Source organism: Bos indicus x Bos taurus, chromosome 19 (assembly GCF_003369695.1).
Source record: "Bos indicus x Bos taurus breed Angus x Brahman F1 hybrid chromosome 19, Bos_hybrid_MaternalHap_v2.0, whole genome shotgun sequence".
NCBI lineage: Eukaryota > Metazoa > Chordata > Mammalia > Artiodactyla > Bovidae > Bos > Bos indicus x Bos taurus.
This window is the reverse complement of record NC_040094.1, coordinates 40,513,789-40,648,646: the sequence shown is the minus strand read 5'-3', so window position 1 is coordinate 40,648,646 and position 134,858 is coordinate 40,513,789. Positions and strand designations below refer to the sequence as shown.

Here is a 134,858-nt window from a genome sequence, read left to right as displayed (position 1 = left end):
AACGTGAACTGCCATATACCCCTCACCAAGTTATAATGACCATTAACACAGGGCCATCTTGTGGCAACTCTACGTTGACCCGTGCTCCTTTATTGGGTTATTTTGAAGCAAACTTAAGTTGTACCATTTTATCTGTAAATAGTTCAGCCTGTGTCTCTACTGGAGAGGGATGCTTAAAATCTGTGCTCTTGACCTCCTCATAATAATGACACAATAATGAGAAAGTCCCCCCAAATATGCAAAATTTCCATTACCTCCAGAGGGGAATGAAGCATTCTCTGGCTGCATCTGACCTTTCCATATAATGTGGGGAGGATACAGTCATTATCTGCTAAGTCCAGGAATGCCCATCTGGCAGTCCAACATCATGGGGAGTTGGCCACCAGGCCACGTGGAGAACATTCCTGCCAGTTACCCCTGAGTAACATTTATCTGCTGGAAAATATTACCTAACCAGTTCTGTCCAGCTGCACTGTCTCACAACTTGTTACCTTGTTGGCTGTCACGTGCCCATGGAATAACATTAACATCAACTTGGCACACCTACCATATGTCAGACACTGAGCTAGGGGCTTCCTTCCTTATGTGTCTGGAACCAAATGCGTGATTTTTAAAAATTTCAATCTGATTTTTTTCTGTTCAAATTTCCATTTGGAAACTTCCTTGGTGATCCAGTAGCTAAGACTCTGCTCTCCTAATGCAGGGGGGCCAGGTTCGATCCCTGGTCAGGGAACTAGATCTGGCATGCTGCCACTAAAACCTGGCACAGCCAAATAGGTAAATACACATTTTTTAAGAACAAATTTCCATTTGGTTCAGAATTCCATCCTGCGCTGCAATATTATGGAAAGGAGTCTATATAATCCCTTCAGGGGCTGAATCCATCAATCAGCAGCATTTCTTGAGAATGTATACATTCAGAGAAGTCACCCCATGAGTCACCATAGAAGGTACGAAGAATATAGTTCCTGCCTTATACTACAATGCAAGACATTTCTCTGTATTCAAGTCTGCAAATTACTTAGTAATAAGACAAAATATACAAATAAAAAGATCAACAAAGTGGAACATACCACCTGGCACAGCAGATGTAAAAATAACATGTCCAGGGAGTTGAAAGGCGATAGCACTTATGCGTGACTGAGGGAAACCCGAAAACTTTGGTGGGGGAGGTGCAAACAGATTGCTTCGCAGGACTTGGTGCAGTTCGCTGTACATGCCCCAAGCCATAGACTCTAGAGGCCACACACTGTGCTCTCCTCATCATGACACTGGCGATGGCCCTTACTGAGTGTAGCTGGCTCTGGTTCCATCTGCATTCTTATTCTGTGACTCCAAGGTGCCCCTGACTGCTCTGGACTGCTGCCTCTCCCATGGAACCCTAGTTGCTGCTGCTGCTGGCTCTCAGGGTTTGCTTGTTAACCCCAGAAGGCAGAGTGATGCTGCAGCTCTCTGCATCTCCAACAGATGTGTTTGCTCATCAAACCAACCATTTTCTGAGTATCGTGAAGATGATAAGGTGGTTTGAAGCTCTATTGGAGGAAAGAGTTATACCTTCTAGGGTTGGGAGTGCAAATAGACCCATTGTTAAGGTTTTTACAGATAGAGGTGATGGGAGAGGTAACTATAAGAAGAAAGACAGAGGCAGGGTATTCCAACTGGTGGATGAGCTGCAGTGAAGGGCAAGATGGGGCGAACCATGCAGGTGTATGTGGAGGAGCAGGCTGGGGCATTTTGTGAACACCATAAGAACATGTTGAGGACTTACATTAGCAATGAAGAGCTAATGAAGGGACCTGGCAGAACTGTCACTGTACCTTAGGAATGTCAGTTGGGCAGAGCAAGTGACATGGATTGGAACGGAGGAAATAAATGGAAGCCAGGAGACCAGTTAGAAAGAAGGCCTAGGGTCTAGCCTCTTTGTAATTATCTGCTTACTTACCCGCAGTGGGAAGTAGTCCTCTTGAAATAAGCCTTCTACTCGTATTGCAGGAAGAAGGACTCTTTCCAGGGCCTAAGAGGGGGTTCTTGTTCAACATTCAGAAATGAATTGTCTGAGGAAACACATGAGCTGACAAATCAAGAGAATTTATTGAGAAGGGGTGCCGGGGGAAAGAGCAGCAAGGTAAGGGAACCCAGGAGGACTGCTCTGCCACATATCACAGTCCAGATTTTATGGTAATGGTGTTAGTTTCCGGGTTGTCTGGCCAATCATTCTGACTCAGGGTTCTTCCTGGTGGCATGCGCATGGCTCAACCAAGATGGATTCCAGCCAGAAGGATTCTGGGAAGTAGGTAGGATATATAGACTGGTGTCTCCTTTTGACCTTCCCAAATTTTTCCGGTTGGTAATGGCTTGTTAGTTCTTTACTGGGACCTCCTGTCATAGAAAAACTCATGCAAATGGTTACTACAATGCCTGGCCAGAGCAGGCAGTTTCAATCAGTGTTTTCCCTAATGCTTGCTCTAAACATCTTGAGGAATGGGTCTGCACTGTGTTAGTTTCTTGTTTCCCTTGTACCTGACATTAGTAGTTATTCAATAAAATTATTAGCACCTGGCACATAGTAGGTGCTCAACAAATATTGTTACAAGAAAGAAAAAAGAGGAAGAGAGGGAAGAAGGGAAGGAAGAAAGGAAAAAGTCACACTTGTGATAAGCTATGAAGACAGTTTAGGGCTCAAGTACTGAGATCTTTCTGGAGAGGTGGCTGTAGTAGAAATGGTTAGGTAGGGGAGCCACAGTATTTCAGCAGGAGCATCTAAAAACCTTGGCAAGTGACTGGATTTGGGAGGAAAGCAAGAGCAAGGAATCTAGGATCGAGGAGAGAATGGGAAGACCACTAGTAGAACTAAGACAACAAGGGAGAAGCCTGTCAGTGGGAAAAGACAGGGTTGTTACCTGAAATCTGGGTTCGCCTCAGGTGTGTGTCAAGCCAAAAGACACAAGCAAGCCAAAGAACAGGAGGAGGGATTTATTACTTGCAGAAAGTAAGAACACCAAGGATCTTTCCCAAAGCAGTGTCTCTCTGAACAGCAAAATTAGGGAAGTTGTGAGCTAAGGATACAAATAGCTGAGAAAAGAAGAGAAGTGAAAAGCAAAGGAGAAAAGGAAGGATATATCCATCTGAATGCAACATTCCAAAGAATAGCAAGGAGAGATAAGAAAGCCTTCCTAAGTGATCAATGCAAAGAAACAGGAAAACAATAGAGTGGGAAAGACTAGAGATTTCTTCAAAAAAATTAAAGATACCAAGGGAACATTTCATGCAAAGATGGACACAATAAAGGAAAGAAACGGTATGGACCTAACAGAAGCAGAAGAGATTAAGAAGAGGTGGCAAGAATACACAGAAGAACTATACAAAAAGATCTTAATGACCCAGATACCCACGATGGTGTGATCACTCACCTAGAGCCAGACATCCTGGAATGCGAAGTCAAGTGGGCCTTGGGAAGCATCACTACAAACAAAGCTAGTGGAGGTGATGGAATTCCAGGTGAGCTATTCCAAATCCTGAAAGACGATGCTGTGAAAATGCTGCACTCAATATGCCAGCAAATTTAGAAAACTCAGCAGTGGCCACAGGATTTGAAAAGGTAAGTTTTCATTCCAATCCCAAAGAGAGGCAATGCCAAAGAATGTTCAAACTACAGCACAATGGCACTCATCTCACAAGCTAGCAAAGCCATGCTCAAAATTCTCCAAGCTAGACTTCAATAGTACATGAACATAGAACTTCCAGATGTTCAAGCTGGGTTTAGAAAAGACAGAGGAACCAGAGATCAAATGGCCAACAACTGTTGGATCATAGAAAAAACAAGAGAATTCCAGAAAAAACATCTGCTTCATTGACTCTGCTAAAGCCTTTGACTGTGTGGATGACAGCAAACTGTGGAAAATTCTTAAAGAGATGGGAATACCAGACCACCTGACCTGCCTCCTAAGAAATCTGTATGCAGGTCAAGAAGCAACAGTTAGAACCAGACATGGAACAACAGACTGGTTCCAAATTGGGCCAGGAGTATGTCAAGGCTGTATACTGTCACCTTGCTTATTTAACTTATATGCAGAGTACATCATGTAAAATGCCAGCCTGGATGCATCCCAAGCTGGAATCAAGATTGCCAGGAGAAATATTAGTAACCTCAGATATGCAGATTACAAGACCCTTATGTCAGAAAGTGAAGAAGAACTAAAGAGCCTCTTGATGAAAGTGAAAGAGGAGAGTGAAACAGCTGACTTAAAATTCAACATTCAAAAAACTAAGATCATGGCATCTGGTCCCATTACTTCATGGTGAATAGGTGGGGAAACAATGGAAACAGTGACAGACTATTTTCTTGGGCTCCAAAATCACTGCGGATGGTGGCTGCAGCCATGAAATTTCTTTCCTTGGAAGAAAAGCTATGACCAACCTCAACAGCATATTAAAAAGCAGAGACATTACTTTACCAACAAAGGTCCATATAGTCGAAGCTTTGGTTTTTCCAATAGTCATATATGGATGTGAGAGTTGGACCAACATAAAGAAAGTTGAGCGCTGAAGAATTGATGCTTTTGAACTGTGGTGTTGGAGGAGACTCTTGAGAATCCTTTGGACAGCAAGGAGATCAAATCAGTCCATCCTAAAGGAAATAAGTCCTCAATATTCATTGGAAGGACTGATACTGAAGCTGAAACTCCAATACTTTGGCCACCTGATGAGAGGAACTAACTCATTGGAAAAGACCCTGATGCTGAGAAAGACTGAAGGTGGGAGGAGAATGGGATGACAGAGGATGAGATGGTTGGGTGGCATCACTGACTTGATGGACATGAGTTTGAGCAAGCTCCGGGAGTTGGTGATGGACAGGAAAGCCTGGCATGCTGCAGTCCATGGGGTCCCAAAAAGTTGGACATGACTGAGTGACTGAACTGAACTGACTGAGCGACTGAACTGAACTGACTGAAGGATATATGCCTATTCATGAAGGAGCTTGGGCTGTAGGTAGTGTATAAGCTTTAGTTGATTGAAGTTACAAAGGTCAGAAAAGGTCACATTGTCCCCTAGTTTCCAGTTGATCCAGTTCCAATGGTTGAGCACTTCAGGCTAATCTTTACCATTGGAAAAAGGACTAGGAGTCTTTACAACTGATACATCATCTTTGCTATTGTTACTTCTCTTGCCTGATAACAGGTAGAGTTCCTGCATTCTTTTTTCCACTGAAAATAATTAAATACAGAGATATGATATATCATCTTTGCTATTGTTACTTCTCTTGCCTTTTCTGGTGTCTTTCCAAAGACCCAGCATTCAGCCCTCACCCAGTGAGAACCTGTCAGTGGAGCAGGGAGTTGATTATCCTTTCAGCGGAGGGAGGCTTTACCGTGAATGGCAATTCAGGCATTTGCAGCAGCTGTGGCCCCACAGCCACATGGGGGAGGCAGCCCACGCTGAGTTGGTAAGGTTTACCTGAGTCAGTCCACAGGAAGTGCTGGGTCTGGGAGGTGGGAGCAGGGGTGGAGGCAGATTAGGGCTCCCATCCCCGTGAAGCAGTGGGGAACATGCTGGACTCTCCTTAGAGACCAGTGCAAACCAGCCTATCCTTTCAGTCTAGCTCAAGGGGGCCACCTCCACTAAGAGCATTCCAAACTTAAGGACAGAATTTAGGATGAACAGATTCCTAAGTAGTCAACAATGGGGCATGCTGCCTAGGAAGGTAATGAACTCTCCATTACTATAGGTATTCAAGCAGGGGCTAGCTGGCCACTTTCCAAGAATATTGCAGAAAGAAGACCTGTCATGTGTGGTAGTTTAGGTCCTATGCCCTCCAAAGCCTTTTTATCTCTATGGGTCCTCATGGGGATAAGAGCATGAAGTTGGAGTCATCACAGGCCCAGGATTCAAGTGTTGGCCCTGTGGTTAGTAGAACAGCCATAAGCAAGTCACTTAATGTCTTAATTTAAAATAAGTGATATAGGTATATTTTATTTTTCTGATAATGGATGATCATTGCTTAAAAAAAAAAAAAAAAAAACATTTAGAGACTTCCTTGGCAGTCCAGTGGTTAAAACTTTGCACTTCCAATGCAAGAGGCACAGGTTCAATCCTTGGTTGGTGAGCTAAGATCCAGTATGGTCAAAAAACCAATTTATTGTGGACACTTTCCACTGTGATACATTTATTTTTAACTTACCCTTTTATCATAGTTATATATAGCTCCTTTAAGCTATGGCTTCCTCACCTGTAAAACAGAATAACAATAACATTGTGGAGATGATAGAAAGATCAAATAAGGGAATGCACATAAAGTGCTTAGCATTTAGTTAGGCATCTAAAACATGACGACTGATCATTATTTGAAACCAGCACTGTCCCATAGACTGTTACATGAGCCTCCACACAAAAACTAGTAGAACTGTTAAACAAATTCAGCAAGGTAGCCGTATACAAGATTAACATACAGAAATCTGTTGCATTTTTTTACACTAAAAATGAAATATCAGAAAGGGAAAGTAAAGAAAATATTCCTTTTTAAATCACATTAAAAAAATAATACTTAGAAATAAGCCTGACTGAGGAGGTGAAAGACATATGCTGAGAACTATAAACACTGATAAAGGAAACTGAAGATGATTTAAAGAAATGGAAATATATATCATGCTCTTGGATTGGAAGAATCAGTATAATTAAAATGGCCATACTACCCAAAGCAATCTACAGATTTAATGTGATTCCTATCAAATTACGCATGACATTTTTCACATAACTAGAAAAAATAATCCTAAAATGTATATGGAACCATAAAAGACCTAGAATTGCCAGTGCAATCCTGACGGGAAAAAAACTAACTTAGAGGCATCACCCTCCCAGACTTCACATGACTCTACAAACCTTCTGTAATCAAACAAGCATGGTATTGGCACACAAACAGACACATGAATCAATGGAACAGAATAGAGAGCCCAGAAATAAAGCCACACATAGACGGTCAATTAATCTTCAACAAAGGAGGCAAGAATATATAATACAATGGAGAAAAGACAGTCTCTTCGTCAAGTGGTGTTGCGAAAGCTAGACAGTCATACGTAAATTACTGAGGTTAAAACACTCGGTCACACTATACACAAAAATAAGTTTTTCTAGTTGAAGAGAGCAGGGGCTCTCTTCGTTGTGGTGCATGGGTTTCTCATTGCAATGCCTTCTCATTTAATCCTTGTGATAGGCATATTATTATTATTTCTACTAAAATATAAGGAGGTTAAAAGACTCATTCAAAGTCACACAGATAATACACAGAAGAACTTGGAAACAAGAAGTCAATCAAGAGACACTCACTGATGAAAATGCCCAGCTCCTTGTAGGTGCCAAAGATCCCAAACAGAGTAGGAAATAGCTCCTACCCACAAGAAGCTTACAACCCAGTAGAGTGAGCTCTATGCTATAGACCAAGAGGCTCTAAGACATAAAAGTGCTCAGCAGAGGTGCTAATTCAGGCGGAGGAAGGGAGAGGAATTATATGTCAAGGGAGGTTTTCAAGGGGAGGTGATGCTGAGCTGAGTCTGGAAGGATAAACAGAAATGAGCTGGCTGAGAAGTGTCAAAAGAGAAAAGCATTCCCAGCAAAGCACACTGGCCTGGGGCCTTTGGGAACTGTGAGTTATTCAGTCTGCCTGCACACAAGGGCAGGTGTGGCCAGGAGAGGCAAATGCCAGGATAGAAGTAGGGGAACTTGCATGCTACCCTGAGGGATTCTAATGTGTTCTGAAGGTAAGTGCCCCAGTGAAGCATTTTAAGCAAGAGAACAATATCCTCAGATTTATATTCTAGAACCTTCACTCTAGAGGACCCCTGGAGGCAGAGTGGAGGGCAGATGCCTAAGCAAGAAAGGATAAGGGCCAGGCTGAATAGGGCAGTAGCACTGGTAATGGAATAGAGAATGAATAATATCATATCATACTATTTGGTATTAATTATGTATTTTGGAAAAGGAAATGGCAAACCACTCCAGTATTCTTGCCTGGAGAATCCCATGGACAGAGGAGTCTGGCAGGCTACTGTCCATGGGGTCGCAAGACTTGGACATGACTTAGCGATTAAACTACTACTACTACAATTATGTATATGAAGGAAGAATTGGTCAGCCTTAGAGGACGAAGGAGATAAGGAAAAAAGGATACAGAATGATGGAGAATTATTGCCAGATTCTGGCTGAAACAGAAGCAGGAAGTTAGAAATGGATACTAGTGGAGGTGGACAGCTGAGCAATGAGTTTGGGAACTTCCCTGGTGGTGCCGTGGACGAGAATCTGCCTGCCGATGCAGGGGACATGGGTTTGTTCCTGGTTCCAGAAGATTCCACATGCCTTGGAGCAATTAAGCCCGTGAGCTACAACCACTGAAGCCTGCAAACTCGAGGGCTTATGCTCCTCAACAAGAGAAACCACCACAATGAAAAGCTGGCAAACAGCAATGAAGACTAGCTCCTGCTTGCCGCAACTAGAGAAAGCCCATGTAAAGCTACGAAGACCCAGCACAGCCAAAAATATAAATAAATGAAATTGTTTTAGAAAAAAAAAAAAATAAGTTTGGGACATACTGGGTTGAGAAGACCCCAGGCCATCCAGGAGGGGGTATCCAGTAGGTAGCTGGGTATGGGGATCTGGAGCTCAAGGCGAGGCTGACCTGGAGATATATCTTTGTGAATCATCAACATAGGGTAGTGGATGGAGCCAGGGGTGGGGGTGAGTGTTTGGATAGACAGAAAATGGTCTCTCACACAGCCTTGATGAGCACTGGCATTTAAGGAATAGGTAAAAGAAAAGAGCTGAGAAATCGGTGAGGAGAAGCCAGAGAGACAGGAGAGCAAAAAAAAGAAGAAAATGATGTTCCAGAAAGCACTGGGATCTAAGCAGGTCACCTGGAGGATGCTCCTGAAAGTGAGAGCAGTACCATTTTTGTTCCCTTTCTGAAGGATGGAGGATGGCTTCCTCCAAGCTGGTCAGAGGTTTTAGCAAATAAAAGGAAAGTGAGAAAAAGAAAGGCCCCTTTGAGTTGAGAAATAGAAGAGAGAGAAGAGTCCATCTCCTCTCCTCTCTGCTGTCTTTTCTTGCTCTTGCTGCAATAATCAGAGCACTCAGAAAATAAAGCTTGTTATTTGATAAACTGTGGAGAATCAGATGCTCAAAATGCTTCTATTATGTGCTTCAAAACCAAACATGCTGAAAATGGAGACCATGCTCATGTTGTCCTTAAAAATGTTCCTTTGATAAACATTAAGCTGTTCTGTTTACCAGAAATGTTAAGGAGGAAAATAAACAGGGCTATTTAGAAGTATTTAAAAATTGAAGTTTAAACCATAAGAGAAAACAAGAGGCAAAAATGACCCAAAACTGCATGAACATTGCAGACCTCAGCTGCCCTCGAAATCTTTTTCTCTGCCTAACATTACATAATTCTTCATCAGCCAAAGATATCAGTTTCACATGCTAAAATTCAATGAGTATGTGTCATGCTTAAAGGACAGGGTATTGAAAGGAAAAAATAACATAAAGGGATGGAAAAAGGGTTTGGCACATAAAGGCAATGCACTTAAAAGCCTAAGTATTTTCTAAAGAAATTTTATGAATATGATTGAAGAATAAATGATGCAGACTTCCATTTCAGATTGATGGGGACAGAATGGGATAGTTAAACAGGTAGTTGCAGAGGTCCCAGTAGGGGACTGTGGATAGAGAAGGAAACCTAGGAAATGCTGGGAGATGACTATAAGTTAATGATCGTTCAAGAAAGCTATTGGAACACTGTGGAACAGAGCAGCTGCTAAGTCACTTCAGTCGTGTCCGACTCTGTGCGACCTCATAGACGGCAGCCCACCAGGCTGCCCCGTCCCTGGGATTCTCCAGGCAAGAACACTGGAGTGGGTTGCCATTTCCTTCTCCAATGCATGAAAGTGAAAAGTGAAAGTGAAGTCGCTCAGTCGTGTCCGATCCTCAGCGACCCCATGGACTGCAGCCTACCAGGCTCTTCCATCCATGGGATTTTCCAGGCAAGAGTACTGGAGTGGGGTGCCATTGCCTTCTCCAGAAACAAAGCAGACTTAACTATAAAGCCATAAGTAAAAGAATGAGATGTGCCCCAGGTCATTAAGTGAAAGAAAAATGTTACCACCCTTCTGTTGATTTGAATAAGTGCTATGATAATCCTAGTTTGACCTCATATCTTTAGAAACTCTCCTGCCCAACGTGAAGGAGGAGCTGGTGGTGTAAGCCTGACATCTATGTGAAGAAGGTGGTCTTTTCGCCCTCCTCCACTTTCCTTTGATTATAAAATTGTAGCCCACTTAATCCTCAGGGCAATGCCCTCTCCCCTGCTCACTTGCATCTCTCACAAGCATCTTACAGTAATAAATCTATTTCTTGCCTATTACTGTGCCTCTTGCTGACTTCCTTCTGCATGGAGACACAAAGAATTTGAGTCTCAGTAAGTCCAGACACCAGATGAGTGATTCTAATTAAAAGAACATAGTCCAAGTCCCAGTCAGGGTTTTGGCTGGGTTCAAGTCCCAATCTGATTTTAAGATGATGTCATAAACCCAGATATCCTAATTCCCCTGCTGAAAACTAAAAATTTTGGATAAAATACTAAAAATACCTTCTAAATTCATTAATAAAAATAACGAATATTCAGCCCAAACCAAGTGGTGGTAGGAGCCCTGAGAGATAAGCGGAGAAATTATCAAACCATGTAGCTCTCAGTTTTCGAGACTTCAAGGAGATCAAGGAATAAGACAGAGCCCTGGGTCTGCCTAAGGTGGAGATTCTAAGTGATACCCCCTCATGTAGGTGAGGCACTTAAAGTCTACACTTTCATTGTTATGCTAATCCAGAAATATATCTAATCTTTCCCTCTGGAAGATCTGCAACCAGAATGAGCTGCCTTGATTCTTGATACCACAGGAAAATGAAACAAACTCTGGAAAATGTATAACTAAAGGCTAGCCCTAACACAAATCTGCAGCACAGATTTGTATTAGTTGGATGGTCTGAAAAGCCTCTAGCAGAAAATGTAATGTAAAGTGATCCTAAGTGCTGAAAGAGTAAACACAAAGCCTCTTAGGTGAACCCACCTTTATCCTTGGCCCTACAAAATTCCCACAGGTAAAATTTTAAGAAATATTAAATCATAGTCAAAAATTATAAAACCCACGAACAATAAGGTCCTACTGTATAGCACAGGAAACTATATTCAACATTATATTCAACATCCTGTGATAATCCATAATGGAAAAGAATATGAAAAAGAATATCAGTTCAGTTCAGTTCAGTTCAGTCGCTCAGTCCTGTCCGACTCTTTGTGACCCCATGAATTGCAGCATGCCAGGCAATGGCACCCTACTCCAGTACTGTTGCCCAGAAAATCCCATGGACGGAGGAGCCTGGTAGGCTGAAGTCCATGGGGTTGCTAAGAGTCAGACACGACTGAGCGACTTCACTTTCACTTTCCACTTTCATGCATTGGAGAAGGAAATGGCAACCCACTCCAGTGTTCTTGCCTGGAGAATCCCATGGACGGAGAAGCCTGATAGGCTGCAGTCCATGGCGTCGCACAGAGTCGGACACTACTGAAGAGATTTAGCAGCAGCAGCAGCAGCAGCAGCAGCAGGCCTCCCTGTCCATCATCAACTCCCGGAGTTCACTCAAACTCATGTCCATCGAGTCGGTGATGCCATCCAGCCATCTCATCCTCTGTTGTCCCCTTCTTCTCCTGCCCCCAATCCGTCCCAGCATCAGAGTCTTTTCCAATGAGTCAACTCTTCACATGAGGTGGCCAAAGTACTGGAGTTTCAGCTTCAGCATCATTCCTTCCAAAGAACACCCAGGGCTGATCTCCTTTAGAGTGGACTGGTTGGATCTCCTTGCAGCCCAAGGGACTCTCAAGAGTCTTCTCCAACACCACAGTTCAAAAGCATCAGTTCTTCAGTGCTCAGCTTTCTTCACAGTCCAACTCTCACATCCATATATGACCACTGGAAAAACCATAGCCTTGACTAAACGGACCTTTGTTGGCAAAGTAATGTCTCTGCTTTTCAATGTGCTATCTAGGTTGGTCATAACTTTCCTTCCAAGGAGTAAGCGTGAGCTTTAAGCCAATTTTTTCACTCTCCTCTTTCACTTTCATCAAGAGGCTTTTTTGTTCCTCTTCACTTTCTGCCATAAGGGTGGTGTCATCTGCATATCTGAGGTTATGATATTTCTCTTGGCAATCTTGATTCCAGCTTGTGCTTCTTCCAGCCCAACGTTTCTCATGATGTACTCTGCATAGAAGTTAAATAAGCAGGGTGACAATATACAGCCTTGACGTACTCCTTTTCCTATTTGGAACCAGTCTGTTGTTCCATGTCCAGTTCTAACTGTTGCTTCCTGACCTGCATATAGGTTTCTCAAGAGGCAGGTCAGGTGGTCTGGTATTCCCATCTCTTTCAGAATTTTCCACCGTTTATTGTGATCCACACAGTCAAAGGCTTTGGCATAGTCAATAAAGCAGAAATAGATGCTTTTCTGGAACTCTCTTGCTTTTTTGATGATCCAGCAGATATTGGCAATTTGATGTCTGGTTCCTCTGCCTTTTCTAAAACAAGCTTGAACATCTGGAAGTTCATGGTTCACGTATTGCTGAAGCCTGGCTTGGAGAATTTTGAGCATTACTTTACTAGTGTGTGAGATGAGTGCAATTGTGTGGTAGTTTGAGCATTCTTTGGCATTGCCTTTCTTTGGGATTGGAATGAAAACTGACTTTTTCCAGTCCTGTGGCCACAGCTGAGTTTTCCAAATTTGCTGGCATACTGAGTGCAGCACTTTCACAGTGTCATCTTCTAGGATTTGAAATAGCTCATTTGGAATTCCATCACCTCCACTAGCTTTGTTCATAGTGATGCTTCCTAAGGCCCACTTGACTTCACATTCCAGGATGTCTGGCTCTAGGTCAGTGATCACACCATCGTGATTATCTGGGTTGTGAAAATCTTTTTTGTACAGTTCTTCTGTGTATTCTTGCCACCTCTTCTTAATATCTTCTGCTTCTGTTAGGTCCATACCACTTCTGTCCTTTATCGAGCCCATCTTTGCATGAAATGTTCCCTTGGTATCTCTAATTTTCTTCAAGAGATCTCTAGTCTTTCCCATTCTGTTGTTTTCCTCTATTTTTTTCATTGATCGCTGAGGAAGGCTTTCTTATCTCTTCTTGCTATTCTTTGGAACTCTGCATTCAGATGCTTATATCTTTCCTTTTCTCCTTTGCTTTTCGCTTCTCTTGTTTTCACAGCTATTTGTAAGAATATATGTATACATAAATAACTGAGTCACTCGGCTGTACAGCAGAAATTAACACAACATTGTAAATCAACTATACTTCAATAAAATTTTTTAAAAATAATTTAAAAAATCACAAAACCCAAGGAAATTATCACCAGATATGAAATGCAGTAATACAGGCAGCAGAATCAGATTTATAAAAACTTTAGCTATAGGAATGATCAGAAACATAATATTAAAAACCTATTTAAGAGCTTTTAAGACATAAAAATAAATAATATAAGTAAACAAGAAGAGCTACAAAAATGATTAAGAAGTTTTAAACAATTAAATTCTGGAAATGAAAAAATGTAATAATTAAAAATTAAAACAGTGGACAGAATAGAATATTAGACACACTGAAGAGAGAATTATTGAACTAGAAAACACCTGAAGAAATTCAGTGAGACAAAGAAATGAAATATGAAAGAATACTCAGATTCAAGAAGCCCAATGAATTTCTTTTTTAAAATATTTTTATTTATTTATTTATTTGGTTGCATTTTCTCTTAGTTACAGCATGTGAACTCTTATTTATGACATGTGGGATCTAGTTCCCCAAGTGATGAAACCCAGGCTCCTTGCATTGGTTTTGGGAGCCTGGAGTCTTAGCCACTGGACAACCAGAGACATCCCTCCAGTGAATTTCTAATAGAAATAAAAGGAGGTTTGCAGAGACTTCCCTGGTGGTCCAGTGGTTAAGACCCCATGCTCCCAATGCAGGGGGCCTAGGTTCAAATCTTGGTCAGGGAAATAGATCCCATGTGCCTCAACTAAGACTATGGTAACCAAAGAAAGAAAGAAAGGAGATTTGCAATCCAACACATCATAATAAATTGCAGAACACCAAAGACAGACCAGATCATAAAAGCAGAGAGAAAAGACAGATAACTTCAAAGCTGCGACATTAGATTGATAGCCAGCTTCTTAACCACAACAATAAAGGTAAGAAGATAATGGAAAAATATCTTCAATGTGTTGAGAGGAAATTACAATCAACCTAGAATTCCATACCCACTGAAAATCTATAAAGAACAAAGGCTAGAAAAGAAGGAATATTAAACAAATAAAAAGGAGTGTAGAGTGGTAAGTGGTAAAATAATTAATCAAATATTGACCATCTATTTTATCTAAGCAATTGACTATGTAAAACTATAGTAAGTTTCTAAGGCATAAGAAAACCAAAAAGAGGATATCTGTGGTCATCTGGCCCCAGGGCCTGCAGTATAGGTCCAGCCACGGCTCCCTGCTACCCCGTGTCACCATGGGCTTAACAAGGGCCAGAAGGGGACCAAGGTCATGACGCAACCAAGACACAGCTGTGGCCTTGGGCACCTCATCAAGCACACTACAGAGTTCTCTCAGGACGTGATCCAAGAAGTGTTCAGCTTTGCGCTAAATGAGCAACATGCCACAGAACAGTTTAAGGTCTCCAAGGACAAGCAGGCCCTCAAGTTCATCCAGAAAATGTTAGGGACACATATCTGCGCCAAGAGGAAAGCAAGAGAACTGAGCAATGTCCTGGCCACCACGAGGGAAGCAGTTGCCAAGGGACTGAGTCCCCCTCGCTGCTCTGTGCATAATAAAAACTTTACAGGAAAAAAAACTCACCTAAGGTAGAGTCAAAATACACAGCCAAGTGACATATAAGTCAGAAGGTGGGTGATTGGAATTAAAGTGTTTTAAGGTTCTTTCACAGTGTTTGGAAAAGGCAAAAGAGTAATGATTTACTTAGGACTTTGATGAGTTAAGTACTCATAATAACGTTTTAGATCAAACCACTTAAGTCTAGGAATAAAATATTTAGCTTCTAAACGAATAGAAATGTAGTGATAACAAGTTAGCAATCATAACAAACTTAAGAGAGAAGAGAAAAATAATCATAAAAAGAGGAACCAAATAGACAACAACAAAAATTATATCAGTAATTGCGTTAAATATAATGTAATAGATGCTTCAGTTAAAAGCTTGTCAGAGCAGTAAAAAACCAGCTTTATGTACTTTTTAAAAGACCCATCTAGAGTATAAGGATACAGAAAGGCTGAAATCAAAAGAATGGAAAAGACACACTAAGCAAATACTAAGTAAAAGAAAGCTGACAAAACTTCATAAGTAACAGACAAAATGTACTGGAAAGCCAAAAATATTATTAGATATGAAAAGTTCACTACATATTGATGAAAAATATACTACAAAAACTGGCAGACTAAAAGATGGGACTGAACAGTTATCATAACAAGAGACAGTAATATCCTCAAGTGATCAAGAAACCAAGCAGGTAACCAAACCAAGCAAACTCAGTAAGGATTTATGAAATTTCAATAGAACAATTACCAAGCTCACGTTAATGGACACATTAAATTAATTTAAATTTAATTGATTAAATTAAATTAAAAACAATGTCAAAGCAACATTGTAAAACATTACAAGAATAGCACAGAAAGGAAAATTACATGCCAAGTTCACTCACAAACATAGATGCAAATACCATAAGTCAACTATTAGCAAATTGAATTCATCAGAGTTTAAAAGAATAATACACTTTTCTCAAATTGGATTTACCCCAGGAATATCTTAAAGACTGAATATTAAGAAGTCAATTAATTATTCTTTCTCCTAGGTGTGATCATTTATTGTGTTTTAATAGGAAAATGTCCTTTATATTTAGGAGCTGTATGCTGAAGTATATTATGGGTGGTGTGTCATGATATTTGCAGATTATCTTTAAATAGTTAAGAAAAAGGATACAGGGAATTCCCTGGCAGTCCAGTGTTTAGGACTCTGTACTCTCACTGCCCAGGACCTGGGTTTGATCTCTGATTGGGGAACTAAGATCCCACAAGCTGAGAGGTGAAACCAAAAATAGATAAATAGATAATAAAATGTGTGGACTCAAAGTTATAAAAGTTAAAAAATATATACAGCCTATTCCAAGAATATATATATAGACATGTATATTACATATATGAGACATGTGTTAGTTGCTCAGTCATATCTGACTCTGTGCAATCCCATGGACTGTAGCCCACTAGGCTTCTCTCTCCAGGCAAGAATACTGGAGTGGGTTGCCATTTCCTTCTCCAGGGGATCTTCTCCACCCAGGAATTGAATCCAGGTTTCCTGCATTGTAAGTAGATTCTTTACCATCTGAGCCACCAGGGAAGCCTAGATGATACAGAGATAAAGCAAAAATAGTAAAGTTTTCATGATTTTTATGCCTAAGTCATAGGTATACATATGTTCACTGTACCATCCTTCCAAGTTTTATGTACATTGGAAAATTTTCCTAATGCAAAGTAATGAAAAAGGAAAACCAAGCAATGAAATGTACCACGTTAACTGAATAAGCGAAAAAAGTTTTTGACAAAATTGAACATATGTTAATGATTTTAAAAAAGAAAAACTATTCGCAAATATAATGGTGATATATAAACATTTCCTTTTTAAGACTGGAAACAAGAATGGCTGATTTCCAAGACTGTATTGAAAGACCATCAGAGTAGCAGCAGGTACAAAAATTGGACTGAAAGAAACAAACCTGTTATTATTTGCAAATGATAAGAGTTTTTACAATGAAAATCTTAAAGGATGTACATGTATATTTGTAGATTTAATAAGAGAATTTAGCAAGCAATTGTATTAGAAACAAAACCAATAAATGAATATCAAGAGCGCTTCTATACACCAGCCTCTAAAAGAAATTGTACTTTTAAAGAGATATCATTTATAATAAGGTTAAAAATAATGAAAAAAAAAAAAATAATGAAGTACCTAGGAATAAATCTAACAAAACATGTGCCAAATCTCTATGGGGAAAAATTATAAATCTTTGTTAAGAGATATTGCTGCTAAGTCACTTCAGTTGTGTCCGACTCTATGCGACCCCATAGACAGCAGCCCACCAGGCTCTGCCGTCCCTGGGATTCTCCAGGCAAGAACACTGGAGTGGGTTGCCATTTCCTTCTCCAATGCACGAAAGTAAAAAGTGAAAGTAAAGTCGCTCAGTCGTGTCCGATCCTCAGCGACCCCATGGACTGCAGCCTACCAGGCTCCTCCATCCATGGTATTTTCCAGGCAAGAGTACTGGAGTGGGGTGCCATTAAGAATACTAAAATAAACAGAGGGCTTTATTATGTTCATAGACTGCAAGATTTGCATTAATAAAAACATCAGGTGTCCTCAAATAAAACTTTTAGATTCATGGCAGTCCCATTCCACAGATGAATTTATTACTGACCAGACTTCTTGGCCTTCCCCAATCAACAGAAAAATAGAAATTGACTAGAGACCTGACAAGAAATTCAGGCAAGGCCTTACTGGGGCCTCTGCAGGAACAGTCTCCTTTGCTTGCTCCCGGGTGGACGGCGGGGGTGGGGTGGGGCGGGGGTGGGTGGGCAAGCTTGTTCCTTATATAGGGAGAGGGTAAGGGTGTGTCCAGGACTCAGGCTGAAGGAGGTGTTTTGTCCACCCCTTAGGTGGTATTGTGTGCAGGACATACTCAGTACCCCATTTTTGCTCCAGACCCCCTGATTTTGCTCCAGGCTCCTCAAAAGTGGCAGTTGGGTCTTTTAGTCTCTTGTATCTTTTGTCCAGAATTTGTCCCAAATGTGCAAGCACGCAGTCATTTTTAGTCCCATGGAGTTTCTTTGTATTTTATTGCTTGAGAAGAGGTGTGTCCAGGTGCAAGCACTGCAGTATTGCAGTAAATGGTCCCAGGTTCTGGGCCTACCTCAAATTTAAGCCTCTTTTTAAAAGGAAGGATATTCTGACACATGTTACAACATGTATGATGCTTAAAGACTTCAGATTAAATAAAGGATTAATAATGTATTGATATGATTCCATGTATATAAGGAACTAAAGTAGTACAATTCATAAATTCATGGCTGCCAGGATCTGTGGGGAGGAGGGAATGAAGGGTTAGTATTAATGAGTACAGAGTTTCAGTTGGGAAAATTAAAAAAAAAAATTCTGGAGATGGATGGTGGTGATGGTGGCACAACATGAAGGTACTCAAGGTCACTGCACTTGTATATTACACATAGTTAAAATAGTAAATATCATGTATATTTTACCACAATAAAAGTTGTTAAATCGCTACATCGTGTCCTACACTTTGAGACCCCAGGACTGCAGCATGCCAGGCTTCCCTATCCCTCACCAGCCCCCAGAGTTTGCCCAAGTTCATGTCCATTAAATCGGTAATGCGATCCAACTATCTCATCCTCTGTCACCCTCTTCTCCTTCTGCCTTCAATCTTTCGCAGCATCAATGTCTTTTCCAATGATTCAGCTGTTCACATCAGGTGACCAAAGTATTGGAGCTTCAGCGTCCTTCCAAAGAGAATTCAGGACTGATTGCCTTTAAGATTGACTGGTTTCATCTCCTTGCTTTCCAAGGGATTCTAAAGAATCTTACCCAGCACCAGTTTGAAAAGTTCAATTCTTTGGCGCTCTGCCTTCTTTATTGTCCAGCTCTCACAATTGTACATGATTACCAGAGAGACCATAGCCTTGACAACAAAAAGTGGTGAATTTAATTCAAAGCTCCAGATTAATATTCATCTCTAGGATGAAGAAAGGAGATAAAATCAAAGAGAAGTAGGGTCTTGACAATGTTCCCTCTTGGCCTGGTAATAGACTCATAGGTATTCATTGCTGTTTTTTAAACTAAAAGACTGTATTTTCATGCCTGATACTGAAGAAGCACAAGCTGGAATCAAGATTGCCAGGAGAAATATCAATAACCTCAGATATGCAGATGACACCACCCTTATGGCAGAAAGTGAAGAGAAACTCAAAAGCCTCTTGATAAAAGTGAAAGTGGAAAGTGAAAAAGTTGGCTTAAAGCTCAACATTCAGAAAACGAAGATCATGGCATCTCATCCCATCACTTCATGGGAAATAGATGGGGAAACAGTGGAAACAGTGTCAGACTTTATTTTTCTGGGCTCCAAAATCACTGCAGATGGTGACTGCAGCCATGAAATTACAAGACACTTACTCCTTGGAAGGAAAGTTATGACCAACCTAGATAGCATATTCAAAGCAGAGACATTACTTTGCCAACAAAGGTCTAGTCAAGGCTATGGTTTTTCCTGTGGTCATGTATGGATGTGAGAGTTGGACTGTGAAGAAGGCTGAGCACCAAGAATTGATGCTTTTGGAGTGTGGTGTTGGAGAAGACTCTTGAGAGTCCCTTGGACTGCAAGGAGATCCAACCAGTCCATTCTGAAGGAGATCAGCCCTGGGATTTCTTTGGAAGGAATGATGCTGAAGCTGAAACTCCAGTACTTTGGCCACCTGATGGGAAGAGTTGACTCATTGGAAAAGACTCTGATGCTGGGAGGGATTGGGGGCAGGAGGAGAAGGGGACGACAGAGGATGAGATGGCTGGATGGCATCACTGACTCGATGGACGTGAGTCTGAGTGAACTCCGGGATTTGGTGATGGACAGGGAGGCCTGGCGTGCTGCGATTCATGGGGTCCCAAAGAGTCGGACACGACTGAGTGACTGATCTGATCTGATCTGATACATATAAATATCAGGAATATAAATGTATGTGGCAAAACTATCATGAAAAACAGGGGAATTTATAAACACAAATTCAAAACAATGGTAAGAGGGAAGAGGGGAAGGGAGGAGAGGGAAGGAAAAGGATCTGGAAGGGGGGACCCTAGGGGACGTCACTGGTCATGATGGTTTTTGTTTTTTGTTTTTTTTCCCCTAAAATTGGAGAGGTGAGATATACACAGGAGTCTATTATCTCATGATTCTTTTTCCTTACACATATTTTTCAAATATTCTTTTTAATTTATTCTGTATTTAATAAACGTAATTTTTAAAAAGATGCCTAACAGTATATATTTTAGAGGTTTGGCTTTATTTGTAAACCTGGCACAGGGTCAAACACTGAGGCCAACCGCTTCATGAGACTGGGCTAGGCTACTTCTATCCTACTACCTTCGTGGTGCCATGAGACGATCATGGCCGTCTGAAGAAGTACTTGTGATGTGATGAACAGACAGCTTTAGTACATAATAAACCATAGCTCTCCTTTATGCAAGTGGTTAAAAGGAGAACATGCCCTCCTCTGGGGTATTAAAGTTTTGCTGTGGCTCCTCCAGTTCCTTACAGGGTAGAAACTGGGCCACTATGTCCCTTGGCTGCATTCATTCCATTAGCTTTCTCTGCCTTTTTCCCAACATCAACAAAGGAACAATACATAAAATACAACCATACAAAAGATCCTGTCATATTTGACAAAGGAAACCTTTTTCCAGGATAAAGTACCAAATATCTCTACTATTATATTAGAAAGTTAAGTGGGCTCATTATGGGGGACCAGAAGGCTGCTTGGCAGAGCCCTTACAGTTTCAAGGAACCCCAAATTTAGATCTTTGACCTCATCTCCAAAGAAGATTACAATACAGTCCCAAAGGCACACAAACAAGAGTTTTAAAAGACATTTGTTATGTAACTTGAAGTGTGTGTCCCAGTAGCAGGCCAAGTCCCACTGTTACCTTCTGACGAGAATTTATAAAAAATACAATATATTTCTTGATTCAGCATTCTAATTTATTAAATGTAAATTTGTTAAAATTTACAATTAATTGTATAACACTGTTTTGGTGTTTCTTCATTTTGTAATAAATCAGGAGCCTTTAAAATTTATGATACAGGTTTAGCAAAGAAAAATACAGGAAACCCAGTTAAATTTTAATTTCAGATAACCAAGTAATTCTTAGTATGAGTATGTCCCATGCAAAAATGAAAAGGTTATACCTTTTCAGTGTAACTATGTCCCAAATTTTTCATGAGATGGACTCATACTAAAAAATTACTTATCTGAAATCATAAAATTCAACTGGGTGTCCTATATTTTATCTGGCAGCCCCCATTAACATACATACCCAGCTTCTCCACCTCTGTGTGCCCCAGAGTGGGTAGAAAAAGAAAGAAATGTTTGCTGAGTGTTTGCTACGTATGAGCCCAGTACATTACAAGTGTGATCTCATTTAAACTTTACAACAACCCCATGGGATACATATTACCATTCCATTTAAAAGTGAACAGTATATGGAGAAGGAAATGGCAACCCACTCCAGTATTCTTGCCTGGAAAAGTCCATGGACAGAGGAGCCTGGCTGGCTGCAGTCCATGGGGTTACATGACTGAGCATGTGTGCATGAGGGTGGAGGGTCACAGGTTGGTAGCAATAAACTGGTAGAACTAAAAAAAAAAAAAAAAAGTGAACAGTATAGCACAGGGAGCTATATATAACCTAGAAGGGAAAAGAATTTGAAAAAAAGATATATGTATATGTGTGTGTATATATATATATATATATATATCTAAATCACTTTGCTGTACACTTTGTTTAAATATATAAAATAATTTTTAAAAAGAAAAAGAAAAAAATTTTAAGTGAACACAAAGCTTGAATAAGTTATTCAAGATGCAACAGAAATGAGGTGGATGAAGCATCAAATTCAGGCTTGCTTCCCAAATCTATACTTTTTCCCTCTTTTCACCTCCCATTTTAGAAAGCTTTCAGATGACCTTCCTTTTTTCTTTTAAGTTTTAACCAAAAAAGGAAAGCGTTCTGCAAATACTCCAAACAAAGTCTTTCCTATCATAACTTAATATTTCATATGAAATATATTTTTCATATCAAATTAATTTGTTTGCTTTGAGTATAAAGTAATTATAAGTGAAATTTGCATAGCCTAGTGAAGAGTTTTGCTTTAAGAAGGTCAGATAATCTCTTGTAGCTCAATTTCTTCATCTATAAACTGAGGGTGCTCTGTGCTAAAGCTCTTTCCAGTTCCCCATCTTCAGGATTCCACTCATTTGAGAAAACATGTTAAATTTTACACAGCTCTCTGCTGTCACCTGCTGGAAAAATCACAGAACCTGTTTCTGCTTGAAATGCACTCTTGCAGTAGCCATTGAATTCTCTAGATCCTATGGCTTGTTTACTTAGTAATTTCAGTCAATTAATGAGGATTATAGATTTCCAAGTTTTCCCAGTTCTAGCATTTTGCATTTCTTGGGGGAAAAAAAGTGAAAGTGAAAGTCGCTCAGTCATCTCTGACTCTTTGTGACCCCGTGGACTGCAGCCCGCCAGTCTCCTCTGCCCATGGAATTTTCCAAGCAAGAATACTGGAATGGGTAGCCATTCCCTTCTCCAGAGGATCGTCCCAATCCAGGGATCTCATTGCAGGCAGATTCTTTACCATCTGAGCCAGCAGGGGAGCCCTGCTTTCCATTTTTAAAACATTCCAAATCAATCAAGCCATCTGAGTTGACCATCTAAAAATCAATTTCCAATACCTAAGACATGGAAGCAACCTAGATGTCCATCAACAGATGAATGGATAAAGAAGCTGTGGTACATATATGCAATGGAATATTACTCAGCCATAAAAGGAACACATTTAAGTCAGTTCTAAGGAGGTGGGTGAACCTAGAGCCTATTATATAGAGTGAAGTAGACCTAGATAAAAACAAATACCACATATTAACGCATATATATGGAATCTAGAAGGATAGTACTGATAAACCTATTTGCAGGGTAGCACGGGGGAGCCTGGTGGGCTGCCGTCTATGGGGGTCGCACAGAGTTGGACACGACTGAACGACCTAGCAGCAGCAGCAGCAGCAATGGGGACACAGACACAGAGAACAGACTTATCGACACGGGAGTAGGGGGAGGAAGGAGAGAGTCAGACTAATGGAGAGACTAATGTGGAAACATACACACTTTCCTTCTCCAAACATATACACTACCATATGTAAAATAGATAGCCAACGGAAATTTGCTGTATGACTCAGGGAACTCAAACCTGGGCTCTGTAACAACTTAGAGGGGTGGGATGGTGTGGGAGGTGGGAGGGAGGTCCAAGAGGGAGGGGACATATGTATACCTATGGCTGATTCATGCTGATGTATGGCAGAACCCAACACAATATTGTAAAACAATTATCCTCCAGTTAAAAATAAATAAATTAAAAAAATTAGTTTTTAGCAGTTTTTTCTGTAACACCCAGTGTTTTGCAATGACTGTCCTCCCAAATCTACTCAAATAAAATTAGCTTTATTAATTACTGTTACTGCTGCATTTATGAGATCTGATAAGAAGTACTCAATAGAACAGAAAAAAATGTTTTTCTTAAAGTATCTTATAAAGATTTTTGGGATATTTAATTTTTGTCTTCTATAAACACTCAACTACTTTCATACACTCACACATAATCTGGAATACATATACCTATTTTTAAAATCTGCTTTATAGCTGCAAAGTCTAGTTTTTTTTTTTAATTATAACTGGAAAAATGTTCCTGAATTAAAGACTAATTTTTGGCCTTAACTGTTTTACATATAGAGTTTTTTTTTTTTTTTTTTGAGCAGTTTTAGGTTCACAGTCGGAGAAGGCAATGACACCCCACTCCAGTACTCTTGCCTGGAAAATCCCATGGACAGAGGAGCCTGGTAGGCTGCAGACCATGGGGTCGCTGAGGGTTGGACACGACTGAGCGACTTCACTTTCACTTTTCACTTTCATGCATTGGAGAAGGAAATGGCAACCCACTCCAGTGTTCTTGCCTGGAGAATCCCAGGGATGGCGGAGCCTGGTGGGCTGCTGTCTATGGGGTCTCACAGAGTCAGACACGACTGAAGTGACTTAGCAGCAGCAGGTTCACAGTAAAATTGGATGGAAGGTACAGAGATTTTCAGTATACCTCCTGGCCCTCGCCTGAGACCCTCTGCTCACAAAACAGCCCTCAGCATCAACACTTCCCACCAGAATGTAACATTTGCTAAACTTGATAGACACATCATTGTCACTCAAAACAAAGTCCAAAGTACATTAGGGTTCACTTTTGGTGTTGAACATTCTAAGAGTTTTGACAACATATAAGGACATGTAGGAAAAGAGTACGTCAAGGCTGTATATTGTCACCCTGCTTATTTAACTTATATGCAGAGTACATCGTGAGAAACACTGGGCTGGAAGAAGCACAAGATGGAATCAAGATTGCCGGGAGAAATATCAATAACCTCAGATATGCAGATGACACCACCCTTATGGCAGAAAGTGAAGAGGAACTCAAAAGCCTCTTGATGAAAGTGAAAGAGGAGAGTGAAAAAGTTGGCTTAAAGCTCAACATTCAGAAAACGAAGATCACGGCATCTCATCCCATCACTTCATGGGAAATAGATGGGGAAACAGTGGAAACAGTGTCAGACTTTATCTTTGTGGGCTCCAAAATCACTGCAGATGGTGACTGCAGCCATGAAATTACAAGACGCTTACTCCTTGGAAGGAAAGTTATGACCAACCTAGATAGCCTATTCAAAAGCAGAGACATTACTTTGCCAACAAACGTCTGTTTAGTCAAGGCTATGGTTTTTCCTGTGGTCATGTATGGATGTGAGAGTTGGACTGTGAAGAAGGCTGAGCGCCGAAGAATTGATGCTTTTGGAGTGTGGTGTTGGAGAAGATTCTTGAGAGTCCCTTGGACTGCAAGGAGATCCAACCAGTCCATTCTGAAGGAGATCAGCCCTGGGATTTCTTTGGAAGGAATGATGCTGAAGCTGAAACTCCAGTACTTTGGCCACCTCATGCGAAGAGTTGACTCATTGGAAAAGACTCTGATGCTGGGAGGGATTGGGGGCAGGAGGAGAAGGGGACGACAGAGAATGAGATGGCTGGATGGCATCACTGACTCGATGGACGTGAGTCTGAGTGAACTCCAGGAGATGGTGATGGACAGGGAGGCCTGGCGTGCTGCAATTCATGGGGTCGCAAAGAGTCGGACACGACTGAGCGACTGAATTGGACTGAACTGAACTGAATGACATGTATCCAGTATTGTTGTTGTTCAGTTGCTAAGTTGTGTCTGACTCTGTGACCCCATGGACTACAGCATGCCAGGCTCCCATGTCCTCCACTACCCTCTGGAGTTTGCTCAAATTCATGTCCATTGAGTTGGTGATGCTATCTAACCATCTCATCCTCTGCTGCTCCCTTCTTTTGCCTTCAATCTCTCCCAGCACCAGGGTCTTTTCCAGTGAGTCAGGTCTTTGCATCAGGTGGCCAAAGGATTGGAGCTTCAGCTCCAAAGAATATTCCAAAGAATATTCAAGGCTGATTTCCTTTAGGATCAACTGGTTTGATCACTTTGCAGTTCAAGGGGCTCTCAAAAGTCTTTTACAGCACCACAATTTGAAAGTATCAATTCTTTGGCGCTCAAGAGTTCTTTATCGTCCAACTGTCACATCCAATACATGACTACTGGAAAAATCATAGCTTTGACTATACAGGCTTTTGTCAGCCAAGTGATGCCTCTGCTTTTTTTAATATGCTAAGTTTGTCATAGCTTTCCTTCCAGAGAACAAGCATCCTTTAATTTTAAGGCTGCAGTCATTGTCCGCAGTGATTTTGGAGCCCAAGAAAACAAAATCTGTCACTGTTTCCATTTTTCCCCTTCAATTTGCCATGAAGTGATGGGACTGGATGCCATGATCTTTTTTTTTAAATATTGAATTTTAAGCCAGCTTTTTCACTCTCCTCTTTCACCTTCATCAAGAGACTCTTTAGTTCCTCTTCACTTTCTGCTAATAGAGTGGTATCATCTGCATATCTGAGATTGTTGATATTTCTCCTGGCAATCTTGATTCCAGCTTGGGATTCATCCAGGCTGGCATTTTGCATGATGTACTGTGCATAGAAGTTAAATAAGCAGGGTGATAATATACATCCTTGCTGTACTCCTTTCCCAATTTTTAACCAGTCTGTTGTTCCATGTCTGGTTTGAAATGTTACTTCTTGACCCACATGCAGGTTTCTCAGGAGGCAGGTAAGGTGGTCTTGTATTCCCATCTCTTCCAGAATTTTCCAGTTTGTTGTGATCCACACAGCCAAAGGTTTTAGCATAGTCAATGAAGCAGATATTTTTCTGGGATTCCCTTGCTTTCTCTATGATCCAGCAAAGATTGGCAATTTGATCCCTGGTTCCTCAGCCTTTTCTAAACCCACCTTGTACATCTGGAAGTTCTTGGTTCACATACTGTTGAAGCCTAGCCCAGGAGATTTTTGAGCGTAATCTTGCTAGCATGTGAAATGAGTGCAATTGTTCAGTAGTTTGAACATTCTTTGGCATTGCCTTTCTTCAGGATTGGAATGAAAACAACCCTTTTCCAGTCCTGTGGCCACTGGTGAATTTTCCAAACTTGCTGGCACATTGAGTGCAGCACATTAACAGCATTATCTTTTAGGATTTGAAATAGGTCCGCTGCAATTCCATCACCTCCACTAGGTTTGTTCGTAGAAATGCTTCCTAAAGCCCAGTGGACTTCACATCCCAGGATGTCTGGCTCTAGGTGAGTGATCACACCATTATGGTTATCCGGGTCACTAAATCCTTTTTGTATAGTTCTTCTATGTAAGCTTGCCACCTCTTTTTAATCTCTTCTGCTTCTTTTAGGTCCTTACCATTTCTGTCCTTTATCATGCCCATCCTTGTATGAAATGTTCCCTTGATACCTCCAATTTTCTTGAAGAGATTTCTAGTCTTCCCCATTCTATTGTTTTCCTCTTTTTCTTTTCATTGTTCACTTAAGGTTTTCTCATCTCTCCTTGCTATTCTCTGGAACTCTGCATTCAGTTGGGCATATCTTTCTCCTTTTTCTTTGCCTTTGTGTCTCTTCTTTCCTGAACTATTTGTAGAGCTTCCTCAGATAACCACTGTCTTCTTGCATTTCTTCTCCTTTGGTACAGTTTTGGTCACTGCCTTCTGCACAATATTATGAACCTCTGTCCATATTATGGTATCATAAATAGTTTCCCTGCCCTAAAAATCCTGTGCTTTGCCTGTTCATTCCCTCCTCCTCTCTAGCCCCTGGCAACCATTGATCTTTTTACTCTCCCCATCAGATCAGATCACATCAGTCGCTCAGTCGTGTCCGACTCTTTGCGACCCCATGAATTGCAGCATGCCAGGCCTCCCTGTCCATCACCAAATCCCGGAGTTCACTCAGACTCATGTCCATCGAGTCAGTGATGCCATCCAGACATCTCATTCTCTGTCGTCCCCTTCTCCTCTTGCCCCCAATCCCTCCCAGCATCAGAGTCTTTTCCAATGAGTCAACTCTTCGCATGAGGTGGCCAAAGTACTGGAGTTTCAGCTTCAGCATCATTCCTTCCAAAGAAATCCCAGGGCTGATCTCCTTCAGAATGGACTGGTTGGATCTCCTTGCAGTCCAAGGGACTCTCAAGAATCTTCTCCAACACCACACTCCAAAAGCATCAATTCTTCGGCGCTCAGCCTTCTTCACAGTCCAACTCTCACATCCATACATGACCACAGGAAAAACCATAGCCTTGACTAAACAGACGTTTGTTGGCAAAGTAATGTCTCTGCTTTTGAATATGCTATCTAGGTTGGTCATAACTTTCCTTCCAAGGAGTAAGTGTCTTTTAATTTCATGGCTGCAGTCACCATCTGTAGTGATTTTGGAGCCCAGAAAAATAAAGTCTGACACTGTTTCCACTGTTTCCCCATCTATTTCCCATGAAGTGATGGGACTGGATGCCATGATCTTCGTTTTCTGGGTGTTGAGCTTTAAGCCAACTTTTTCACTCTCCTCTTTCACTTTCATCAAGAGGCTTTTGAGTTCCTCTTCACTTTCTGCCATAAGGGTGGTGTCATCTGCATATCTGAGGTTATTGATATTTCTCCCGGCAATCTTGATTCCAGTTTGTGTTTCTTCCAGTCCAGCGTTTCTCATGATGTACTCTGCATATAAGTTAAATAAACAGGGTGACAATATACAGCCTTGACGAACTCCTTTTCCTATTTGGAACCAGTCTGTGGTTCCATGTCCAGTTCTAAATGTTGCTTCCTGACCTGCATACAAATTTCTCAAGAGGCAGATCAGGTGGTCTGGTATTCCCATCTCTTTCAGAATTTTCCACAGCTTATTGTGATCCACACAGTCAAAGGCTTTGGCATAGTCAATAAAGCAGAAATAGATGTGTTTCTGGAACTCTCTTGCTTTTTCCATGATCCAGCGGATGTTGGCAATTTGATCTCTGGTTCCTCTGCCTTTTCTAAAACCAGCTTGAACATCAGGAAGTTCACGGTTCACATATTGCTGAAACCTGGCTTGGAGAATTTTGAGCATTACTTTACTAGCGTGTGAGATGAATGCAATTGTGCGGTAGTTTGAGCATTCTTTGGCATTGCCTTTCTTTGGGATTGGAATGAAAACTGACCTTTTCCAGTCCTGTGGCCACTGCTGAGTTTTCTAAATTTGCTGGCATATTGAGTGCAGCATTTTCACAGCATCGTCTTTCAGGATTTGGAATAGCTCACCTGGAATTCCATCACCTCCACTAGCTTTGTTTGTAGTGATGCTTTCTAAGGCCCACTTGACTTCGCATTCCAGGATGTCTGGCTCTAGGTGAGTGATCACACCATCGTGATTATCTGGGTTGTGAAGATCTTTTTTGTACAGTTCTTCTGTGTATTCTTGCCATCTCTTCTTAGTATCTTCTGCTTCTGTTAGGTCCATACCATTTCTGTCCTTTATCGAGCCCATCTTTGCATGAAATGTTCCCTTGGTATCTCTGATTTTCTTGAAGAGATCCCTAGTCTTTCCCATTCTGTTGTTTTCCTCTATTTCTTTGCATTGATCGCTGAGGAAGGCTTTCTTATCTCTTCTTGTTATTCTTTGCAACTCTGCATTCAGATGTTTATATCTTTCCTTTTCTCCTTTGCTTTTCACTTGTCTTCTTTTCACAGCTATTTGTAAGGCCTCCCCAGACAGCCATTTTGCTTTTTTGCATTTCTTTTCCATGGTGATGGTCTTGATCCCTGTCTCCTGTACAATGTCATGAACCTCATTCCATAGTTCATCAGGCACTCTAGCTATCAGATCTAGGCCCTTAAATCTATTTCTCACTTCCACTGTATAATCATAAGGGATTTGATTTAGGTCATACCTGAATGGTCTAGTGGTTTTCCCTACTTTCTTCAATTTAAGTCTGAATTTGGCAATAAGGAATTTTACCTTTTCCACATGTCATATAGTTGGAATTATACAGTATGTAGCCTTTTCAGATTGGCTTCTTTCACTTAATAATATGTGTTTTAGTTTCCTCCATGTCTTTCAGTAGCTTGATAGCTCATTTCTTTTCAGCACTGAATATTCCGCTGTCTGGATGTACCACAGTTTATTTATCTATCACCTACTGAAGGACATGGTTGGTTCCAAGTTTTGTCAGTTATGAACAAAACTGCTATAAACACCCATGTGCAGGTTTTTGTGTGGACATAAGTTTTCATTTCCTTTGGGTGAATACCAAGGAGTATGACTGCTGGATCATATGGTTAGAACATGTTCAGTTTTGTAACAAATTGCCAAACTGTCTCCCAAAGTGGCTGTACCATTTTGTTTTTCTGCCAACAATAAATGTCAGTTCCTTTTGTTCCACAGCCTCACCAGCATTTGGTGTTGTCAGTATTTTGGAATTTGGCCATTCCAATAGGTGTGTAATGGGATCTCACTGTTGTTTAAAATTTGCAATTCCCTGAAGACATGATGCATGGCATCTTTTATATACTAGTTTTCCATCTGAATGTCCTCCTCTTTTAATACTTTTATTTTTTGGCCACACTGCATGGCATGCAGGACCAATGATCAGATCAAACCTGTGCTCCTTGCTGTGGAAGCAACAGAGTCTTAATCACTGGACCACAAAGAAGTCCCTGTATATCTTCTTCAGTGAGGTATACCTATCTGTTCAGGTCTTTCGCTCATCATTTAATTGGGTTGTTCATTTTCTTACAATTTTAAGAGATTATAGTATATTTTGGGTAAATTTCCTTCATCGGACATGTCTTTTGCAAGTATTTGCTCCCAATTTATGGCTCACTGGCCTTAATTATTTAAATAATTAAAACCACTTTCCAGAATTCTCAACACAATGCTAAATGTGCAGCCTAAATAATTCAATCATGAAATATAAAATATAGTACTAAATGTATTGCTAGTTGGACAAGAAAAAGTGCTCAACAACGATAATTATTAGAGAAATGCAAAACAAATCACACTGAGATATCACCTCAGACAGGTCAGAATGGCTATCATCAAAAAGACTACAAATAATAATTGCTGGAGAAGGTGTGGAAAAAAGGGAACCCTCCTATACTTCTGGTGGAAATGTAAATTCGTACAGCCAATATGGAGAATAGTATAGAGGCTCCTCAAAATACTAAAAATATAGCCACCATATGATCCAGTGATCCCTCTCCCAGGCATGTATTCAGAAAAGATGAAAACTCTAATTCAAGGAATTCCCTGGCAGTCCAGTGGTTAGGACTCCATGCTTCCACTGCAGGGGGCATGGTTTCCATCCCTGGTTGGGGAACAAAATCCTGCAAGCCATGTGGTTTGCCACCCCCCAAAAAAAGACTAATTAAAAAAGATACATGCACCCAATAGTCATAGTAGCACTATTTACAATAGTCAAAACATGAATGCAACCTAAGTATCCATTGATAAATAAATGCATAAGAAGATGTGGTACACATATACAATAGAATATTACTCACCCAAAAAAAGAGAATGAAATAATGTCATTTGCAGCAAAATGGATGAGCCTAGAGATTATCATACTAAGTGGAAATAAGTCAGAGCAAGACAAATATACATCACTTGTGAAATCAAAAAAAACAATACAGATGAAGTTGTTTACAAAACAGAAACAGACTCACAGACATAGAAAACAAACTTAAGGTTACCAGAAGGGGAGGGAGGAAGGGATAAATTGGGAGGATGGGGTTAACAGATATACCACAATATATATAAAATAGATAAACAACAAGGATTTATTTATTGTATTGCACAGAGAGTTATAGTCAATATCTTGTGATAACCTATAATGGAAAATAATCTGAAAAAAACAACTAATTCACTTAGCTATATACCTGAAACTAACACAATATTGTAAACCAACTATACTTCAGTTTTTAAAAATTTATTGCCAGTTGGGATTGAGTTGGCTCCCAAGGGTAGGAGCCAACAGTCAGTCCCTTCATATCTGAATCCACAGTATCTAGGGGTTTCTTGGTACAGCTGCCTGGACCTTGATGCAATCTAAGAAGTAATAAAATCAGAATCTTGGGGAATTCCTTGGCAGTCCAGTGGTTAGGACTCTGTTCTCCCTGCCAAGACTAAAATCCTACAAGTCGCAAAGTCAAAAAAAATCAAAATCCAAACACCTTTTTAAAAACTAATCTTAGAGGAGGGCTCCTTTTGAAAGGAGATTGGAAAAAGATTTTGGGCAAGGGGGGTAGTGCCCACTAACTTCTGTGCTATTTGTTCTTCTGCCTCATGATTTCCCAGACAGTATCAACTGGCTTAAATATTTGAGTATATTTATTTATTGATATCTTTCAGTTGATGATGATCCTCATTAAAAAATATCCAAAATGACTTTTCAACCCTCTTCCATCTCTTCCATTTGTCCTACACTAATATGCAACAGTGTATATTTTAAATAATGCTTTTGATAACACAAATAATACATACTCAATACAAAGAGCTTGGAAAACCCAGAAATGCACAAAAGAAAAAAGAACTTATTTAAATCGCCCTTAATATTGTCATACGAAAATAACTACTATACTACTCAGTAGGGCTTCCCAGGTGGCACAGTAGTAAAGGATCTGCCTGCCAATGCATGAGACTCAGGAGACATGGGTTCAATCCCTGGGTTGGGAAGATCCCCTGGAGAAGGAAATGGCAAGCTACTCCAGTATTCTTGCCTGAAGAATCCCATGAACAGAGGAGCCTCGAGGGCTATAGCCTATCAGATCTCAAAGAGTCGGACATGACTGAGCATGCATGCATGACATATGACATATTACTAGTGGCATTTCTTCTGTTACCTGAAAACTGGGTTCACGTCTTAGTGGGTACTGAGCCAAAAGAAACACCCAAGCCGAAGTTTGGAGGAAGGAGGGAGTTATTACTTGCAGAAAGTAAGAACACCACAGAGGATCTTTCTCAAAGCAGTATCTCCCCAAACAGCAAAATTGGGCAAGGTTTTAAGCCAAGCGTACATACATATTTTTGAAGGGACTTGAAAAGAGAAGTCAGCATAGAATTGGGGTAAAGGACAACAGAATCCAAGTTTTAGTTGATTAAAGCCATGGACATCAAAAAGGGTCAATACAGTCATCACTTAGATTCCAATTGCTTTGGTGCTGAGGAGGCTTGAATTCTACAAAACAGCTCAAGAAAGTGCTTCAGGCTGATTTTTATCTTTGAAACAGAACCTGAAATCTTTACAACTGATTTGTTATCTTTGCTGCTGGTACTTCTCTTGCCTGCTAACAGATTGTTCTTTTGTTTCCTTAAATTCATTATTACTGAGACCTGTTCAAAGGCGGGCACTGAGACCAGGCTTAGATTACAAAATGGCTTAGGCCAAAAATGGCTTCTCTTATGTCAAAAAGTGATGTCTGGTTCTCTTTCTCCAGGGAGCCCCTACCCTATCAGCTTATACTCCCAGCATTTTATATACTCATGTATACATTTTTTTCATTTTAAAATAGTATAACACTATGCACATTATAGTAGACTTTTTTGGCCTCTTTCCCCCCCTTCTTTTTATATAGTAGAGTTTTTGTTTTTGTTGCTAGGCATGTCCAACTCTTTGCATCCTGGTGGACTGCAGCACACCAGGCTTCCCTGCCCTTCACTATCTCCCAGTTTTCTCAACTCATGTCCATTGAGTCAGTGATACCATCCAACCATCTCATCCCCTGTCACCCTATTATTCTCCTGCCCTCAATTTTCCAGGCAAAATTTGACATGACCCAAATGTAATTACTCAAACTGGCTTCATAACAAGAAGGATGCTGGAGTTGAAAATCTTAGGAAAGACACATTTTTTGGACCTTGGTGTCCTTGCCTGAAAATTGAGGAATTTCTTGCCATTCTGTTGTCAACGCCTATTGTGGGATGAAATCTTGTCACCAAGTTACAGTCTAAGGACTTTAAGTAATAGTCTCTGATTCCATATACCCTTACACGGTTTTATTCTTAGTATATTTTTTTCTGACTGCCTGATTCAAGTGCCCAAGGCACATGAATTTGCCTTATTATTTTTGCTGGCGATCTTTCTGATTCAGTTGACTAGTCTTTAAATATAAAAATACAATTTAAAAATTAAATAAACATAAAGAAAATACCCATCTTTCCTGAAAGAAAAAAAAAAGAGGACCAAAGAAATGATAAAAAAAAAAAAAAACATAAATTGGGGGACTTCTCTGGTGGTCTAGTGGTTAGGACTTCTGCTTCCAGTGCAGGGGCCATAGGTTCGATCCCTGGTTGGGGGACTCCCCACACACCATGGGCATGGACAAATTTTTTAAAAAAATTAGTCAGTGGACTTTATTTTTCGTATTTAAAGAAATAAATGCTCAAAAGTAAAGGACAGAAATCACTATGTTTCAATTCAATTCAATTCAACCAGTTAGGCTTTAGTCAAAAAAAAAGGTAACAGACTTAGGGTCCAAATAAAGCAACATTAAGAGAAGATGAGAAATATCCCAGAAGGATGGAATAGGATTTGGATACACCAAGGAAATCAAACTAGAAAGGAAATCACTGTCTAAACAAGGGAATTTAGAAGTATATCATTATTTTCAATGATGCAAAAGATATAAGCCAACTATGTGGTCTTCTCTATCAAGAACCAACAGGAAATTGATTTAAGCTATTAGATTAATTTGGACATTAAAAAACTGTTTGCTAAGGGTTGGGAAACCAGAAGATAAAATGTACCAAAAGTGGAAAATGTGCTTACTATTTGTACAGGGACTGTTGTACTCTGATAGCTGCTCTTCCCTTCTTATATAGTTATAGCATCCCCTATTTTTAAGCTGGACACAGGGTCTTCCAAGATATTTTTCAGTTAGGACTGACCATGTTACTAAATTGTGGTCAAATCCACGTCAAGGGAAGGGTCCTTGAACTGTCAGGGAGAAGTCCCTTCTTTCCTTTCCTTCTTTCTGCTGACTGGAATGTGAACATGATAGCCTGAGCTCAAGAAGTCTTCTTGGGCCATGAGGCGGAAGCCACAGGTTGAGGATGTGGAGCAACTAGATAAAAGGGGCCTGGGTTCCAAATGTTTGTGGAGCTGCCACACCAGTCCCAATTACTTACCTCTAAACTTTATTTATATGAGAAAAATAAACTTCTATCTTGTTTAAGCTACTATATTTTGGCGTTTTCTATCACTTGAAGCTTTTCCTAATTTTAAGTGATAGCCTCTTACAACCAAAATTTTTAAAAGTTTATCCTAAGATAAACATACAAAGTGCTCTTTGCAGGATTGTTTAATATTAAAAAATCAGAAAAAAATTAGTGATCCTGAACCAGTTAAACGAATGTCTGATGTATCTTTATAGTGAAATACCATGTAACTAGTGAAAAAGAGGATACAGATATATATTTACAGACCAGGGAAGATTCCAACAGGAAGGCAATGTACCAAAGTATTATTGGTTACCCTCAAGTAGAAAGATTTAGTTGATTTTTAAGGGATGGAGGGAAAGAAGACTTGTGTATATTTTTCTTTTTTCTGCACTAAACAATGATTTCTAATAGGAATTTTAAATTAATATTTTTAAAGAAAAAAAGTATGTATTGGTTTAATCAAAGAAATTTGTGAAATTTCATTTCCTAAAATTTTTGTGTGATGTTACAAGTAACCAGCTGTTTTTGAATACTTTATGTCAGCTCTCCACTTCTCTGGAATTCGCAAATGAAGACATAATTTGATCACTTAGCCGCAGCTGAAGGTAAAAGGAATGATATTCTTTCATAACATAAAGTAATAGTTAAATGCTCATTTTATTAAGTAAAAAATAATGGCAACAGAGGATACATGTATACTTGTGGCTGATTTGCACTGTTGTATGGCAGAAACTTCTGAACACTGGTGGAGGACACCAGGCACCCAGAAAGGCAGCCCATTCTCTTCGAAATGGGGTAGGACAAAATATAAAAGACAAAAGAGAGACAAAAGAGTTAGGGATGGAGACCTGTCCTGGGTAGGGAGTCTTGAAGGAGGAAAAGTTTCTACACAGTAGGAAACCCTCTCACAGGCAGGTCCGTGGGGAGTTTTGGAATCTCAGAAGGCAACATAACCGGGAGAAAAAAAAAACCAACCCACAGAATACACACCTAACCACAACTGCGCAAAAGAGAACTTTCCTGTGAAAGGCTCTAACCTAACAGCTTAAGACGCAGCCTGGCCTGCTCTCAGAACAAACGATTGAGCGAATACAAAAAGAGAGCTAGCTGGCCAGGCCCCTCCCTACCAGGAGGCAGTGAGGCAGGCTCCAAAGGCAAGGGGCTGCTACACTCTTAGCCCCAGAGACAGCATCTTCCACCAAACTGAGCAGGCTCCCAGCTGCTAACCATCTGGATGGTTGACATCTGCCAGGAGGGTCGCAGCCTGAGATCAGCTCTCCAGAGGAGACATTCGGCATACCTGAGACGGTGCTCTCACGGTGTGCCCGGGAAACTAAGCGGCCGGGATCAAGGAGGTGGTTAAGACACACAGCTGACCTGTGACAGTGCGCAAGAAACTGACCCGGACATGCCCATGAGTGTCCAGGAGTCTCCAGCAGAGGTGTGGGTCAGTGGTGGCCTGCTTCAGGGTCGGAGGCACTGAGTCCAGCAGTGCATGCATGGGACCTTTTGAAGGAGGTCGCCATTATCTTCATTGAAATGAAGTGAAGTCACTCGGTCGTGTCCTACTCTTTGTGACCCCATGGACTGTAGTCTACCAGGCTCCTCCCTCCATGGGATTCTCCAGGCAAGAGTACTGGAGTGGGTTGCCATTTCCTTCTCCAGGGGATTTTCCCGATCCAGGGATTGAAACCTGGACTCCCGCATTCCAGGTAATAATTATCTTCATTACCTCCACCATAGTTTGGCTTCAGGTCCAGCAACAGGGAGGGAACACAGCCCTGCCCATCAACAGAAAATTGGATTAAAGACTTACTGAACACGGCCTCACCCATCAGAACAAGACCCAGTTTTCGACTCAGTCAGTCTCTCCCATCAGGAAGCTTCCATAAGCCTCTTAACCCTATCCATTAGAGGGCAGACCGGAGAAGGCAATGGCAAGCCACTCCAGTACTCTTGCCTAGAAAATCCCATGGATGGAGGAGCCTGGTGGGCTGCATTCCATGGGGTTGCTATGAGTCGGTCGCAACTGAGCAACTTCACTTTCACTTTCACACAATGGAGAAGGAAATGGCAACCCACTCCAGTGTTCTTGCCTGGAGAATCCCAGGGACAGCAGAGCCTGGTGGGCTGCCGTCTATGGGGTCGCACAGAGTCGGACATGACTGAAGTGACTTAGCAGCAGAGGGCAGACAGAATGAAAACCACAATCACAGAAAACTAACCAAACTGATCACATGGACCACAGCCTTGTCTAGCTCAATGAAACTATGAGTCTCGCCGTATAGGGCCACCCAAGACGGATGGGTCATGGCAGAGAGTTCTGACAAAATGTGGTCCGCTGGAGAAGGGAATGGCAAACCACTTCAGTATTCTTGCCTTGAGAACCCCATGAATAGTAAGAAAAGGCAAAAAGATATGACACTGAAAGATGAACTCCCCAGGTTGGTAGGTGCCCACTATGCTACTGGAGAAGATGGAGAAATAACTCCAGAAAAAATGAAGAGATGGAGCCAAAGCAAAAACAACACCCAGCTGTGGATGTGACAGGTGATGGAAGTAAAGTCCGATGCTATAAAGAGCAATATTGCATAGGAACCTGGAATGTTAGGTCCATGCATCAAGGCAAATTCAAAGTGGTCAAAGAGGAGATGGCAAGAGTGAACATTGATATTTTAGGAATCAGTGAACTAAAATGGACTGGAATGGGTGAACTTAACTTAGATGACCATTATATCTACTATTGTGGGCAAGAATCCCTTAGAAGAAATGGAATAGCCATCATAGTCAACAAAAGCGTCCAAAATGCAGTACTTGGATGCAATCTCAAAAATGACAGAATGATCTCTGTTTGTTTCCAAGGCAAACCATTCAATATCACAGTAATCCAAGTCCATGCCCTGAAAATTGAAGAAAGTAGGGAAAACCACTAGACCATTCAGGTATGACTTAAATCAAATCCCTTACAATTATACAGTGGAAGTGACAAATAGATTCAAGGGATTAGGTCTGATAGAGTGCCTGAAGAACTATGAATGGAGATTCATGACATTTTACAGGGGGCAGTGATCAAGACCATCACCAAAAAAAAAGAAATGCAAAAAGGTAAAATGGTTGTCTGACAAGGCCTTACAAATAGCTGAGAAAAGCAGAGAAGATAAAGGCAAAGGAGAAAAGGAAAGATATACCCATTTGAACACAGAGTTCCAAACAATAGCAAGGAGAGATAAGAAAGCCTTCCTCGGTGATCACTGCAAAGAAATAGAGGAAAACAATAGAGTGGGAAAGACTAAAGATCTCTTCAAGAAAATTAGAGGTACCAAGGGAACATTTCAGGCAAAGATGGGCACAATAAAGGACAGAAATGGTATGGACCTAACAGAAGCAGAAGATATTAAGAAGACATGGCAAGAATACACAGGAGAACTATACAAAAAAGATCTTAATGACCCAGATAAATACAAAGGTTTGATCACTCACCTAGAGACAGATATCCTGGAATGCAAAGTCAAGTGGGCATTAGGAAGCATCACTACAAACAAAGCCCATGGAGGTGATGGAATTCCAGCTGAGCTATTTCAAATCCTAAAAGATGATGCTGTGAAAATGCTGCACTCAATATGCCAGCAAATCTGGATGTAATTCAGCCCGCAGATGTAATTAAACTGCCTTCTTGACGTCTCCCTTGATATCTCATAGACACACCAAACTTACCATCTGCAAAATTAAACTTTTTATTTTCTGCTAGAACAACTCCAGCCTTGAGTATCTCAGTAAATGAAATTAACATCTATCCACTTACAGAAGTCAGAAGGCTAGGAATCATCCCTATCTCCTTTTTCCTCCCTCCCATATCCAATCCATCAACAAATTCAGTTACTTTTATCCCCCCAAAATATCTCTAATCTGTCTTTCCAAGACAATCACTCCAACCCTGCAAAACAATTCTAACAGATCTTACCTCTTCTACTCTCACCAGCCTCATTCATTCTCCACATAAAAGCCAGGGCAATCTTTAAGTGATGTAAGTCAGATTGTATCACTCTCTGCTTAAAAGACCTCCACAACTTTCCATGACATTGAATAAAATCTAAGTTTTTTTTATCACTCTGTATCTTTGTATCCATTAGGTACTCATGGCTCACTGCCTAGAGGTTGAGATCTTGTCGTGGACCTAATAAAAAACAAGAGGAAAAAAAGAAGTAGCTCCAAAAAACTTTTTTTTTTCTGTCCAGTCTTTTAATGGAGAAGGCAATGGCACCCCACTCCAGTACTCTTGCCTGGAAAATCCCATGGACTGAGGAGCCTGGTAGGTATCTGCAGTCCATGGGATCGCTAAGAGTCGGACACGACTGAGTGACTTCACTTTCACTTTTCACTTTCATGCTTTGGAGAAGGAAATGGCAACCCATTCCAGTGTTCTCGCCTGGAGAATCCCAGGGACAGAGGAGCCTGGTGGGCTGCCATCTCTGGGATTGCACAGAGTCGGACACAACTAAAGTGACTTAGCAGTAGCAGTAGCAGTCTTTTAATTCACTTATATATTTAAAATGTATGTGTGTAAATATATATATACATATATATATAAACAGAATATTTAAATTTGGAATCATATCATAACTATCTTAAAACTTAATTTTATATCCTATGTCATTTTTCAATGAAAAATCTTTAATGAAAATTTTTTAATCTTTGAAAGGATATTATTAATAATGGACAAAGTTGTAGTGTGAAGAGGCATAATTTATTTAGTCATTCTCATATGATGAATGTTTGCAGAGTTTTCGCTGAGTCTTGGGGTTACCATTCTCATGTGTAAACCTTTTATAGCATAGGCTGCAGTCCATGGGGTCGCCAAGAGTCGGACACGACTGAGCAACTTCACTTTCACTTTCCACTTTCATGCATTGGAGAAGGAAATGGCAACCCACTCCAGTGTTCTTGCCTGGAGAATCCCATGGATGGAGAAGCCTGGTAGGCTGCAGTCCATGGGGTCGCACAGAGTCGGACACGACTGAAGCGACTTAGCAGCAGCAGCAGCAGCTGATTTTTCTTATAAAAGGTTTCTAGAAGTGGAATTATTGGGTAAATAAGTATGAATATTTTTGTGGTTCTTGATGGATCTTGCAAAACTACTTTTCAAAAGTGCTCATTTGCTTGACAACTGACCCTCTGGACTGTCTGGAGATTTGGCAGTGTGTTCATCAAGTTGCAGAACAAACACCTGTCTTTCTACCTGGCTTACGGTGGATACTGTGAGCCCACGGCCACCTTCTCCTGTGTGGCCCTCCTAACAGACCCCTACAAGCACAGTTCACACAGTACTTGTTTCTCAGAGCCAGCAATCTAAAGGGCTAGGTGCTCTCAAAAGAAATGCAGCCGCATGAGGTGACTTGGTCCCGGTCAGTTCCATGAAGGGCTCCAGAGAAGACTGCAGAACCAAGAACCAGGAGGTGCTCCAAAGAGCTCAAATTTGAATAAACACTGCATGCTCAGTCCCTCAGTGGTGTCCAACTCTTTGCAACCCCATGGCCTGTAGGCCACCAGGCTCCTCTGTCCATGGGATTTCCTAGGCAAGGATACTGGAGTGGGTTGCCATTTCCTTCTCCACAAAATACTTTGTAAGTCAAAATTAATGAATCTCTGTGACTACATGATATATGTCAATTAATCCTAAATTTCATCTCAACCTTTATGAAGTTACTTATATATTCTATTTTACTGAGGAATGTAGGTACATCTTAATTTCTTGCTTATAATGTGGAGTGGGTCTGCAAAGACAGGAGTTTGTGTTGTGTCTGACTCTTAGCCCGCCAGACTCCTCTGTTCACGGAGATGCTTCAGAAAAGAATACTGGAGTGTGTAGCCTATCCCTTCTCCAAGGGATCTTCTGACCCAGGAATCAAACCAGAGTCTCCTACATTGCAGGGAGATTCTTTACCAGCTGAGTTACCAGGAAGAGCCTACTGTGTTCTAAGTTGGCTCTCATTTAGGGCCTTTATATGAAGTCCTGCACATCCACATCTGTGGATGCTGCCTGGAGAGGATGCTGCCTCTCCAGGATCTCCATAGAGTCACTCCTAGTTGCTTGCTAAACTCTGCCAGCCAGGCTTGCAAATACCTAGAACATACCAAAATCTACACTGCTGTTCCCTTTTCTCCCATCCCCTCTCCTGACTGGCTCCTTCTCCTCCATTAGTTCTCAAATTAAATGTAACCTCTTCAAAGGGATCTTTCAAACCAGTCCATCTAAAATAGGTACACGCTCCCTGCCTCCAACTTTCATATTTTCTGTTTGCCTTATTTCCTCCATAACACTGCTATCTGCAGTTTATTTTGTCTGCTCATTCTATATTTCCCATTAGACTAATGAGCTCCAGTAAGGCAGAACACATATGACTTGTTTTCTGTGGTATCTTTAGGACCTGATCCTGTGACTGGCCCAAAGCAGATTTCAATAAATTGCCAATGAATGAATAAATGAATGAGAACTTATTCTTCAAGGGAGGAGGAGGACCAAGCAAGGAAGATTTGTCTTGGACTCCAACTTGAGATGCTGGAGGCACTCATCCTTCTTTGTTCTAGGCACACCCAGATAGGTTTAAAAAGGAACATTGGGGGTTTTCCCAAAAAGAAGTTTTCATGAAAGCTCTTGTAACTTAGTAACTTATCCTCTTGGCTTGGCGTTGGGGGGGGGGGGGGTGGTATGGTGCGGGGCGGGGTGAGGGGGAGTGAAAGTGGCTCAGTGGAGTCCGACTCTTTGTGATCCCATGGACTAGCCTGCCAGGTCCCTCTGTCCATGGAATTCTCCAGGCCAGAATACAGGAGTGCGTAACCGTTCCCTTCTCCAGGGGATCTCCCCACGGCATCAAATCCAGGTCTCCTGCATTGCAGCCGAATTCTTTACCGTCTGAACCACCAGGGGGTGGGGGGCGTGGATTTAAAACCCGGCTTAAAACTAGGTTAAAAGGAAAGGAAATCGTTTGGAACAGATGTGCGGTTCACCAGATTGGGGCTCTTCATTTTGCATCCTCCCCTCCCGTTTCTGGGCTTCCCAGATGGCGCTAGTGTTACCACTAGCCGAACGCCAATGCAGGAGACTTGAGAGACGCCAGTTCGATCCCTGGTTCGTGAAGATCACCTGGAAAGGTAAATGGCAACCCACTCCAGTATTCTTGCCTGGAGAATTCCATGAACAGAGGAGCCTGGCGAGCCACAGAGCATGGGGTCGCAGAGTCTGACGCGACTTAGCACGCACGCACTCCCGTTTCTAACGGCTCCACCCCTTCCTGTGGCAACGAGTGGCTTTGGCTTAGGGTCTGGCACCAAAGACCCACTTCGTCCTCGTTGATTATTCATGAAGTGGGTGGATCTGTGTGTGTGTGTTTGGGGGGGGTCCTTAATATTTATAAGGGGGCGGAGTCTCCTTTCTGAGGGAGCTCAGGGAGGGTTCTAAAATATTCCTCACGGAGGACGGCACTATGGGGTCCGGGGGCGGGGCCTTCTTCCCGCTGGGGCTCCTGGGAGGATTCTAAAATATTCTCGAGGCCAAGGGGGCGCCTGCGAGACTGGAACGCAGCTTCGGAGCCGACGGGAGCTGGACGTTCCCTCTTCCTGGCGACAAAACCTTGAGGAAATTTTCTTTTCTAAATATTAAGAAATTTGAGGAGGTGGGGCAGAACGACCAAGTCCCATTTTCCTGTGATCCTTTAGCCGGAAAACTGTCAAAATCTGTGGTAAAAAATTTTTTTTTCCCCAATAATTTCTAGAGATAAGTTTCATCTTTCCATGGACTGGAGACAGTCAAAAATGCATCCCAGTGTGGTTTGACTCTTAAATTGGAAAGTTTTTCTTTTATGGCCTCTCTGGTTTACCTCTTTGAAGATATTTTGAGCTTATTCCGGAGCACGGGGGGATGGGTCTCTTCAAAGGGTTTTCTTATGTTAAAACAAAATAGAAATCCTGCTGAATTGCTATTGGAAGGTTTTCTCAGAGAAGAGGGAGAAAAGTTCATCCAAGAGGTACTTAAAGCCTTTCAAACGTGGGCAAAAGTAGTGAGACGGAACAGGGCATTGAAACGTCATCGTATTACGATTATTTGGGTTCGTGATTCTCACTCTCTAGAGGGCTGAGAGGAAACCAGAAATTATTTGGGATTACACCTTTAGGATTATCAGGAAGTCTTGTTATCTACCCTGGAACGTTCAGGTCTGACTGAGAAAAAGAAGGAATTGTAAGAGGAGACTTTAGTTTTAGCAGGATTTAGATCACTGTATTTTAACTTCTCTCAGAGGTTTAAAAATATATAGTGTGTGGTTGACACACTAAAGCCCCCCAGGTTTTAGGTGTCAGTGAGTTTCTGAAGAGCCCGCAGGCTCCCACCCAAGTCCCAGGTTACACAGTGCTCAGAGAAACAGAACAAAACCTAGGCCAGGTGTATATTTTACTATAATGAAAAATGTTCTTAAATGCCTACTGTGAGAAGTTAAAAACAATCTTATGGGGAGGAGGGAGGATGGTTCAGGATGGGGAACACATGTATACCTTTGGCGGATTCATTTTGATATTTGGCAGAACTAATACAATTATGTAAAGTTTAAAAATAAAATTATTAAAATAAAAAAAAAGTACCTCCATCCTCCCCCCCCAAAAAAAAATAATCTTATGGATTGAATAAATTAATATTCTTTCATTTGGTGAAATCCCATGCAGTCCTTTTAAAAATATATACTTGTAGAAATATAACTATTGGTATGGAAAGAAATGACAATTTTAATTACAACTGAAAAGGATTACAAAATAGTGTGAACAGTGATTTCCTCTGTTTTTGTAAAAAAGAAACATATGGAAAACTCTAGAATGTTATGAGCCAAAGGGCTTGATTTTGTGCTAAAAACCAAATGAATTTAATTTTCTTCTTTTTGTTTTGCTGTATTTTGTAAAAATTTTTGACAGTGCATGTTACTTGTGTAATTTTAATGATTATTTAAAAATATCTACTAGCAAAGCACTATGTAGGGTATAGTTTTAAGGGAAATTCACAATATACTTTTCACTAAGCACTAAATTTCTTGGCCACATTTTCAATTATACAGCTGATTTTAAATTGATGTAAATTGACACGAAACCTTTTAGATGAATAAGTAGCAATGTGATTTTTTAGCAATTTTGTGCCAAAAGGAGAAAATGCATTTTGGTCAGATATATTTGTAACTCTTTGATGAAATGTCTTAGTTGTTTCTTCAGAAATAAGGAGCCCTAGATTGGAGTTATAGTTATGCATGTGTACATATGCATGTACATATTTACATATTTACAAAAGAGTGTTTTCTGAATAGGAAAAGGAAAGACACAAAGTCACTGTGTGTGATAACATTTTTTAAAAAGAATTATTGTTTAGTGTAAGTGAATTACTAGTAACTTCAATAAAATTCTTTCTATGAAATGTTTAGTTTGAAATAAGTTATGTAGATCCTTCCTAAGACTTGTCAGTTCAGTCGCTTAGTCGTGTCCAATCTTTGCAACGCCATGGACTGCAGCACGCCAGGCTTCCCTGTCCATCACCAACTCCTAGAGCTTACTCAAACACATGTCCATCGGGTCAATGATGCTATCCAACCATCTCATCTTCTGTCATCCCCTTCTCCCACCTTCAATCTTTCCCAGCATCAGGGTCTTTTCCAATGAGTCAGTTCTTCGCATCAGGTGGCCAAAGTATTGAAGTTTCATTATAAGCTGCTATTAAACAAAAGTGGAATTGAGGGAAAATTATTAATTTATTCTAGTCTTATTAATTTTATAAAACTTTGATTTCATCACACATAGTGAATCATAATGAAACCATCTTAATCTGTTAGAGCTAGTCAGTTTTAAAAAGCTACAAACTAAAGTCTGTTTTTTAATCTGTCTTTATTGTTTCCAACAAAAGAACATGTCAGTATTGTTTTTAAAAAATAGAAAAAGTTTTAATTCTACATTAATACTTTGAATTTTTTAAGAATTAAAGTAAAAACAACATACTAATTGACAAATATTGAATGGATTGAAATTATAATTTTTGTGTTAATTTTTTTGCTTTTTGAAAATGTCACATTTCTTTTCTTAGAATACATTTCATCTAAATACATATCTCATTTTCTACTAAAACTCTGTCTGAAATATCTGGCTAAGAGGGAAAAGATTTTTAAATATTTCATATTATGCTGGAATGAATAAATAGACTCTACTGGTTGGAATGCCCTATATTGGGCATCACATTAAAAGTTCTGTAACTATAGAGAGATAACTATTACCCATCAAAATATGAATCTTTCTATTTAAAGAAACAACATCGCTTCATCAATATAATTTCCTTTTTTCTTTGTCTCTTGTGCTTTTGTTTTCTAATCAGAGTAAATTCATGAGATAAGGAAGAGGATGACGTCTAGAGTAAATACCAGTTTCACTTTGATTCCTAACCAGAAATATAGACGTAGTAGTCGTCGATCCAGCTGTTTTTCCAACACCTTTGACTCAGATTCTCAGCCCTTATCAACGCTTGGAAATTTTAAAGCCTTGCCATTGGAAATATTCCAAATAATTCTAAAATATTTGTCAGGTGAGGTTTGGCGACTATAAGTAGGCAACCTGGACACTGGAATATTTTATTTTCCCCAAGAAGTAGTTTTGTCATCTTAGACCCCGCTAGAATGTTAATGGTGTTCAGTTCAGTCTCTCAGTCATGTCCAACTCTCTGCAATCCCATGGACTGCAGCATACCAGGCCTCCCTGTCCGTGTTCACATTTAGTTTACTTTTTAAAATTTCATCATTGTTAGGTAAGTGGTACTCGGATAAAATATGACACTCAAACTCCTTAAAGTATGCTTCTAATTATGACATGGTAATTTGAGTGTTACATCCCCAAATGTTTCTAATTCATTGAGAACTAGATTTCAAACAATTTTAAGATTTTTCCCTTTTCCCCACTTTAATTATTTATTTTTAGTAGTATTATTAATAGTAGTATTATTTAGTAGTATTATTAATGAGCTAACTTGTAAGTTCATAGACTGCTAATAGTGATGTTCTTGTATTTAAGCCATTTACATATATGTATATGTGTATATTTCTTTTGATAGTGAAGGATATCAGCATGCTAAGCATGGTGTCCAAAACAGTCAGCCAGCACATTATTAATTATATCTCAACCTCATCAGGAAGCAAAAGACTTTTACTACAGGATTTTCATGACCTTGAGCTGCCTGACAGAGAAGACACCGCTATAGTGGAACACTACAGATCTCTAGGTAATTTATGTAATATAATGAGAATTGTAACAGATAAAGAACTATACTTAATTAAGGGGGTTTTAATCATGCAATTCTGTAAGGCCTGTGGGAAATGGAATACTTCCTATTTCCATGACACTTTTACTCTTCCAGTGTGAGGACTTTCCCTTAGCAGCAATCCTTTTGTTTATTGTTTAGTCGCTCAGTTGTGTCCAACTCTTTGCGACCCTGTGGACACCAGGGGTCCTGTCTTTCAGAATCTCCCGGAGTTTTCTCAAAGTCTTGTTGATGCCATCCAACCATCTCATCCTCTGTCACCCTCTTCTCCTGCTGCCCTAAGTCTTTCCCAGCCTCAGGGTCTTTTCCAGTGAGTCGGCTCTTCACATCAGGTGGCCAAAGGATTGGAGCTTCAGCTTCAGTGTCAGTCCTTCCAATGAATATTCTGGGTTGATTTCCTTTAGGATTGACTGGTTTGATCTCCTTGCTGTCCAAGGAACTCTCGGTAGTCTTCTCCAGCACCACAAATTCAAAGCATCATTTCTTTGGTGCTCAGACTTCTTTATGGTCCAGTCTCACATCCCTGCGTGACTACTGGAGAAACCATAGTTTTGACTGTACAGACCTTTGTCAGCAAAGTGATGTCTCTGATTTTTAATACACTGTCTAGATTTGTCATAACTTTTCTTCCAAGGAGCAAGCATCTCTTAATTTCATGACTGCAGTCATCATCCACAGTGATTTTGGAGCACAAGAAAAGAAAGTCTGTCACTGTTTGCACTTTTTCCCCATCTATTTGCCATGAAGTGATGGGACTGGATGCCGCGATCTTCATTTTTTGAATGTTGAGTTTTAAGTTAGCTTTTTCAATTTCCTTTTTCACCTTGATCAAGAAACTTGATCAATTCCTGTTCGCTTTCTGCCACTGGGGTGGTGTCATCTGCATATCTGAGATTATTGATATTTCTCCCAGCAGTCATGATTCCAGCATGGGGTTCATCCAGCCCAGCATTTCACATGATGCATATAAGTTAAATAAGCAGGTGATAGTATACAACCTTGTACTCCTTTTTGAATTTTGAACCATTCCGTTGTTTCATGTCCAGTTCTAACTGTTGCTTTTTTTCCTGCATACAGATTTCTCAGGAGATGGGTAAGGTGGTCTCGTATTCCCGTCTCTTTCAGAATTTTCCAGTTTGTTATGATCCACACAGTCAAAGGCTCTAGTGCAGTCAGTGCAGAAGCAGATGTTTTCCTGAATTCCCTTGTTTTCTCTATCATCCAGCAAATGTTGACAATTTGATCTCTGGTGCCTCTGCCTTTTCTAAACCCAGCTTGTACATCTAGATGTTCTCGGTTCACATACTGTTGAAGCCTAGCTTGAAGGATTTTGAGCATAACCCTGCTAGCATGTGAAATGAGTGTGATTGTTAGGTAGTTTGAACATTCTTTGGCATTGCCCTTCTTTGGGACTGGAATGGAAACTGACCTTTTCCAGTCCAGTGGCCACTGTTGAGTTTCCAAATTTGCTGGCATATTGAGTGCAGCACTTTAACAGTATTATCTTTTAGGATTTGAAATAGCTCAACTGGAATTCCGTCACCTCCACTAGCTTTGTTTGTGGTAATGCTTCCTAAGGCCTACTTGACTTCACACTTCAGGATATCTGGCTCTAGGTGAATGGTCACACCATTGTGGTCATCCGAGTCTTTAAGACCTTTTTTGTACAGTTCTTCTGTGTATGCTTGCCACCTCTTCTGGATCTCTTCTTCTTCTTTTAGGTCCATACCGTTTCTGTCCTTTATTATGCCTACTTTACATGAAATGTTCCCTTGGTATCTCTAGTTTGCTTGAAGAGACTAGTATTTCCCATTCTATTGTTTTCCTCTATTTCTTCACATTGTTCATTTAAGAAGACTTTCTTATCTCTCCTTGCTATTCTTTGGAACTCTGCATTCAGATGCGTGTATCTTTTCTTTTCTCCTTTGCCTTTCACTTCTCTTCTTTTTTCAGCTATTTGTAAGGCCTTCTCAGACCACAGTCCTTTACATTATCTTTAAAGATGAGAATGCACTTTAAAGTGTCTGTCCTTGTGACTTCATGTGGACACAATGTCATCGAAGCTTATCATCTGGTGGCTTACCAGTTTAGGAAATTGATGTATTTCTATGCTTTACTTTGTGTGGATATGATGAGTTTTATCTCTGTATTTCTTTTCCTTTTCAACCATAATCTAGTTCTTAAAACATAAAATAAATTTAAATATATTATTGTGGAAAATCACTTATTCTGTTATCAGAAACAATGGTTTCCTCTCTTAAGGATGCTATGCATTTACTAATAAATCATTATGCTATTATTAAATTAACTTTAGCAAAGGAAGTTGTGGACGGTTTCTTCCCTAGATTTGTAATCGTTTATATCTTTCATCCCATTCATTGATTTCATTCTTCCTGAGAATGAGAATAAAATTCTAATTTTGACTTGACTTAATGACACCAGTTTAATTATGAAGCTACCTGTAGTTAATCAAAACATGGCAATGAAACAAAATATCTGATGTTGAGAGTAAGTTAAGTGAATATTACCTTTTAGTATCCCAAGGATGCCTAGTTTTCAAATAGTGAAATAAGACTGCATAGATGTGAAATACATCAAACTGTATTTGATAAGTATACTTAATAAGACTAAATGAAAAGTATGTGATCTAGTTACAATGTTATTGCTTTCAGTACTTATGATTAAGCTTAGTAAAGCTTGCAAATGAATACATCAATTACTTTTTGCCACTTATTGTAAATATCTTTTTTCAAACATCATCAGTTGTGGAGGAAGTGGTTCTTGGGAAAAGCTTATTCTTTAGTTTAATTAGAAAGAATTTTTTTCTCTCTGATCAGGCTCAATTGCATAAACAAACAAAAAGCATTAAGACAATTATGTGGATAATTCAGTTAAAAATACAGATATGTTTTGATCTTTAAAGGTAGCTTTTAAATGTGGTTTTATTCATGTAATGATTTCAACCTTCCATTTAAATTTGGTGCAGACAGCTAGCTTATGACTGATTCTTTAGATAAATGTTTGATGTACTTACCATTTCCTCACATTGCCATTCCTGTGTTCTTGTTTTCCGACATTAAAATAACATTTTCACAATTCTGCATTCTGAGGTTTATACATTTTAATTTGCTGCTTCATACAAAACAGAGCAGATGGCCAGTGTGAAAAGAACAGTACATCTGATCTATTTTAGTGAGAAGAAATTAAAGAAGTTGGTCTCTAAAGGATATAACAGAGCACCTGTGTTAAAAAATAAATAAGTCAACTGGCATTGGTTTTTATGAGAAATTGCAACCCTTAAAAATAGGCATTCTGCATTTAAAAAAGCAACCAGCATGCAATTAGAGTTTACAGTTCCCCGGCTATGATATGCCTTGAGACTGGATGCCAGAACATGAAAGGAAAAGAACTCAGCCCGAAAGCCAAACACTGAAAATGTCTTTTTATGTACAAAAATAAGAAGAGTTTATCTTTAAAATGCAATCCTGGTAATGTGTTGCCCAAACATAGCAACTTCTAAAAATAAGTTCAATTCCCATAGATTCTAAAGAATTATATAGTTTTTTGTATTATGTAAAAAAGTAAATGCAGAGAAGATGAAGACTAAAGAAAGTCATGATATTCAGGTATGCATTTTCTTACCATATGTCTTATTTTTAGTTTGAGGATATTTGCCCTTATAGGAATGTTAATATATTGCCATTTTAGGAGAACAGAACACTTAAAGTTTGAGAAAACAAATTATACACTTCCTGTCACTGTAGTTCAAGTTACATAGCTCACTGGGAAATTAAAGGCTTTTAAAAAAAATATGTAAACACAAAATTCTATACATTCTTAACATGTGAGCCCCATAAAAGGATATCTTTAAAGAAATAAATAAATATTTCATCCAAACTGGATACTTTCTGTGAGGGAAAAAAGCCTTCTAATCTCTGAAATTTCAAGTACTTATGACTAAGTTTTGTACAGTATTTGGAGAAAAGAATACAAAATCTCTTCTCTCACTCTTTCCATTAGCAATTCTTAAAACATTTTCCCTTGTGGACATGAGGCTAATTTTAAGAGATACCAGGAAAAAAAAAGAGATACTGGAAAATGTTTTCTATGGAATAAAGACAGTAGAGTTTCCCAATTGTGTTTTGTATTTGGTTATTGTTGTCTTTTGGGGGGCTTCCCTTGTAGCTCAGTGGGTAAAGAATCTGTCGGCAGTGCAAGAGACCTCCCTTGGAGAAGGAAATGGCAACCCACTCCAGTATTCTTTCCTGGAGAATCCCATGGACAGAGGAGTCTGGCAGGCTACAGTCCATGGAGTCCACCATTGTTATCTTTTTAAATTGAAATACTTTCTTAAATCTATTCTATAGCACCAATTTCACAGTTTTTTGTAAGATTTCATGTCATAGCCTCTTGGGTGAATACCAGAATCATCCTTGGTAAACACATGTATTACAAGCGTTGTGCACCCTTCCTCCCAAACTTCCCCTTAAAAACACTGGTATCAGCTCACAGTCCGTTAAGGTACATCTCACTTTCAGGAAACATTATGCTGTGAGTTATAGATATTCTTAAGTTAATTACATTGTTGTTGTTTTCTTTCATGTGTCTCTTTACTTTCTCAGGTCTACTATTTAAAAGATGTACATTGCTGCTACCCACAAAGGAAAGACTAAAGTACATTCACAAGATACTTGCAGATGTAAGATCATACTTCTAAAATAGTTCACAATCTTGATTTCCAGTAAAGATGTTTTATTATTAATGTCTTATACTTGTTTTAAATCTGTATTTATTTTTATGGAATTTCATGAATTAGTACTAAAAATTGATTGATGATAATTAATACTTTACCAAGTACTCAGATTATAAAACACCAAAATGTAGTATAGGAGTATTTTCACTCAAGTTTATTAGGTTTATCAAAGTAGTAAAAGTATTTTTACCTCGTGGGAATTCTGAAGATGTTTTAAAGTGATGATGTAGATATTTTATTAAAATGGAAACAATTTCCAAATGTTAACATTTTACTGTTTAAATATTAAAAGCATTTTAAATATATAAAATGACAAACCTTTTATGACAATTTATGATTTGGAAATGTGTATTAATGTGTTAGGGCATAATCTCTGTTAGACATTGAGTTTTATTATATAAGTCCAAGTATATATCTACTATTGCTGATTCAGTTTTACACTCAATAGTATGCAAACTGTTTCCACTGGCTTTTTTCATGTCAGTGTTTGCATTAAGTTCAGCCTCTAGGTTATTGCAGCAACTTCCAAGATGATCTTCCTACCATTCATTTCTTCACTCCCCAAGACATTCTGTATGCTGAATCACTTTCATCAATTTAATTTTCTTGCTTAAAAATCTTCCAGTGGTTACTCAATTTCATCACAATAAGGTCCAAAGTCCACAGGTGGTATTTAGGTTCTCCTTGACAGGGGCTTCCCTGGTGGCTTAGAGGGTAAAGCATCTGCCTGCAATGTGGGAGACCCGGGTTCAATCCCTGAGTTGGAAAGATCCTCTGGAGAAAGATCCTCTGGAGAAAGATCCTCTGGAGAAAGATCCTCTGGAGAAAGATCCTCTGGAGAAGGAAACGGCAACCCACTCCAGTACTCTTGCCTGGAAAATCCTGTAGATGGAGGAGCCTGGGAGGCTGCAGTCCATGGGGTGGCAAAGAGTCGGACACGACTGAGCGACTTCACTTTGACAGTGCAAGCTTAATTCCTACTATCTTGAGCCTGACTAAGCTGCTCATATCTTTCTTTCCAAATGAACCTTTTTTATTTTTATCTCTATACAATTTTCCCTTTATTGTTTCCTCACCAATACTATCTATTCATTATATTTGAATCCCACTCAAAGACATTACTTGTTTTACATCCTTCATAAGCTTTTTAAATCATTCTCAGAATGATCCTTTCCCTGATTTCATCATGTCTGATATGTGTATTTGGTCATTGCAGCACTTATACATATTCTAACCTGAAATGTAAAAATAACTTCAGGTATGTATATTGGCCTAAATAAATTGTGAGCTCCTTGAGGCAGAGACTTTGTTCTATACTTCTTTCATAATCCTCCACCTATGTAACATGATACTAATCAGTTATATAGTGTTTTAGTTATTTTCAGTTAAGATTGAAAAAGGTCATTACATATTTCCACTTAATTTGAATGTCAGATCATTGTACAGTTGCACTGAAAAGGAGGAATTAATAGTTGTTCTCTTTATAGGTTTCCTGTTTTAAATTCAATGGATGTGCAGCTCCTTTGCAATGTGTAGGATTGCTATGTTATGGCATATTTTTACAGGTACATTTTTTATTTACTGAAAGAAGAAAAGGAATTCTTTTTGAACTGTTAATAAGTAGAGTATGTAATCTGTCTATAAAATAATAAAAGTGATAATAATCTAAAAAGAAAACAAAATAACATTGTAAAGGTTTGAGAATGTGTTAATATGTTTGCCACCTCAGGTTTTCTTCTTGGATTTCTCACTAGTAAGAAATGTTTAACATTTATATGCTCTATACCAATGTCCTTGAAGTTTCCAGCCAATTGTAATGACTGGAAATACTGTGGGGTACAGAGTGTGGATGTGTAATGAATTTTAAGTCTTGGGCTAGTTATTGGGATGTGATTTTAGAAATCAACTGTATTTTAAAAATTGTGACTATAGGAAATGATAGATACAACTGATTTTAGTATGGGGCTTCCCAAGTGGTGCTTGTGGTAAAGAACCTGCCTGCTGAAGCAGGAGACAAAAAAGACCCAGGTTCGATCCCTGGGTTGGGAAGTTCCCCTAGAGAAGGACATGATAATCTGCTCCAGTATTCTTGTGTGGAGAATACCATGGATAGAGATGCTTGGCAGGCTATAGTCCATGGGATTTCAGAGTCGGATATGGAGTGCAACACCTCAGGCTTCGTTGTCCTTCACTATCTCCTGGAGTTTGCTCAAATTTCTGTCCATTAAGACAGTGATGCTATCTAACCATCTCATCCTCTGCCACCCCCTTCTCCTTTTGCTTTCTCAGCATCAGGATCTTTTCCAATGAGTCGGCTCTTCGCATCAAGTAGTCAAAGTATTGGAGCTTCAACATCAGTCCTTCTGATGAATATTCAGGGTTGATTTCCTTTAGGATTTATTGGTTTGATCTCCTTGAAGTCCAGGGGACTCTCAAGAGTCTTTGCCAGCACCATAATTGAAAGCATCAATTCTTTGACGCTCAGCTTTCTTTCTGGTCCAACTCTCACATCCATACATGATTCTTGGAAAAACCATAGCTTTGACCATGTGGACCTTTGTCAGCAAAGTGATGTCACAGCTTTTTCATACGCTCTCTAGGTTTTTCATAGTTTTATTTCCAAGGAGCAAGCATCTTTTAATTTCATAGTTGCAGTCATTGTCCGCAGTGACTTCGGAAAAGAAAATCTGTCACGGTTTCCACTTTTCCTCATCTATTTGCCATGAAGTAATGGAACCGGATGTCATGATCTTCTTTTTTTACAATGTTGAGTTTCAGGCCAGCTTTTCACTCTCCTCTTTTGCCCTCATCAAAAGGCTCTTTAGTTCCTCTTCACTTTCTGCCATTAGAGTGGTATCATCTGCTTATCTGAGGATGTTGATATTTCTTCCAGCAATCTTAATTCCAGGTTGGGATTTATCCAGCCTGGTATTTCAAATGATGTACTCTGCATAGAAGTTAAATAAACAAGATAACAATATACAGTCTTTATATATATATATATATACAGGCTGTATATACAATATACAGTCATACTCCTTTCCCAATTTTGAAGCAGTCTGTTGTTTCATGTCTGGTTCTAACTGTTGGTTCTTGACCTGCATACAGTTTTCTCAGGAAGTAGGTAAGGTGATCTGGTATTCCCATTTCTTTCAAAATTTTCCACAGTTTGTTGTGATCCACTTAGTGTAGTTAGTGAAACAGAAGTAGATGTTTTTCTGGAATTTCCTTGTTTTCTCTGTGATCCAGCGAATGTTGGCAGTTTGGTCTCTGGTTCCTCTGCCTTTTCTAAACCCAGCCTGTATACCTGGAATTTCTCGGTTCACGTACTGCTGAAGCCTAGCTTGAAGGATTTGGAGCATAACCTTGCTAGCATGTGAAATGAGTACGATTGTTAGGTAGTTTGAACATTATTTGGCATTGCCCTTCTTTGGGACTGGAATGGAAACTGACCTTTTCCAGTCCTGTGGCCACTGCTCAGTTTTCCAAATTTGCTGGAATTTTGAATGCAGTACTTTAACAGCATCAACTTTTAGGATTTGAAATAGCTCAACTGGAATTCCATCACCTCCACTAGCTTTGTAGCAATGCTTCCTAAGGCCCACTTGACTTCACACTTCAGGATGTCTGGCTCTAGGTGAGTGACCACACCATCTGGTTATGTGAGTCATTTATACCTTTTTTGTATAGTTTTTTGTATTCTTGCCACCTCTTCTTAATCTCTTCTGCTTCTCTTCGATCCTTACCATTTCTGTCCTTTATTGTGCCTATCCTTGCATGAAATGTTCCTTGATATCTCCAATTTTCTTGAAGTGATATCTAGTCTTTCCAGTTCTACTGTTGTCCTTTATTACTTTGTACTGTTCACTTAAGAAGACTTTCTTATCTCTCCTGGCTATTCTCTGGAACTCTGCATTCATTTGGGTATATCTTTCCCCTTGTCCCATGCCTTTCGCTTCTCTTCTTTTCTCAGCTATTTGTAAAGCCACCTCAATCACTTTGCCTTCTTGCATTTCTTTTTCTTTGGAATGGTTTTGGTTACCACCCCCTGTACAATGTTACAAACCTCTATCCATAGTTCTTCAGGAACTCTGTCTCCCAGATCTAATCCCTTGAATCTGTTCATCACCTCCACTGTATAGTCGTAAGGGATTGATTTAAATTCTACTGTAGTCTGAAACTAAGTCACGGTATGGTTGTGAGTCAGGTATCTAAAGTGCTCTAGGGTTTGGGCCTTTCTTTGTTATTTTCCTCATAACTGTCAGAGGTCAGGATTCAATACCATTTAGTTCTCTGAAAAGAGACTCTCAATGCAACCACAAAGAAATTGGATTTTGGAGCATTTCTAGGTTTCGTTTAATATAAAATTTCCTATGAATTTTAACAGTCCCATACTGGATAAAAATTGCACATCACCCTGATTTTGTGCTGCAACAGCTGATGGTCATAAGGCAATAGTGACTTATGTTTTGATTTGATGGTTTGAATATCTGCAATGTTTCCTTTATTTTATCACTCTCAGACCTTAACCGCAGGTTGGGATGAACTCGAGTGCCATCGTGTTTATAATTTCTTATGTGAGCTGACTCATCTGTCCCGCAAGATGCAGACAGTGGTCTGCAGCAAACCAGGTAAAGAACTAAAATTCAGAGATGACATTATACGGAGATTAAAATAGAAAAAAATAACATAGTTCTAAAGTGTTTTTTTTTTGTTTGTTTGTTTTCAAGTAATTCCAGCAGAAAGCTTCCCTTTTTATTCCTATTATATAGCAATCTAAATCAACAAGAAAAAAACTTCCTAAAAAATTATGAACACTAATTTAATTAAACAGTAACTTTTAAAAACCAAAGACAAACAATATGACACACACTGTTTTGGTAAAAAACTGAGAAACAGAATATTAACCAAGAATATTAAACAAAAACAACAACTTTTAGTCCCCCATCCCCTGTTCCTATATCAACTAAAGATTCTTAACTTAAAGCACTTGGATATTCTTGGAAAGTAATATTAAAATGCACAATAACATTTCTGCATTACATTTTCATAGTATTAGAAGAATAGTAAATGCATATTCTTTTATTCAAAATATGGAAATCTGAAATATTAAAACAAATTTGACAAAATTATAATTGGTTTGTGCTGGGTTTTACCTAGTTTTAACACAAATAGTGATTTTTATTACGTACCACATATATTTGAGGGCATAAGAAATATATTTTTCTTGATTGTACAAAATGCTTCACAGCAAAAAGCTTAAATACAACTCTCTAGGAACACTTCCATGTTCTTATCAATGACCATAAAGTGAAGAGAGGATATTTCAAGTTTCTGAGTGTCAGTGTAGGGGAAAGTGGGATGGAAGGTGACTGACATCCACAGTTAGGTGACTGGCAAGGTCATCTAATTAGGAGGCTGCAGAGTTGTGGATGGAACCCAGGATTTTCTTATCTAAAAATGCTGCAGATTCGTGTACTCAAGAAGAAGGGGCTGCTGCTGCTGCTGCTAAGTTGCTTCAGTCGTGTCCAACTCTGTGCAACCCCATTGACGGAAGCCCACCAGGCTCCCCCGTCCCCGGGATTCTCCAGGCAAGAACACTGGAGTGGGTTGCCATTTCCTTTTCCAATGCATGAAAGTGAAAAGTGAAAGGGAAGTCGCTCAGTCGTGTCCGACTCTTAGGACCACATGGACTGCAGCCCACCAGGCTCCTCCGTCCATGGGATTTTCCAGGCAAGAGTACTGGAGTGGGGTGCCATTGCCTTCTCCTAAAGTGTATTTTAAAATAAACTGCAGTGTTTACTTGTAGAAAGAGGACAAAGAGATGTAAGGGAATGATAAACACTAAATCAAATAGTGAGGCAGAAGTGGCCTGTAATTACAGAAAGAGATGAGCTCAGAGGGTCTTCAACCATATTAATAATATTTTATTCCTTAAACTGGTGGAGGATACAAAGGTGTTCATTATAATATTCTTTAAACCTTTATATATACCTGAAATATATCATTTTTAAAAATTAAAAGAAATCTATAATTTAGCACTGTCACTCTGAGAAACTCCCACAGTGTGCACAAGGCGACATGTATAAGAATGAGCATTACAGGGAAGACTGCCAACAACCTAATGCCTGTTGTCAAGAGAATGGATAAATGAATTGTGGCATATTTACACAATTAAAATGAGTTAACTAGAGCCATGTGTATTTTTAATATGGATAAATCTCAAAATATAATTTGAGAGAAAAGCCTACCAAACAATACTTTTAATATGGTACCATTTATATACATATTAAAAACATGTAAAATAGTTCTATATATTCTTTATGGTTATATACATATGTAAAAAAATATAAGAACATAGTTGGGAGGTATGATAGTTAATTTTGTGTGTCAACTTCAATAGTCCATGGTACCCAGATATTTAATCAAACATTATTCTAGATGTTTGAAATTATTCTTTAGATAAGATTGACATTTAACTCAGTAGACTTTGAGTAAAGCAGATTACCCTCCATAATGTGGGTGGGCCTCATCCAATCACTTGAAGGCTTTAATAGAAAATGACTCTTCTCCCCAAACAAGAAAGAATTCTGCCAGCAGACTGGACTTGAATTAGAAGTCCCCACCTTGTTGGAGCCTGCCAGCCTACCCTGTAGATTATGGACTTGACAAGCTTCAGTGATCTGCATAAGCAAGACAAATCCTATGTGTATATACACATCCTGCTACTTTTGTTTCTCTAGAAAGCACTGATTAATACAGCAGGAACAAAACCCAATTCAAGATGGTGATTATCTCTAGGGAAGAAGGGAATTGGGACTGATAAACAAGAAGTTTTAACTGTATGAATAATGTTTTTTTTTTAATTCTGAAGCAAATATAACAAAAAGATTTGACAAAACTAGATGATCAGTATACAGTGTTTGTTATAGTATCTCTGTTTTTCTGTCAGCTTGAAATATTTCATTATGAAACAAATCATGGCAGAATTTTTTAAGGCAGATATAGAAGCCCAGTGAAACAATAGCAAAATTAATTTATCATGTCCTTCTCTTGATCAGAAAGCTTTATTAGTTCCTGATATCTTCCCTGGTAGTTCAGCAGGTAAAGAATCTGTTTGCAGTGCAGGAGACTTCGGTTTGATTCCTGGGTCAGGAAGATCCCCTGGAGAAAGGGTAGCTGTTTCTCCAGTAGTGGGAATACTACCCACTCCAGTATTCTTGGGTTTCCCTGGTGGCTCAGTTGGTAAAGAGTCCTCCTGCAATGCGGGAGACCTGGGTTTAATCCCTGGGTTGGGAAGATCCCTTGGAGGAGGGCATGGCAACCCACTCCAGTATTCTTACCTGGAGAATCACCACGGACAGAGGAGCCTGGTGGGCTGCAGTCCAAGGGGTTGCAAAGAATCGGACACAACTGAGGAACTAAGCACACTAAGCAATTGATATCTTCAAAATAAAGTCCAAACTATCCTGCTCTTCATATACTAATCCCAACCTACCTTTCCAAACTTACTGCCTACTACTCTCTGTATCAGTTTGACACAGGGATATTGCTCTGTATCACAGATTCCTCTTACACATTTCTACCTCATACCTTTCATTCATTCTCTTTTTCCTGAAATGCCATGTCTCCTTTTCATCCTTTAAGACCCAGTTTACTTGATCTTCCCTGATCTCCTTAGACCTGCAGTAATCTCTCTCCTCTAAACTTCTGAGCTACTTGACACTTGACTTAACACATCAAGAAATACTTATTTACACATGGCCTTGGTGTGAGGGCTTCCCTGGTGGCTCAGAAGCGTCTGCCCGCAATGTGGGAGACCCTGGTTTGATCCCTGGGTCGGGAAGATCCCTTGGAGAAGGAAGTGATCCCCTAGAGAAGGAAATGGCAACCCACTCCAGTACTCTTGCCTGGAGAATCCCATGGAGGCAGGAGCCTGGTAGGCTACAGCCGACGGGGTCGCAAAGAGCCGGACACAACTGAGTGACTTCACTTTCACTTTTTTTTTTTTGGTGTGTTGGTAGACTTTCCATTTACACTTATGTCCAAGTAAGTAGATCATAAGTAGTATAAGAATATAAAATGTAAAGTGGTGTCACCACCATGGAAAACAGTTTGGTCATTCCTCAAAAAACTAAATGTAGAGTTATATATGGCCCAGTAATTCCACTCCTAGGCACCTAACTAAGGAAATTGAGAGCAGGAACTTGAACAAATACTTGTACAACAGAATTCACTGAAACATTATTTTCAATGGCCAAAACCAGGAAACAACCCAAGTGTTCATCAATAGATGAATGGATAGACAAAATGAGGCATATATACAGTGGAATATTATTCAGTCATAAAAAGGAGTGAAGTTTCTGGCCACACCATGTGGCTTGCAGGATCTTAGTTCCCTTACCAGAGATCGAACCTGGGCCCCAGCAGTGGAAGCACAGAATCCTAACCATTGGACCACCAGGGAATTCACAGGAGTGAAGTTTTGATATAGGCCACAACATGGATGACCTTTGAAAACACATGCTAAGTGAAATAAGTCAGACGCAAAAGGACAAATATTGTATGGTTCCACTTCTGTGAGGCACCTAGAACAGGCAAATTCATAATAACAGAAAGTAGACTAGAGGATACCTGGGACTGGGGGGGGAGAGGGGAATGGAGAGTGATTGCTTAATGGTCACAGAGTTTCTGTTTGAGGTGAGAATAAGTTTTAGATAGGGTAAGAGTGATAACAGTTGAACAACATTATGATTGTAATTGATGCCACTGAATTTTATACTTTAAAAATGGCTAAAATAGCAAATTTTAGATTATATATATTTTACCACAATTTAAGAAAATAATGTAATATATCAAAAACTGTTGAATTATATATACTAAATTATATACATTAAAGTTATATGGTATGTAAATTATATGTATATTCCAATAAAGTTGTTTTTAAAAATACATGAGATACCATTTTATACCCATTTGGATGGCTAGAACCAAAACATCAGATAGCAATTGTTGGTAAGTGTGTGGGGCAATTGGAGCCCTGATACACTGCTGGCCAGAATGCAAAATGGTACAACCACTTTGGAAAACAACCTGGCAGTTCTTCAAATGATTAAGTATAGAGTTACCATATGACCAAGCAATCTTATTCCTAGGTATATCCTCTAGAGAAACATATTCATACAGAAGCTTGTAAATGAATGTTAATAGCAACATTATTCATAATAGCCAAAAGGTAGAGACAACCATCAATGGATGAATAAACAAAATGTGGCATATCTATACAATGGAATATTATCTGGCTATAACAAAGCATGAAGTATTGATACATGCTATAATGTGGATGAACCTTGGAAACATGCTTTGGAAAGAAGCCAGTCACAAAATACCATCTACTATATAACTTCATTCAAATCAAAGTTCAGAATAGGGAAATCTATAGAGACAGAAAGTAGTGGTTAGTGCTGTGGGTGATAAAGGACAGAGGGATGGGAGAGGTGTAGTTAAAAGAGCAGGGCTTCTTTTTGAGGTAATGATGATGTTCTAAAATTAACTTGGTGATAGCTGCATATATCTATGAATATATTGAAAAATGGTTGAACTGTATATCCTTTAAATTGGTAAGTGTTATGGTATGTAAATTGTATCCCAGTAAAGTTGTTTTAAAAAGTAGTTCCTTGATAATCTAAAATTTTTAGAGTAAATGAAGTAACATTCTCAGTACAAAGCATATTAATGATGTATGTCTTTGATCTATACAATTATGCATATCAATCTAAGAAGAATGCTTTACAATTTGTCTTCATAGGAAGCGCCCGAAAACTGGAATTAAGGATCAGACTATTCTGTAGGAATGTACTGCTTGATCACTGGACCCATCGAAGTGATTCTGCGTTTTGGTTGACATGTATATTGAAACCATGGCCAATGGTGAATCAGGCAAGATTACTGTATATCATCTTCGGACCTATATCTCCTCAAGATGGTGAGCATCTATTTCTTAGGGATGTATGTTTCAAAGCTGGTTAATTACTTTTACTTTAGGAAACATCATTTTATACCTGCTTAGTTTCATCATTCTTTTTTTTTTTTGGATATCATTAGTTATTATAAAAGAGAACCATGGAAATTATTTACATGATGAAAGATTTCAGAACTTCAGTGGAATGGGCAGCTTCACATGATGCCATTTCAATTTCAGTCAACATATTTCCCAAGAATGTGACCACTGTAAATAAGAAATAGTCCTGGTTGTCTGGAACTACTTTGGTGCCTCCATATTCTGGGAAAACTTTTATCTCCAACTTTAATGCTAACTGGTTGAATCTGTCCACCCTTTCCCTTAGAGCCGGATCCAGCAGCTACCACCATTGCTTGCAATACTTTTCCTTGTGATTTTTCTGGAAGCATAATGCCTCCTTTGGTTATAGTTTCGGCTACACTTCTTTCAACTAATACATGACTCCAGCTGCCATAGTTCATACTGTGCTCTCACGCCGCAGCCACAAGGAGAGACCTCTCATCATTCTTAATAACGAAAGTGGATACAACTCTATACTACATTACACTACATTTGCTTGGATGAATATATTTCTTTTGTTCACACAGCATTATGTCAGGACTTAACCAGTTTAAAGTGTGTTGCGTAGCAGCGGGAAGCCAATCTGCAATCAAATTTTGTTTGTGTGTATAATTCAGAAAAAAAATTGGTCATAGGTAAACAATAAAAAATTGACTGGATTATTCAGTTTTGATATAAGTGTCTGGAAGATTCTGAAATACAGCATGCTCTCTTTTTGGAAGGTTATCACTAGGTTTTATTTCATTTTAGTAAGATTTTTGTCAATTGTGTAATTTCTGTTATGGATAACATTATCTTTGAACCATAAACAGTGTTTTGCTTGGTGAAACTACCTTTTCTTTACTTCATTTAGCTATTGTTGCTGTGCTTCATTGCATCAGTAAGAGACATTAAAATTTATACTGTTATCAGAATTTACCTTTCATTATGAAAGTAGCATGTATAAGTAATGGATTTCATTATGCAATCCAATTTCCTTTTTAAATAATCCATATAATCTTTATCAGAGAAGCAACTGTTCTGTCATAGCCTAGTTTTTGTTTCAATTATCATTCAGGACAGGTGGTTTGGCAGAAAATGATAGAAGGACCTACAGATGAATCCTGTCTGAAAGGTTTGGCTGAAGCCATTAAATTACTATATGACACAGGCACCAAAGAATGGACAGCAGATGATGTTATCAGTCTTGTAGATGAACTATCAGGTAAAAACAAAAAAAATTTACCGCATAGAGTAATAGAAACATATTATTAGAATACAGTTATAAAATTGTAAGGACATAAAGCAATTAAAAAAAATTTTTTTAAGTTATACATACAACTCAATTGGAAACAAATGACTTATTATCAGAAATCACTTTTTGATTTTTGAAGAGAATGCATATAATCAATTTACTTTCCTTCGGTTTTCCTTGTCAATTTTATAGATATTATTCATTGTTGTTGTTATTTGAAAGTTTCATTATTTTATTAGCTTCAGTTCAGTTCAGTTCAGTCGCTCAGTCGTGTCCAACTCTTTGCGACCCCATGAATCGCAGCATGCCAGGCCTCCCTGTCCATCACCAACTCCTGGAGTTCACTCAGACTCACGTCCATCGAGTCAGTGATGCCATCCAGCCATCTCATCCTCTGTCGTCCCCTTCTCCTCCTGCCCCCAATCCCTCCCAGCATCAGAGGGATTTCTTTTCCAATTGACACTTTTCCAATGAGTCAACTCTTTGCATGAGGTGGCCAAAGTACTGGAGTTTCAGCTTCAGCATCATTCCCTCCAGAGAAATCCCAGAGCTGATCTCCTTCAGAATGGACTGGTTGGATCTTAGTTATTCCCATTTTGCAAGTTCTCAGAAACACCTCCTAATGTTGCCTAAGAGGAAAGCCCTCAAGAAAAAAAAAAAAAAAGAGGAAAGCCCTCTCCATTTGGTACAGGAGAGATGAAACAATGTTTCCCATTCCTGCATCATCCTTTAGATTTTTAAAGTTCTCAAGATTTCTTTTCCCAAGATTAGACCACTTTGTCTGTTGACCTTTGTGGGAGAAATGCTTTGACTATATAACTAGTACATTTGTGAGAGTCACTGTGACTTGGCAATAATCTCTTTTGCCTCGTAAAGGCTGTAACTGGAAAACTAAAGCATTTTCTCCAAGATTCTCCTTTGACACTAACTGTATTTCCAATAAAGTGATATAATATTACATGTATTTAATGATCTTTACTATAGCTATTATGTAATATCTCATTAAATACTGTTTTTCCTTTAATAAAAGTGGTTCCTCGTGAGTGGCTTCTGGAGAATAATGCACGTCTCCTAATCCTAAGTGGGAACAATATCTGTTTCACTTTCATGGCTAGTAAAGCTGTGAATGGACGCACCATTGAACTGGCAAAGCTGATAGTCTTTTTGGCTTTGGTAAGTAAAAAATAAGTTTTTTCTAGCAAGTTGTTTAACGTTATAGCTGACCTACCAAGAAACTGCCATGAAGGAACTGAAATATGTACAAAACATTTTGAAAAAATAAGTATTTAAGTATATTTTTATATATACTTAAAAATTTTTAATTTATATAAAAACTATCATATTTGGAGACATTCCTTATATTAACCTCTCCCCATATCTCATATCAGGATTGTCATTATACAGCTCTGCCAAGTTATATCCTTTTTTTCCCCTTAGATTCCATTAAAAAAAAAATAAAGCACCCTATATAATTTGCTCCAGGATATTTCCTGGGCATCAGGGAGAGAATGTGGAAGTGAGTGGTGGTAGAAGTGAAACAAGATTTGTAATTGCTGAAGCTGGAGAATGGATACTAAGGGTTTATAATACTATTCTCTTTACTTTTATATAGTTAAAATGTTTTTTAAAATAAAACATTAAAAAATATATTTAATGTCCATTCATTTAACACAAATTGAGTGTTTACTATGGGCCATACACTGTGTGAGATTTTAGGACTATGGAAATTAGTAGAACAAATCCCTGACCAAAGCTGCTCACAGTCTTCTAAGAGGTATCAAAGTATGTATAAATAAATTCAGTGTGGGAACTTCCTGGTGGTCCAGTAATTAGGACTTAGCACTGTCACTGCCTCGGCCTGGGTTCAGTCCCTGGTCAGGGAACTAGATCCCATGCGCCGCAACAAAGCTCTGGCACAACTAAATAAGTAAATAATTATTTCTTAAAAGATGTGAAAATATGAAGAAAGCTACCAAATTAACTGTATTCTCAATGTAAATATTTATTTTAATAAGCAGATGTCCTAAAAAAAGAGAGAGAATTGGAATTGCATGGCTGTCTTCAGGGAACTATAAGCAGCTCAGTATGATTTCTGAAGGGGAAAATGTGCAGAAGAGGAGGAGGTGGTGGGTTTAGATAAGAAGGGAGGGGCCAGGCAGGGAGGGGCCTGGCAGACCTGCGGAGCCTGAACCACAGCAGCCACATTGCGGACATGTTTTAGGAAGCAGGGCGACACTGTCAGTTTTACTTCTTGGAAGGTGACTTTGGCCTCACTCTAGCAAAAGGAACGGAGAGGAAGCCATTAGGGGTGGAGAAGCCTTCTCTGGTTAACATCTCAACTCTGATCACTAATTTTCTCTAAATCGCCTCAGACTTGTCTTCTGTTTATCTTCATTTACCACTGGTGTTCTTAAGCCACTATCTTTGTGAGGTAATTGTCTCCCTAAATAGGGAAACTCTTTGAAATCCAGAACTGTGTCACTTACTTCTTTCACAATGTCTTATACAGTGATTTATACATAATAAGTAGTCAATAAATCTCTCCTGTCAGATTAACATTATTTGGTTATATTATTATATAGTTTATTTTCATGCTGTACGTTATTTGGCTACGTGAACAATTTGCCATTTAGAATGTTAGTAAATCAACCTTTTTCCTTTCAGTCAGTTTTAGCTAAAAACATGTAATCCTCATTTTATTTATGTTTTAAATAAGAGCGAAATATTCCTTCTAGTCTCAAGATGGAAAGTTAATAGCATCATAGAGTTCTCTTGCCTATTGAAATTGCCTGTTTGTCTGTCACCTTCATTGGATCCCTTGAATATACAGGCCTTGTGTTTATGGTTTGCCATAGTATCCCCAGCTCTTAGCATGTGCTCAATGAATACTTACTGAATAAATGAGTAAATGAGCAGGAGCCTTTTTTTTTCATATGTTTAATAATTGGCGTTTGTTTGGCCGTGTGGCATGTGGGATCTTAGTTCCCCAGCCAGGGATAGAACTCATACCCCCTGTAGTGGAAGCACAGAGTCTTAACCACTGAACCACCAGGGAATTCCCAGTAATTGTTTTCAATATTATTTTTTTGCATTAACAGTATCCTATAATAATCTTGAACCAGGCTTTTATTTACTTCATGCTTTTTTCCCCATAAAATTTGTACCATTTGAAAGCAAAGGAGTATTAGATATTAGAGCATTTGCCATTTATAGACTCAACATACTAGGTTATTAAATTATGTTAAACTTATAAACAGTAATTGTTAGTACTATTTTCAAATTCTACAACTTTCTTCACATGAAAATTTACCACAATCGTTTGTATGTCTAAACCAGGTATCTGAGAAAGAACTATACTGCATGGATTGGGCAGTTAAAATGATGCAAAAAGTCTGTAAAGTCTTTAGCACTCCAGTGGAAAGAAATAACTTCCTGCAGAGTGTGGCAGATGGATTTGCATGTGCTATAATGGAAATGCTACAGTTAGTTATGTCTGGTGAGTATACACATAGATGGTACACAAGTGTGAGTGAAATGCATGTTAGTCTTCCCTTAAGACAAATATAATTCTGTGTAGACCTTTATTTCTAAGCAAAGAATAGAAAAATCAGTCATTGTTTTTTCATGAGATATATTTAGTTTCTAGTATTGTCACTTTTAAAATCTGGTATTGGTTTTAATGGAAAACATAAAGTTGAAGAGTCTGCTCTGAAAGGAACCAATATAATTCTGCACAGCAAGAAATCTTAACCTGTTTACTTGGCCAACTATTATAACCATCATAATAATATCCTTTATTTGTATAGTTTGCACATTATATTATTTCACAGTTTTATTAGGTGGCAAACATGATAATTAACCCTAATTTGCCAAGGATAAAACTAAGGCTTAGAGAAATCACCTGACTTGCCCAAGGTCATGAAGTTAGAAGCAATAAAATATGGACCAGCATATTTTTTTTCTGATTTCTAGTTCAGTGCTCTTAATGTAATTCCATGATTTCAGTTGTTAACATCTAACTTAATGAAAATCACTGACTAGTCTTCTGTTACACAGTATTAGGGATAATATGTATGTTTTGAATAAATCATATATTTAGAAACTTAACTGTCATTTTCTTTTCTCTATGTCTGTTCCTGTGTATGGCATAGGAGATGGTGATGACGACGACAGAAGCTTTATGAATTTATTCCATCTTGTGCAGGCTCAGGCTAGCTTCCATAAAGAGGTCCTGTATTTGACCATGAATGTTCTCCCTTCCTAAATACTCAGAATCTTTGCAGTTAGAGAATACCTCACTGAACTAACGATTAGAAGAGTGTTACTTTTCCACACTCAAAGAATAGCATCCTTGGGACTTTTTATCACCTAAGTAACCTAAGAATTTAAAAGCTGCATAAAACTCTAGAAGCAACTGCTTAAATCATTATTAATATAAAAATTACAGGCAAACCCAAGAATGTTTTGAGATTTCTCTAGAAAACAAGCTGTGCCTCTCAAGCTAAATGCAACATTAGTGTTCCAAAGCAAGAGAAAATTCTGTTACATAATTAGAGCAGACCCAAATAGTGTGTCTATGTTCATTTTGCTTAGATTGTATAGACATAGCCTAGGATGTTTATGATTTGCAGTATGATGTTTTGGATTGTGCAGATACAAATCATATTTTTTTTTTTACCACCTCTTTGCATAGGATTAACAGAGAACATTCAAGAAACTTCCCTGGTGGCTCAGAGGTTAAAGCGTCTGCCTCCAATGTGGGAGACCCGAGTTCGAGCCCTGGGTCGGGAAGATCCCCTGGAGAAGGAAATGGCAACCCACTCTAGTATTCTTGCCTGGAGAATCCCATGGATGGAGGAGCCTGGTAGGCTACAGTCCACTGGGTCGCAAAGAGTCAGACACGACTTCACTTTCACTTTCACTTTCACAGAGAACATTGTGTTTTTTGGATCAAAAACCAAAGGAAGTATGTTTCTGTGTATATACAGATCCATACATGTATGTGTATATATACATGTGTGTGTGTGTGTATACCACATACACACACATGCGCAAACACACATATAAGTCCTTCTTTAAGACAAATAATCTAAAAAAGTCTATAAATAGAGGAAGGTATACAGAGGAGCCTGGAAGGCTGCAGTCCATGGGGTCACTGAGGGTCGGATCACTTTTCACTTTCATGCATTGGAGAAGGAAATGGCAACCCACTCCAGTGTTCTTGCCTGGAGAATCCCAGGGATGGGAGAGCCTGGTGCGCTGCCGTCTATGGGGTCTCACAGAGTCGGACACGACTGAAGCGACTTAGCAGCAGCAGCAGCAGCATATATTATCTTAACACAATCAAATCATCTTTTATTCTTTCCTGGGGATTTGAGTAAAATACTGCAAGTAAGGGAAAATATAAAGTGAAAGAAAGTAGCTATTCTGCTCCTAAAGCTTTTCTCCTTATTTTAAATACTAGGACTTGATGGTTCCAACATGAATGGTTCCAGCAATCCATGAGAGAGTGAGGTTTATCTTCACTCAAGTAAATGGATTCCAAGAAGCTCCAGGACTATTTCAGTTTGACTAGTATCTGCAACCATCACTCTTACTATTAAAATAGAAAAAATAGTGCCCAATGAGCTGAAATAATGCTGGAGCCCTCTTGGATCTCCCATTTTCTTCTCCTTGGGTTTGATCACTTTACTTCTGCTGAAGATACACCCTTTCCCACTGGACTCCTCAGAGGCTGACTTTCTTTTCCTGAGCCCTTGACATTTTAAATCATCTCTGGAACTGATGAAGGAAAGAAAAACTAGAAGATATGGAAATTACCCACAGAATTGGGATAGAAATTGTGGGAAATTCTCAAGTTCGACAAGAGGGTTAAGAGGTTTAATAGGGTTGAGAATGAGTGAAAATTGTTGAGAAAATATGAATTGTAACAAGATTTTACTACACTTTAATAGCAAAAAGACTTACCTTTATTTTGAGGGGTCAGAAATTAACTGCCTTTCTTTGATGGCTTGTCCAACTAATTCCATCAGTAGCAGGAATTTTTTTCTCCAGAGTCTAGTATTTGTATATTTATGCACAAAGTTCTTTCTTTTATCCTGATTTCATTTTCTTCTTTTCAATTTAAGGATTCACCCCCCCCCAAAAAAAAGGATTCACCCACAACTAAATTATGAGGATTAAAAGTTGTCAGATACCAGAATATAAAAATAACACTTTAATTAGCTTTTTTTCCCCCTTCTCTCACTCTTTTTTCCATACGTGCTTTGGAAAGCCTAATCCATTTCTTAATCAAACACTGGTGATTCCAAATTGAGAATACTAGATTATATGGGGGAAAAAAGAAAAAAAATTTTAAGTAAAAATTTTCATATAAATAGTGAATATTTTAAATATTTCCTAGATGGATGTTAAGTTCATTGCCTTAGAGAAAGAAATTTAACATTGTGAAATTGCTTTGATTTCTTGAATTATCCAAGTCTCCACAGCAGTTATTTTCAGCATGTTTACAAAAGAATAATGGTTTAATTTAAAACATTTTTTTTAATCTGGACTGTGAATTGTGTTATACACTTCACCTGACGTGATTGCTGCAGCAAATTTTTTTTAGCTCACATTATTTTGTTATTCTTAATAATTGTGAGATTATTATCTCATCCTCCCCAGAAATTTGGAACATAAGAAAATCTGATTCATTCTTTGGATACAGTAAATAAATGATATCATCTTGTTACCAATAAAAAGTAAACTGAAAATTCTTCATTTGATTATTAATAGATAATCTTTGAGACCAAAATTGCAGTTTCCTCAACTTGGCAGTTTTTTTTGCTGAATACATTTGTCATCAGCAATGAAATGTGATATCAAATTTTAAAGTGGGAAATTAACTTTCAAAAGTATATATTATTATCAATAGTATTGATGATTAAGTGATGGTAGAGGCAATCATATCACCACAAAAAGGGAGCATTTGCAAAATGAATAGCCTAAAAACAGTGGGCAACTGTCCACTTCTAACCCACTCTAGAACAGTCATGATAAAATAATGATGTAAATTGTCAACAGGTCAGATAATTTATCCTGTACCTGGGTTTCTAGCTTTTTTCCTCTTTTGATAATGGTTTCCTCAGTCTTTTTTGAGCTTGATTTACAGGATGGTTTTTATTTCCACTAGAAGACAAGCTTAACAACACATCATCATATTTATCTTTACTATGCCACCTCATGCGAAGAGTTGACTCATTGGAAAAGACTCTGATGCTGGGAGGGATTGGGGGCAGGAGGAGAAGGGGACGACAGAGGATGAGATGGCTGGATGGCATCACTGACTCGATGGACGTGAGTCTCAGTGAACTCCGGGAGTTGGTGATGGACAGGGAGGCCTGGCGTGCTGCGATTCTTGGGGTCGCAAAGAGTCGGACACGACTGAGCGACTGATCTGATCTGATCTGATTGTTTCTAAACATAGACATCATACCACATAGCACTAATAACAATCTAATGACACTCATTTTCTTAGAGACTAAAGTTTATATCTTGTGAGAAATACTCTGTGCCTTATGAAACTATAGAACTTTTATCATTAATACCTTTTTAGATAATTCCTTCTCATGCTGTGCTGACCCCTCAACTTTATCATCTTCACAGTGTAGTACATACTGTACTTGGGAAGCTCAAGCAATTGTTTTATGAGGTGGCTCTCCATAAGATGAACAGTTGGCACATGATTTTATACTTTATCCATCCCTTCATGGCTTACTTGGTGCTTCCAGTTCTTCTATTAATAACAAAATATTTTATTGCCAGGATAATTATTCACCTTTGGAGATTACAGCAAGCATGAGGTGCCCAGTAAAAGGTGTAACTGGAAAAACCACATTATGTCAATAAAAAGCAAACATGAGCCTCTTTGTGTGATGATTACTCAAGAGTTAATTGCCTAACTACCCCACTCCAGTACTCTTGCCTGGAAATCCCATGGATGGAGGAGCCTGGTAGGCTGCAGTCCATGGGGTCGCTAAGTCGGACATGACTGAGCAACTTCACTTTCACCTTTCGCTTTCATGCATTGGAAAATGGCAACCCACTCCAGTGTTCTTGCCTGGAGAATCCCAGGGACAGGGGAGCCTGGTGGGCTGCCGTCTATGGGTCGCACAGAGTTGGACACGACTGAAGTGATTTAGCATAGCATAGCAATTGCCTAAGTGAATAATACTCAATTATATGATTACAGATTTGCATGTCAATATTGTAAAGGATAAAAACACAATGCTCCCACAAAAACTTCTTCCGTTATTTGATACCATACTAGCAATAGGACTCCTTTACCAGTTCCACTAGCAGGCAGCTCTGAAACCTGTAAGAGATCAGGTGATGGACATATGCTCCTTGGCTTATTGAGACATCACTAACAGGAAAGATGACCCGAAAGACAGCTGTATTGGACAATCTTTCCTACGTTAAAAAAAAAGTCCCAGAGGACTAAGAACACATTTTTTTCATCAAGAAAGCAAATACAACTCCAGAAAATTCCTCAAGTAACTAGACTTAAAAAAAAGTTTATCCCTTGAAAATTTTTTACATTTAAAAAGATTAATAATTATAGATTTTCTAAGATCACTGCTTTCTTAAAGGTGCACAAAATTGAAAAATATTCATTGTTAAAGTATTTATGGTGAACTGTCTTTGATACATATTTGCTAAATTTTATTTGTTATTTATTAATGTTAATAAAATACAATTAGAAACATTTCTAACTTGTTCAGAGTTTGTCTTTATGCAAACCACTGAGCATGTAATGCCTTTAAAATTTTTTTTGTATTTTAAAATGTTTTAAGTTGATGTATAACATATAAATTACAGGTGTACAATATAATGATTCACAAATTTTAAAGATTATACTCCATTTATAGTTATTATAAAATATTTGTTATGTAATTCCTTTAAATTATTTCATGTGGAAGAACTTATTTTAATTTAAGCTGTTAATTACAGCTCTACCATGATCAAAAACTAAATGTTTTAATACAAAATAATGCTTCAATTAGCTATATACTATATGTGTTTTATGCTTAATATTTGTGTATAAATTCATTTATTAGCAACAACTCAAATTGAATAATAAATCTATAAGCAGAACAGTATTCTATACTATTTGCTGTTTAATTCACTCCCAAGCAATTGATATTTCCAGTTACTGCTAAAATACTACAGTTGCAGTTGTCATAGTTTAATACCAGTTTCAAACAACAAAATATGTGATTATTGTGCATTACCTGCAATTTCCTCTTACAGTGTTTTTTAAAACAAAGAAGTTCTTAAATATTTCTAAAAAATGTGTCTGCCTTGGCAGTTGTTTTTAGTTTATAATGGAAATTGTGTCAATGATTTTTTTCTGTCTCTCCCTTTATATATGACTTTGATTTTATTTTTACTTAAAATATATGGAAGCAAAGCTAACTTAGAAAAGGCCATTCTAGGCTTAAACATTTGGTCTATGATAAAGCCAAGCATACAGTTTACAAAGACAATTTTCCCACTTTATGCTTAAGTACTTATAATTTTCCCACTTTATGCTTAAGTACTTTATTAAGGGAAATTCTCAATTCTAAGTGAAGTGAAGTGAAGTGAAGTCACTCAGTCGTGTCCGACTCTTTGCGACCCCATGGACTGTAGCCTACCAGGCTCCTCCCTCCATGGGATTCTCCAGGCAAGAGTACTGGAGTGGCTTGCCATTTCCTTCTCCAGGGGATCTTCCTGACCCAGGGATCGAACCCGAGCTTTACACATTTCAGGCAGAGGCTTTAACCTCTGAGCCACCAGGGAAGCCATTATCATTTCTAAAAGATAATGTAAAGTTAAAATGATGCTTTTTAAAAATTCAGTTTTGTTTATTTTTGGCTGTGCTGGGTCTTGGTTCCTAAGTGGGCTTTTTCTCTAGTTGCAGCACGTGAGGGGCCATGCTTTGTTGAAGTGCACAGGCTTCTCATTGCAGTGGCTTCTCTGTTGTGGAGCATGGGCTTTATGGTGCAAGGTCTTCAGTAGTTGGGGTGTGTGGGCTCAGTAGTTGTGGTTCCCAGGCTCCAGAGCACAGGCTCAATAGTTGTGGCGCATAAGCCTGGTTGCTCCTTGGCACGTGGGATCTTCTCGGACCAGGGATCAAACCCATGTCCTTGCACTGGCAGGCAGATTCTTTACCTCTGAGCTCTCAGGGAAGCCCTAAAGTGATACTTTTAAGGGATTTTAAAGTTTGAACAATGCTAATTTTAAGCCTTTTAAAAGAAGACAAATTTTCTGAGGTTTAATAAATCATGTCATGCCAAGTTTCAAATTCAGAAAGTTTGGATTGGATTTCTTATAAAAAATACCCAATGAGTTTTAGGTAGTTCCAACTTAGTAACATTTATTAATATCTTCCTATTGTTTAACTGTTTCCTAAAATATGTTCTTTCTCTTAACATAAAATACATTATTTTCCACTTGAACCCCTTATTTTTTTTAGTCAAGAAAACAAGTATTAATATAATGATTTTTAGCCAATTAATTTTATGCCAATTTTATACCAATTAATTTTTTAAGTTATCTGCATTATTTAGAGATGTTTTTACTACATTGATATGTAGTAAATGTTCAACCCCATTTTTATAGGACATGATTGCCCTGTGGCACAGATTTATAAGATCTAAAGAAAACCTTATATTACAAAAGTAATTTTTGCAGGGTTTTATTATTTTAGGATGACGATACACAAATAATTTAAATGTGAAATTTAGGAAACTTTTACCGAAATGAGCACAGGAGAACTCAAGTTATAAACTGACATAGCATGGATATAGGCACAAAGTCATAAAATTTCTTCCAAAATGTAATTATTTATTTTTTAAAACCATAATATTTTGCAAGTTATTGAAAATATGATCTGTCTGTATATTGTGCCCAATATCACTGGTGTATAACTGAAATTGGCTGACTGTTTTCACTGAATTGATTAGTCATATCAACTGTGTATGGCCTTCCCAGGTGGCCCTCGTGGTAAAGAACCTGCCTGCCAATGCAGGAGACATAAGAGACGCGGGTTTGATCCCTGAGTTGGGAAGACCCCTGGAGAAGGGCATGGCAACCCACTCCAGTATTCTTGCCTGGAGAATCCCCACAGGCAGAGGAGTCTGGCAGGTTACAGCCCATAGGGTTGCAAGGATTCTGACACAACTGAAACGATATGGATACAGACTGAATAGCCTTGACCTCATAAAAGACTTAAGAGGGAGCCTGGTTAGAGACTATATATATACCATGAAGATCTACATTACCATAATTAACTGTGTAACTTGGACCACTCCAAAATATTGACACTTGCCCTACTTACCTACGAAAGGACCTAGAGCTGCTCTCTTGACTTGAAGTACAAAGTTTAGTTTGAAACACATGTTATGCCAGAGTTGGAGGAATGTTTTAGTGGGAAATGTTACATCAAGGACTCCAGATAACTGAAGATCATCTCTGAACATATTAATGTTTGGAGCCATGCTTCCCCCATTAGTATATCTCTCAGCTTACCTCATTTGGCTACATACCACCCCATATTGTACTTGTTAATATTCCTTAAAGAGCTTAGGCAAATTATCGCTGATATATGTTTGGGGTAAATAAATATTTTCATTTTCTCCTCATAATGTGGCTGTTGGTACCCAAAAAGAGTTTTTCAGGTGAATTTTCATTATAAAATGTCATTTGGGGAGAGCAGAAAAGCAGACTTCTGGTAAACTATAAAAGAGTTTGTTTTGTGGGAATTCTATTCTCAAACAAAGATGGAATTTCCATCCTAGAATTATAGAATTTTGAAATGGAAGAGCTCATAAACGATTTTCCGCTCCAGCTGTTTATCAGAATAATCTGAAGCCCAAAGGTTAAGTGGGCTTCCCTGGTGGCTCAGCTGGTAAAGAATCTGCCAGCAATTTGGGAGACCTGGGCTCAGTCTCTGGGCTGGGAAGATCCCCTGCAGAAGAAAATGGCTACCCACTCCAGTATTCTGGCCTGGGCTGTATACTCCATGGGGTTGCAAAGAGTCAGACACTGAGCGACTTTGACTTTCAAAGGTTAAGTGACATATTGAAGATCACATAATTTGTTGCTTAGACAAGTTCCTAGAACGGTGTTTTTTCTTGGCCAGATGTTGTGACGTATATTATACTTCCTCGATTTTCTTTTTAAAACGTGGAAATTGAACATAATGTTATAAATAAAACTATTAGGCTAATCTCTCTCCTTGTTCATTTATAAGCCAGAAAGAAAAATCAAATGTAGAACAATCATGACAGATTTTTCAAAGAAATAGACACCACAGATTTGGGGCCCAACTCTACTCTGGACCCTCAAATATATGGTTTCTTCAACCCTACTTGGACAGAGAAATGTTAAAAGTTTTTTGCTTTTGTTTTTTGAGAAAGAGAACATTTGGCAATACAAAAAAGAAACAAAAAAACACATTTATTTGAGGGTAAGAGAAAAGTTTTTCCCAAATAACACGTGTAGCCATTTTGTTTCAATAATTTATAATTCAGGTATGCAGAAAGAATGACTGTATAACTGTTGCTCTCTTTAAATGAGAAGCTGGAGCCCAAGGGGCATGGAGTGGGGAAGATAAATCTTAGAAACTCAAATGACAAGTTCCTTCTACAGAGTGAGACACGGAAACCGCACAAACCCAGATTGTGCAATCTTGAAAGACAGTGAGTGATAAAGCAACTACTTCATAGATGAAGATAGACAACATGCTCTTGGACTTAAAAGGGACACCCTTCATGTGAGCAAGAAAAGAACATAATTTAGCTTAATATGAAGTTGCAATTAAGACCTAAGGGAAGGCTATCAAATAAATTTTTGAGCAGTTCTCCATGGTAACTTTAATGAGTCTACATTTTAGCTCTTTCTCAACATCCTCCATCTACAGCTTAAATGCACGCTGCAGTTGCCAGCCATGCCTGTGAATTCCTGATGTCCCAGCTGAGTGCTTCTGCCTCTGAACTCTAAAAAGCCCCTTGCTTGACAGGGGTTAACCATATCCGGAAAGCTTTAGAAGAGGTCTGCTGGGCAGCAGGATTACTGTCGATAAGAGGCCTCTTGTTGGACTGGAATCCAGGAGCTGTGGGAAACCCAGAAAAAGCAAGGCTCAGATGGGAATACAAAGGTATCAGCTCCTGACATTGGGAGTTCCTCTCTCCGCCAAACCCCAGAGTCAGGGAAGACTTGACATCTCCCCCAAATCCCACTCTCAAGTAAATTTCATTTGCTATCTCATCCTCAAGTTAGAATGAGTTACTAGTTAATTAATTAATGCAATTATGCAAGCATAATTGTAAGCCACTCTACTGACATATAAAGATGTTTTTAACCTTTAATTACCAGGAGAAAATGGAGAAAGTGGAGTTTGAGCACCTAACTTGAAGAAAAAACTAGGAAATAATAGTCCCTCCCACCATGCACACCACTCCCAACCCATTCTACCTAAAAAATCCTTTGATTGTGGGCTTTATTTTTATTTTAAAAATCATTATTTTAAATTAGGTCTTAAAGAAAGAAGTTGGCATTTCTTATTCTTTTCAGAGTGGTCTGGGAAATGCTACATCAATACATCTGAGAAAAAAAAATAGGAAAACAAGATCCCTTGTAATTTTGTTTTTGAATCAATACCCGAAATAATGACCAGAAAAAAAAATCTACCGGTGCGTCAGCAAGCAGGATGCTCGGCCAGTCAGCTTCATCCTTCCCCCCTGAGCTGTGGGCTCCACGCCGCCGTTTCGGGTCCCTAGAGCAGATAGATAATGTAGGACAGAATGACCAGGCCTATGATGGCAAAGAACATCAGGATGAAAATATCCAGCATTGTGGAGTCCTTGGCCGAGGACGCCTCTGGATTCCGGGGAAATGTGAGCACGGAGACTGCAGCCAGTGGAGAGAAATGGCTCCCCCTTCCCTCTACAGCTTAGCCCTCCTTTCCCCCTCCCCCTCCCAGTGCCTGAGACTAAGGGATACTGCGGCTCCATCGGCAGCTTACTACCCGCCCCCGCTCCCCCTTCCTTCGCCAACCAATCAGAAAGCTTGGGAGCGGGTAACCAAGGAACTGCTCGATTTAGACCAGGCAGAAATGAAGAGGCTCAATTTCTCTCCAGGAACCCAATCCTACCCTTTGTATCTAAATGGAGTCTGAATATTATGGAAGTAGGGAAGAGATCTGACCTGTATCCAGGTGCCCAAGGAATATCTCCTGAGTGCTTTTCTTCTTACTTTTTCCTCTCATGAATCCTTGGCAAAGGAACTCAAAATGATGGTTGGGGGCTGGGTGGGCCATTGGCACGTTGTAAAGTCAGGTTATGGAGGGACAAGGACAAAGGTCTCAAGTGTGTTTCAGATGGCATCTCAGGGGGTTGGAGCTGAGACTTACGGGATTCCTATATTATGTCAGATATTGCACTCGTGGTGTAATTTCAACCTCCCTGCAAGTCTTTTATAGATGAGGCTCAGAGATGATCAGTAACCTGCCTAATGTTTCATTGGAAAGGCCAGAGACCAATTCAAAATTAGGCTTGTCCACTCCGGAATCCACATTCTTCTCTCGCCCCAGACTGGCCCACCCTGGTAATCTGAAATCCCCCCTCAGGCCCACCTGGGCTTCTCAGCTTGCAACATTTTGCACAGATCCTTCCTATTACAGTGTGAGCATCAGAGGCCTCTCCTTGAACCTTTCCTTATCTCTTTATGGTCATTTCCCACATCCTTATCCTCTCTTATATCCTCCTCAGAGCTCATTGCAGTGTTATACCCAGAGAGGGCACTACAGAACTCTGGGTCAGGCCCATTCCCCATGCAGTTAAGTGTTTAGAAATGCAACTCAAGTGACTTTTCTTATTGAAGTAGAGTTGATTCACAAATTTGTGTTAATTTCTGCTGTATAGCAAAGTGATTCAGTTGTACATATATAACTTTTTCATATTTTTCAAGTGGCTTTTTCTGAGGGGAAAGGAGAATTGATGTTTCATAGTTTAAGCTGGGTGGTGGGTAGTTATGCCTTCTTGTTTTTATTATGCCTTTTGCCTTATTTCCTATTAAATTAAAAAAACAAAAGCAAATTCCCTGTGACACCTCTGAGGCCTAGTGCCCTTGGCTCCACCCTAACTAGATCCTTTGAGGGGCACAGGATGAGGGCAGCAGCAGCCCCTTCATCATGCTAAGCCTCAGGAACTTAGGCTGGTTTAGAAGGGAGTCAGGAAACTGCTCGTGTGGGTTTGCACAGGGAGGCAGGGCAAGAGCTTCCTGTGAGTTGGGAGTGGAGACTTGGCACTGGTTCCCTCCCAAGCAGACTGTCCCGAAAAGGGGAATGAATGAAGCCTCCTGGGGAGAGGGGGCTACAGCTCTGCAGCAAACAGGAGGCAGGCCAATGGAGGCACGATTTGCCAACTCATTGCCTGCTACTGGGGACACATTAAGCCGCCCGTGGTGTCAGAGGGGGAGCAGGTGTCAGTACCATCTGTAATTATCCCACCCAGCGCTGCCTCAGCTGCTCAGAGCAGCCGTGTCATCTCCTGATCACAAAGGCTCTCGTTTTGGGGAAAGCCCTTTTCCTCTCCACCCTGCTGCTATCCTGAATCCAGGGGAAGCCTGAATTCTGTACCCGGAGTGAAGAACACCCCTCTCCACAAGGCCGCAGCAAGAGGCTGGCTGGTGGCCCCGACCTGTGGACAAAGGATCTGGATTCCTTCTCTGCCACCTCCTTTTCCCAACCCGGCAGAAAAGGGGAGGCGGGCTGCCTGACCTTGTCTAAGTTCAGACCCAACGCACCTGGAGCAAAGAACTGAGCCTGGGAGATACCGGGAGGCAAAGCGTGTGGGTGCCAGGCTCCTGTCAAGGTCATGGCAGGAAGCCAGGAGCATCACATTGGGGTCCTAAGACCTCCAGTCCTGCCACTAGCTGGTGTGACTCCCACCAAACCACTGCCTTTCTGGGCTTCAGGGAACCCCATCTGTAAGATGGATATCAAGCAGTTACTTCTTTTATAGGGCTGTTCATAAAGTCAAAGGGGAAAAAAAGTGTGTCTAAAATGCCCCCAAGGAGACAGGACACACACACACACACCACCTCAGGACCAGAGAGAGCAAGCCAAGTCCGCAGGTAAAAATTATACTTTTATTTGAGTCACCAGGAGAAAGATTCACTTGTGGTCCAAGTCAAATGTTCAGAATCATAACAGGCCAGAAAGATTTGATCCCAAGCACAAGCCCACGAGGGAGGGGACCAAAACAGACCAAGAAAAGACGACCACCCCATATAAAAAGATGAACGGACGGCTTCACACACACACACACACGCACACACACACACAGATGAAATGTTTGGACAGAGGCAAATTTCACGTGATCATTTCTATTTCTTTTTAAATACAGGTTTGTGGGGTGGTATTTTTTTTTTCCAGCTATTAAAAAAAAAGGCCCAAAAGTGCATATGTGAGGGGGAAAAGGCAGAAATTAAGCAATAAAGTAGTTTTCCCTGGAGGGACATGAGGAAGAAAACAGGAAGCAATATTGAGAGAATTCACTTTTCTCAGCACTGGGCTTCTTGCATTTTATTATTGGTCCGCTAAAGTTATATTCACATTCTAGCTTTGTTGCATCTTCTTTCCTGGGATTAGATTGGCAAAAAAAAAAAAAAACCCTCTGTGAACTGTAGGAAAAACCAGGGACTCGGCCCAGCCCTCAGGTTCTGTGCTCTGCTAGGGATGGATGATTGTGGAAAGGAATAAGGACTCTCAGCAGCCCCTAGGTCCCTCAGCACCAGTGTGATAGTCCCTCCTCTCTCTGGGGGTGTGTAAGAAAAGGTCCCCTATTTTTAGGATGGAAGGAACCAAGGGTTGGCAGCAAGATTCCAGTGGCTGGCTTGCCTTGTTTTGGAAGAAAAATTAGGCTGAATGAAAACAGGCTACTTGTTGCTCCCCAGCCCTCCTCCCAGCCTCTCACTTCCCTGCCAACCACAGGTTCTCCAACAGGATATGTCTCTCTGACCTTTGGTTCCAGAATCCACATTGTGCTTTGAGATTAAGAGGAAATAGAATGGACTAGCATCTGCCCACGGCTCCCAAAATTGTTCCTTCTCTGCTTCCGTCATCCCCCACACTGCCCAATATAAGACTCTCCACCCGCCCTCACCATGGCTGTGGCCAAGGAGGGAAAGGGATTGGTCAGGCAGAGGCTCAAGCCTCTGATCTGGGGTAAATATTCCCAAGGCAACTCACAAGCAGTGAGGACTAGATGTTAAACGTGCCTGCAGGCCCCTCCCTCTCCTGCAAGGCACAAGGATGCAAAGATATCAACCGTAGGGCCTGAGTCAGTGGACTTGGGGTAAAGATGGGAGGGGGAGACCCAGAAGGGTGACAGGAAAGCCCAGAGATGAATAAAATCAGGCAAGGGTGGTCATAGCCACCCACGAGTGAAGAAGGGACTTGGAGATAGCACCATCTTTCCCTTCCTCAACCTGGGTCTGTGCTTCCAGTTTTATAAGCCCTGGGACCCTCTCCCTTCACTTCAAGGAGGCCTTAGGTAAATGAGCGAGCTGGGGGCAGGGGAGGGGGCTGGGAGTGGGCAGGAAGAGGGGAGAACACTGCGTAGGTGACACAGGTCCCCCAGCTCCCTATTCTACAGCCCAGGACACAGAGATGGGGGAAAAGTATCTGCCTGGAGTCATGAAGTCTTTCCTCTCCCCCCTCCGCCAGCAAGCTACAGGCCCCAATATCAGCCCCCACCAAGTACACACCCCCTCCTCACTTCTGCACTTTGGAAAGGGGGGGTGGTGGGCTTCCTCCATTCAGGGATAGAAGGAAAGGAGGGATTCTCATTCCAAAGAAAACAGAAGGAACTTCTCTCCCTCAAGGACCTCCCCTCTGTGTACCCTCCAGAAAGCCCGCACCCTGCCTGCTTCTCTCATGCTCGCACTCACACTCGCCCGTCACAGACATCTGCAGACACCCCCTCCTTCCCCTTCAGGGAAGTCGTGGAGATACAGAGCGGGCTGTGGCTTCGCACAGTCCAGTCCCCCTGGGGTCAGATCAGGTGGTGTGGGATAGGGGGAGGCCATGGAAGGCCCCAAGCTGCCTTCCCAGGAGGATCAGCCCGTCTAACCAGGTCTCAGGGGCTGGGCTGCACGGCCGAGAGGCCTGAGGCTTCCTTGCCCCATCTTTCAGGAGGAGGCAAGCCAGGGACCCCGGAGACTCACTGGGAGGGAGAGAAAAGGGCTGCAAAGAGAACACCCCGTTCCCCTCTTTCCTGCAGCTGTCCCTAAAGCAGAAAGGTGAGACCCGGACCCAAGCCGAGCTTCCAGCTCCTTGCCCATACCAGGCCCGGTTGAGCAGGAGAGTGAAATCACAGTGTGAAAAGGAACCATGTGGGGAAGGATGAATGAATACCAAAGCAGGAACTTTACCCGCCTCTGTCAACCTTGAGCGGGAAGAGGGTGGTGAGGGGCCCTCTCGGAGGGCCGGCAGCCCCATCTCTGAGAAGCAGAGGCAGAGCCCATCTCACTGGCACAACAGGAGCACCCTCCCCACCCCCATCCCCATCCCAGGGCACGGACAGCGGGGTCCCACTCCTGGGAATGTGTGGAGCCCCTCCTCTGGGAGTCCTGGGGGTCTGGGGCTCACCCCAGTCCTGGAATGTTTGGATGTATGAGGAGGTGGGTAGGAGGGGCTGAGGGGGCAGAAAAGAGAGAAGGCAGAGGCCTGGGAGCCAACGGGTCACCCACCCAGACCGTCCCCACAGGCCTTGGCCTCCCACAGAGCGGTTCACACGTGTTCCATCCAGAGAGAAAACCAAGAAGTTGGTCAAGGGGAAAACCTGCCAGAAGGGGAGCCGCGAAAGTGGCAGAACAAGGCTTCGGTTGGCAAAAGAAGCTGGAAGAGGGGGAGGAAAAACAAGCTGTCGCAGAATTTAAAAAACAGAGACACCGAAGGGTGGACAGGTCACGCCCAGGACAGACGCGATGCTGTGGAATGCACTGAAGACGGATGGGGCGGGCGGTGCCCGGCGGGCTCAGATGGCCTCCACGTAGTTGGCTGGCAGCATCCCCGTGTCACCGGTGCGCTCCACGGTCCCGTACATCCAGCCGTCGTCGATCTGCTGCACGTTGACAATGGTGTCCCCATCTTGGAAGGAGACCTCGTCCTCGTCGGCAGCACTGTAGTCGTACACAGCACGGTACCGCTTCTGCAGGGGTGGGGGCGCGGTCAGTCAGGGGTGCCTACCTCTCTGGGACCCCAGAGCAGAGGGGACCAGGAGCCGGGAGACAAGGACGGGCTAGGCTCTGCCTCAAGTTTTCTCACCTCTGTGTCACACTTTCTGAGAGCGATCACCTTATTAACACTACTGCATCTGGCACCTCCTAAGGGCCAGACACAAACAGGTATGGAGGTTACAGGACCTCCACCCTGTCTCTCGGAACAGGAATGCTGAACTGTCCTGTGGACACCATGCTGGGTTGAGTTTAAAAGGATGACTTGCCCTGCGTGCTATTATCTGTATTATTATAAACACCAGTCTTTGTTTTTTCTTTTTAAGCTGTTGATGAATTTGTTTCTTAAGTTCAGGATAAAGACCAACTCCTGGGAGAAAAAACTCCAGGTGATACAAGAAGTACCTGTCAGGTCCCACCTTCCAACCTCAGCCAAAGTCTCGTGTTTAAACCCCAAGCTCTAGGAAATGTCCAATAAAAACACATGAAATCCAACTGTCATCTTGGAAGCAGGCAAGATTCTAAAGTCCTCTGACCATCACTGCCCTTGACACTGACTTGTCTCTGGGAGTCAGCTTAGTCTTTAGGGTCCCCCAGGCTAGGTTCTGGGATCTGTTTGGGTCCAAGGCTGGATGAATCCATTAGAAATCTCCAGAATCTGCCCCAGCACCCCACCCCACCTCCAATACCCTGTTCAGACCTTCTGTTTCCACTCCCCTGGTCTGCCTCCTCCCACTGTTCATCTACTGTGATCTCAGGGGGAGCTTTCCAAAATGCAAACCTGATGAAGTTACTTCCTGGCTTTAAACCCTTCAGAGGCCCCTTATCCTATTTAGCACAAAACTTCCCAATCCCCTCCAACCCAGCAGAAACCAGCTTCATCAGCCCTGAAGAGTATGGAGTAAGAGATTACAACGCTCCAGGCTTCTTATCCTGCTTTCCAGATGAGGAAATACAGGTTCTAAGAAAGTAACCTAATTCCTGCAGAATTGATCCATAACCTCTCCCAATCCAGTGCTCTTCATGTACTACTTTTATAACCAGAAAAATAAATATTAGAAACCACCACCAAATAAAAAAGAGGTCACAATCCTCATGGAATGACTGAAGTGACCTCGGTCCTTACCACCAACTGTGCCTTTAATCTCTTGGGCCAAGTCACCACCATCTACGCCTGCATCCTGTAACAGCCACCCAACTCATCTCCCTGCTTCCACCCTCAACTTTTTATTGCTGCTTCTCAACACAGCTGCTGAAGCCAGCTTTTAAAACACAAAAAAGCCCTTACTCTGCACAGCTTGCCAGTCATGATGGCCTCCTGGCAGCCTGAAAGACAAAGTTGTAGTCGCTCAGTCATGTCCGACTCTTTGCGACCTCAGGGACCGTAGCATGCCAGGCTCCTCTGTTCATGGAATTCTCCAGGCAAGAATACTGGAGTGGGTAGCCGTTCCCTTCCAGGGAATCTTTCCAACCCAGGGATTGAACCTAGGTCTCCTGCATCGAGGACAGATTCTTTACTGTCTTAGCCACCAAGGAAGCCTGAAGCCTACAAGTCCCTGTATGATCAGACCTCATCCCTCTCCAGTCACCTTGGCTTTCCCACTGATCTTTGAACTCTCCTAGAACACTCCTGCCTCAGGGCCTTCACACTTGCTGTTCTTCTCCACTACTCATTCCTTTACTGATCCCTTTGCTGCCCCCACCCCTTCTCACCGTGCTGTCTTTTTCTTTATCTATGACCTTTTGCCACATACCTACTTATCTATTCATGTTTGTCTCCCTGACTGGAATGTAAGTTCCAAGAGGGCAGGAAGGTGAACTTTTACTCAGATCAAATCCTTTCTGTCCAGAACATGCTCAGTAAGTATTTGAAGCACTGGCTGGTCTATCGGGAACCTTAGCCTTCAGATGACCTCTCAGACTGCGTTCCTTCCCTCACTTGTGCCTCACTCGAGGCACCAGCAGGTCTCTTATCTCAGGCTACTTTATTTCTCTGAGAATTGTCCCGCCTGAGTTTTTCTTCCTAAAGGTTGTCCAACAGAACAAAACAAAACAAAAAAAGGGTGTCCAAGAAGGGACGTCTTTTCTAAAGGGACGTCCAGGAAGCCTTCCCTAGGCTCACCCCACCTCCCACACCTCCCTCCGCCAGGGCCACTCACCCCGCCGCCGCCTGGGGCGCTGCGCTGTATGGACGCTGGGGCTGCAGGCTCCTTGTAGCCACCATAGGACTGGGCTGCCGGCTGCTGCTGGGGCTGCTGGTACACTGGAAGCCAGCAGGAGACAGGCTCAGGACCTGTCCTGCCAAACCCAGAGCCTCCCAGAGCCGCCCCCTTCTTCCATGAGACCACGTCATGTACTTCCAACTCCGCAAGCTTGCTCAACCCCCACTTCCCAAGGGCTTCTGTCTGTGTGCACACACACTGCTGTCACGCCCCAGTGGCACCTTCCCCGTCACAGCAGGAGGCCAGCACAGCCCTGACCCTGGTGTTCATGCCCTGGGTAGGGACGGGACCTGGGGTGGGTGTGGGTGTGGGTGTGTGTGTGTACTCGAGGCTTCCCTCTCACCTCCTCCTGTGTGTGTGTGTTTCATGCCCTGGGTAGGGATGTGTGTGTTTGTGTGTGTGTGTGTGTGTGTGTGCATGCCCTGGGTAGGGATGGGACTTGGGGTGTGTGTGTTTATGCCCTGGGTAGGGATGTGTGTGTGTGTGTGTTCACGCCCTGGGTAGGGATGGGACCTGGTGTGTGTGCGCGTATGTGCATGTGTGTGCGTTCATGCCCTTGCTGGGACGGGACCCGTTTGTGTGTGTGTGTGTGTGTGTGTGTGTGTGTGTGTGTGTGTACTCGAGGCTTCCCTCTCACCTCCTCCCCACCTTGCCTCAGGTCCTCGGTCCCCACAGCCCTCCCACTCACCTGGGGTGCTGGCGGGGATGTGGTGAGGCTGCTGCTGCTCCTGGGGCCGCCGGTAGCTGCTCTCCTGGGGATCTCGGCGCTCGCACTCCAGACCCTCACCACCACTGGGACCCATGCGACTCTTCTCAAACTCCTCGTGGTATTTTATCTGCAGGGACAGAAAGCACTGGGTGAAGGACCCACAGCAAACCAACCAAAGCTCCCCTTTTCCGTTGCCACTCAAGATCCTGGGACGGGAGAGACTCCTGCAGGACTCCAGGCAAAGAGAGCCAGGTTCTCAACAGGGGTGTACCGCGACGTGCCCTCAGACAAGCACTTAACCTCTCCAAGCCTTGTTTCCTCCTTACAGAAGTGAGCATCAGGATCTCCCCTCAGGGGTTGCTGGAGGATGCGAAGAGATGACGGATGTAAAAGGGCCACGTCAGCTAAAGTGTTAGTGCCTCAATTGTGTCTGACTCTTTGCAACCCAATGGACTGTAGCCTGCCGGGCTCCTCTGTCCATGGGATTTTCCCAGCAAGAATACTGGAGTGGGTTGCCATTCCCCTCAGAAGGGAATGAATGTTAAATGAAAGCACCAGACAAATGTAAGCTGTCAGTTTTATGTCCCTGTGGCAGGGCTGGAGCTGCCCCGCTTCCACCCTGGCCCATAGCAGTGACTATGGGCTTACAGAGCAGGTTTACAGAGCATCTGCTAGGTGCCAGGCACTACGCCAGGCGTTCTGCATCACAGGCTCATTTTACCATGTCAGCACCTATACGGGGGTACAGTATAGTCCCCGTATAACAGATAAGAAGGAGACTAAAGCACTGACAAGCAACACGAGTTACCCATGCTCACAGAGATTTCAGAGCCCGTGTTCTTAACCAGCAGGCGATTCTGCCTCTTGTGGGCATGACCTCATAAAGCTCCACTGAGGACCCCAGCTTGCAGGACAAGAAATGTCCGGCCCTCTCCAAGGGTATGTCAGTACCTGGAAGATGAAGTCCTTCTCTCCTTGGGTTAAAAAATGGGCAAAAAGAGACCTGAAGAAGCCACACACCCAAGGTCTTCACCAAGGACCACCAGGACCCAGAATTGTGTTCTTAAAGTCTGGTCTTCAGACTATCTGCTGAACGCAGGTTCCAGGACCTTCCATAGAATCTACAATATCAGGGCTGGGGTTTTGGAATATGCACCTTTATTTTTTTTTCTTTTTTTGGAGGGAATATGCACTTCTAAGGGACTTCCCAGGTGGCGCTAGTGGTAAAGAACCCACCTGCTAACTCAGGAGACATGGGTTCGATCCCTGGGTTGGGAAGATCCCCTGGAGGATGGCATGGCAACCCACTCCAGTATTCTTGCCTGGAGAAATCCCACGGACAGAGGGGCCTGGCGGGCTACAGTCCATAGAGTAGGTATACAATCCATAGCACAAAGAGTCAGACATGACTGAAGAGACTTAGCATGCACAGACACATGCACTTCTAAAAGCTTCCCGAGGTGAGTCTGAGTCTTGAAGGCTCAAGTTTGAGAACCAGTGGTCTGGAGCAGAGGTTGGCAAACTCAGGTCCATGAGCCCACAGCCCATTTGCTCATGGTCTGCATATGAGCTAAGAACGGGTACTACGTTTAGTAATGTTTGAAGCCTGTGCGGAGAGTTAAAAGGAATAAGATTGGTAACACATGAAATTTCTATGAAATTCAAATTTCAGTGTCCAGAAATAAAGTTCTCCTAGAACAGTCACACCCATTCATCTCCCTATTATCTCTGGCTGCTCTCACGCTGTCGCTACAGAGCTGAGTAGCTTTGACAGGCCCTTTGGCCCACAAAGCCTAAAACATTTACTCTCTGGAGCTCTACAGAAAAAGTCTGCTGTCCCTTCTTTGCTCAAATATTCCTGTTGGTAATATCTGTTTCAGCACAATCCTCCCAAATTGCACCTATTGTATAAATTACACAGAAGTACCACTTTATGGGAAATAGATGGGGAAACAGTGGAAACAGTGTCACTTTATTTTTCTGGGCTCCAAAATCACTGCAGATGGTGACTGCAGCTATGAAATTAAAAGACACTTACTCCTTGGAAGGAAAGTTATGTCCAACCTAGATAGCATATTCAACAGCAGAGACATTATTTTGCCAACAAAGGTCCGACTAGTCAAGGCTATGGTTTTTCCTGTGGTCATGTATGGATGTGAGAGTTGGACTGTGAAGAAGGCTGAGCGCTGAAGAATTGATGCTTTTGAACTGTGGTGTTGGAGAAGATTCTTGAGAGTCCCTTGGACTGCAAGGAGATCCAACCAGTCCATTCTGAAGGAGATCAGTCCTGGGATTTCTTTGGAGGGAATGATGCTGAAACTGAAACTCCAGTACTTTGGCCACCTCATGCGAAGAGCTGACTCTTTGGAAAAGACTCTGATGCTGGAAGGGATTGGGGCAGGAGGAGAAGGGGACGACAGAAGATAAGATGGCTGGATGGCATCACTGACTCGATGGACGTGAGTCTCAGTGAACTCCAGGAGTTGGTGATGGACAGGGAGGCCTGGCATGCTGCGATTCATGGGGTCGCAAAGAGTCAGACATGACTGAGCGACTGAACTGAACTGAACTGAACCACTTTACACCCATGAAATGTCTATACACATTTGTGTGTAAAACGTACAAATATGAAAAAAACAAAAGATGAAAAAGAACCAGAGTCAGGAGTTCTAGGATTTTCTGCCTGCATTCCCAGTGGCAACATGCCCACATCCCACCTTGAGGACCTACTGACTTTTCAGAGAGGAAATTTAGGGGGAAGAAAGCAAGCAACCGAGGAGAGGTGGGAGGTCCATGGTTAGCGCTCTGGAAGCGCTGGGCTGGGGCTGGTGGAGGAGGTGGGACAGTCCCCCCGCCTCCCCCGCAGAGGAAACTCAGAAAGGGGGACACAGAAAACTGGTCTGGTCCTGAGCAGACCCAGGCCTGAATTCTCTCCAGACCTCAGACCACCACCCGCCTGGAGGCTGGCTCTCACTTCCTGTTCACTAGGATCCTGCCCTGTGCTGCTCCCAGTGGAAAAGGGGGTGGGGTGAGGGGGACAGGGTATGGAGGGGGCAAAGCCTGTCCTGCCTCCAGGAGCAGAAGGAACCTGCAATTCTGTGCCCTGAAGTCCCTGCCTGATCCAGCTGTCCGAGCCCAGGTGCTCCCATGGCCCACCCCTTCTCACTTTCTTTGCTTTCTCAAATCCGCTTTATAAGGTGGGCAAGAGCTAAAACTCAGCCAGAAGCAGCCGGGCTACAGGTCTGCAGGGGTGATCAACTGGGCCCACCCACATCTCCCTGCTGCTCTTCCGCTGTTGAATGATGGTGACTTGCTGCAGCCCGGGCTGAGAGAACAGGTCGGGCAGCAGCATAGCTTGGGATGGGCCGGTGGGGAGGTAGGGAGTGCCTCACTTAGGGCTTTGGGTCAGCATGAGCCCCCCTCCTCCTCTCACCCCTTTCCATCATGCCCAAGCAAGGACCCACACCCAAAGAGCAAAATAAACTGAGCCAGTTCCGGAAGGGGAGACAGCTGGCCCTGGTCAGACTGAAAACCCATCGGATCCCCAAACTCCCATGAAGTAGAACACCGAGGGGTGAAGGTCAAAGGCCAGCGTCCTGCTCTCAGATCCCTAAGACAAGGGCAAAGGTGAGAGTCTCTCTTGAGCCCACTCAGTGAGCCCCCCTCCTCTGGCAAGGAGTCGGGGGGCGTGGGGGCAAGGAGAGGCCTCTAGGCTCTCAAGGCAACTGCCCTTCTGACTTCTGTCCTGGGGGTGGGAAAGGTTAGCTTTCCGTGTTTACTTTCTGGTAATGAAAAGAGGCCTGACCCTGGGAGCCGGTGACCACGGGGAGGCAGACAGAGGCCTGCCCCGGGCCCTGAGGGAGCCAGGACGTGGGCTGAGGGGCAGGCCCCCGCTACCCTGGTTGACAGCCCACTTCTTGGGCTGCGGCTCTGTCTGTATTAGTGAAGGGGTGACTCTTGGAGGAAGAAGCATGTCTGGGTCCCATCCCCCGTCACGTTGTAGACTCAGTCCTTCATGGAGGACTGCACGTCCCTCCCACACCTCACCCCTAGAGTCACGAGCCATTCACTTGCTCATGTGAACTTGGAAGAGTCCTATCCCCTATGGGCCTGGATTTCCTCATCTTAAAAAGAGGCCATGGCACCATCTGCTCCCACGTGGTCCTAAGGCTTCCAACTACCTCTAGGAACCTAGCCAAATCCTAGAACTGAAAGCAAGTGTGGACGTGTGTTCGTTTCCGCAAGAGGCTGATGGGATCCATCTTGCTCCTTAAAAAGCCACTCTACGCAGGGCCAGCTGATCCAGGTGGACACAGCAGTGGCAGCCTGAACACAGGAGAACCCTTCCCACCACCGATACAGGAACCACCTGCTCACTGTAATGACCTTGACTCAGCTCTTCACATTGAGTTCTCTGCATATAATCTCCCTTGGCCTTGACAATAATCACCCTTTAAAAAAAGTCCCATAGGTGCACTTTAATTTCCATTTTACAGAAGTCAAGTGACTTTCATTAGTCAGGCCTGAAGCTGCTGATACAAGGACAAAGCCACAGCTGGACGGGTCCTTTCCTGGGACAGGGTGACCACACGCCCAAGTCTGCCCCTGGTCCCAGTTCATGTCTTCCTGAACAAATATGAGTAGCACTCCCTTTCGCTTTCAAAAGGGATGATAATCACAAGGTCACCCTAACTTCGAGAGAAGGGGCGCCAGGCACTGAAGTCAGGAGCGGCAGCGCAGAACGGAAGCGGACCGAGAAAAGCGGGGCTGCAGCCCTTCCGCCCGGGGGCCACCTGATAAAATCTCGGTCCTCTCAACTTCCTCTCCCTCCCCTGCGCAGGAAACAAGGAAACTGTTATTACTTTGCTGATCGACCTAATAGCTTGAGAAGCAAAGAGGCACCTTAAAGGGTATGAGCATATCCAAAAGGGAAATAAAGACTTATCAGAGGCCAAGGCCCTGGTGGAGCTCAGTCCCAGGCTCAGCAAAGTTCCAGTCGTCTAAGTGCCCTGAAAAGGGGTCACCTAAGCTCAGAAACGTCAGCAGAGGCCCAGCCAAAACCTGTCCTGGGACCCCACGGAAGGACGCCTGGAGATCCAAGTGCACGGAGGTGCAGGGATCCAGGCCCTGGAGGACCCTCCCCACTCATCCAGGGCCCTGCCAGCCAGGACTCCAGGATGACTCATTGAGGGTCCATTCCAAAGCTACGGAAAACACATTTTCTCTGCCAGCTGATGGTCTGTTTTCTGAACCCGTGTTCTCCTTCCTGATTGTGGTGGAAAACCAAGGTCTGACTCCACATTTGCTCCCACATGATTCCACATCACAGCCAAGAAGGGAATATCAGGCTCTGGATGGAATAATCAACTCACCAGCCAAGGTCTGGTTTTTCTAACAATGTTTCCATTTGTTGCGGGCCTCTGTGGTGCCCTTATATGCATTACTCATTTCCTTTTCTCAGCCAGCCCAAGAACAATGTATTATGATCATCCCCATTTTTCAGACAGGGAAACCAAGGTTCAGGAGGTAGGTAAGAGGTGCATAAATGAGTCCTACCATCCAGCTCTTTAGTTCTCAACCACCAAGTAATGCTGTGTTCCCCATGAGAGACTAACACTATTTTGTTTTTAAAACAAATGTAAATCTGTGCTCAACTTCATTACTAATCAGAGAAATGCAAGTTAAAACCATGAGATACTACTACTGCTCACAATGAGAATGGCTAAATTGAACAAGTCTAAGGATGCAGAGCAGTGGAAACTCTCACCAGTGCTGGCGAGACGGTAAATCCATAGCCCTGCTTGAATAGTATTTCAGCGTCATCTGGTAAGGCTGAGGGGACACAGTCTCCAAGATCCAGCAACTGCCCTCCATGTTAACGCTAGGAAATACGTAGGAAGTTGTCCACAGCCACGGAAGCAATCCAAATGCCACCAACCCCAGAATCAACAAAATGTGGGATAAGCACTTTAAGCAGAATACAAGGCAACAACAGAAAAGAATAAACTGCAGCGTCATGATGCTTTAAACCCAGTGCTGCCCCAAGGATATGACACACAAGAAAAAGTTAACCGAATCACTTTTCTGTACACCTGAAACTAACACATTGTAAACCAACTATACTTCAGTTTTAAAAAAAGAAATATTACATACTTAAAAAAAAAAGCATACAGGGTTTCCAACAAGCCTGTCTCCAGCCATTTGACTCTGGGGCTAGAATTTTCTTTGACTTTACTACTGATTGGGCCCAAACTATAAGGATCTGAAGGGTTTCCCAGGTGGTGCTGGTGGCAAAGAACCCACCTACCAATGCGGGAGTCAGAAGAGACATGGATTCGATCCCTGGGTCAGGAAGATCCCCGGGAGAAGGGCATGGCAACCCACTCCAGTATTCATGCCTACAGAATCCCATGGACAGAGGAGCCTGGTGGGCCACAGTCCACAGGGTCACAAAGAGTCAGGCACGACTAAAGCGACTTAGCATGTATGCATGCCTGCATAAGGCCCGAAGCTAATTTAAGAAATATGAGCTGCTAATTATTTCTGACTGTGAGAAATGCAAAAGATTTCTGCCTGTAGCAAGGCTATCTCCAAAGCTTATGGTTTTACAGTCCTGTAGGACATTCACCAGTTCAGCAGCTAACGGCAGAACACTAACCAGTTCTATATCTAATTATATCCAGTGCTTTCTTTCACAGACTAGGCCTCACCTCTGCCTGTCAGATGCTCCCAGCTGGTTCCTCATAATTAAGTTAATTATATGATAGGTACTCACTACATGAGAGTTATGTCTGTTTTTTGAACACTTTGAAAGCTCTATTTTGACAGGGGGCTGTCATGATCTGCTTCCTGCCTTGCATGGTGAACACACACACAGGTGTTTGTGTGATATACTTTACAGAAAAAGGAAAAGTTAAAAAGACCCAAAACTGTATACAGGAAATCTATATATGAGGAAATATGTAGGTAAATGAAAACTTGCCTACTTGAAGGCAGGGGCTCCTAGTAAAGGGACTTAGCAACTAAAAGTCCTTCTGTCTAGGACGTCCCTGTTGGTCCAGTGGTTAAGAATCCGCCTGCCAATGCGGGGGACACAGGTTTGATCTCTGGTCTGGGAAGATCCCACGTGCTGTGGGGCAACTAAGCCCGTGCCTAGAGTCCCTGCTCCGCAACAGAAGCCACCGCAACAGGAAGCCCGCACACGGCAACTGGAGAGCAGCACACTGCAGCTAGAGAAGGCCCATGAGCAGCAACCAAGACCCAGCACAGCCCGAAAAAAAGAGAGGCTCCCATCCTTACAGCCATCAGAGCCGGTGCCCAAAGGCCAGGTTAATATTGGGTTGGCCAAAAAGTTTGTTCGATTCTGTCCATAACATCCTATGGAAAACCCCGAATGAACTTTTTGGTCAACTCAGTATAACCGAATCACTTTGCTATATGGCAGTAACGAACACAACATAGAAAGCCAACTATACTTCAACTAAAAAAAAGTCAATCACGCACGACAGAGGCCTAACTTACTAGCACTTTGCCTCCCAAGTTTCCACACATTTTTAGTTCTAGACACAGGCCCAACTTTTCAGCCCAACTTTAGTCCCTGTCCCCTTTTTCACCACCATATAGAAAGCAAAGTCTACCTTTAAATTAACAGCAATGGACAATATTTATCTCAGACTAAGTGCTTGACATTTTCCTCACACATGAGGAGGCGTCTGACGATAACCCGGGAAATGAGTGACCAGCTCATACAGGAACACTATTTTGGATACAAAACAGAAGGTGTGGCTCTAGACATCATCGTTCCCAAAACTCCTCTGGAGGAAGGACAATTTAATAACGTGGTTTAAAGTTCCCTAGGGGTTCTGGATGTAGCCAGGACTGGCACCTTTGGTGAAGCTCTTTTCAGATTCTCTTGGTGATGATTCTCACACTGCAGGGAACTCAGGAAACGCGTTAAAAACGCTGGTTCTTGAAAAAAGAAATTTTATTTTGTATCATTTTTAATTTTGTATCTGTATGAGATGATCCGCTCAACTTATTGTGATAATCATTTCATGATGGAGGTAAATCCAATCATTATGCTGGACACCTTACATGTATATAGAGCAGCATGTCAATTACAGCTCAATAAAAATGGAAGAAAAGATAAAAAAACAACAAGAATAATTTAAAAAATAAAATGCTAGTTCCTGAGACTTTCTTGGTGCTCCAGTAGTGAAGACACCGTATTCCCAATGCAGGGGACTCAGGTTCGATTCCTGGTCAGGGAACTAGATCCCACATCCCACAACTAAGACCAAGCATAGCCAAATAAATAAACATTAAAAAAGATGCTAGTTCCTAAAAATGAGATAAAATTAATGCAGTTTCTGGGCTCTGCTCCCAGGCAGTCCCAGGAGGAGGCCTCTGAGGCTGCATTTTCTTTTTTTTTTTTGCATTTTCTTTTTTTAGCCTGTATCTTCAATCAACCTTTTCAAGTAATTGAAGTACAGCTGTTTGGAAGCCCACAGCTGACAGACTAAGGGCATTTGCCAAAACCAAGGGTCTTCCAGCTCTGTGGTCGTGTGTCACAGGTTCCAGCTAAAGCTGCAAACGCAGAACCAGGTCAGGCATCAGTCACCTCCCCACCTCAGAAAGGGGACAATCAGCTCATTGCAGGCCTGTGGCTACTGATAAGATGGTATCTGCCCAGGTGTGGGTGTCTTGGCCAGAGTGAGTTGTTACCAGGGCTCCTCAGACACTAACACCTCCAATGACTAGTTGGGGGGGAGGTTGGGGAGTACAGGTGCAATAGGCAGGGTGTGGAGTATTCTGGAAGCGTTCCAGAAAAGCAGGCAAGGATGACTGGGCTTGCCTCCCCCTTCTAAAAGCCACAGGCTGGAAACAATGAGTGAATGTGCTGGGGGGTTGTGGTTGTAGGAAGGGAGCAGGTGTCCAGATAACAGTCTTCACAAGGAAAGGCCAGAGGCTAAAGTCTCAAGAGTCCAGTTTTCTGTATCTTCCTTCCTTGTTAACCGAGGTTTCCCCTCCCTCCTGTTTTCCATGAGGACAGCTGAGACCCATACTTTCTTCCCACTTTCTTCCGGGCACAACCTGCAGGGAAGCTCTCGGGTTGGGACCAGGCCCTAGCTAATAAAGAAGCAATTGAGACAGGCTTGTTTGAGGGGAAGAGGGGATTACAGCTGTCAGAGGCATCTTAGCCCAAGGGAAGCACTCCATTTCCTCAAGCCACGACTTTCAAGCTGCGGGTCAACAATATAATTGCGAAACCCGGCACCTTTAACAAACTAAAATAGAACAGAAAATATCCGAATGCCCTTTAAGTGGAAAAGCACTCTTTCCTGAAAGTTTTGGTTCTGTTTCTCTTAAATAAATCAGCAAGCCTGTTCAGTGGGCCACAACATGAAATGTATTTCATACTGCAGGCTGCTGATCAAAGTTTAAGAGCCAAAGTCTCAGGCATGGCCACTTCTGATGGCTTGGGTCCTGGCTTCTGACATCTACCTGAGCCACAGCGAGTCGACCCTAACAATGGTCCAACTTACTTCCAGGAGTGCCTGATCAAGGAGGTCTGAGGGCTGGATGCCGGATAGACCACCCAAAACTCAAGGCCCCTGAAGCTTCTGTCCCCAGTCCCTCAGCCCAGAGTGACACCAGGCAACCTGCCAACCCCTCCTGAACCAGACCTGAAGATACCTGCTTGCCCAGTCCTTTATGGGACTCTGTGCAACACAGGCCATGTCCATGCCTGTGGCTCACAGCGGTGCCCCCGCATTGCCCAAAGCCCCCTAAGTAGCCTCCCCACAAGCCCAGAGCTGCACAGGCTGCTAGTCTGTGGCTCCGCCAAACAGGAAACTGAGGCCTGTCCCCTGCCACAGGTGCCATAAGGGGCGTTGACCCACTGCCCACTCTGCACACCAGCCCTGCCATGGCTAGACACTGGTGACCACCCTGGACCTGGGAGGGCCAGGCCAAGGGGTGCAGAGCCAGCGAGCAAAACCCAACTGGGGTTTTTACACAGGAAGGAAGAGCAAGCCGAGGTGGGGGAGGAGGCTGAAGAAGGGCGGAAATGACTGCAATGTCAGCACCCAGAGGCAGTCGATGGGGAGGCCAGCCCCTCCCCACCCCTGCCACCCAGTTCTGACCTTTGTGCTCAGACAAAACAGCTAGTCCGGACCCTGGCCCTCACCATAGCCAGCAGGGAGGGGGGGAAATTTCAGAGAGAGTGGGGGATGAGGGGGGTGATTGAGCACAAAGGCCCTCCCCAAAAGTCTAGTTCTTTCAAGGTGGAAATATTATGTGGGCAGAGGGTATCAAAGGGGCAATCTGGGGGTACACAGAGGAAAGGCATCTTGGGAACCCCAAACCCTTCCCTTCCCTCGGCTCAAGCAGGCACCAGCCAGGCCTGCTGAGGAAAGCAGGGGTGGCACAGAACTGGCCTCATGCACAACTGCCAAGCAGGCGGGGAGGAGACGAGACGGGAGCGCCAGGGTCAGGGTAGTACCCGCGGAGCAGGGGACCTTACATTACTGATCTGGTCCTGGGTCTTCTTGATTCTCTGGAGCTCAGGCGTGTCTGCCACCACGCTGAAGCCTTTGCCCTTGTTCTTCTCAAACTCCTCCTTGTAGCGTACCTGGAGGACCAAGGTGGTAGAGACGGATCAGAGTCGAGGCAGGGGGAGCAGAAAGGGCTCCAGCCTGCAGCAACCAGCCAGGAGAGACCCTGACCAGAAACCCCCCTGCAGTGACATCCACTCCCACCTCCCAACTCCAGGCAGAAACCGTGGCCAAAAAGTATCAGACCAATGATAATAAACTATTACTATGTATTCATATTTGGTGTATCCTGAGTGCCAAGAGCTTTACATGAACTGTCATTTAAGTCTTGCTATAGACTATCGTTAGTTCCATTTTACAGACAAGGAAACCTGAGCCACAGAAAGGGAAAGTCACCTGCCCAAGCTCACACAGCTTAGCAGCACAAGTTCAGAGCCAATAGGATGAACTTTCATCTGCCTGACTCTGAACCTTCACCACGGCCCATCCTGCCTGATGGTGAGAGAAAGAAGGTTCTTTCCAAGGACTGCCCCAGCCCTCACCCTGGCCAGGATGTGGTCCTACCCGCTGAGAGCCTGGGGGAGTTTCTGAGTGAGGGCTGTGCCAAGGGACAAAGTTGGTGCCCAGAAAGGAGGGCGGTAAGACAGCCACTCAGAAGACTCAATCAATGAGCCTTTGAGAGGCCCCGGTGGCTGCCTGGAGCCTGCCAACCTGGCTTTTGAGGTCAGCACCACAGGAGGGGATGAAATGGGTGGGGGACAGATAGCATGTCAGGCTTCCAAGAGCCAAGAAAGACCTCTACCACCCCCTCCAATGCCCCTCTCTTCTGAGTATTCCATGGAAACCTGAGTACTAGAGGGACTTAAGTCAGACATTCAGAAAGGACGTCCCAAGCACTAAAGGAACTGAAATATGAAAACTGTCCTCCCCTGGGGGTTTTGAAGAACAGAATGGAGGCTGGAAATGGCCCTGGGACAGGGACCTATTCCTCCGGCTTTCAGAGTCTTTACTGTCCACCTCGGCAGCAGCTGTTCCAAAGCCCACCAGCTGCCTGGACTTTTTCCATGCAGGCTGCACTGTCCTGGAGGCAGGTCAGCCCAGGACACAAGGCCTAGGACCTTGGGAATTTCCAGGCCTCTCCCAGGCATGGAGTCATCTGGCCTCAGGGCTGAGCTGCACCGTGACCCGACTGACAACACGCACCTGTCAGTTCCTCTGCACCCCCCAGGGGTCAGGGTCCCTGTCTGTCTCCAGAGCCCCAGCTCACCCATCCAACAAGGGCTTCTTGTTCCTAAAAGGTTCCAGAACCTCCTTTGTTCTGACCCAGACTGAAATAAAGGCCTGGATGTGCTAGGTCCCCTCAGACTGGAAGTTAACACAGTGGGTTCAGGTACCAACCCACCCCAAGGGCCTAGAACTGCCCCACAGCAGCTCTTTCAAGAAGGCCTGGGCCAGCACAGCAACTCTTAGTGGTAGGGGTGGGTTGGGGGGGAGACCCTTCTGGAAGCAGGCATCAAGAAAGGTAAAGCACTGAGAGTCAAAAATGCGTCGCTCCAGATGCAGAGGCCCCAGATCTAAGACCTCTGGCCTTGATTTCCTCACCTGTAAGAGGACTGTCCATAATGGAGAGGGGGCTTCCTACCACCCAGTAAGAGCAAAGAGCCCGTGGGAGTTGGTATGAACACAGGCTGTCTCCCACTTGCTGACTGATCTTGGGCAACTGATTTAACCTCTCGGGCCTCAGTGTCCACATCTGTAAAATGGGGATCATGACACACCCATTCTAATCAAAGATACAGGTGGCTTTAAAGCAACAAACACATATGAAGCACATGCTGAGTCGCTCAGTCGTGTCCGACTCTGTGTGACCCTGTGGACAGAGCCCACCAGGCTCCTCCGTCCACAGGATTCTCCAGGCGAGAACACTGGAGTGGGGTGCTATTTGGCAGCGTTCAGTGTGCAAGGATGAGGGTTAAGTGTAAAGGTGCTTTGTCGAGTGCTGAACAAACACTAGTCCCTGACTCCTTCCTCCACTTCCTGGCCCTCTGGAGGGTCAGGCCCCTAATCCAGGGGAATAATTGTCATGGCAACACTACAATGACATCAGCTGGTTCCCAGGCTCAGGAACTGCCTCTCCCTCCCTGCCGGGGAGGAATAATTCATTTCACTCCTGGCACAGGCAGCCCAGAGAGGGCGGGGCTGGAAGGAGCAGGGGGCAAGAAAGGACAGAGGCCTGTGCTCAGCACTACTTTGCTGTGTGTTCCTGGGCAAGTTGGGCCCCCTCTCTGGGTCTCCTGAGAGTGGCCAGCCGCTGATCAATAAAAGCCCTCCTGGTTCTGGAGTTTCTGACCATATTTAAGCACCTGCCCCTGACTATGGAAAATCAAGGTGGGGAAGATTCTCTGGCCATCTGGAGCTGGAGTAGGTGGCAGAGTTTTGTGAAAGTCAAGGAACCAGAAGTCTGGGGAGGGCCCCACATGGAACCTCGCTCATCACCCAAGCTGAAGTGCTTGCCCTCCTCGGGGATGGCTCACCAGGATGTGACAGGGGGCTCTGAGCGGGGAAATGACCTGCCCAAGGTCACTCAACCTGCCTTGTCGGTTCAACTCAGGAGTCCTGTCTGAATGCTTCCTGCCTGGGCCTCCAACCCTGGACACTCCCAAGGTAGAGAGGGGAGTGAGGCCTGAACAACCAGGACCTAAGAAATTCCACTTTTCATATATAGATTTATTAATTATTCTCCCAGATTCTAGCTTGTTCATCACTTACCATAGCAAATAGTAGATACAAACAGAGGTTTGTTGGGTAAATAATGAACGAATTGAATGCAGAAATAAAATCTCCAAACAGGCAGCATAAGTTGAAAAACAACTGCCTTGCTGACCCAGTGTAAGAGGAAAGATCACGACTTAAAAATACATATATGGAAAAAAAATGATACCAACAAGTCCTACTTATTATGTACCTACCATGTGCTAAACCCACATACTATGTAACCCACCCACTTCTAACAAAAAAAGAAATTGTTTTAAGAGTAAACACACAGAGATGGGGAGGAGAGCTAATGAGAAAGGTCAGTCTGGAAGCAGTCATCAAAAGGTCTAATACTCCTCAGCTTTATCATATCCAAGTTCCATCTCCTTTCCTTTCCAGGAGAATAGCGCTGGAATAATACTGAGTGCTGACTGTATGCCAGGAACCATTCTAAATACCTAATATATACTAACATCCTCACAATAACCTTTGGAGAGAGGTAATTCGTACTTTACAGATAAAGGCAGTAAGGTTCAGAGAGGTTAAATAACTGGTCCAAGGTCACTGAGCTAATGAGGGCAGATCCAGGATTTGGCCTTCAACTGGCTCGGGTATGAGTGACGCAGGCATGCTGCCTACCCTGCAGGTTATAAGATTCAAGGTAAGAGAGTGGGAACTTTGCACACAACAGGGCAGGGCACAGGGCTTTGGTACAATCTCCTGTCCCCTGCGGCATGTGCCCCGTGGCATTTCCCAAGCACAGCACCAAGGATGATGAGGGTAGAATTAAAGACATCTTTTCCTTTCACTTTTGTCTTCGCTCAGAGGGCCACACAGACAGCCCCAGCTCAGCCCCACCCCAAAGCTGCTGCCTCTACTAGTCCTGGGGCTGGGGTGGGAGAGATGCCCTGCAGGGGTAGAGGGGTGAAGGGCCGCTAGGCCCTCGCCACTAGGGCTCTGCCTCAGCCAGGCCTGGACAGGCCCACCCAGAGGGTCATTTGTGGTCAGCCCTGTGGTTACCCGCCCCCACAAGGGAGGCTCCAGGTGTCCCAGACACCACAAGTACCACTTTGGAAACCAATCTAGAAATAGGAAAACAAAGTTGAAATAGCACAGGCAACTTCCCAGAGACAGAGGAGACAGAGACACCAACGCAGGCCCAGGAAGGAGCCTGGAAAGAGATGGGAGGCTGGCCCCTGGTGGGTGGGGCGGGCTAGATAGGGAGGCTCCCACTTCCCTTCCCGACACAGTGGCCTGCCCAGCCCTCAAGGCCCACCCTGCCCCCACAGCGGCCACAGGAACCAGAACTGTCATGGCCCACGGCCCCAGCCAGGCCCACTTAGCCCTTCCAAGCCTTAGAGCCATGGGCCCAGCCCTCAACATCTAGGCAACTGGTCCCCATTTTACCAGGCAAGAAAAGAACACTGAGAGGCAAAGGGGTGAGACTGAGACCCCACAGCCCGGGGAAGCAGCAGACAGAACCAGACTTGCAAAGAGGACAGTACCCCTCTTCTAGCCCCAGCCCTCAAGAGCCCAACTGCAGGAGATTAGAGCAGTGGCCTCAATGCAAAGCCTCAGCTCACACCCCTCACAGCAGCTCCTCACCTCCCTCTCTACCCCACAGCCTGGCTCTACGCAGCTCAGAGCAGGTCTGCAGGACCAAAAGCCCTCATCAGAATCGCCAGGGCTGCCCAAATGCAACTCCCTGGGCCCGGCCCAGAAGTGGCAACCAAAACCCCCTTGGGTGGGGCCGTGAACTCTGCATTCTAAACGCCACCCTCATCCCCTGCACCATCCCCCCAGAAGGCTGATGCATCCTGGGCATTAGTGCGCACAGCTGGGCGCCACAGCAGGCTGCAGAGGGGTTGAGAGCAAAGGGCTCGACTTCTGTCAGGGAGCTGGCTCTGCGTGGCCTCTAACCTGTGTCCCCACCTGTAGCAAGGGGACAAGAGTCCCTCCATCATCAGGTGGTTTTGACGACTGAATGAGGTCAGGCCCGACCCCCGTGATGACCCATGAAGAGTGACTGGCCTTCTCATGACCTCCCCACCCTCTCAAGAATCAGGAACCCTGGGAACATGCAGTGGGCCAGGCCCCTGGGAGACAGGGTGGGTCTGGAGGTGGGCAGGGGGTGCTTCCTCCTGCAGGCCCCGCCCCTCAGGGATTGAGTTCCACAGGCAGAAAGAGCTCCAGCCCAGCTTTTTGTGGGACTGATAAAGGCTGAGGGAATTAGCAGGGTTTGAATTTCTCCTCCTGAGAGTAGGTGTGTGTGGGGGGTGTACGTGTGTCCCTTGCTTCTGCCTGAGTGTGTACACACACTCCCACACTCCTCTCATGTTCTGGGGTGAGTACAGGTCACCCCACAATGCTCTGACCTGCTCTCCCCATGAAGCCCCTTCTATCCGCGACAGGATGGGGAGTCCCTAAGGCGGTTGTCAGGGCCTGGCCAGGGGATTCCCTGTGCAAATCAGGCCCAGGCCCGAGTGCCATCTCAAGCCTTCTTCCTGCCAGCTGAGCCACCCAGCCCTCCTCAGTCAGGCGGGCTCTGGTACCCACATTAGCCCCTACAGTGACTTCAGCTTTCACACCACAGCAGGGGCAGAGCCTGAGCTGGTAGATGTGAGCTGTGCTAAGGGCCAAATTAGCTTCCCCTACTTGCCCCCAGGTGGCTCAGTGGTAAAGAATCCGACTGCTGATGCAGGAGACATGGATTCCATCCCAGGAGTCAGGAAAATCCCTTGGAGAAGGAAATAGCAACCCACTCCGGCCTTCTTGCCTAGGAAATTCCACGGACAGGGGAGCCTGGCAGGCTACAATCCATGGGGTCGCAAAGAGTTGGACACGACCTAGCACTGTGCACCTGCTCTCCCATCACGGTGGGATACACAGGAGGCCTGAACCCCTGGCTCACAGGGCTGCATGAGGTCAAGGTCACTGTATTCGGGAGTGAAAAAAACAGAGCCTGGATCCTCCAAGCTCACTGAGAGTGTGTGTCAACAGGCAAAGTCCAGTGCCTCTCAGAGCCTTGGTTCCCTGTCTCTGACGCCTGCAGTCAAGTCAAGGATAAATGAGGTGAAGTAACAGAAGTGTTTGCTAACCTATAAAAGTTCCCACCAACAGGAGGAACTATCGTTTTTATTATCAAAGTAAAGATAGTTCTCCTTAGGGAGTTGGGTGGAAAACTGGAAAGAATACAAGTCTCAGACAAACTGGCATTCAAAGTCATTAGCACCTATTTCCTCTTCCGTAAAGTGAGAGGGATCCTGCCAACTGCACAGAACTATTGTGAGGCATGAACGCTAACACACCCAGAACACCAAGCACTCCATACATTAGCTACTAATACAGTTATAACCACTACTGCTACTTGTGTGATTTCAGCAACCCCTTACTGTCTCTGAGCCTCAGTTCCCCATCTGTACAATGGGAAAACAGCACCTTCCTTGCAGGTTGCTGGGAGGATTAAATGAGAGAATGTGGGTAAAGCCTTTGCCATTCCAGGGCTAGTTCTCCTTCATGTGACCAACTGGGGGACAAGGAGCCAGAGAATTCACATCAAGATCAGGCAGCAGGCGCCCCACCTGGAAGGATCAGGAGGGATTCCCCCGAGGCCCAGGTAGATCCTCCAAGACGTTTTCCTGGCCCTGGGCACCCTGCCCACTTGGTTACATTCCCCAAGAGTTCTTTGCTAAAACCCCGCCCTGTCCCACCCTACAGTCCAGGCCAAGCTTGTTCTGGAAGCCCTCTCAGACCCCCAGACAGGGTAAATCATTCTGATTGAAAGGTTCTGGACCTTTTGCTTATTCCTCAGTGGCCCCTAAAGCCCCAGCTCTCTCTCCCTGGTGCAGGAACCCCGTCCTCCCCTACTGCAGTGGCAAGCAGGGCTCCCTCTGAGAAGGGGCTCAGGAAAATCAGACCAAGGAGACATGGGCACGACAGGCCCCTGGGGCAAGGCTCCCTTAGCAGCCTGCCCTAGGACAGGTAGAAGAGGGCTGGGGACATGGCTAGAGGATAGACTGTGTAACTTCACTCTCCCTGGTCACTTCCTGACCAGGGATCAAACACGTGTCCCCTGCGGTGGAAGGGCTGAGTCTTAACCACTGGCAGCCATCCCAAGGACCTTCCTTTCGGGGTGGGTGTGAAAGGCTGGGAGGGAGAGGGGACCAGCTTCCTGGAGGAGGTGGGCTTTAGGGGCCTCCCACAAAATTCCTGATGCAGAAAGAATCTGAAACCCACACCCCTCCAACCCACTTTAGGTAGGGGGTGGGAGGACACACTCTTGCCCACTTCGCTGATCAGGTCAGGAAACATGAAGTAACTGGGGGTGGGGGCAGGGAGACTAGACAAGTGCTTGGATTTCAGCACCTTGCTGAGCAACCACAGAAGGAAGGAGCTCTTGCCAAATCCAGGGGTGGCCCCGCCCCCCCCAGGCCAGGCCCCAGCTCTAGCCCCACTCCCTCACCTGACTCTGCAGCTCACTCTGTTGCTTGAGGCGGAGGTTTTCCGGGGTGTCAGCCACCATGGTGAAGGACTGCTTGGGGTAGTGTCTGCAGGACAGAAAACAACACAATAGGGTTCATCCTGGGCAGGAGGCTGGGAACTTCTGGGCTTTTCACCCCCTTATCCTTGGGAGGCCCCTGCCCCAGCATCAGGACCACAGTGCCCACCACCCATGGCTGCAGGGAGGCAAGTGTTTCTCAGCCTGGGCTGAACTGGGAAGATAGATCAGGTCTGAATGATGGTCACCAAGAACCCCACAGGAGGCCATGGAGTTTCAGATCACCCAAATAATCCATGTCTACTGTGCAGGGAGGTCAAGGGGGCCAGGCACTCAGGAGGGGAGAAGATGCTCACGGGCTCAGGACAAGGCTTTCGGCTGAGACCAGAAATGGAGACCAATGAAGCAGACGAAAGGTGGGATGGAGAAGGAGACAGAAGGGGAAAGCGACATGCATATGCAGGGGGCTTCTGGAAAGGCAGTGAGAGAGAAAAAAGGCATCAGTGTTTCAAAGGGCAAATGAGGTCCAACTTAACCAGAGAGCAGCTGAGAGATCTGCTTGAGGCCAGAGAAGAAGTCACCATGTGACAGATAACAACACTGTAACAACAGTTGATGTTCCCTGTGCTAAGGGTGTCCATGCCCTAGTTCACCAAATTCTTAAAACCACCCTATTGTCTCCCTTTTGACAGATGGGAGACAGCAGCTTGGAAAGGATACAGCGTGGCCAAGGCACAGGGCTAGTAAGTGGAGGCATCCAGATTTGTTCCCAAACCATGTCTCAGGACCCAGCACCCTGAACCCAACCCTCCAATCTCCAGACACAGGCCAGACCAGGGTCTTCTCCCCCAGGAGGAGGCCTGGCTTGGAGGTGGCAGTAGCCAGGGCAGCCCTCAGAGCCAAGCCTGCCAGGACCTCCAGGGCCATCCAGTTCAACCCCCTCATTTCCTCAAGAAGAAGATCGTATGCTGGCACCGGGCACTTAGCTGACTTCATGATTATTTATCACATCAGTTGACTGTCTTTTCTCCACTAGTTCTCTGAGGTGAGAGGGTTCTCAGTGTTTCTTCTTCACGGACTTATCCAAAACTCCCCAAACAGAATCTGGTGTTCAGTAAATATCTGTTGAATAAACGAATGTCCTACACTAGCTGTTGAAGCTGGGCCAGGATTAGAACTCAGGTCTCCTCCATCCCCAACCCCCACCCCAGGTCTCCTAGAAAACTAGCTAGAGAGGCAGCCCCGAGTCACTGTGGTCTGTGTGGAGGTGTTGGTATGCGAAAGGGCTGGGGGTCCACAGAGGCCCCCATGATTTCAGGGAGTGGTGGGTGGCTTCTCCAAGCAGGAGCCAAGGGCGGGCCATTCTCAGCCCTGGCTGACCACACCTCACCTCAACTGTGACCACTGGCTGGTGCCCGACTCACAGGCTGACCCCAGGTAAGCAATGGATCGCCCACTTCCAGCCACCCAGGTCGGCTGGCGTGCTGTGAACTGGTCACCAGCTGCCCTCCTACCTCTGTGTGTTTCAACAAGCCTGGCATGTTCTCCAGCCGCCCGCCTCAATCCTGAGCCAAAGCTATCAGTAATCACACAACTTCCCCGTGTCAAGGGCAGATTCAGGTGCTAGAGAACTCAACTAAAAGGGAGAGGAACAGTGGCTAGAAGGAGCCCAGCCCTGCCACTGTCTTGCAGGGTGACTCTGGCCAATCTTTTTTCCCCTGTGAGCTAGTTTCACCATCTTGGACCTAGAATCACAGCAAGGTGATTTCACCTGTGCCCCATTTTACCAGGCAGATCCAGGTATAAAATGCCCCAACTCCTAGCCTCCACTGCCCACCTGAGTCCAGCCCAGCCCGTGGCTCCCTGAGCAGAGGGAAGAGCAAGAAAAGAGACTAAAAAAAGCAAATACAGGTGCCTGCAGCTGGCAGCAGAAGTCTTCCGTGGATGAAGGTGGGGCTAAAGCTGTAGACCCAGTCCCGGGTTTGGCCCAGCTCCACGAAGCGAGGGCCACCCACAGTGGAGAAGCTCCATTCAAAATTCCTGAGTTCCAGGGGAAGGGAGGATCTGTTCCCGGAGCGCAGAAGGAGACCAGCAGGAGGGATCTAAGTAAGATCTCTAGCAGGACCGGCAAGAGATCTGAGGTTGCCTGAGGGAGGCTTTGGAGAGGACCCTCCCACCAAGTCAGAGCCATTATGATAGCATCAAGGGCTGGTGGTCTCGTGAGGAGAGTGTCTATAAGTGGAGGCTCATGAGCATAGGAGGAAGGTCAGGTCCAGAAGCAGGGGGCTGGAGAAGACCTTCAGGGTGGCTCTGGCCCAGAACTTAAAGGGTCAGTTCAGAGAAGATGGTATAATTAGCATTTGATGGGAAAGGGTGTCTGGCAGGCTCAGAAAACACATATGCATAGGAGCCAGTCTGCCAACCCGCGGTTTCCCATTTGCCTGAAGGTACAGGGTTAAAATGGGAGTGCCGGGTCCAGCGGTCCAAGGTCAGCCAGACACATACACCTGACGTGCCTCCACTCTGCAATTCTGTGGCTCCTGCATGCTCTGTTATTCCTCACACACGGTGAACATATAGACAGGCCTCTGCAATGCTCATCTCCTAGACACCAAGGCCAGCAGGTCCACGTTCACACATCTACAATCCACCAAAAGGGTCTCAGGAGACCCCTCACCATGTAGCGGGTGCCTGCACAGATGGGGCTGGCAGGTATTTCATTCTCTCTTGGGAGCCATCATGACCCCAAGATCTCAATGCCCCCACCCAGGGCCAGAACACTAATCCCATCAGAAGGGAAGGGGGGACCAGCCTGGATGTCATCAACTCAGCTCAGTCTGGAAGGAGGAGGGGGATTTTAAACATCAGATTAAGATAGATTAAAGGGGGGCTCTGGAGCCACCGATCTCTTACCCCTGCCTCCTAAACCCCGACCCCAGGTCAGAAAAAGGGAGGCAGACCTAAGTATGGACTATATTCCTCTTGCTGGGTCAACCCTGTCCCCTCCTCACAGCCCCCAACCCTGGCGAGACAACTCTGCCTTTCCCGTCCCCTGCTCACTGCGCTTCGGGTTCCCATGGCAACCTCATCCTCAGCTCCAGGCAGCAGAGCGGTTGAGAGCAGGCAGACAGAGCGGGTCTGTGGGGGTGGGGGAAGAGACACAGACAGCCAGGGTATCCTCAACTGCAGAGGAACCCGTGAGGGCAAAACCAGGAGGCTGTGTCTGCGGGATACTTGTAGACAGTTCAGATGAGGAAGACGTGAGCCTTGGGTTTGCTTTCAGGGCAGGACACAAGAAGGCCAGGGCTGTGCCCCTCCCCCACCAGCACAACTGTCTTCCAAGAGGGCTACAACTGATGTGACTTCCTCCCAGAAACAATTAATTGCTGGGGATTCTACCTTTCCCTCCCTCTCCATCTTCAGATTGAAGCTCCCCCACCCTTCATTACTACCCTCAGATCCCAGTCAAGATGAATGGATATATGTGTATCCCAATGTAGGCGCTAGGGCAGACGAGAGGTCCCCCACCCCAGCTAATGACCCCACTGGTACCGCAGCCCCAACAACAGACTGGGCCCACAGTGAGGGAACGAGGGGCCAGGGTGGGGAGAACCGGGCCTCCCAACCCTGGCCTGGAGCTGAGTCCAGAGCACAGCTGTTCTTTGTCCCTTCTGTGGGCCAGCCTGCACCCGGCCCCTTGTTAATCATTCCCAGTGGCAGGCCCTCTGCTGATGCCCCTCCCCACCCTTGATGGCAGTATCAGCTGCTCTGGGAAAAAGAGGCATGGAGAGAGCCCACTAAGACAGGAAGCCTGGGGGTGGAGGGTGCAGGGAAAGGGATCTAGCATTCATGAGGGCAAGAACAGAGTTGAGCAAGATAACCAGGCACCTGGCAGCAGCCCTGGCCTCTGGGAGAAGTTAGAGTCACATAATTGGGGGCAGGAGGAGAAGGGGACGACAGAGGATGAGATGGCTGGATGGCATCACCGACTTGATGGACATGAGTTTGAGTGAACTCCGGGAGTTGGTGATGGACAGGGAGGCCTGGCGTTGCGATTCATGGGGTCGCAGAGAGTCAGACAGGACTGAGGGACAGAACTGAACTGAACTGAAAGTTACTTCAGGATACATTGTATCCTGTGCACATTCTCTCCTGAAACCTGCCACAAGGCTTTGGGCTAGAAAAGGCAGGCATTATCACTGTGCCCATTTGACAGATAAAGAAACTGAGACTCACTGTCAAGGACAGAGATCTGGCCCAATGCACTCTCCCCAGTTCCACACACGTCCGGGCAGCTAAGGGTAGACTGACTTCCCTCCCCCAGGTGAACACCAGCCTACTCCTAGTTCTGGGGAAAGAAATGCTTGGTTGGGTGGGTGGAGAACTTCCTCTTTTAAAGCCAACCAGTTTCCAAGCGTAGCTATTCTAAGAGAACCGTCTGGGGTCTCTCAGCCACCTCCTGCCTGAAGCCACCTACTCCTGACATTTCTAAAGCAGGTCCAGACAGTGACCTGGGTAGGGGTGCGGGCGGTGCAGGAGAAGTGGGGGCTCCTCCCAGAGGACCTCTGAGTCACCTTCCTGCTTGAAGGGACTGCAGGGGCTCCTGCAACGGGCTTACTGGTGACAGGGATCACTTGCAGGGCAAAGCCATGTCCCTAGTCCCACCATCAGCTGTGTTCCAGATACAGAACAAGAATAGACCAGTATCCTGGAAGCCCAGTACCCTCTTTCGACAGGCAGCCTTGCCCCTTTCAGCCTTGGATCCCTTCAAAAACCACAGCTTTTTGTTCAAGGAGGAACAAAAATACAGCAACAAAAGCAACAAGGAGCCTTTGGTTTCACCAAAAGGGGGAAAAAAAAAACAACAACCCACAGCCCTGACATCCTGCCTCTGGAAGGAGCTACTGATCCCCCTGCTGGGAACACTGCCCATGGGCGGTCAGGGAGGACTCGCCTCTAACCCTGTTTTTCACCAGTCCCCCAGGCCTAAGGGGCCAAAATGGTGGGGATAGGAAGCAACAAGGAGGCATTGTCTGACCAGAGGAAAAAAATGAGCAGCCAAAATGATGGAGGCTAGACAAGAACTGACCAGCCCTCAGGGGTCGTAGATAAAATGAAAAATCAAAATCGATGACGACAAAGAGAAATGATCATGTCAAGTCAGGAAAGGCATGGAAACACTGGGTTTCAGCTTCCTCATCTATAAAATGGGCTGTTAGGAAGCAAAGATCCCTGAGGTTTCCTGAGGCCCTGACATCTGAGTGTAAGGAGCTGGAAGGTGACAGTGAGGTGGGGACTGCCTAGAGGTTACTATGGGTGCTCCTTTGAACTCCCCCCGCCACCCACCGACCCCGCAAACATAGCGCACACACCCCTTCCTACTCCCTTCTCCTGGTCTTGTTTTTCCCAGTTAGAGGCAGAGAACTCTGGGGAGGCGGAAAAGCCCCAGGCCCCAGTCCTGGATGTGCCTGCCACTGCCCGATCCCCAGCTAACTAGACCCCAGAGATGACTTCAAGCCCCACCAGCACAGGTCCCACCTCACGCCCTGACGCCTGGGGTATGGAGCAGGACCGCAGTCTCTTGTTCCCTAGAACCAGGGACACCCCCACCCTCCTCAGCCCTCAGCCCACAGCTCAAGGCAACTGAAGGACAATCCCAGAAAGATACAACGGAGCATTCCCCCTTTCTTCCCCAGCCCCTGTCCACCCTCCACTTAACACCCTAGAAGCTGGTCCCCCAGGCCTGCAACTGCCTCAGGCCGGCAGCCTCCATTGATTCATGGGCTCCAAGGAGGAAGAACAGGAACATTCCTCCCCACCCCCGCCCAGCCCCACCCCACCCAGCCCCACCCCGACCTCCAGGCTCCTCAATTATTTGCCCGGAGATAAGACAAAGGACCAGGTTTGTAATTGTGACCAGATCTGCCCCACTTTCAGAAAAAGTAGTTTACAAAACAAATCATTGAGGGCATAAATTGAGGGCATACATATTCCTCTAACCAATGGAACAGGCTCACCCCACCTACCTAGATGCTTCAAGAAAGAATTATACAAACGCAGGCCTGCTTCCCTCTACCTTGCCATAGCAGTGCTGGTTGCCAATGGCCTGGGAAGTGTGAACACAAACGCGGCCTATTCAGTCCGATTCCCTGGCGCTTACCCCCACAGCCGGCGGCATGTGTCTGGTTATCCAGAGGCACGTGTGTGAATGCACAGCCTTGGGGGTCCACTACCACCCAGAAGGCCGGCTGTGGGCTCTGGCCTGTGTTCTCTCCCCAGCCTCACCCCAGACAAGTCTGGTGCAAAGAGAAAATACAAGAGGCCTTTCTGCTGCTTTCAGTCACTTTCCAGAACTTCAATCTCAGTCTTCAGAACTCACCAGGGAGAAACAGACAGTGTTCTTTCTCTTGCCCACCCTCCTGCAAGATCCTGGCTCAGGGACTAACCAGAGAACGCAGAGGCCCCCTTGCACACCAACTCACATATACCCTCCCTGGGTGGGCTCAACTCCCTGGCAAAGGGCCCAGGCCAGGAGCGTTCACTTGCCCCTCTGGGTCTTGAGCAGGAAGTGCTGAAAAGCCAGGCCTGAGTGTCACACAGCAAGGCCAGGCTGGGAATTGGGGCACAGCTATATCCTAGAAACCCCGAGACTGGGGAACCTGAATGTCACTGGTGGATGGGGTCAGAGGCAGGAAGAAAACAGGAAGGGATGAGAGTGAACACTCAGCACAGTGCCCGACACAGCACAGTTGTTCAATAAAACTGGTCTAGGCTCTAGCATCCTTGAGCGGGAATTCTGAACCATGGGATAACCGAGGCCCAGACAAGTCCAGAGTGCGCCCCAAACAAGCTGGGCCTGCATCTGAGATATCCCAGAATCCCACGTCTGGCTCACTGGCACAGACCAGCCGCTCAGACTCTGGCTTAGGGAGTGTGGCTGCCTCGGGCAAGCTGCTGCCATAGCTCTCATGAAACACAGCTGGGTCACAAATTCCCCAAGTCTTTGGCCCCTCATCCCGGGTCCTTCCCAGGTAACATCCTAGCTGGGTCAAAGGTCAGCTGGGCAGGGAAGAATAAGAGCTGTAAAGGCTGGGGGAACAGAGAGGGGTCAAGCTGCTGCTCTGGCTGGAGGCCAGGAGAGGCAGGTGAATCTCACCTTGGGCAGGTGGGAAGCAGCATCTGGGAGGGGTGTGTCATCTCCCGCCTTCCCTAGAGCTCCCCGCTAACCCAAGCCCTACAGGAGGTCCCCACCCCTACTGGCTGCAGCCTCTTAGAAGAAGGTGAAAAAAGTAAGCTGGGACTTTTTGGCACTACGCTGAGAACACACAGAGAAAACAAGGACAAGCCTCTGATTTCTTTCTCCAACTCCCAGAGCTCGCTGAATTCTAGGCTACCAGAGTCTTAGGAAGAGACAGGAAGACGCCTCAGTCCCTGCTGCCCACTGAGTTTTGGGCTCCGCCAGACTCCTGCCTTGAGGAGCAGAGGCTCAGAAGCTGCCCCCAAAAGGAGTCTCGTGCCCAGAAACTAGCCTGAAGTGGGCCAGCAATCAAGGGGTTAACTGCCCCAGCCTCTGGCTTTGCTGCACCCCACCCTACTCCCCAACAGAGGGAGGAAGTGGCAGAGAATCAGGGTTTGTGAGAGCCTTTAAGAATTTGAAGAATGTCCCATTTCCCTTGGGGGGAGGATGGGAGGGGTCGGCAGGGGAAAGAGGACCAGTAGAGCTAATAGAGAAGGGGCAGCGGAAGGAGGAGCCAGGACCTAGCTGTGACCCTCGCTCTAGCCCAGGCAGTCTCCCCAGCGTCCCAGTCCCTCCCAGAAGGGAGGAGGTTCATGGTGCTGCTTGGGCTTGAGATTTTATCGGTTTTCCCAGCACCTGGCACAGGTTGGCATCTAGCAGCTGGCAGGCAGTAAGTGCCTGATGCAGGCTCCAGCCAAGGAGATGAGGCTGTAGTGTGAGCAGGGAGGGGAAGACAGGAAGGGGGAGTTGTTGTTCAGTTGCTAAGTCATGTCCGCTTCCTTGTCCTTCACTATCTCCCGAAAGGGGGAGACAGCCATTCAAAGGGCTTTAAGATCCCAACTCCTTTTAGACAAATCCCAAAGTTCCCCTCCTACGTGAACTTCAGCTGTAGAAAGCCTCCAGGCTGAGAATTTAAAAAGGTAAAAAACAAAAAAAGGACTCGGACCTCCCTGGTGGTCCAGTGGCTAAGACTCTGTGCTCCCAAATCAGGGGTCTCGGGGTTCAATCCCTGGTCAGGGAACTAGATCCCACATGTTGCAACCAGATGTGCCACATGTGCCACAACTAAAGATTCTGCTTGCCACAACTAAGACCCAGCATAGCCAGATACATAAGTATAGAAATAGTTCTTTTATAAAGGGACTCAAGTCAGAGCCTAAATTTTTTTGAATGCTGACCTTGCAGCCTACTTAAGTGACTTGACCTTCCAAAGCTCCCTACAGAGCAGCAAGGTTGTGAAGTCCTACATGAGCCTGGACCTGCACGTGATCAACTCGAAGGCACTGCATTCTCTGAAACTGCATGGGATGGGACAGGATATCTCCCTGGGATGGGAGACCCCACCTCGACCCACCTCCCCACAGCAGGCCAGAGCAAACTCCACTGGAAAAGACACGAAGTTCTCTGCCTCCCTCAGCAGGCAGGGAAGAGCTCTGCCTAGGGTCAGGCCACGCCCTTCATGCTGCTCCCCAGTCTCAAGAAATGACAGTCAGGGGGGCCCCCGGGCCAGGGCCTAGATTCTCTGGTAGGGACAGGGCAGGGGAGAGGTGACAAGTCAGCTGCCTCCATGGACAGAAATGTGGAAGGCGATGCGGAGAACACGGCCAGAAACAGGACTTTTTCTTAAAAGACCACGTGGATCCCTCTCTTGCAGCAGGGTGCGGTGGAGAGAATAAGCTTGCTTATACGGGGACTGAACCAGCGTCTCGCTAGTCATTCATCTTGGGAAAGCCCCTTCCCTTCCTCAAACCTCAGTTTCCTGCTCTGTAAACTGGGCATATTAACAGTCCTGACTATCATCCAGCCGTGGTGAGGAGGACTCAACATGGTTAAAACGTGCGGAGCAGAGTGTGGAAGTGTTGGGCCCTGGCACCTTGTGGGTGTTAGAACAGAAGGAAGCTCTGAAAGTGAAAGTGGAGTCGCTCAGTTGTGTCCGACTCTCTGCAACCCCATGGACTGCAGCCTGTCAGGCTCCTCCATCCATGGGATTTTCCAGGCAAGACTACTGGAGTGGGCCGCCATTTCCTTCTCCAGGGGATCTTCCTGACCCAGGGATAGAACCCAGGTGTCCTGCATTGCAGACAGGCGCTTTACCATCTGAGCCACCAGGGAAGCCCTAAATGCCCGCCCAACAGCCCCTGCCCAAGGCGGACTCACGCGTTGCAGTAGGGCTTCTTCTCGTAGCCCTTGTAGTTCTTCATGTTGAGGGTCATCTTGCAGGTCTCGCAGTGGAAGCATGCTTTATGCCAGAACTGGGGGCAGAGGCAGAGGGAGGACACTGTCAGATAAGCAGGATTTAGGAAGGGGGCTCGGGCCCCAGGAAGGAGCACTCCATCCCTGGGACTAGAACAGACACCCCGCTGCAGAAGTGAGCCAAGGACATCTCAGGTCACAGGCTCCAACAGCTGGTGACACCTTCCCCTGTCCCACGGGTGCTGTCAGCAGGAGAAGAAGGGCAGACCCCAGAGTGAGTGGGGAAACCCCCCCCCACCGCCCACACCCCTGAAGATTGGCTCCACCTCCCCCAGACCACCCCGGCAGCCTGCCTGCCTGAGCAGGAGAAGCCTCATTGCTTATGCAAAGCCGCACCAGGCGTTGCTAAGAAGCGGCTGCTGCTGAACATTGAGGGGCAGCGCCTCAGCCTAGACAAGGCCAAGGGGGACAGGAGGGCCCAGCCTCCATGTACCCAGGCCTTCCCACACCACAGCAGACACGCTTGGGCCTGGGTAAGGCCCAGCTCCAATGTCTCCTCGTCCTGAGGGACCCATGCCCAGAGTGTGGGTGAGTGTCCCCAGGCTCTAGCCAGCACACCCACACCACTTCCCTCCCCCAACCGTCTCCCACCCCCCAGCTGGTCTCCCTCGGAGGCAATAGAGCTTTGCTTGGAGGTGGATCCCCCACCTGCACAGTGGGCATCACAGCCCCACCCTGGCTAGCTGGGTGACCTCGGTCAGGACCCACACCTCTGAGCCACTTCTGTGTCTGCAGAATGGAAACCTTAATACCCATCTCTCTTGGGACTGTTGAGGTTTAAATGAAAAATCACCTATAAAACCCTCAGCACAGCACCTGGCACCTCTAAGTACTCAGATGTCAGGTGCTGGATGCGGCAGGGGTGACCCTCAGCTGAGGGGGCTGGGCAGAAGGTGTGTGAGTGCTGGGGTGCAGGCGGGACTCTACTGTGCCCAACCACAGCTAGAAGACCTGTGAGTGAGACTGAGTGACCAGGAACCCCCCAGCAAAGGCCAGGGACCCAGAACAGAGCGAGGATCAATCCAGGGCCGCCAAGGGACGGGAACAGAGTCAAAGACCATGAGGGCAGGGGAACTGATGTAACAGAGGTGACCCCATCCCGAGAAACGCTGAAGCTCGAGAAAACCCAGGCAGATGAGAGACTTGCCCCTGGCACCTGGCAGCCCAGGACGAGGCCCCGGGGTTAGCACCTACCCGGAGCCCAGCTTCCAGGGCCCCAGAATCCGGGCTGTCGGGGTGACCCAGCTGGCCTTTCTGTGCCCCCTTTCCCAGCAGCCAAGGGACATCCTCCTGATTCCTCAGAGAAAGAGGCCGGAAGCCAGGGAAGGGCACAGGGAGACTTTCGAGGTACCCAGCAAATGCCTGGTTTTTGGCCACCTATCAAGAAATTCCCCTGAGGCAGTGCTTTTCAAATGTATTTCCCAGCCAAGAGGTGCTTCTGGGCCACTTGGGAGAAAGGGACAGAAAAAAGGGTTAAGAGCTTGGGATACCACCTCCCTCACCCTGGCCTGTGTTGAGCAGAGCCCACAGGGTAATTGTGTGTTGGGGGGTGGGGGGGTAATCACCTTCTAATAGGGTACTTTTCCTATCAAGGAGACCCAAAGGCCTCTTCAGGAGTGGAATAGTGACCAAAGGAACAGGAGAACCGCTCTTTGGGAAGAAGGCCAGGGGAAGTCTGGAAGCAAAGAGGAGGCCGGTGAAGCTGGGCTCCCAACCCAACCTGGGCCAATCCCACAGCCCAGCCCGACGCCTCTCAATGCGAAACCCCAGTGCAGACAGCCCACTGGAATCCTAGAACAGAGTGGTCCCTGCCCCCCACCAGCCCCCAAAGTGAAAGCCCCTCTCCCTCCCGCAATGCCTGGGAGGCGCTGGCAGACTGCCCCAGCTCTGTCACCACCCAGTCTGCTGGCCTCTGCCTGCTTAGCCGCACATGCCCCTGCCTGGGCCCCCGCCTCCCCCCACCCCCGCAGGGGCCTGCCAGGAAAAACATTCTCTGGAATCCAGACCATGACCCACTTTCACACACACATAGGCAGGAATCCGCACTGTCCTGGGCCTGGGGACCTCCAGAGGTGCCCCCCGATTGACCTGGGGGAGACAAAGGGAGGGACACAGACACGTCCACCCTAGCTCACAGTCAGGTACCCACCCTGGAGCCAACCCCCTTGGGGCTGAGTATACTGACCAGGCTGGGGTACAAGGCCAGCAGCCAATCCAGGGGTTCTACAAGACACCCCCTGCCGCCAGCTACCACTGGAAGGAATGGGAGCCCCATACAAGGGAACAGTGCCCATTTCTATCTATAGCTCTTCCCCACCTCACCTCCAGACACCCCTTGCTCTCAGCTAGACACGTTAGAGGCTAGGGAGTGGTTATCTGTTCTCTTACAGGAGGACCAGGAACAAAATAATGAAAAGGAGGGGACTGAATGTCTTCAGGGTAACTACAGAACTCCGTCCGTGCACCTGTAAAGTGGAACTAAAACTCTGGTCCCAGGGAAGTGCTGGGAGGAGGTGACACAGCCTCACTTCCCTCCCCTCTCTGGAGGAGGGCACCAAGAAAGGTTCAAGAAAATCAGCAGCTTCCACCACTGTGTCCTTTTGGAGACAGGAGAGTGAGGGGAATGAGGGGCAGAAAATGGCAAGTCATTCAATAGCCCCTGTGGGCCAGGCAGACCCAAGGAGACCCCAAATGAAAAGACACCCATCCCTGTCTCAGTCAGGTCTGGTAACGGACACAGTCAGAGAAACATGTCAGTAACACCCCACAGTGACCCTCTGTCTGCCTCTTTTCCCTGCCCCAGGAGCCCTGCCGCAGAGCAGGAGTCCCCTCTTCCTTACAGGCCACAGGTAAGGTTTCAGAGCAGCATTCCTGGGACTCAAGGAGCAGTTACCTCTAAACATGCAACTTGAATCCTCCCCACTGTCCTGGAAGTCCACGGCTTCCCTGTTCACCAAAACCTAGTTCTCTGGGTACCCGTTAGGAGCCTCTTGGCCCATGTCCCAGGCTCCAGCATCAGCCTCCACTGTCCCTGGCCTGGAGCTCCAAAGCTGCAACCCACTCCACAGAAAGGCAAACTGAGGCTGCTGGGGGCAGAAGCAAGATCCCCTGCACTTGGGTGAGGTTGGGGTCAGCCCTCTCTCTCTAGAGTCACCGGAGACGTGGGGGGAGAAGCTGCTCACAGCTCTGGGGGTGGGGGGTGTGGTGAACTTCAGGTCGCTGTGCCTGCTGCCTGGGATCTTGCCCACTCCACCCTCTCCACCCGCGTGCCCTATGACTCAGGGCTAGAGTATGAGACCTCTCCCTCCCTTCCCGTCACCCAGAGTTACAGTTTCTCACTCCTCCAGGGGCAACGGTAGCCCCACCCTGGCCTGCCCTGGCCCGGTCACCAGCCTAGCTCAGCTGGCCACCTGGAGGCTGGCTTAAAGGCAGAGACCATGGCTGCACCTCCCCAGATTCCCAGGGAGTATTATTCCTGGTTCAAGAGCTCAGGCCTCGAGCATTCCACAGGCCAGGGTCAGGAAGGGGAGGGCCCACTACAAACATTAGGGAGATAGTATAAATTAAAGTACTTTTTTGCAAACACAACAGGCAGAAGAGCTGAGCACCAAGAACTTTAGAGCTGAATTCCAACTCGGGCTGTGGGGAGTGAACCGCATGACCTGTCTGGGCCTCTGCTTACGGGCGCCATAATTTACAGGAGCCATCGCATCTGCTCTGTGAGGCTCGCGGGAAGACTGAGCCTGGCACATTCCAAGGAGTCTATGCAGGGACGGTCATGGGATGACTGTGGGGTGCTCTTAGCTAGGAAACGAGGCACCAAGGCTACAGGCCTTTTCCCCTCTTCTGTGTCCAGTCCGGTTTCCTTCTACCTTGCTGCCACCTGGGGGGTGAGGGGGAGAGTACTTAAGACAACCAGAGGCAGAGAGCCCTCCCAATGGGGGAGTCCAGGGGACTCGGCCCACCAATCCTCTACCCTCCTCAATGCCTCCATCTGTATTCAGGAGCTAGGCAAAAGCAAGCCAGGCCAGGGGGACACAGAGAGTCCCCATGTTAATGCCTCCCAGTGTGATCTAGGACCAAACTCCAAGTCTGTCAAAAGGTAGAGGACACTGTGAGACACAGCCTCTCTCCCTCCGCAGAGGCCCTGCAGCAGCCGAGAGGGCCCCGCACCAAGTAGGTGCTTAATATTCATTGAATGAATGAGCAAGCGACATCACCCTGTTTCTTCCCCAACTCTAATCCCATAAGTTGGGGAAACAAATCTCGACCTCAAACACCGTGGCCAGCCATACACATTTATTCAACACGAGGACACGCTGGGTAATGCAGGTTGATGGTAGGGTGGCCATCAGAGGTGATGTGGCCTTTACTCACCTAAGCCTTTGGGAGATAGGCTCAGGGAGGAGGAAAGGCTAACACCAAGGACGTAGCTTGTGCTCTGGGTCATGTCGGGTCCTAGGGAAATTGCAGTGAAACAGGTGAGTCTAATTTGACTCTCTCCTGTTGTAAATGGGTTGTCTTGGGAAGGTGGTTAGCAACTGTGTCTATGGGACTGAACGTCCCTCCTCAGGCGTCAAGGTCCCCATTCCAAGTGCCTGCCCTTACTGCCTGGAGGGCGTTGGGAGGAACCAGTCTAATATCTGGATATTCCAGACCTCCTGCTCAGTGCAGGGGTGACATCTCCCCAGGGAAACCTCCAGTAGGGAGAGATCTAAGAAGAGGAACCGCCATGTCTCACTTCCCAGGGCACCCTCCACCTGAATGTCCTCTTCTAGAAAGGGGAAGAAAACAGCTGGGGAGGATGCCTTAAAGGGGCTGCACCCTCCCTCAGACACCAAAGGTTTTTACAGGGAAAGCCAGGTATGGGGCTGGACAGAGTTCCCCAGAAAAGGAGAGGGGGCACAGCCTATACCACATCCCCTTCCGGGCGCTGTAACAGGCACTTGAGTGCACTTCCCCACCTTTGAGGAAATGACATCATCATACCCATCTGACAGACTGTGAACACTGAGGCCTAGAGCCATTCACAGAGCTGGTGGTGAGCAGACCTGGAACTAGGACCAAGTGTTCCAACGCCCAGGCTAGCAGTCATTCCAGCAGATACTGCTTCTGCCTTATGTGGGTGGAAAGTGGCCATTGCCTCTTCCCAATTCATGACTGTGCAGAAGGGGAGCACAAGGAACTCAAGACGCAGAGGCCAAAATCCCTCCCACCAGGGAAGAGCAGAAACACCAGTGTGCAAGGCCAGAGAGCTCTCAGCTCCTGCCCCCAGGCTCAAGTCCTGCCCTCCCGCATGGTCTTTGGGAAGGTCAGCACCCACATTCATTGCACCATAACATGGCCTTTCTCTCCTCCTGCCCAGCCAGGCCCAGGAGAGAAGACCGAAACAGCAGCGGCCCCGCATGACCCCTTCCTCCAAGAGCAGTATCAAAATGATCTCAGAACCGTGGAACCCCACCCCCTCACCCTGACTCAGAGGCCAAAGGTTACTGAGGAAGCGCCAACCCTAAGGAGGGGAAAGACAAAAGAATCCAAGGGACGACCCTTTCCCCCCTCACAAAAAATACCTGACTCCAGGTGGGCCCTGCACCCTCTTCCATCCCATGCCCCCCAATCCCTGGCCAGACCAGATGGGAAGGAGGGAATCTGTGGGCAAGGGGCCAGCTTTAGGAAGTGAATGAAAGGTATGATGAAGAAGTGGACAAAATCCTAGAGGCCTCTCCTCCAGACCGAGGAGGGGATGAGAGGGAAGGTGGATTGCCTTAGCATCTTAGTGAGATTAAAAGAGGTCCGGATCCTACCCCAAACTGCAGGAAATACCCAGTTCCACTCTCCGCCCCCCTTCAAAAAGTATAATGGCAACCAGATGAACGAGTCTAGCATGATGGGGGGGGGGGGGGAGACGCCTAAGGGCCCCCAGGGGACAGTGAATTTCCAGAAGGCCACGTTCCCTTCCCCCCAACACCTCCCCCCTTTTCTTGGCTCCCCCTGAACTCAGCCAACCCCACCCTCCATTGGGGAAACCTGCTCTGAAAAGTTAGCTCTTTGTTCTACAGGGTGGACTCAGCCTCTGAACACAATTTCAGATCTCAGTGAAGCAACCCCCACCCACCCTACTCCAGCAAGCGACCCCGCCCGGGTCCCGCTGGGCGGACCAACGCTGGGAGTTGGCTTCTAATTTGAGGTGGGGGCTGGGAAGCTATGGAGGACGCCGGCTAGCCCATTAACCGCTGAACCACCAAGAGGGCTGCAGGTCGTCCAAAAAACGGGCTCTCGCAATGGGGCTCGGGTCCTTATCCGAAGGCCAGTTCCCCAGACGCAACACTTGCCCGCTGACGGCCCCCACCCTCCAGTCTCCAGGCCAGGAAGCCGGGCCAGTAGCCGCCGAAGAGAACCGCTTAGCAGGGGCCCCCAACCTCTGCCCCGCCCCCCCGCCGCCCCCTCCCCCAGCGCCCAGCGCTTCCGCCTACTTGGCGCTCGGCGAGGCGGGGAGAGGGAGCGGCCGTCTGCTCTCACTCTCCGGGCCCTAGGGGGCGGGACTGCACCCCTAACCTTCCCTCACTCCCCCCACCCCCACTCCGGAGCCCGGCTTCTCCATCCCGGGGCGCCGAGCCCACTCCTCTCCAGTAGTGGCTGCCCGCCACGCGTGGACTCCTTTCCTCGCCCCGGGTCTCCTGGTTTCCAGACTGGGGTCCGTCCCTCACACCCCATGACACCACCCACCTTCCCTCCTCCCGCGATCGCGGTAACGGGGGCGGCAGAGACCCAGCCCCGCTCTCCTCCTCCGATCTGGAGCTCGGGGATTGCAAAGACGCGTCTCCCAATCCCGAGTCTCACCTTATCCAGACAGTTCACCTTCTCCGTGGGATACACGATCTTGCAGCACCGAGCGCAGTTAGGATTCATGGCTCCGGGAAAGGCTGGGGCGAGGACGCCCGAGCTCGCGCGCGTTCTCTTTCCCCGGAACGAGCTGGCGGGAGACGGCCGCGGCCTCAACTGCACAGGCGACAGCGACGGCGGCTTGAGCTAGGGAACTGGCCTCCGCCCCCGCCCTCCTTCCCCTAATAAACACAGCGGGGAGGAGGGGCTGTACCGGGGCGGGGACGCGCCGCGGGCGCGGGCAGGGGCACGCGCGGCAAGGCGCGCTCTCCCGGCGACGTGGGACTGCGCGGGGGCGGGTTCCAGGGAGGACTGTGCGCCCAGCGGTACGCGCCTAGGTGAGCTCGCAGGCAGAAAGGGCCCTGGAATGCGCCCGGAGGCCAGGCGCGGACATGCGACCTTGCCCAGGGCCCTTCCGCCGCTGGAGGCGGGGCGGGGGCGATCTGGTGGCACATCTGGGCACCTGGGCTGCAGGGCGGGCGAACCGCTCGCAACTGTCCAGGGTGGGGTTCGAACCCACTCGAACACCCAACCAGATTCGCCAGATTTGGGGACTTCCTTTGTACCCGTCGGTACCTGGCGAGAAATCCGCGGATCAACGGGAACCCCCCTGCCCCGCCCCTAGAATGTTAGCCAAGCCCTGCAACATCCTCTCCCACAATTTGTAGGGCGGAACCCGTCCCTCCCTCCAGGACTCAGTTCCTCGCAGACCGGGTTAGTTCTTCCGTCCCCGCGCCTCTGCCGTGCAGCTTTTCTGTAGTTCCCCGAATCCAGCGAGCTTCTGCTTTGCGCTTGATCCCATTTTCTCTTGCGTTTCTTTCTCCTTACCCTTACTGTTCACCTTTGGTGTAGCAGTGTCTTAACACCCAAAAGAGCCGCATCCAAGCCAAGGCGCGGCGTGGGGGTATAGCTCAGTGGTAGAGCATTTGACTGCAGATCAAGAGGTCCCTGGTTCAAATCCGGGTGCCCCCTCGGCGATTTTCCCCCTAATTTTTGTCTAGTATAATTCTTCTTGATTCATATTTTAACCTCGGGTCCTAGGTTAGAGAAATAGAGAAAAGCTATTTAAAAATTCCTTCCTCATTCTCCAACCTTAACGGAAGGCTTTCGGTTTTCGTACTCAGCAGCAGGAGGGGGTAGGTACAGGCACAAATCACGTACAAAAACTTCAGGTCCCCACGACCCATGCCGGAGGTACTGGGATTTCTGTGGTCACCGGCGGCAGCCTCAGTCGTGTAAGGCGGTTCCAGGCGCTGGTTCAGGAGGCAAGACTCCCCCAACTTGGTGTTTCATTTTGGGTAGGGGTGGGTCTGGAGAAGAAAACCCACAGACACAGATTTTCTCCAACTTCAACTTTCTTTATTACCGGTGACAAGCGCGTGCCCTAAGCACCTCTCCTTATTGCTCATAACACCAGCACAGTGAAAGCAGTTTGAGAATGTGGAAATGGTCAATGCGGACCCAAAATCTCATTTTAATTTACAAAAATAAAGTTACCTCCTGATATAAACTGATATAAACTAATGTAGTGGTTCTCAAACTTGAGTGTGTGTCAGAATTAAATAGGGAGCTCCTTAAAACACTACCCCTCCAACTACAGTTTCTGATACTCTTGGCCCAGAGTGGGACCCCAAGAATTTGCATTCTTAACAAATTCCCAGGGAGTGTTGATGCTGCTGGATCACACTTTGAGGACCACTGAGCAAATAATACAACGCCATTAAGTCTCATAACCTACAGATGGGGACAGATAACTGTCCACTGCGTGACTGGCCGTTATCACTGTTGGGTCCAAGGAAAAAGATCAGGAAGCAAGAGCGACCCTCTCGACTAGGTTTTGCCCAAAAAAAGGAAAAAGAAAGGATAGTGGGAGAGGCATGCTTCTTGAGTCAGGGGGAATTTGTGGTATTTTAAACTCGGAATTTGGTTGTGTCATCCCGCAGGGCCCCAGGGGAATACTACTCGAATATTTTTTCCCCCAAGGCTCCCATTACTGTCTGGAGAAGAAAGTGGCAATCCACTCCAGTGTTCGTGCCTGGGAAATCCCATAGACTGAGGAGCAGTCCTTGGGGTGGCAAACAGTGGGACACCACTGAGTGACTGAGCATGCATTACTGTGAGACAAGTCGTGAAGCTGGACATGGTGATTAAGCAGAGCTGCTGTGCCGGTCAGAAGGTGATGGCACCCCACTCCAGTACTCTCGCCTGGAAAATCCCATGGATAGAGGAGCCTGGTAGGCTGCAGTCCACGGGGTCCTGAAGAGTCGGACACAACTGAGCGACTTCACTTTCACTTTTCACTTTCATGCATCGGAGAAGGAAATGGCAACCCACTCCAGTGTTCTTGCCTGGAGAATCCCAGGGACGGTGGAGCCTGGTGGGCTGCCGTCTATGGGGTCACACAGAGTCGGACACGACTAAAGTGACTTAGCAGCAGCAGCAGCTGTGCTGGTCAAAGCTCAGAGGTGAGAAATAGCTAATTTTTCACCCCGTTCCTGGACACCAGGCCTCAAACTCCACCTGTAGGTTTATCAGGCCAAAACCCTGCCTTTGAGCTAATATAAAGAAGACGAAAGCCGTCCACTTTTCATCTTAAATCTGTGCTGTGACTTCGCCACTATTATGAACTAGGCAAAATAATATTGCCCCGCCCAGGCATTCCATTTCTTCCCCTCCAAAGAAACTATGATTAACATTAAACCAGTAAGTCTTGAAGGATCTCAAACTGGAAAGGTCTCAGCCTTCTTTCTACCTACTGAGAGTACAGGTAAATGGGCTTCTTGGCCCTGAGTCAGAGTGCTCACCGGAAAAGTGGTGGTCATTCCTGTGTGACTTTTAGGCGTCTCTCTCTACTTCTCAAGGTTAAGAGTATTTTCTGAGAATCTCCAGAAAGCTTTGGATTCAGAACACACCTTTGATTTTGTGTTAACTTGTGACTGTGAAAAATGGAAAATCAGGGAAGGGGGCACCCGGATTTGAACCGGGGACCTCTTGATCTGCAGTCAAATGCTCTACCACTGAGCTATACCCCCTCTACTGGCAGTATTCTGGCAAATGCTTTTTACATCCATTCCAGACTTTTTTTTTTTTTCCCTGAAAATTCTTTTTCCAAAATCAGTTCCTTCTTGCTACAAGATATTGAATAGTAATAACAAGGACAACATTAAAAGACCTAGTAAAAACATGGGATTTTGAAAATATGTGAACTTTTGTCTTTTCTAAGTTCAATTCTTTATCCACGATCCCAAGTCATCTCTTCACCCTAAGAAGTCAGAGAAGAGCTTCTTGCAAAACTGAGTAAGGCATCCTTTCTCCTGGTCTCTCTAAAAAGAATGCAAGCACCAGCTGAAGAGAAATGTCCACTGAGAGACTTTCCCTGGCTGTGTTCTCTAGTGGTCCCTCTCTGTTTTTAGAAAACAACTACTTTGTGCCCCATGGTAGGTGCAGAGCATGCTTTCAATAGAGAGGTACAAAGGTTCTCATTCTCACTGACTTGAAAATCAAATGGAGACAGAATAGAAACAAGAGCACAAATGAAAAAACGCATAAGGAAAAGGACTAAAATAAAAGACAAGATATGTGTTAGGGAGGTACGAGCGGGTATTTCAAGACGCATAGTCAGGGAAAAGTTTTCTTCACAGGTGATTTTGGAGTTAAGACGTGGATGACATGAAAGAGACAGCCATTTGCCCATCTGATGGGAGTGAGCATTCCAGTTAAAGGGATTGGCTGCTGCATTGGTCCTAGGGATGAAAGTATAATTCTAAAAGATGCATGCACCCCTATGTTCATAGCAGCACTATTCACAATAGCCAAGACATGGGAACAACCTAAATGTCCATAGACTGGATAAAGAAGATGTGGTACATATATACAATGGAATACTGCTGCTGCTGCTGCTAAGTGGCTTCAGTCGCGTCCGACTCTGTGCAACCCCATAGACGGCAGCCCACCAGGCTCCCCCGTCTCTGGGATTCTCCAGGCAAGAACACTGGAGTGGGTTGCCATTGCCTTCTCCAATGCAGGGAAGTGAAAAGTGAAAGTGGAGTCGCTCAGTCGCGTCCGACTCTTAGCGACCCCACGGACTGCGGCCCACCAGGCTCCTCCATCCATGGGATTTTCCAGACAAGAGTACTGGAGTGGGGTGCCATTGCCTTCTCCAACAATGGAATACTAAGCAGTCATAAAAAAAGATTGAAATAATGCCATTTGCAACACTGTGGCTGGACCTAGAGATTATCATACTAAGAAAGGTCAGAAAGAGAAAGACAAATACCATATAATATTACTTGTTTGTGGAATCTAAAATATGACACAAATGAATGTATCCAGGAAACAGAGACAGACTCACAGACATAGAGAACAGGCTCGCGGTTGCCATGGGGCTGGGGAGCAATGGCTTGTGAGTTTGGGATTAGCAGATGCAGACTATTATATAGAGAATGAATAAAGAATAAAGCCCTACTGTATAGCACAGGGAACTATATTCAGTATCCTGTAATAAACCATAATTGAAAACTATAAAAATATATATATATATAAATATATACAGCTGAATTACTTTGCTGTATACCTGAAACTAATGCAACATTGTAAATTAACTACGCGTTTTGTGCATGTTAGTCACTCAGTGGTGTCCGACTCTGCGACCCCACGGACTGTAGCTGACCAGGCTTCTCTGTCCACGGAATTTAATAAAATTTTTTTTTAAAAAGAATGACTCAAAAAAATAAAAATAAAAAAGAATGACTCTTCTTTTTTGACTTCACTGTCTGGGTGCATGTGATTTCCTGAGATAAAGAACATTGAGAAAGGAGTAAATTTACCAAAAAAAAAAAAAAAAAATCCTCAAGAGTTTCTTTTTAAAACTCTGAAACAAAGGTAATAAAGTACAGCCCCCTAGTCTCATAGACTTCACATTCTAGTATAAGGTCAATATGCTAAGTCTGAGGTGTCCGACAGACATTTAAGAGGAAATTTAAGTATGCAGCTGGAGATCCCGTTATTTCTGAAGTTCAGAAACATGTCTGGATTTGAAATGTGATGTGAAGAGTTGTCAGTATATAGCTGGTAGCTGGTGAAAAGTCAGTCCCAGAAGTGTGCTAGATTCGACTCACACCGGCTTGTGAGAACCAATTGTTAAATTTTCCAGAATTTTTAAAGCCAGTTGATTTCACTTGAAATTAGCAGATGGGTGTTTTTACACTATGAGAATTGGCAAATCCTACAAATCAGGTCCTGGGCAGTTATTAGCCTTTTATCAGCACAATCCTACTTCTGACTAGTTCTGATGTTCTCCAAAAAGGAAGAGGCCAGCATCCTCTGAGGAGTAAAGATAAGATGTAGAAGGTTTGAGAATGGAGAACGTGTGTGAAATAATCATTTTAGAGAGTGAGAAAGTGAATCTAGCCAGTCAATGGTGGAGGAGTAATAGACATAGAGCCTGTTTCAGGTTGGTAGTGTGGTTCAGACTTCTGAGCACTCCTCTAACAACATTCTACTGCTTGGGTGCAAGCTTGGTGTAATGCCATAGTTGAGTTGAATGAATTAGAGTTTAATGAGTTGAGTTTAATGAGGTTTTGCTGATAGGTACCACCAGGGTTTGTAGTGAATCAGGCACTCTGCCAACTACTGTGAGGAATACAAAAGGGAAAGCAACATGATCCTACCCTCCAGGAACTTAGTCTATCGGAGAAACAAGATACAGATGCCAAGGGGGGGAAATTCCGGACAGTTGAGAAAGTAAATGTAGAGAGTAACAGAACTGTGAGGAAAGCTTGTTGATAATGAACAAGAAATGAAGTCAAAGACTTTCTTAATATTTGGTAGTGAAAAAGGAAAACTGGACAGGTGATCATAGCTAAAGGGAGGATTTTCCAACCTAGGGGAAATCTATTGATGTTTGAAGAAGCAAAGCGAGCGGAACAGACTCAAGATGCTGGAGATACCTTGGGAAAGACAAGGGAAGCACTTCCTTCCGTCCGCAAAGCATAGGCTGGGGATTCAGTACAACTTGGGATACAGGCAGGGAGGATAGAAATTAGACTTAAAGAATTCCCAGATGTCAGAGGTATAAGAGGTTGTAATTGTTGGAGGAGAGAAATCTCATTGCACACCACAGTGTGTCTGGCCGGACTGGACTTCGTCCTTCCATCCTTCCCTCTTACCTTTCGGGTCCGTTTCGGTCCAGATTGCTTTTTCTTTTGGTCTTTAGGCATCAACCTGGGAAACCTGAAAGAGTTAGTCATACATATCAAACTATTGTTAATCACCAAGGCACCGTCTGCTCCCCAAAACACTACAAATAAACTGTAATCTTCTTTCCACCAGCAGAGGGGGTATAGCTCAGGGGTAGAGCATTTGACTGCAGATCAAGAGGTCCCCGGTTCAAATCCGGGTGCCCCCTTGTGTCCTCACTTTTAAACCCTTATCCACTTCAACATGATAGGTAGCAAATATTTGGTCATTTGTCAGTGTTTTCTGGGAATACAGAAACTGGTCTACAGACATCTGTGGATTTCACATTCTAAAAAGGTCAACACCCAAATAAAGGAATTTCCAGTCCACCGGGTTCCAATCTGAGTTTGGAAATTGAATTCTTCCACGTCTGCCTGTGAGACCCTTTCCACATAGGGAAAAAAAATTTACTTCGCACTTCCTTACCTGTTTCATTCTTGTCCATTCATGTGTACAGCTTTCCAGAGGCTACATGATGTCACAACAGACTAAATGTGGAAACATGAAAATCCAGATGTCTTTCATTTAGCCAGATATCAAAGAAATTTCTAAAGGAACGTAAAGTGAAGCCACTCGTCTCATTATTTTTAAAATTTAAGTACAATTGTTTTTAAGCATATGTATTTTCTCAGCATTCAAAAAATGAAAAGCATGGCATCCGATGGCAAATTCTTCATGGCAAATAGATGGGGAAACAATGGAAACAGTGACAGACTTTATTTTCTTGGGCTCCAAAATCACTGCAGATGGTGACTGCAGCCACCAAATTAAAAGACACTTTTTCCTTGGAAGAAAAACTGTGACAAACCTAGACAGCATATTCAAAAGCAGAGACATTACTCTTCCAACAAAGGTCTGTCTAGTCAAAGCTGTGGTTTTCCAGTAGTCATGTATGGATATGAGAGTTGGACTATAAATACAGCTGAGCGCGCTTTTGAACTGTGGTGTTAGAGAAGACTCTTGAGAGTCCCTTGGACTGCAAGGAGATCCAACCAGGCAGTCCTAAAGGAAATCAGTCCTGAGTATTCATTGGAAGGACTGATGCTGAAGCTGAAGCTACAAATATTTTGGCCACCTGACTCATTGGAAAAGACCCTGATGCTGGGAAAGATTGAAGGCAGGAGGAGAAGGGGACGACAGAGGATGAGATGGTTGGATGGTATCATGGACGCAATGGACATGAGTTTGAGTAGGCTCCAGGAATTGGTGATGGACAGGGAAGCCTGGCATGCTGCAGTCCATGGGGTTGCCAAGAATCGGACATGACTAAACAACTGAACTTAACTGATTTTAACAGGTAATGGATCATCTTAAATATTTCACAATTTAAATTTCTAATCTGGTGACTGTCAGTAGATAGATATAATTATACAAACAAAACCTTTTTGGAGTCCTCAGTAATTTAAGAATGTAAAGGATATTCAGATGAAAATATTTGAGAACCAATGCTCTAAGTAACCAACCAAGACAACTGGCAGAATAGCAAATAATACAGGCAGAAACGCAAAATTTCTGGAAAAATTGATTTTGGTTTTGGATGTGTTAATCTGAAGTGCCTGTGGAGGTGTCCCTATCACTGTTTCCATATACTAGCTAGAGCTAAGCAGAAATGTCTTAGGCTGAGATACAGAATTGGGAGTATAGGCTGAGATACAGAATTGGGAGTACTCTTGCCTGGAAAATCCCGTGGACAGAGAAGCATGGAAGCCTGCAGTCCATGGGGTAGTGAAGAGTCGGGCACGACTGAGCGAATTCACTTTCACTTTTCACTTTCATGCATTGGAGAAGGAAATGGCAACCCACTCCAGTGTTCTTGCCTGGAGAATCCCAGGGTCAGGGGAGCCTGGTGGGCTGCCGTCTATGGGGTCACACAGAGTCAGACATGACTGAAATGACTTAGAAGCGGCAGCAGCTTATTGATAGTAATGGAAGGTATTGGGTGGTGTGATAACTCAGAGAAATATACTGAGAAGGGGCAATGAGTAAGGAGAGAGAAATATAGCATAGTGGCTTAGAGCCTGTACTTTGGAATCAGTCAGATTCAGGACACCATTCCATCTCTACCTTTCATGATTTGTTTGATCTTGGACAAAAACACTTAACCTTTCTATTTCCTAGTTTCCTCATCTGTAAAATGAGATTAATAATACCTAAGTCACACGGTTGTGGGGAGGATTCAAGAAGTCACATTCCTATAAAATGGTTAACTCAATGATTAGTATTTAAGAACACTCCATAAATAGTAACTTCTATTATTACTAGCATCTTGGAAACCGTAGGTGAAGAGGGTTAAGAAGATGGGACCGGTCCCAGTGTGCAACAATGTGAGGTCAAGTAAGATAAAGACTGAGGAGTGTCCTTGGATTGCGGAAAGAGTAGGTCACGGGGACGTTCTAGTATAATTTATCAGTATACATAATTTGTAGTATAATTTCAGTCATATAGTGAGGAAATAAACTAGATTACAGGGGTTCAAGGAATGTGTGCACTCAGGAAGTAAAGAAATAGAGACAGATCATTTTGCAGCTCTGATTTTTATGGACCAATGAAACTATCCCAGAGATGGCGGTGTTGAGGTGGTGAAAAGTTGATGTAGGATGTAAAGGAACATTTTTAACAACAAAAAGGATGAAGACGATAATCCTTTAAATTGAGCAAATGTAGCTTTATGAGAAACACAGTATTTTCCAAATATTTCTAATTTTGCCATAGAAGACTGAAAATTCCTTCATGCCAGGATGCTGACATATGGAAACCATTGAGGTAGACTTCATTTGTTCAGCAATCATTTGCCACGTATTTATTGAGTCAGGCCCTATGCTGAATGCTGGGGATATACTGTTGAACAACAACAAAAAAACATGAACTCAGCTTTTACTGGAACGTATAGACTAACTGTGGGGGTGGGAAGTCATTCAACAAAGTCATGAAATACATATTTAAGAACTGAAATAAATAGTATGATGGAAAAATACCTCTTAAGAGAAGTCAGAGTAAAATTTCTCTAAGAAAAAGATATTTAAGCTGAGATCTGTAAAAATCAATAGATGTAAAAATGTAACACTTTACATGGTGTAAAAATACACAATGAGGGTAGTCAGGCTAGAGTATGCCAAGCATGTGTGAGGCCTATGGCTATTCAGGAGCATATATGGTATCTGGGACAAAAAGGCCAACTCCGCAGAGTGAGAGAGAACATGGTGCAAGATGAGGTTAGGAGGTAGAACAATGCTAGATCAGGGCCCAGTAGGCCATGATATGGATTTTAACTTTCATTCTGAGAGTACAGAAACCACTGGAGGATTTTCAGGAGAGTGACATAGTAATATTTACATTCTGAAAAATTATTTCTGGCCATTATATGAAGACTGAGTGGATGGATGAGGGAGAAATAGAGGCCAAGAGACCTATTGTGGAGCTTCAGTAGTTTAGGCAAGAGATGGAGGTGGCTTGGACCAGAGTGTTAGTAGAGGAGATAGAAGTGGATAGACTTCAGAGACACTGAGAAGGCAGACTGAAAAAACTTGGGCAGGAATCCCAGAGGCACACCTATGGTGGTTCCATTTATCAAGAGAGGCAAAAATGATAATGAAACCATATACTCAGAAACACATGGAATTCGGCTAAGTGGAGAGAGAGAAACTGGTAGCTAGAGAAACTGGCAGGAGCAAGTGAAGGATTTAAGAGTGAGAAGGATGATTTATAAATGGATACATTTAGAGACCTCTTAATGTTGAAGTGCTCCAGAGGTTAGCCCATGATCTCTTTTATTTACACTTTCTTCTTTTTGAATTCATCCACTATCATGGCTTTACTTATATGCTGACAACTCCCAAATTTCTATCTCCCTCTTTCTGGAACTCCAGGCTAATACGTCCAACCTGCTATTGAAATTTCTCTCTTTTGGTCTAACAGACATCTAACTCAACATCTTCAAAACTGAACTGCTATTCTTACCCCCAAAGCTGTTCCTCTCACAGCTTTCCCCATCTCAGTTGATGGCAACTTGCTCAGACCTCAAGCTTTGGAAACATTTTCTCCTCTTTCTCTTCATCCCACATTTTGTTGGCTCTATCTCCAAACATATCCAGAATCTGATCACATTACAGTACTTCTACTGCTACCATTCTGGTCCAAACCACCACCATTTTTCTTTTGAGTTATTGCAAGAGCTTCCCAAATAGGTCTTCTTACTTGTATCTTTGTGTTCCCTCCCACAGTGTAGTCTCAATTAGAGTGATCCTTCTGACATATTAGTCAAATCATTTCCCTCCTCTGCTTACAACTTAATGATTTCCAATTCAGTCTGTAAATGTCAAAGTCCACAGTGATGTACAGAGCCCTACATGATCCAGTTCCATTACTTCTGACCTTCATTCTATTGCTTTTCACTTCACTTACTCTGTCCAGTCATTCCTGGCTTCCTTGCTGGTCCTCACATTGTTCAGGCACAATCCCACCTTAGAGTCTTTCATCGGTTGAGGACTCTGTCTGGACTGCTCTTCTTAGACAATCAAATTGCTAACGCCCTCATCTCAAAATCTTTGCCCTAATGTCAACTTCTTCCATAAAGCCCACACTGACCATTCTATTTTGAACTGCAATTTGCCCCTCTTCCCACTTCCAGATTCTTACTTTTTTTCTACTTTTGTTTTCATAGTATTTATCAGCATCTAACATACTATATGCTGCCATTATTACGTCTAAGGATTCGCTCAGTCGTGTCCGACTCTTTGCGTTCCCGTGGACTGTAGCCCACCAGGCTCCTCCGTCCATGGGATTCTCCAGGCAAGAGTACTGGAGTGGGTTGCCATTTCCTTTTCCAATTACGTCTATGGTTCTGTATCTAATACCCACCTTCATCACCACCCTGACTGGATGTAACTTTCATAAGGGCAAGAATGATTTGTTTTGTTCTGACGTAGTCTAGCCTGTGCCCAGGATAGAATCTGGAATCAGTAGTCTTTTAATATTTGAATGAATGCATCGACAGGAAGAAGCCTGAAGAATGGGAAAGCCTGAGGCAGTGAAAAGAATGATGAATATAGCAAGACATAGAAAATACAAGTGGGGTTGGGACCAAGCACACACAATATGGAGTTATCTGTAGCCCTATAATGGCACCTCTCAGTTGTATCACAGCCTAATGAAACCATTTCCAGCTCTTTAGCCCTTGCCCTCAACGCCCGTGCGTTCTCTGGGGCCATTTAATCATTTCTGAATCTCTAGTGTCCATCTAAGTCCCTGGCACATAGTGTTCAGAAAAGGGGTCCGATCAATTAAACCAATGTTTCTGTGTCCCAAACAACTACTCCCAAGCTCCTATTGAAAGTACTCTGGGGTATCATTCATTCCGCAGCCTTCAACCCCCAACACCGCTCACTTTGTATCGCGAGCTCTAGGTGACGTCCCGCATTTATTACGTAATAAGACAGCGCCCTGGGGAAAGAGGCGGATTGAGCAAACTCCGGGTCACGTGCCAAGATTGGGCGGGGCGTCGGAGTTCATATCCCAGTGTCCTTTGTATCTACTTCCTTTTTGTCCCTTTCCGGCCTTCAAGATGTCGAAGCGAGGTGAGCTTTTGACTTTGGAAGATCCTTCGCCATCTGTTGCGCTGTGGCAGCTGGCCTTGCCGGCAGCGGCGGCCGTGGGCAGCTGGGGCGATTTGCTATGCGCGAGGCCCGAGAGGGCTTGGAGGGTTCATCGGGAGAGCACCGGGAGAGCCCCTGAAAGTGACGGGGGCCGGCTGGAGGGTTGAGTTGGCAGGATCCAGTCGTGACTCTAGATCGAACTCTGCGGGTTCACTCCGCGTCACCGCTGCAGTAACGGGATTGGAGTTGGACTGACTTAAGCCCCAGTGTGGGCGCCTTGTGCAGCCTCCCACCCTGCAGGAAGAATTGAGTGGTGCAAAAGTTGGATCGAGAATTGAGTCTTCCGGGCCAGTTAATCTCAGTCTAATGTCGTCGTAGTGAGGACTTGGCTGTTGGCCTTGAGAACTGTGTGGCACATGGGGCAGGGAGTGTGTGGATTCCTAAAGAGAACGAATCTACAGTGTGCCGTTTCCCAAAGCATACGCGAGTGAACTTCTACTTTAAGCATGTGAAAGGGACTTCGAACCGTGACTGGGCAGTGACCTCCTGTTTCCCTTCCTACTTACAGGACGTGGTGGGTCCTCTGGTGCGAAATTCCGGATTTCCTTGGGTCTTCCGGTTGGAGCCGTGATTAACTGTGCTGACAACACAGGTGAGACCTTCGGCTGCCCCCTGCCATACTCACCCTTTTAAAAGCACTCAGTGGGCCTTTTGCTGATGACCCGCTGAGCCGTCAAGAAAGGGCAGAGTGAAAACACCGCTTTTGGGTGAAGCGGCAGCTTGTTGTGTTGTTTTGCTTCAATCGGTGGTGTGACAGGGTGTTCCACCTAGTGGGGACTATCTGCTTGGGAGTGTAAGTGGAGGAGGTGGTGTTGGAAAATAGCAGCACTGCCTGATTGGCCTTCAAAAGTAGTCTCCATGTTTGTTTACATTCTTTTATAGGAGCCAAAAATCTATATATCATCTCTGTGAAGGGGATCAAGGGACGATTGAATAGACTTCCTGCTGCTGGTGTGGGTGACATGGTGATGGCCACAGTCAAGAAAGGCAAACCAGAGCTCAGAAAGAAGGGTGAGTAGAGAGATGGAATTCTCCTTTTGGTCTATGGACAGTTGAAAGATTTCTCTCATTATTGGAAAAATGAAACAGTAATTTTGCCATTCTCAGGGCCTCTTAAAGCTTGATCTAGTTAACAGTAGTTAACAGACTTGTCTCACATACCTACACTAAAGAGCCATGTCCTACTGGGATTTACAGTCCATCCACACATGATTCCTTCTCAAGCTGTCTCCTTTTAGTTCTTGTTTTTTTGTTTCAACTTATATTCCTTCCTTTGTGCCTCCGATTCTTGCTGTGTCCCCTATCTGGAATATTCTAATTCTAGTCGTCGTCTGCTCATTTCCTTCTTGACACCTCTCCTTACCCCATTCTCTCCCCTTTCCCAAATAACCTTGAATCCAGGTGGTAATTTTTGTATGTGACATTTAGGGTTGTCTCTTCTGTGAGAGCAGATAATTGTCTTTAGTTAGTTGCTGATTACTTGGCTACAGACTAGGTGGTACCAGATGAGAGTTAAGCCTTAAGACCTGAATCACCCCAGGCAAGTTTCTTTTCAGGAACTAATTTGAAAGGGAGTGATGATACATATGGCAAAGGAAATGGCAGCCCACTCCAGTATTCTTGCCTGGAAAATTCTGTGGACGGTGGAGCCTTGTAGGCTGCTGTCCATGGGGTCGCAAAGAGTTGGACACGACTGAGCAACTTAACTTTTCACTTTCTAATGATACATAGATGAGATTAACTCAGAGTTGCGACTGAACAAAAAGTTCAGTATGGTTACTTCTAAATCTCTTCTGATAGAAACTGAAACCTGAGGCTGCTCATTGCCTAATTGTGGACCACCCCTAAAAGTTTTCCCACTACATGTATGGATTAGGGGTTGGGGCTGAGACAGTGCTGAATTGTCTGCCTTTACAGCTTCTGATATTCAATGCACTGACTTTCTAGCTCTGTTGACCTTCAGTATGCACTTGGGGACTTGATAGGCAAGGAATAACCATTGCAGTCAAGCACTGATAAAGCAGTGTGTTGATCAGGGTTAGCATGCAACTGGACAGGCTGTCCTCCTAGAACACGTGCTGGGTCTGGTCTGTGGCCTGGGAACCTGTCAGGGAAGGGCAGAGCAGTTGTCCATCACTGTGGGTGAGATGGCAGCAGGGCATGCTGTCTGTCTCAATCAGTTGTGGGACAGACCAGAACACTTCTTGTTTTAAAGCTAGGTCTGACTTTCCAACTCTATTACTTTATTCTTCGGGCCTTGTTTCTTCTAAATGATACTGTTAGCCCTTGAACAGCATGGGTTTGAACTGCACGGGTGCACTTAAACACAGATTTTTTTTCCCACTAAATATATATTACTGTCACACAACCTGAGGTTGAATCAGCAGATACAGAGGGTCAACTAAAAGTTACAGATGGGTTTTAGACTACACATTATAACACGCAGAAATGTGAGAAAGGACAGGACTGGAAATCCAGAATCCTGAATTCATATGACCTTATTTATTAGATTCATTTGTGAGAATTGCTAAATACATAAGCGTCCAATGGAGAGTCTCAGTCAGCATTACCTGTCACTCAGTGTGTATCCCATTGTTAAAAATTCAAAAGACTGTCTGAACATAGTACTTGCTTCAAGGATAGCCTAAAAAATCCCCTATTTCCAGTCTCATCTTAAGATATGGGGCTTCCCTGGTAGCTCAGTCGGTAAAGAATCTGCCTGCAGGGCAGGACACCCCGGTTTGATCCCTGGGTCAGGAAGATTCCCTGGTGAAGGAAATGGCAACCCACGCCAGTATTCTTGCCTGGAAAGTCCTATGGACAGAGGAATCTGTTCGGCTACAGTCAGGGTCGCACAAGTAGGACACAACTTAGCGACTAAACCACCACATCTTACATATAGAAATTTTAACTATTATCCCTAGTTTGCAAGAGGAAAGCTTAAATATCATAAGATTGCATGACCTGTTCAAGGTCTCCAAACTACTGTCAGTCAAGATTTGAATTCAGGTCTGTCTGACTCTAGTAAGTGAAGTCAGTGCTTTAAATATCTGGGAAATATTCACTTTAGAGCAGGTAGGTTTTAAAAAGTTACTTATGACCCTGGAAAGCAGTTTCTCAAAAAGTTAAACCTAGAGTTAATTAAATAAGAAATACAAGTTGAATTTCTGTTAAGCAACTCTTAGGCCTCCAAGAGATGATCATTTTTTTGTATTTTGTTGTATGTTCTATCTTCCATTGTAAGTAAGACCATTTCCTTCCCATAACTCATTCTTGCTTCACAGATGATTGTCTTGGATATAAAAAATTATAGAAATGTATAATCATTTAAAGTGATTGTGTTCTGTGCATGTGCCCTGAGATATTTAGGTTAATTCCAAGGTTGCCTATTAAAACATGTACCTTGCAGTTAAAATGGCATAAAGTGCTAATTTTATATCAAAGTTTGTACTTGGAGGTCCTGATAGAAATGAGGATGGAATATTGTGTAATGAGGAGTTACTAGCTTGGCCTCTCTAGTATGAGGAAGGTCCGTTTCTCAATACTATGACATTGGGATCTTAACAGTACCTACCTCTTGGGTGAAGTAGGGAAATGTATAGAATGTGCTTAACAAGTTTCCTGTTGGTATGTTGCTGATCTGTACTCCCAGAGTACAGATTCATGCTTGTAAGGAAATGCTTATAGTTTGAACTTAGAAGTAAGGTCTTTCCTTAAGGGGTGATGGATATTTATTCTCTTTTGCACTTGATTTTAGGAAATGTAAAAGCTAATGAGGACGCATTCTGTCCAAATGGGGAATGTTGGGAAGCTAGACAAGGTGTAAACCGCTTTTCTCATGGTGACATTGGTACTTGACAGGTTTAATGACAACTGTTTTTTTTCCCCTCTCAGTACATCCAGCGGTGGTAATTCGACAACGAAAGTCATACCGGAGAAAAGATGGTGTGTTTCTTTACTTTGAAGATAATGCAGGGGTCATAGTAAACAATAAAGGCGAGATGAAAGGTAAGAAAGAATCCATGTCTTTGTTCAGCTTTTGAGATTTGATGATTCAACTCAAGAAGTGTGCAAGGAAAGGACCCTTTGAGCTTGTGTCGCTTCATTCTTTTATGCAGGTTCCGCCATCACAGGACCAGTTGCAAAGGAATGTGCAGACTTGTGGCCCAGGATTGCATCCAACGCTGGCAGCATTGCATGATTCTTTGGTGTATTTGTAAAAAAAATAAAAATTATTTGCTCCCAATGCTTGCCCTCCTGTTTGTTTCTACATGTTACTCTTGATACCACCTAATCCTTACCTGAATTTTTTAGTTCTTAAATTATAGATGATATATACTGTTTGTTAGCCCAGGTAACTGCCCTGCAATTAGAAAGCTATTTGAGATAAGGTAGAATGTATGGTCAGATCCTGGACACTCATGGACTTCAAGGAATGATGTGAATAGGGACACCCTTTGGGGTACACACGTATATAATGTGCACTTTGCAGTTACAGGTTTTCTTTGGGTAAATTGGTACATGAATGCATTTATATTTATAAAACCTAACACGTGGTAATTGTTCTCATGAAAGATGACTAAG

The 134,858-nt window shown here is 44.2% G+C and overlaps 3 protein-coding genes, 1 long non-coding RNA gene and 4 other non-coding genes across 10 annotated transcripts; 5 read left to right on the top strand and 3 right to left on the bottom strand.

Annotated features, from left to right (window-relative positions):
- Positions 1-42,160: 42,160 nt before the first annotated feature.
- Positions 42,161-69,909, top strand: FBXO47 (F-box protein 47). Of its 2 annotated transcripts, XM_027518476.1 has the most exons (11): positions 42,161-42,348; positions 45,003-45,209; positions 45,732-45,899; positions 50,561-50,637; positions 52,179-52,256; positions 55,214-55,322; positions 60,500-60,676; positions 61,830-61,976; positions 63,037-63,179; positions 65,343-65,502; positions 66,158-67,162. In XM_027518476.1, the coding sequence occupies exons 2-11, from the start codon at positions 45,029-45,031 to the stop codon at positions 66,268-66,270; spliced, it is 1,353 nt and encodes a 450-aa protein (XP_027374277.1). In that variant the 5' UTR covers positions 42,161-42,348; positions 45,003-45,028; the 3' UTR covers positions 66,271-67,162. The 2 variants fall into 2 exon arrangements, with proteins under 2 accessions (XP_027374277.1, XP_027374278.1); XM_027518477.1 differs by lacking the exon at positions 61,830-61,976 and having other exon boundaries at positions 66,158-69,909.
- A 4,562-nt stretch (positions 69,910-74,471) lies between these two features.
- On the bottom strand, positions 74,472-76,002 carry LOC113878557. The gene is made up of 2 exons (XR_003507023.1): positions 75,726-76,002; positions 74,472-75,147 (listed from the first exon to the last, which is right to left on the bottom strand). It is a non-coding gene; the product is annotated as an uncharacterized LOC113878557 (long non-coding RNA).
- Positions 76,003-78,163: 2,161 nt separating this feature from the next.
- On the bottom strand, positions 78,164-119,260 carry LASP1 (LIM and SH3 protein 1). Of its 2 annotated transcripts, XM_027519755.1 has the most exons (7): positions 118,345-119,260; positions 111,409-111,503; positions 101,979-102,063; positions 94,732-94,839; positions 84,186-84,333; positions 83,435-83,538; positions 78,164-81,250 (listed from the first exon to the last, which is right to left on the bottom strand). In XM_027519755.1, exons 1-7 carry the CDS (start codon positions 118,411-118,413, stop codon positions 81,077-81,079), a joined length of 783 nt encoding a protein of 260 aa, XP_027375556.1. In that variant the 5' UTR covers positions 118,414-119,260; the 3' UTR covers positions 78,164-81,076. The 2 variants fall into 2 exon arrangements, with proteins under 2 accessions (XP_027375556.1, XP_027375557.1); XM_027519756.1 differs by lacking the exons at positions 101,979-102,063; positions 118,345-119,260 and having other exon boundaries at positions 111,409-111,489.
- Positions 119,261-119,286: 26 nt separating this feature from the next.
- Positions 119,287-119,358, top strand: TRNAC-GCA. The gene has a single exon. It is a non-coding gene; the product is annotated as a tRNA-Cys (tRNA).
- Positions 119,359-121,346: 1,988 nt separating this feature from the next.
- TRNAC-GCA lies at positions 121,347-121,418 on the bottom strand. Its single transcript has one exon. It is a non-coding gene; the product is annotated as a tRNA-Cys (tRNA).
- A 3,302-nt stretch (positions 121,419-124,720) lies between these two features.
- TRNAC-GCA lies at positions 124,721-124,792 on the top strand. The gene has a single exon. It is a non-coding gene; the product is annotated as a tRNA-Cys (tRNA).
- Positions 124,793-130,094: 5,302 nt separating this feature from the next.
- On the top strand, positions 130,095-134,520 carry RPL23 (ribosomal protein L23). The gene is made up of 5 exons (XM_027518217.1): positions 130,095-130,196; positions 130,783-130,866; positions 131,157-131,285; positions 134,169-134,282; positions 134,393-134,520. The coding sequence occupies exons 1-5, from the start codon at positions 130,184-130,186 to the stop codon at positions 134,473-134,475; spliced, it is 423 nt and encodes a 140-aa protein (XP_027374018.1). The 5' UTR covers positions 130,095-130,183; the 3' UTR covers positions 134,476-134,520.
- On the top strand, positions 130,898-131,033 carry LOC113878657. Its single transcript, XR_003507080.1, has one exon. It is a non-coding gene; the product is annotated as a small nucleolar RNA SNORA21 (small nucleolar RNA).
- Positions 134,521-134,858: the final 338 nt, after the last annotated feature.

Excerpts from the sequence above, each read along its gene's own strand:
- LASP1 (XM_027519755.1), bottom strand. The coding sequence starts at position 118,413 with ATGAATCCTAACTGCGCTCGGTGCTGCAAGATCGTGTATCCCACGGAG. Across the intron at positions 94,840-101,978 it reads AGAGTGAGCTGCAGAGTCAG|GTACGCTACAAGGAGGAGTT; the intron begins GTGAGGGAGTGG and ends TTGGTCCTCCAG. Across the intron at positions 84,334-94,731 it reads CCCAGGACCAGATCAGTAAT|ATAAAATACCACGAGGAGTT; the intron begins GTAAGGTCCCCT and ends CTGTCCCTGCAG.
- FBXO47 (XM_027518476.1), top strand. The coding sequence starts at position 45,029 with ATGACGTCTAGAGTAAATACCAGTTTCACTTTGATTCCTAACCAGAAA. Across the intron at positions 45,210-45,731 it reads AATTCTAAAATATTTGTCAG|TGAAGGATATCAGCATGCTA; the intron begins GTGAGGTTTGGC and ends TTCTTTTGATAG. Across the intron at positions 61,977-63,036 it reads TCTTGTAGATGAACTATCAG|TGGTTCCTCGTGAGTGGCTT; the intron begins GTAAAAACAAAA and ends CTTTAATAAAAG.
- RPL23 (XM_027518217.1), top strand. Across the intron at positions 131,286-134,168 it reads ACCAGAGCTCAGAAAGAAGG|TACATCCAGCGGTGGTAATT; the intron begins GTGAGTAGAGAG and ends TTCCCCTCTCAG. Across the intron at positions 134,283-134,392 it reads CAATAAAGGCGAGATGAAAG|GTTCCGCCATCACAGGACCA; the intron begins GTAAGAAAGAAT and ends TCTTTTATGCAG.